The 144,179-nt window shown below is 46.6% G+C and overlaps 1 protein-coding gene across 1 annotated transcript; it reads right to left on the bottom strand.

Moving 5' to 3' along the window:
- Nucleotides 1-2,751: 2,751 nt before the first annotated feature.
- On the bottom strand, nucleotides 2,752-95,024 carry TRIT1 (tRNA isopentenyltransferase 1). Its single transcript, XM_029619383.1, has 11 exons — nucleotides 94,774-95,024; nucleotides 83,959-84,099; nucleotides 78,953-79,051; nucleotides 72,904-73,055; nucleotides 49,345-49,487; nucleotides 47,552-47,663; nucleotides 47,210-47,322; nucleotides 43,319-43,396; nucleotides 26,590-26,699; nucleotides 7,053-7,170; nucleotides 2,752-6,109 (listed from the first exon to the last, which is right to left on the bottom strand). The coding sequence occupies exons 1-11, from the start codon at nucleotides 94,966-94,968 to the stop codon at nucleotides 5,910-5,912; spliced, it is 1,461 nt and encodes a 486-aa protein (XP_029475243.1). The 5' UTR covers nucleotides 94,969-95,024; the 3' UTR covers nucleotides 2,752-5,909.
- Between the last annotated feature and the right edge of the window lie 49,155 nt (nucleotides 95,025-144,179).

A 144,179-nucleotide genomic window follows, 5' to 3' on the forward strand; every position in this document is an offset into this window, starting at 1 on the left:
GTCCCCAAGCATCCTTCCCATACACCCCCCCAGCACGTGCTGAGACCAGAGCTCTTCAGTGGAAAAGGTACGTCACACGCTTCACCCCAGTGCAGCTTTCCATCTTATTCCCAGAAACATGTGAGCAGCTGCCATCATGGCTTGAACAGAGCTCGATTGCAAGCCCCCAATAATGCGAAAACTCAATTCCTTTCCCTCCCCTCTCACCTTCTTTTCTGTTCATTTGCTGTTGGGCTTTTCATCAATAACCACCATCTGGTTCATTTCAGTTGCTCTGTTTGGCCAGCTTTCAGCCTCCCCGAGGAGGACTCTGTTCCACAGATCATTTTCACAGGTAAACTCTCCACAGAATTGGACACAATAGACCAGGTGAGGCCTCGCCAACATTATAGCCTCCTGGTATTTCTCTGGTCACCACTGTCAGTTCATCAGACAGGGTCATTCCCAAGTTGCACCCTACCCTACCCCCAGTGCTTTCTTGCATTTCCACATCCTTACTCCACGATTCTGACAAATCTTGACCATGCCTCTCATTCTGTCTGCAGATCCTAGTGCAAGCTTTTCATTCTAACTTCTGCACAGCTCCAGGACAGATCCCCGGGACACTCCATTAATCACTCTTTTTTCTTCAGACTGAATTCCGTTTACCACAAACCTCTCTTGTCCATCACTCGACTGGTGGTCTAATCCAGTCAAGCACCTTGGGGCTCGTCTCAGACTTACTTAAGTCTATTTATGATACCGCATTCAGAATATGCCCTTGATCTAAGTCTCTAGTCATGCAAAGAAAATGATCTCCCATGATGTCCAGATTTTAGATTCTTCATACTCTTTCCTTTAGTATAGTCTCCATTAATTTTTCTACTGCTAACTGGCCTATAGTTTCCTACTTCCTCTTCATTACCACTTTTATGAAGAGGGACCACATCTGCCCTTCTCTAGTTCCACAGAACTATTCCAATCTCCAAAGAGATACTGAAAGGAAAATTGGTTCTTACCTGCTAATTTTTGTTCCTGAAGTACCACGGATCAGTCTAGACTCCTGGGTTTTACCTCCCTTCCAGCAGATGGAGACAGAGAAAGTTTTACTGACACTGCTACTTAACCACACGTGCTACCTGCAGTTCCTCATTATTAATCTATACCCAAACCAATGACAACAAATCTCAAAAACTTCCAAACTTTTCAAACCTACCAAATATGAAACATTCTCTGCTATAAAAACACAATGAGTGGGCAACTCTCTCCCTCAATAGAATGGGCGGGTTCTGGACAGATCTGTGGTACTACAGGAACGAAAATCAGCAGGTAAGAACCAATTTTCCTTTCCCTGTATGTACCCGGATCAGTCCAGTGTATATATTACCTGACTGTGTAAATGGCGCTTCTCTGCTACAGGACACACAAGGATATCACAAGGAATTTAGTAAAAGCAAAGATAAATTTATTATTGCATATCCTTGGGAGACACAGTCAGACCTTCAACAAAGGGGAAAGCACTTCAGCCTGTCTCTCACAGTATCTTGTAAAAGCTGTATTTTATAGGTTTAAACCATACACAGAGGATCACTTACGCAATATGACAGTAAAACTACTTTAACCTGAAAACACTCCCCCCCCTGAGGCCCCTTTGTTTCTGGCCTTGCTTTTGACAGACGTGTTCTGCTTAGCGTTCTGCTTCTTCTGAATTTCTTTTGTCCTCGATCATTTCATCTCCAGGGGGCAGGGAGAAACTTCTGATATCAGTTGAGCCTCTCAGTTGATTACAGATAATTCAAGAATGTAGTTTGGAATGTGGCCTGGCCATTTGCTATATGTAATCTCATGACCTTTGAGCATAGGCTTTGCAGAGCCTAACTGCATTCCAGATGTCTTTCCAAAGTCTTGAATCTGAGGTCAGTTAAAAGTTTTTCTCTATGACCAACATTGCAAGCAGCCCACATCCTGAAGGATTCTGGGAACTGAGTGAGCAATAGTCTTAGCATTAGGCTCCATATATCACCAGACTCCTGGGATGCACCAAAGCTCCCTACTCAGGGTGGGACTGCGAGAGTCCCACTCGCAGAACACTTTCACCAAAAGATGGGGAGCCCATACTCCCACATCCAGATGAAAGAATCTTGCAAAAGTATGTAGCGTCTTCCACGTCGCTGCTCTGCAAATCTCCTGTAGAGAAACAAGCTAAGCCTCCGTCCACAAGGCCGCCTGAGAACATGTAGAATGAGCATGCAATCCCTCCGGATCACAGCCGGAGACAGAAATGGCTGGAGGCAAACATGGAGGAGCATCACCCTCCCTCCCCCGGCAGCACGCGAACAGCCAACCGCAAATCCAAGATGGCCACCATTCCCACACTGATCGGGAAAGGTTCAGTACCCCGGTCAGCGCCCCGGAACGACGGTGGAAGGCAGCAGAGGTTTCGCACCCATCTGCCAGAGACAGAGAAATACTGAGGAACTGCAGGTAGCACGTGTGGTTAAGTGTCAGTAAAACTCTCTCCGTCTCCATCTGCTGGCAGGGAGGCAAAACCCAGGAGCCTGGACTGATCTGGGTATGTACAGGGAACAGATCCTTCAGCAGACCAGTCAAAACCTGTCCCGATATCCTAGGATGTATAGCATCCAGCCCCATAGCTTTGCCACTATAGCTACCCTTGCCAACAGCTGCCAGTCCTGTAAACATCACTGAATAAAAGTAATTGTTTAGCATTTTCATTTTTCCTGGTGATCCTCCACAGAGAGCCCCTTTCAATAAAAATACAAAAATAAAATACCTTTATTTACTTGAAATACAGGATACAAAGACTATGCAAGTGAAGACAGCAGTTCCAAAACATTGCTGGCTCAGCATTTTGTTTCTCAGGGCACCCAAAAAGCCAGAGTCATGGCTGAACAAGTAACTGGTTTCCCTCCCCAACTAGTTCCTTAACAAAGAGGAGTCCAAAACACTCAATCTCCAGATTACACAAGTTCCTTGTGCAGAACTGGTGCTGTGTTGATTTAAACAGAGAAAAATATTTTTCCTTCCAATGCTGAGCGATGAGGCACGTAGCATCAGTCACATCTGTCCTAAACAGATGATTTTAGAAAGCCTGGTATAGGGTATAGGGTAGAGGGCCATGGGTTTGATTCTTGGCTCAGGACTTCTGCAGTGCAGGCTACGGCAGTATTCATAGAGCTCCTGGTGGCCAGAAGTTCTAGGAGGAGATCTGTGTATGGGAATATGAAACAGGGGAAAACTCCTCAGGTAGTTGTGAATGAAAGCTCATGATTCTGACTGAGTGGAAGCCAAAACAAACAAGAAGAAACTGCCAAAACAAACGAGAGAAAACTTGGTCTATTAAACCCTGGAAGATTATGTGCTCACATGCCAAGTTTACAGCCTTAGTGTGAAGGAAAATATCTTCCTTCTGGATGACTGAGCCATTAATGCATTAAGGCCACCCAAAACTGTTAAAGCAGTAAGCACTGAGCAATGACATTGCATAGGATCTTCTCAGACCACCCATTCTATGGGCCATCTATCAAAGGCAGGACTATATAAATCCATGGTGCAACTGCTCCTTGAGTACTGTGTGTGGCTCTGGTCACTGTATCTCAAAAAATATAGACTGGAACTAGAAAAGGTGCAGAGAATGGCAACAAAAATAACAGGGCATGGAACAACTCTTTTATGAAGAAAAGCTAAACAGGTTAGGGTGCTTCAGCTTGGAGAAGAGACACAGAAGTTTATAAAATTGTATGTGGTGTGGAACAAGTTAAAGGGGAATGATTATTTTCTCTTTCAAATAGTACTAGGCCTAGGGGATGCTCCATGAAAGCGCAGTCATCTGGCTGCCTTTAGAGAAGGCGTCCCTCGGCCTGCCGGTGCCGAGGACGATGCTCTCCTGAAGTACAGCTGGGGTGCTGCATCTTACACAGTACAAGGGGAGCTGTAGCTAGAATGCAGAGAAGGCGTCCCTCGGCCTGCCGGTGCCGAGGACGATGCTCTCCTGAAGTACAGCCGGGGTGCTGCATCTTACACAGTACAAGGGGAGCTGTAGCTAAAATGCAGAGAAGGCGTCCCTCGGCCTGCCGGTGCCGAGGACGATGCTCTCCTGAAGTACAGCTGGGGTGCTGCATCTTACACAGTACAAGGGGAGCTGTAGCTAGAATGCAGAGAAGGCGTCCCTCGGCCTGCCGGTGCCGAGGACGATGCTCTCCTGAAGTACAGCTGGGGTGCTGCAACTTATACAGTACAAGGGGAGCTGTAGACAGAATGCAGTAACGAGGCTTTCCCTCCTCAGCTCACTTTCATCTTGTTACTGACTTAGTAAAATTCTCTGAGCTTGGGAGGGAGTATAGTTTTGAGATTGTTTTAAATGGAACAGACTGCAGGACAAGCTCTCTACAGAGAATGGGGGAAGAGTTAGGCTGTAGTAGGATTTTATATTACTGTTTCTGTATTTATTTTAGGAGAATGCTTGTTTATTATGTGTGGGTTTAGGGTGTGTGACTATGATATTATTGTTTTAGATTGTAACTCAGCCTGTTCCCTAGTGAGAGCGGGGGGGGGGAAAATATGTAGTAGGGTTTTATGTTACTGTTTCTGTATTTATTTTAGGAGAATGCTTGTTTATTATGTGTGGGTTTAGGGTGTGTGTGTGTGTGACTATGATATTATTGTTTTAGATTGTAACTCAGCCTGTTCCCTAGTGAGAGCAGGGGGGGGAATCTGTAGTAGGGTTTTATGTTACTGTTTCTGTATTTATTTTAGGAGTATGCTTTATTATGTGTGGGTTTAGGGGGTGTGTGTGTGTGACTGATATTATTGTTTTAGATTGTAATGCTGTCTGTTCTAGCTCCCTAGTGAGAATGGGGGGAGGTCTGTAGTAGGGTTTTATATTACTATTTCAGTATTTATTTTAGGAGTATGCTTTATTATGTGTGGGTTTAGGGGGTGTGTGTGTGTGACTGATATTATTGTTTTAGATTGTAACTCAGCCTGTTCACTAGTGAGAGCGGGGGGGGGGGGGGGAAATCTGTAGTAGGGTTTTATGTTACTGTTTCTGTATTTATTTTAGGAGTATGCTTTATTATGTGTGGGTTTAGGGGGTGTGTGTGTGTGACTGATATTATTGTTTTAGATTGTAACTCAGCCTGTTCACTAGTGAGAATGGGGGGGGGGGGAATCTGTAGTAGGGTTTTATGTTACTGTTTCTGTATTTATTTTAGGAGTATGCTTTATTATGTGTAGGTTTAGGGGGTGTGTGTGTGTGACTATGATATTATTGTTTTAGATTGTAATGCTGTCTGTTCTAGCTCCCTAGTGAGAATGGGGGGAGGTCTGTAGTAGGGTTTTATATTACTATTTCAGTATTTATTTTAGGGGGATGCTTGTTTATTATATGCAGGTTTGGGGGGGGGTGTGGTGTGACTGAGGATGCTTGTTTATTAGTTGTGGGTTTAGAGAGGAGTGTTAATTTGATATTTGCATGTTCCAGCTCCCTAGCTGTTGTAGGGATTTATATTGCCTATTCTGTATTTTTAACCAGATACTATATTTGATGATATATTGTTAAAATTAGGCCAATTGTAATATGTGCTGGGTATGGGCTTGTCCTGCAGAAAGGCAGGAGTAAATCAACATTACATTAACAATCAATTTAACAAATGTTTTTCAGTGAACTCAAAGTTAAGCTGCATAATTTGTTACCAGTGTATATAACCAAGGCTAGTAGTAGATGTGGATTTAAAACAAGGTTTGGGTAAGTTTCAGGAGGACAGGTCTATTAATTATTAATCAGGTAGATTTGGGAATCACCAACTCTTGCTTCTGGGAGAAGGCAAAAGGAAACAGATCCTCCCATTAGACTCTGCGGGTCCTGGCTCCAGAAGCCATTGCTCTAATCCACTGCACTCTTTATCTTATCATTCAGCTTTTCCAAGGCCTTCCTCTCCCTGAGTTTTTCGCAGAGTCTTTAAGTCGCTGGGCTTAGCCAAATCCTCCCTCTTCTCTTGTACAACTCTTGTGCTCTCAGCAGCTTGGATGGATTCTGTAAGTTCTCCTTCAGATTCAAGCTTCTTTTTCTTCCTCAAATAGTAAAGGTGGGACTTAGATTTTGTGTGCGCTTATGAGAGTGGAAAAGAAAAGAAGGGAACAGCTCATTAATAAGAAATAAGGATAACACTAAGACAGACACGCAGACGCACGTGTGCGCCGGCTCTGGCCAGAGACACATCCATTGCGCATGTTATAAAATATCCTGGACACGTGTACATGCGTGCAATTTTAAACGAACGCGCACATGTGCGCATAAATGCCACTTCTAGCGCGTAAGTGGGGGAATTCGCTATTTTCCCGGTTTGTTAATACTTAAGGAACAGGACTTCCAAAGTACCCCTAATTTAACAGCCCGACCCTTAAACCCCATCCATAGGGCAGGGGACGGTGACATGCGCAAGGATGTGCAAGTATTTACGCACACAATTCTTAGTCAGGCCCTTTTTAGAAACTTCTCACTTGTGCGCGCTATGGGAGATATGTGTGTCCACGCGTGGCTTATAAAATCCACTTGCTGCGCACCAGACCAACTTGTGCGGGTGTCTCCCAGTTTTGGCGCATACATGGCTTAAAATTCAACTTCAACGGCAGGGGAGAAGAAAAACAACCAATAAGGGCTGTAAAACATAGTCTGGGTAAAACAAATAAGCATGGGTGTAGCTTGCTTATCGCGGCGGTTACTACCCCTACTACCCCTAACTAATCAAGCTAGATATTTCAATGGTGGGGGTGGAAGGGAAATAGAACCAAGAGCTAAGAGAAACAGATAAGTATGAGAGAAAAAATGAGTGAAGCTTGCTGGGCAGACTGGATGGGCCGTTTGGTCTTCTTCTGCCGTCATTTCTATGTTTCTATGTTTCTATAACTTATAATTAATGGAATTCTTCATGAGAAAAAGCAGGAAAACCAATGAAACTCAATTCTCTCATGAACACAGCAACGGATTGAGTCTTCGATCCTCCCTGGCATCCATTCTCTACCTTCAGTGATGGCTCTGCTTAGAAATTTACCTGCCCACTCTCTGTCCCCAATGAGAATTTTATCACACAGTTCACATGTGTAACGATTCCATTTGTTCTCAGCGACACCACATGGCAACTTCAAAGGTTGTACAGCTGCTTTCTGTCCCTGGACAGGAAAGGAAAGGAAAAGCAAGATAAGTTATCAAAAACATTGCAAACAAAGATGGGAGAAATTACTTACCTGATAATTTCATTTTCCTTAGTATAGACAGATGGACTCAGGACCAATGGGTTATGTGCTCTCCTGCCAGCAGATGGAGATGGAGTCAGGTTTCAAAGCTGACATCACCCAAGATAAACCCCTGCAGTGACCTCAGCCATTCAGTATTCTCTTCAAAAGCCATCGTGGCCATACTATCGAAAAACCTTGATTACAACTAGATTAAAGGAAAATCGGTTCTTACCTGCTAATTTTCGTTCCTGTAGTACCACAGATCAGTCCAGACCATGGGTTGAGCCTCCTGACCAGCAGATGGAGACAGACCAAAACTGAAAGGGTATCCTATATCAGTACAGAGCCTAGCCTGCATCCCTTCAGTATAAAGTACTTTCAAAGCAAACACAACTCCCCAAAGATCAAACAAGTAACAAGAAAAAAAACTGATAAATGGAAAGAATTGAACCATAGAACAATCAAACAATTGGAACATTAAAAGAATTCTGTATGAACAAAGCTCTTGCTTAGAGATTTATTCTCATTATCTGTGAGATGCTTCCGGTGCCTTTAATAATAATAAAAGATATTCCAGGTATGCAGAAAACCTGTAAAGGAAGGAAAAATCTTCGAGCGGACGGAACAGATCTAGCACGGGAGGGTGACTGGACTGATCCGTGGTACTACAGGAACGAAAATTAGCAGGTAAGAACCAATTTCCCTGTATGTACCTGGATCAGTCCAGACCGTGGGATGTACCAAAGCTTCCCTAAACAGGGACCGAGACAGTCCCGCTCGAAGAAACCAAAATCTGGAGCCTGTACATCGAGGTGGTAATGATGAGCAAAGGAATGCAGAGATTTCGAAGTAGCTGCCCTGCATATTTCCTGCTGAGAGACCAACCTACTCTCCACCCAAGAAGGGGCCTGAGAACGCAAAGAATGGGCCTTTAAGCCCTCCAGAACTGATCAGCCCTTACAGATGTACGCTGACGCAATAGCTTCCTTTAGCCAATGTGCAATCGTGGCCTTAAAAGCCTTGTTACCCTTATTTGGACCATTACATAGGACAAATAGGTAATATGAGACCCGAAACTCATTCGTAACCTAAAGGTACCGGAGCAGAACCCGCTTAACATCCAGGCGACGTAGATCGCCCTCCGAAGTGCTTGCAATGTCTTTGGACGAAAAGGCCGGGAGTTCTACTGACTGATTGACGTAGAAAGAAGACACGATTTTTGGTACCGTCTTGAGAGAGACTCTGAATAAAAAAAAACATAGAAAAGGTTCCCTGTACGACAAAGCTTGGAGCTCAGACACTCTTCTGGCAGAACAAATGGAGACCAGGAAGACCGTTTTGAGAGTAGCCCTCCGCAACGGTTCGAAGGGAGCTTCGTAGAGAACCTGAAGGACTAAGTTAAAACTCCATGAAGGAGAAGTAGCCCGTACCGGCAACTTCAAATGTCTGGCCCCCTTGAGGAAGCGAACGACATCCGGATGAGCCGCTACGGAGTAACCATCAATGCTACCCAAGAGGGAGCTGAGAGCGGAGACCTGCACCTGCAAGGAAGTGAAAGACAAACCCTTGGAGAGACCATTCTGAAGGAATGAAAGGACCTGAGAAACCGGGGCCTTACGGGCCGAGACTCCCGCAGCGGCACACGCATTCTCAAAGACCTTCCATTCCCGGACATAAGCGAGAGAGGTAGCTGGATTTCGAGCTCTCAAAAGAGTGAACATAAGAACATAAGAAATTGCCATGCTAGGTCACACCAAGGGTCCATCAAGCCCAGCATCCTGTTTCCAACAGAGGCCAAACCAGGCCACAAGAACCTGCAATTACCCAAACACTAAGAAGATCCCATGCTACTGACGCAATTAATAGCAGTGGCTATTCCCTAAGTAAACTTGATTAATAGCCGTTAATGGACTTCTCCTCCAAGAACTTATCCAATCCTTTTTTGAACCCAGCTACACTAACTGCACTAACCACATCCTCTGCCAACAAATTCCAGAGCTTTATTGTGCATTGAGTGAAAAATAATTTTCTCTGATTAGTCTTAAATGTGCTACTTGCTAACTTCATGGAATGCCCCCTAGTCCTATTATTCGAAAGTGTAAATAACAGTCACATCTACTCGTTCAAGACTCTCATGATCTTAAAGACCTCTATCATATCCCCCCTCAGCCGTCTCTTCTCCAAGCTGAACAGTCCTAACCTCTTCAGCCTTTCCTAATAGGGGAGCTGTTCCATTCCCTTTATCATTTTGGTTGCCCTTCTCTGTACCTTCTCCATCGCAATTATATCTTTTTTGGGATGCGGCGACCAGAATTGTACACAGTATTCAAGGTGCGGTCTCACCATGGAGTGATATAGAGGCATTATGAAATTTTCCGTTTTATTAACCATTCCCTTCCTAATAATTCCTATCATTCTGTTTGCTTTTTTGACTGCTGCAGCACACTGATCCGGCAATTTTAAAGTATTATCCACTATGATGCCTAGATCTTTTTCCTGGGTGGTAGCTCCTAATATTTATTTATTTATTTTTAACTTTTCTATACAGACGTTCCTGTATAAAATACATATCGAAACCTAACATCATGTAACTACATCAAGGGTTATTTTTCCCTATATGCAACACCTTGCACTTGTCCACATTAAATTTCATCTGCCATTTGGATGCCCAATGTTCCAGTTTCACAAGGTCCTCCTGTAATGTATCACAGTCCGCTTGTGATTTAACTACTCTGAATCATTTTGTATCATCTGCAAATTTGATAACCTCACTTGTCGTATTCCTTTCCAGATCATTTATATATAAATTGAAAAGCACCGGTCCAAGTACAGATCCCTGAGGCACTCCACTGTTTACCCTTTTCCACTGAGAAAATTGACCATTTAATCCTACTCTCTGTTTCCTGTCTTTTAACCAGTTTGTAATCCATGAAAGGACATCGCCACCTATCCCATGACTTTTTACTTTTCCTAGAAGCCTCTCATGAGGGACTTTGTCAAACGCCTTCTGAAAATCCAAATACACTACATCTACCGGCTCACCTTTATCCACATGTTTATTAACCCCTTCAAAAAAATGAAGATTTGTTAGGCAAGACTTCCCTCGGGTAAATCCATGTTGACTGTGTCCCATTAAACCATGTCTTTCTATATGCTCTACGATTTTGATCTTGAGAATAGTTTCCACTATTTTTCCTGGTACTGAAGTCAGGCTCACTGGTCTATAGTTACCCGGATTGCCCCGGAGCCTTTTTTAAATATTGGGGTTACATTGGCTACCCTCCAGTCTTCAGATACAATGGATGACTTTAATGATAGGTTACAAATTTTAACTAATAGATCAGAAACTTCATTTTTTAGTTCCTTCAGTACCCTAGGATGCATACCATCCGGTCCAGGTGATTTGCTACTCTTTAGTTTGTCAATCTGGCCTACTACATCTTCCAGGTTCACAGTGATTTTGTGCAATTCGTCTGACTCATCACCCCTGAAAACCATCTCCGGAACTGGTATCTCCCCAACATCCTCATTAGTAAACACGGAAGCAAAGAATTCATTTAGTCTTTCTGCAATGGCCTTATCTTCCCTAAGAGTCCCTTTAACCCCTCGGTCATCTAATGGTCCAACCGATTCCCTCACAGGTTTCTTGCTTCGGATATATTTTAAAAAGTTTTTATTAGGAGTTTTTGCCTCTATGGCCAACTTCAATTCAAATTCTCTCTTCGCCTGTCTTATCAATGTTTTACACTTAACTTGACAATGCTTATGTTTTATCCTATTTTCTTCAGATGGATCCTTCTTCCAATTTTTGAAGGATATTTTTTTGGCTAAAATAGCCTCTTTCACCTCACCTTTTAACCATGACGGTAATCGTTTTGCCTTCTTTCCACCTTTGTTAATGTGTGGAATACATATGGACTGCGCCTCTAGGATTGTATTTTTAAACAATGTCCAAGCTTGTTGAACACTTAACCTTTGAAGCTGCACCTTTCAGTTTTTTTCTAACTATTTCCTGCTGTTACATTTACCCAGTTAATATTGGCGTAATTGAAATCTCCCATTATTATTGCATTGCCAAATTGGTTTGCTTCCCTGATTTCTCTAAGCATGTCATCATCTGTCTGACTATTTTGTCCCGGTGGACCGTAGTATACTCCTACCACTATACTCTTACCCAACACACATGGGATTTCTGTCCATATAGATTCTACTGAGCATTTAGTCTCTTGTATGATCTTTATCCTGTTGGACTCTATACCCTCCCGGACATAAAGTGCCACACCCCCACCAAGTTGATCCTCCCTATCATTGCGATATAATTTGTACCCTGTTATAGCACTGTCCCATTGGTTATCCTCCTTCCACCAAGTCTCTGTGATGCCAATTATGTCAATCTCATCATTTGCTGCTATACACTCTAACTCTTCCATCTTACTTCTTAGACTTCTGGCATTGGCATACAGACATTTAAAAGTGTGGGTTTGTTTGTTTGTTGTAACAATCTGCTTTTCAGTTGTTTGGGATAATGTTTGCTTTTAATGGAATCTCTCTGTTGGGATGCCCTAACTCTCCTGTTTCATTAGTATCCTTCAAGGATACATTTCTCCGAACCATGCACTGCTGAGTGATTGTCGACTTTCCCCCTTGTTCTAGTTTAAAAGCTGCTCTATCTCCTTTTTGAAAGTTAGTGCCAGCAGCTTGGTTCCACTCTGGTTAAGGTGGAGCCCATCCTTTCGGAAAAGTCTCCCCTTTCCCCAAAAGTTTCCCCAGTTCCTTACAAAGCTGAATCCCTCTTCCCTGCACCATCGTCTCATCCACACATCGAAACTCTGGAGCTTTGCCTGCCTCTGGGGACCTGCATGTGGAACAGGAAGCATTTCAGAGAATGCCACCCTGGAGGTTCTGGATTTCAGCTTCCTACCTAAAATCCTAAATTTGGCTTCCAGAACCTCTCTCCCACATTTTCCTATGTCGTTGGTGCCCACATGTATCACGACAGCAGGCTTCTCCCCAGCACTGTCTATAATCCTATCTAGGTGACACGTGAGGTCTGCCACCTTCGCACCAGGCAGGCAAGTTACCAGCCGGTCCTCACGTCCACCAGCCACCCTGCTATCTACATTTCTAATAATCGAATCACCAACTATGATGGCCGGCCTAACCCTTCCCTGCTGGGCAGTAGCCCTGGGAGACTTGTCCTCAGTGCGAGAGGACAATACATCACCTGGAGAGCAGGTCCTTGCTACAGGATCACTTCCTGCTACACCAGGGTGATGTTCTCCTACTGGGAGACCTTTCTGATCCTATGCAGCACTGGGGCTGCCAGACTGGATTTGGGACTTGGCTACTATGTCCCTGAAGGTCTCATCAATGTACCTCTCTGTCTCCCTCAGCTCCTCCAAGTTTGCTACTCTAGCCTCCAGAGATCGGACTTGTTCCCTGAGAGCCAGGAGCTCTTTGCACCGAGTGCACACATACAATCTCTCACCAGCGGGTAAAAAATCATACATGTCACACTCAATGCAAGAGACTGGAAAGCCACCCTCTTGCTGCTGGACTGCTGCCTTCATCTTAGTTTTATTGAGTTCCTAGTTAACTTTAGGATACTAAGGGAGTTGGAATGAGAGTACTTTAAATTTACAGGTGAATTTACTAATTAATCAGCTAGTGTCCTACAAGGGTATGATTAAACTTTCAATAAGGGCTGGTACAATAGTATGATTTAGATAAGACCCTGATTGATTTTTAATGAGAAAGTGCCTCGTGCCTAAAAATCAAGGGTTAAGTGGGTGGGAAAGACAGACACTAGAATTAACTATCTCTGGCTTGCTTATTATCCCAGACACACACAAACTCTAAAGAATATATCCCTTAATTTCACCTTTCACCAAACTTTTATAAGCCCAAAAATTTCTGAAAGCTATACTTACCAGTCCTCTTTAACCACCGTTAAATTAATCTTCACTCAGTTAATGGAAGGGTTTGAGATTCGCGCCCCATTAGGCACGCACTTCCGGTCCTCTTCTACTGCAAAGGGTGCGGGGCCTCTGGAAGCTGGGGCTATGGAAGTCAATCCCTGGATCGCTTGCAGTGACCTCTGGACTCCTCTCCCGGGGGATGCTGGGAGTAGTAAGCATATGAGCCTTCCGGTCCTCCCCTACTGCAAAGGGTGAGGGGCCTCTGTAAGTCAATCCCTGGATCGCTTGTGGTGACCTCTGGATTCCTCTCCCAGGGGATGCTGGGAGCAGTATGCAGATGAGCCTTCCAGTCCTCCTCTACTTATATCCTTATATCCCTTCTTTCTCAACCTCCGCCGTTCAAAAGCCAGGCCGCTAGACAAAAGCGATCCGCCTGATTGAAAAATACGGGACCCTGCCGAAGAAGATGCAGGAGATGACGGAGGCGGAGAGGGCCATCCGTTGCGAGGTTTACCAGATCCGCGAACCATGGTCTGCGAGGCCACTCTGGAGCCACTAGGATGACGGTACCCTGATGGAGCTCGATCCTTCTGAGCACTTTGCCCACCAGTGGCCAAGGAGGGAACATGTACAGGAGAACGTCTTGAGGCCAGGGAAGTACCAGCGCATCCACTCCTTCTATGCAATGTTCCCTTCTGCGGCTGAAGAATCGGGATGCTTTCGCATTGTTCAGTGTTGCCATCAGATCCAGGTGTGGGGAACCCCACCTGCGGACAATCAGATCCATCGCCTTGTCTGACAATTCCCACTCACCGGCAACTGAGGAAATCTGCTTGAACATTCTCTTTCCCCGCAATGTGGGACGCTGCCAGGCGCTCTAGATGACGTTCTGCCCAATCGAAGAGCTTGCTGGCTTCCAGAGCCATCAGGCGACTCCTTGTGCCTCCCTGTCGATTGATATAGGCCACCGTGATGGAGTCTGAGAGAACCCGCACCTCCTTGCCATGGAGTAAGGGAAGGAAGAACTTGAGAGCCAGGCATATTGCTCAAGCCTCCAATCGATTGATGTGCCAGCGAGATTGAACTGGGGACCAGTAGCCCTGAGTAGACTGGGACTGACATACCACTCCCCAGCCGGAGAGGCTGGCGTCCGTCGTGACAACGATCCACTGCAGCGTCTGGAGGGACACCCCCTTCAGGAGGTGGGCAGGCGAGAGCCACCATTGCAGCTTGGCGACAGTAGACTTGGACAGCGATAGAGGCGTCTGAAACTGCTCAGACACTGGTTTCCAGCGGGACAGTAAAGCTCTCTGTAATGGACGCATATGTGCAAAAGCCCAAGGGAGCACATCGATAGTGGAGGCCATGGACCCGAAAACCTGGAGATAGTCCCAGGCCGTGGGCAGAGCCAGAGAGAGAAAGGTGCGGACTTTCTATTACCTCTAGGACCCACTGATCTGTCGTTATCTTGGCCCATTCCTCTAGAAACAGGGACAGCCATCCACCTAAGTTTAGAGCAGAGGAATGGGCCGGCCGTATTTCATTGTGGGGAGGACTTTGTGGCAGAGTGTTGCTGACTACTATCTCGGAAGGGTCGACATCCTCAAAAGGAATGAGACCAGGAGTGTGATCTGGCGGCATTGCCTCTTGGGAAGGATCCCCGAGCTCTGGTGTTATATCTACCAAGCACACCACCTGGATGGTGGTGTGCTTGGTAACTGCCGAGACGGAGGAATCCACCTTAAGCATCTTAAGCATATTCAAGCAATCCTCAGGGAGGGGACAGAGCTTGTCCATAGCCCTACCCACTCGGAGTCCTGCTTCCAGGGACTCCCATTCTTGGAGCAGTATCAGCTTATGCATGGGATGGAACGGAAATGTACGCGGAGGAGTCCTAAGTCCTGCCAGGACTGGGTCCGCATTAGGAAGCATTGCGGCTGTGACAGAATCCTCAGGGGGCACCTCGATTTCCAGTTCCTGCAAAATGAAGGGAATGAGTGGTTCCAGCTCCTCCCTTTGAAATATGCGGAGCACTCGTGGATCAGCCCCCTCCGGGGGGGGGGGGGGGGGGGAGGGGAAGCAGAGGATCAGCATCCAGATCAGGGGCCACCCTAACTTTAATGGAACCCTGCCCCTCCGCCTCCTTAGGGGGCTGCTGAGGAGAAACACGCATGGCCTTAAGCGGAGGGGGCCCTAGGTAACATGGAATAGACTTAGTTTTTGGGTACTTGCCAGGTTCTTATGGCCTGGATTGGCCACTGTTGGAAACAGGATGCTGGGCTTGATGGACCCTTGGTCTGACCCAGTATGGCATGTTCTTATCCTCCTCCTCCTGCAGAGTAGCCAGATAACACTTGTGCATAAGGAGCACAAACTCTGTAGAAAAACAAGATTTTGGCTTCCTGGGGGAGGGGTCAGGCATCCCCTCCAGGGAATAAGGGGGGCTCAAATCTGGCGGAAAAATCAAAGAATCAGCCTCACCTTCTCCTTCTAGCCCCATTTCAGTGTCTGGTGCTGCTTCTAAAATGGCCGCTGTTCCTGCGATTTTTCGGGTCGGGAACGGCCTAGCCACGCGTCAGGCAGCTCATCCCCGGGTCGCAGTAGTCGGGGATGCTGAAGAGGGGCCCTCCCCACCCAAAAATACCCGGAGCACAGGCCTGCATGGGAGAGCCTCGTGGCAGGCTCTCCACAGGCACTGCAGACGCTGGGACGCGGCATTTGTGACTTAGAAAAAAGTGCTGTGCAGGAAAAAAAACAGCTGAGCTGAGAAGCTAAGCCAGCCGGTCAGCGGAGGCAGAGAGTGAACGCTGCACGCTGCTGCTGTCCATGATTCTGCGAAAGGGAAATAGGGCTTAAAATAAAAAGCTCTCTCGTTTTTTTGGGGTTTTTTTTAAACACAGCAGTACAGGGGAAGGTGTATCCCTCTCCGGCCCTATGTGGACAGCTAGCCAAGGGGGATTGACTGGACCACCAGTATCACCCCAGAAGAGGCCTAGGCTGAAGATTTCAAGGGGCAAAGCCCCCCCTAGGCTTCTAGCAGAGCAAGGAGACAGGACTGTCTCCCTGAAAAGAAACAGAGAATCTTTCAGAGTAAGTTTTTCGTTTGTTTTTTTTTTTTAATTTTAACAGGCACTAGATAATACTTGCTTGATTCAGTAAAAAACTGAATAAGATCCCCACAGGGACAAAGATAAGGAGATAATTTTATTTATTAACTTTTTTATACCGACATTCGTGAGAACATCACGTCGGTTTACAATATAACTGAGAAAGGTTGGAAAATACAATGAAACAGGGAAAAGGGGAGGTGGAGCAGACGAGAAAAGAGAAGATGTGGCAGCATGGAAATAAATCAGTAAGAAGTAGTCAAAAATAGGAACAGTACCGTGGAAAGGTACAGGCGGTGACTAACCTTATTATATAAACCATAAGACAAGATATATATAGATTATGTATGTACATTAATAACAATTTTCTATAAACTGTACACTCTGGGGAAAACTAAGGTATCGCAGGCCATGGGGGGGGAAATCGGAAGAGTATGGGGCAACAGGTTAAGTTTGGTCCGAGTCTGGATAAGCCATTTTGAAGAGCCAGGTCTTAATTCCTTTTTTGAATTTGCGTATACATGGTTCTAATCGGAGTTCAGTGGGTAGGGTGCTCCAGAGGGAGGGGCTGGCGATAGAAAAAGCTCTTTCTCTGGTGAAGGCATGGTGTGCGGTTTTGAGGGAGGGAGTAAGGAGAATACCTGCGAGGGAGGTTCTGGTGGGACGATTGGATGAGCGGAAGCGTGGCGCATTCTCGAGCCAGGAGTGATTGTGATTGTACAGGGAGTTGTGAAGGATGGTAATGGGAAAGAAATGGGTAACCAATGAAGGTCCTTTAAAATGGGGGTGATGTGGTCACGGTTTCCGAGTATTCGTTATAACCCTGGCCATGGTGTTCTGCAAGATTTGCAGGGTTTGATAGTGGAAGAGGGGAGGCCCAGAAGTAAGGAGTTGCAATAATCTAATTTTGATAGAATGGTCATCTGGAGTACTGTGTGGAAGTCTTGAGCATGGAGAAGGGGTTTGAGTTTTTTAAGGATATGGAGTTTGAAGAAACCCCCCTTTATTAAAGAGTTGATGTGGTGTTTGAAGTTAAGTTGTTGATCTAAGGAGACACCCAGATCCCCGACTGTGTGTATGAGGGAGTTTGCGAGGGGGGTGTTGTCAGATGCGGATTCAGGCGTATGGTCGGGTTGTTGAGAGATTATGAGGAGTTCTGTTTTGGAGGCATTTAAGGCAAGGTGGAAGTTGGAGAGTAGGATGTTGATGGATGCAAGGCAAGATTCCCAGAACTGGAGAGATTTAGTGAGTTATTCTTGAATGGGGATGAGGATTTGAACGTCATCTACATATAGGAAAAACTTTAGGCCAAGGTCGGAGAGCAGACGGCAAAGTGGCAATAGATAAATATTAAAGAGTGTGGAGGAGAGGGAAGATCCTTGAGGAACGCCTTGGATGAGGAGAATGTGAAAGGATTCGGAGTTAGCAATTTTTACAGTGTACTCTCTATTGTTGAGATAGGAGGAGAACCAGAGGAGGGCTGTGTCTGAGATACCTATCCCTGCTAGGCGAGTAAGGAGGATTTTATGGCTGACGGTGTCAAAGACTGCCGAAATGTCTAGAAGGGTGAGGATATATGATTGTCTGTGGTCCATGCCCTTGAGAATGGTGTCAGTGATTGAGGGTGGGAGACTTCTGGTATTACGAGATTTACGAAAGCCAAATTGGGCGGGGTGTAGGATATTATGGTCTTCCAAGAAATCAGAGAGCTGGGAGTTGACTACCTTTTCCATAATTTTAGCTATGAAAGGCAGGTTGGAAATGGGACGATAGTTAGCGGGGTTGATAGGATCGAGTGTAGGTTTTTTGAGGAGGGGTTTGACAACTGCGAGTTGGAGAGGATCTAGGACTTTTCCAAATGAAAGGGAGCAATTGATTATGTCAGCTAGTGGTTTAGCAATGGCTGAGGGGATGGTGAGGCGTGCTTTAGTGGGGATAGTGTCAGAAATGTGTGTGGCCGGTTTGATTTTTTTTTTAAATGGATTCAATTTCCTTGGCCGATGTTAGGTCGAGGGACTCAAGCTTGACGAGGTTGTCTTTAGGTAGCGGAACGACAGGAGAGGGGTTTGTGGGGAAGTGTTGGAGTATATCTGCAATTTTATTTTTGAAGAACATAGTGAGTTCTTCGCATTTGCTGCTGGCATTTTCATCAATGGAGGGGGGAGGGGGGGAATTTGTTAGCTCTGCCACGTACGAGAACAGGACATTCGCATTGAAACATAGAAATGAAATGACGGCAGAAGACGACCAAATGGCCCATCCAGTCTGCCCAGCAAGCTACGCACTTTTTTTTTTTCTTCCTTTTTCTCTCTCACACCTGTTACTCTTGGCTTCCAGTACCCTCCAGCCCTATTTCCCCTCCACCCCACCACCAATGTAGAGAGCATCGCCGGATATGCATCCAAGTGAAACCAATATGGTTTTCGCAAAGCTGCAAGCACCGAAACGCTACTTCTCTCCCTCATGGACTTCCTACTCTCCGGCATCGATAAAGGTCAAGCGTTCCTATTAATTCTCCTTGACCTTTCGGCTGCCTTCGATACAGTCAACCACTACCTCCTGCTAAAACAGCTGGCTAACATAGGAGTGACAGGCTCAGCACTGAATTGGTTTAAAACCTTCCTTGAGAACAGAGAATACAAGGTAAAAATTCATAACAAAGAATCCCACTACTTTCCATCCTCCCTAGGTGTTCCGCAGGGTTCCTCTCTATCACCCACGCTTTTTAATGTCTACCTGCTCACACTCTGCCAACTGCTCACTAAACTAAACCTGAAACACTTCCTCTTTGCAGACGATGTTCAGATCGTGATCCCTGTAAAAGAATCTATTACGAAAACATTAGAATACTGGGACAGCTGCTTAATAGAAATCAAACACCTCCTCACCAGCCTAAACTTAATACTCAATGCCTCAAAAACAGAATACCTGCTTATATCCCCAGAAAACTACAATACATCTTCAAAGCCACCACCTTTCCTCCAAACCTCACATGTAAGAGACCTAGGAGCCATCTTAGACAACCGTCTCAACCTTAAATCTTTCATCAACCAAACAACCAAAGATTGCTTTCATAAATTACATATACTTAAAAGAATAAAGTCGCTCTTCCACACCCAGGACTTCAGAACAATTCTGCAAGCAATAATCTTCTCCAAGTTAGATTATTGTAACTCACTACCACTGGGCCTCCCAGCTTCGCATACCAAACCCCTACAAATGGTGCAGAACACAGCAGCCAGAATCCTTACAAACTCCACGAGAATCGACCACATCTACCAATCCTCAAAGACCTTCACTGGCTACCGATTCACTACAGAATCATGTACAAATCCATCACCACCATCTACAAGGTCATACATCAACATACACAGCTCAACTTACTAATACCCTTCAAAAAACACACGTCTGCCAGACCCATCAGGGAATCTTACAAAGAATCGCTTCAGGTACCCCACGCCAAAACTTACCAACACAAATCTCTCAGTGCCAGAGCGTTCAACAGCAGGCCCACCTTTATGGAACTCTATTCCAGCTGAACTGAGACAGGAACCCTGCCTAGTAACGTTCAGGAAAAGGCTAAAAACTTGGCTTTTTAAAAAAGCCTTCCCAAGCCTCGATTGAGAACCTTACCCAATTTCATAAACACTATATCATAAATGGATTTAATAAGAAACCACTAACATCCCCATCTTTTCAATTACCGTGTTATTAATGTCATTTGTTATATAATTTCACTCTATTGGAATCAATCTTGCTACCCTGTAAATTTTATATCGAAATAGATATTGCTACTCTGTAAATATTTTGCTGTTCAATTATCTCCCCCTTTCTTTTCCAAATCCTAGTTTTACTACCCTGTTTTATTGTAACTGTTGCACTCTCCTAACCTTGTTCTTGTTACTGTGGATTGAGTTCTCTCTACTTTACACTAATTGTTAAATGTAAACCGGTTTGATGTGATTCCTGTCATGAAAGCCGGTATAGCAAAATAATAAATAAATAAATAAATAAATAAATAAAATAAAGTGAACATCCAGCTCAATTTGGGGTAGCAACCTCTGCAACAAGCAGGCCACACCCCTGCCCAGCCAGACTATACGATTCAGACCCCGTTGGTTGCCGTCCACACCCAGATCCTCCCTTCCACACTCCCCCTGCCGCTGAAGCAGAGAGCCATGTGTTGAAAGAGAAGTATCAGACTCTCTCCCTCGCCGAAGCAGAGAGCTACACTGGACATGCATTGAAAGTAAGTATCGGCCCAGCTACACCTCGCTTCCCTGTGAATACAAATTTTTTTTTTTTAAATTTTTCTTCCACATTACCTCTTGCCGTTGAAGCCCAGAGCCATGATGGAGTCTCATCAACCCTGTGCATGTACACTGAACAAGGGCATTATCTCCAGGTAGTAGCCCCATTTCCGCGAGAGCCACATTAACTATCAACAAATATTGAACAAGCCTAATAACTGGCAATACCTATAGCCTATGACCTCACCGTTAATTTTACATACTCTTACCCACCCCTGGTTTTTTTTTTTGGAGATGGCAGCCCTCCATCCTTCCGCTCTGTGAAGGTGGAACACCAACCACTGGCATCCTGCTCCGTGAATGCCTCTGTGGCTACTGCCGCTCCGTGCGGTGTTTGAATGCCTCTGTGGCTACTGCCGCTCCGTGCAGTGTTTGAATGCCTCTGTGGCTACTGCTGCTCTGTGCAGTGTTTTGCTGCCTCCTCTTTATACACGTCCTTTAGACTTGATGGATTCACAGTGTTTATCCCACGCCCCTTTGAAATCCTTCACAGTTTTTGACTTCACCACTTCCTCCGGAAGGGCATTCCAGGCATCCACCACTCTCTCTGTGAAGAAATACTTCCTGACATTGGTTCTTAGTCTTCCTCCCTGGAGCCTCAACTCGTGACCTCTGGTTCTGCTGATTTTTTTCTGGCGGAAAAGGTTTGTCGTTGTCTTTGGATCATTAAAGTTTTTCAAGTATCTGAAAGTCTGAATCATATCACCCCTGCTCCTCCTTTCCTCCAGGGAGTACATATTTAGATTCTTCAATCTCTCCTCGTATGACATCTGATGAAGACCCTCCACCTTTCTGGTCGCCCTCCTCTGTACCGCTTCAATCTTGTCTCTGTCTCTTTGTAGATAAGGTCTCCAGAACTGAACACAGTACTCCAGGTGAGGCTTCACCAAGGACCTGTACAAGGGGATAATCACTTCCCTTTTCTTACTCGATATTCCTCTCTCTATGCAGCCCAGCATTCTTCTGGCTTTTGCTATCGCCTTATCGCATTGTTTCGCAGACTTCATATCATTAGACACTATAACCCCAAGGTCTCTCTCCTGCTCCGTGCACATCAGCCTTCCCCCCCTCCCATCGAATACAGTTCATTCGGATTTCCACTCCCCATATGCATGACTTTGCACTTCTTGGCATTGAATCTCAGCTGCCATATCTTCGACCACTCTTCCAGTTTCCTTAAATCCAGTCTCATTCTCTCCACTCCTTCCGGCGTGTCCACTCTGTTGCAGATCTTAGTGTCGTCTGCAAAAAGACAAATCTTACCTTCTATCCTGTCCGCAATGTTGCTCACAAAGATGTTGAACAGGACCGGTCCCAACACCGATCCTTGCGGTATACCACTTAAAACCGCTCTCTCTTCAGAGAAAGTTCCATTTACCGTCACACATTGTCTTCTGTCCGTCAACCAGTTTGCAATCCAGGTCACCAACTCGGCACTCACTCCTAAGCTTCTCGTTTTATTCACCAGTCTCCTGTGCGGAACCGTATCAAAAGCTTTGCTGAAATCTAAGTAGATGACATTGAGCGCTCTTCCTTGATCCAATTCCTTGGTTACCCAATCAAAGAAGTCAATCAGATTTGTCTGACAGGATCTTCCCCTGGTGAATCCATGCTGCCTCTGGTCCAGTAATTCTCCGGACTGTAGATAGTTCACTATTCTCACTTTCAACAGTGACTCCATTACTTTTCCCACCACCGAAGTGAGGCTAACCGGTCTGTAGTTACCAGCCTCCTCTCTGTTCCCACTCTTGTGAAGCGGGACCACCACCGCTCTTCTCCAATTACTCGGCACCACTCCCATTTCTAGGGATCTATTGAACAGGTCACACAGCGGACCCGCCAGCACATCTCTGAGCTCCCTCAGTATCCTTGGATGAATCCCATCAGGTCCCATGGCTTTGTCCACTTTCAGATTCTTTAGCTCTTCCCATACATTTTCTACTGTAAAAGGATTTACATCTATTCCACTTCCCTCCAGTTTCTTGTTGAATTGATAGTCGTGGATTTTTGAGGAGTAGTAATCACATTTAGCTTGGAGGGTGGATTGTCTGTAAGCATGCAGTGTGGATTTGTAGGTGGCTATATGTTTAGGAGATGGGTGTTTGCACCAGGTATGTTCTTTGAGTCTAAGGTCCATTTTTAACTCAGAGGTGTACCAGGATGAGTGTGAGATATTTCTTTGTGTACAATGGGGCAGGTTTCATTGGCTATTATGGAGGTAAGATTGTTCCAGGATAGTAGTGCAGAGTCTGGGTTGGTCAGGTCGAGGGTATTAGCTATTTTGTCAAAAGCTGAAATGAGGTCTTCTGAGGAGCAGGGTTTGCGAAAAGAGATAGTCTTGCTATGGGTGGAGGAGGCAGATGTGGGTATATTTATAGAGAGGAGTACGTTGATGAGGGAGTGGTCGGACCATGGAACTGGGATAGTAATGGGTGTGTTGGGAGATTGTATGCTGGTGTTAACGAAGATGAGCTCAAGGGTATAGCCTGCCTTATGTGTTGGTGTGGTGATAATTTGTCTGAAACCCTGGTCCAGGAGGGTGTTGAGTAGAATCTCGCAAGAGGAGGTAGAGGGGAGGACGTCAACATGGAGGTTGAAGTCTCCTAGCTTTACTGCTGGGGTGTCTGACTTGATATTGTCGGATATGTATTCGTTAGGTGGGGGGGCATAGACGAGGCAGACCTGTAGCTGAATTTGCCCTCCCAGCCGAGGAGGGACCTTCCCCACATGGCAGGCAGGCAGGGCAAAGACCCTGCTGTGAAAAACAGGAGTAAAAAAGCCCACAGGCAAGGCAAACTGCCTGCTGAGGCATGGCCCAGCATGGCCCAAGCTGTGCTGAGGAAAAAAAAGAAGTTGAAAAAAATAGTAAAAAGTCTTAAAGTGACAGCCTCAGCACCAAGGAGAGAGAAGGGAGACCCTGCTGACTCCTGCCTGTCTGACTGCCGGATTAAAGCCTGAGGACCAGAAAAGGGCCAAAAAAGATAAAGTAAGAAAATTTCTGGTCAACTGCTGCAGAAGTCAGAGGTATTTGAATACCTGCGACTTCAGAACTTTGGTACCTTTTAAACTGATTTTTAAACTGAATTTTTTAAATCAGTAGTGAGTGAGCGCAAGCAGCGGGTCTGAAACCCTCTCGGCAGCCAGAAAAAGGGAGCGAGTCCCCGAGGGAGACGGTCCCACACCGGAAGGTAACCCGGACTCAGACTATGCAGCGCAAAAGGGGCAAATAGCCCCGTGAGTCCGGCAAGAGCGAGGAGACGAAGTCATCTCCCAAAGAAAAAGAAAAAAATACTAGGGACCAAAAAACCCCAGAAATAGAGAATAGAAACAGAAATATAAATTTTCTGAAGTACTTGCTTGAACCTAAGAAGAAATGGAAAAGGCTGACAAGCCAGAGACAGAGAGCGGAAGGAGAGCTGTTGCACCTGCTGGAGACAGACGAATACTGAAGGGGTTAGTGTACAGGTTCTCACCTTAAAGGGACATCCTCACAATTTTGGTCTGCCTCCATCTGCTGGACAGGGGACATAACCCACTGTCTGGACTGATCCTGGTACGTACAGGGAACTAAATGTTAGATGAATGGAGGCAGCAGGGGATACAGGAAGATCAAAGGCTAGAGGCATGGAAGCAGCATGGGATAGAGGAAGATCTAAGGTTAGAGGGATGGAGGCAGCATGGGATAGAGGAGGATCTAAGGTTAGAGGGATGGAGGCAGCATGGGATAGAGGAGGATCTAAGGTTAGAGGCATGGAAGCAGCCTGGGATAGAGGAGGATCTAAGATTAGAGGGATGGAAGCAGCCTGGGATAGAGGAAGATCTAAGGTTAGAGGGATGGAAGCAGCCTGGGATAGAGGAGGATCTAAGGTTAGAGGTATCGAGGCAGCATGGGATAGAGGAGGATCTAAGGTTAGAGGCATGGAAGCAGCATGGGATAGAGGAGGATCAAAGGCTAGAGGCATGGAAGCAGCATGGGATAGAGGAAGATCTAAGGTTAGAGGGATGGAGGCAGCATGGGATAGAGGAGGATCTAAGGTTAGAGGCATGGAAGCAGCATGGGATAGAGGAGGATCTAAGGTTAGAGGCATGGAGGCAGCATGGGATAGAGGAGGATCTAAGGTTAGAGGGATGGAGGCAGCATGGGATAGAGGAGGATCTAAGGTTAGAGGGATGGAGGCAGCATGGGATAGAGGAGGGATCTAAGTGTTAGAGGGATGGAAGCAGCATGGGATAGAGGAGGATCTAAGTGTTAGAGGCATGGAAGCAGCATGGGATAGAGGAGATCTAAGGTTAGAGGCATGGAAGCAAGCATGGGATAGGAGGATGGATCTAAGGTTAGAGGCATGGAAGCAGCATGGGATAGAGGAGGATCTAAGGTTAGAGGCATGGAGGCAGCATGGGATAGAGGAGGATCTAAGGTTAGAGGGATGGAGGCAGCATGGGATAGAGGAGGATCTAAGGTTAGAGGGATGGAAGCAGCATGGGATAGAGGAGGATCTAAGGTTAGAGGGATGGAAGCAGCATGGGATAGAGGCGGATCTAAGGTTAGAGGCATGGAGGCAGCATGGGATAGAGGAGGATCTAAGGTTAGAGGCATGGAAGCTGCATGGGATAGAGGAGGATCTAAGGTTAGAGGCATGGACGCTGCATGGGATAGAGGAGGATCTAAGGTTAGAGGCATGGAAGCAGCATGGGATAGAGGAGGATCTAAGGTTAGAGGCATGGAAGCAGCATGGGATAGAGGAGGATCTAAGGTTAGAGGCATGGAAGCAGCATGGGATAGAGGAGGATGTAAGGTTAGAGGGATGGAAGCAGCATGGGATAGAGGAGGATCTAAGGTTAGAGGCATGGAAGCAGCATGGGATAGAGGAGGATCTAAGGTTAGAGGGATGGAGGGCAGCATGGGATAGAGGCGGATCTAAGGTTAGAGGCATGGAAGCAGCATGGGATAGAGGAGGATCTAAGGTTAGAGGGATGGAAGCAGCATGGGATAGAGGCGGATCTAAGGTTAGAGGCATGGAAGCAGCATGGGATAGAGGAGCATCTAAGGTTAGAGGCATGGAAGCAGCATGGGATAGAGGAGCATCTAAGGTTAGAGGCATGGAAGCAGCATGGGATAGAGGAGGATCTAAGGTTAGAGGCATGGAAGCAGCATGGGATAGAGGAGGATCTAAGGTTAGAGGGATGGAAGCAGCATGGGATAAAGGCGGATCTAAGGTTAGAGGCATGGAAGCAGCATGGGAGAGAGGAGCATCTAAGGTTAGAGGGATGGAGAAAGTCCCTTCCCAGTGTGGGAGAAAGGAGGATCTAGGATATTAAAGAAATGAATGCAGCTCCTTCCCATATGGGAAAGAGGAGGATCTAAGGCTGAGAGGAATGGGTGTTAAAAATGTTTTTTAAAAAAAGGATCTAAGCTTTAGAAAGTGAGGCAGCCCTTCCCTATGTGGGTCAGGGGGAGTTCTAGACAATCCTCCTCTGTAGTACAGAAGGGAGGGAATTGTAGGGGTTAGAGGCTGATGGGAAGTTGTGTGCGGAAGAAGACAATCTAGGAATGAAAAGGATAGAAAGATTCTTGATCTGTTCATGACTATATGTTATGTCTACATTAGGACAATATCTGTGAGTACTGCTTACCCACAGACTTTGCCCAATTTTCAAAACAAAAATACACACATTAAAAATTGCACTTGCTTCTTATGCAAAACCTTTTGCATGAAGAACATAAAAATGCAAGCTACATGCATTATTTCCTCCCCCTACCAAACACCTCCTCTTAATATGGCACAAAATATAGGGGTTGTGGAATACCATGCACAATTTTAGTAACACTGAGGATGTGATATTTTCAGATGGCAATTTATGTGGCTAAAAATGCTTCATACCCATGAAAATGGCTTTTAAAATCGTCCTGGAATGCGTATGATGAATGTAATGTATGTGATGGCCAAGCATGCATGAAGACTAAGCTATCACATGCAACCTTTCCATAAAGGGATGCATCATTTGTTTCTCACATACTTGCAGGAAGCTGTTTACAAGCTGAAGAGCAGGTTTCAGGACATATTCCTCCCAACTTGAAAGATCTGTAACATCCAAACCATATACAGGAGGCACATTGGACCCAGGGCCTAAAACACAGACACATACTTAACCATAAACATTCAGCAGCAATATGCAGAACATAGCTCATGGGAGAAGCAGGGCAGATGTCAGTATTTATTTTATTATTGTAGGTGTTTCCCTGATTTAAGTGGGTTTTTTACTAAAGGATTTCTCCCATTTAGTGCTTAGTACCTTAGACAATGGAGGGTGAAGTAACTTGCCTAGGATAGCTTGCAGCATCACCATGATGTGAACCCTGGTTCCAAGTCTATCCATCAGGCTTCTCCTTCACTGCGATAAAATGCACATAGGGCTCCAAGTGCCTGATGAGTCACTGTATTGGTTCGCCTTAAGCCCATGGAAAGGCAGTCAATAAGTTTAATAAACTGAATTGAATGCAAGGAGCAGTTTCCTTTTCCCACCATCCAAAGCTTTTGCTTACATGTATCTGACTTGGGAAATATTATGTTCCATGTTACCCTGAGCAGATTTGATATGATTTATCAGCAAATCAAAGACCAACTGCAAACCTGGAGATTACAATTCACTGTCAATGGAAGGTCTAGCATCAGTAGTCACATGGTACATTAACATCCACAGAACGCACTGGAATTAAAAGATTCATTCTGGCAACCTTCGTTTCCCATCTTTCCACCAGTTTTTTTTTTTTTTTTTTACAGGAAAGGATTTTTCCTCTGATCGCATGACAACTTTGGTTCATTAAATGAAAACTGAAGTATATTACACCACCTGGATCCCTCTTATCCCTGCTTACTGACACCCTCCAAGAGTTCCAACAGATCAGAGAGACAGGACGTCCCTTTACAGAAACCGGGCTGTCCTTCCCCTACATGACTAACAATGATTGCAATCTACCAGTCTGCCCAGAGCAGAAGTCAAACTTACTGGTCTGAAATTCCCTGATCACCTCTCCAGCCCTTTTTAAAGATGGGTGTTGAATTGGCAACCCTCAAGCTTGGCTGCTTTTTTGTTTTATTTATTTATTTAACGAGTTTTATATACCGTCATTCAGAAACGTCAAAATAACGCCATCATAACGGTTTACAAAATAAGGTTATAGGGATAAAGGGGTTGACAAGGGGTGTTTTATAACTCTTTATATACTTTTTGTGGCATAAAAATGTATCATGACAGAAGTGTTACATCACTAGTCATCCGTTATAATGGTGCTATCAACATACAACCGGCATAGAGGAACATTTCAAATAGCAGAAAAATGAGGTAGTATTACCACTGAGGTATAACAGTTGCAAGAACATTATGTCTCTTGTTTATGGAGTGTGGATCAATTTGAGTTTTGTTGATTTTATAAGAAAATGATTCCTTACCTGCTAATTTTCATTCCTGTAGTACCATGGATCAGTCCAGACGGTGGGTTATCTCCCCCGTCCAGCAGATGGAGACAGACAAAGCTTCGGAGGGTGCTGCCTTATAAACCAGTGCACCCTCTGACACTCTTCAGTATAGAGAATATCAGAGCAGTAGACACAGAAGAGGATGGATCAAGAAAACCAAACACGTATAACTACAAAAAATAGTGCATATGTAACAAAAACACCAACTGGTGCCAAATAGCAAACTTGCAAAAAGAACTATTGAAACAGCCCCATATCAGAGAGGCTACCACAGGAGTAGGTGAAAACAGAGGAGCGAAGTCGAAGGAAAGTCGAGCAGTAGACCCCCAAAAATCCCCAGAATCCTTAGGGAAGGCGTCTGGACTGATCCATGGTACTACAGGAACAAAAATTAGCAGGCAAGGAATAATTTTCTTTTCCCTGTACGTACCAGGATCAGTCCAGATGGTGGGATGTACCCAAGCTTCCCTACGTAGGTTGGGCCCTTGATAGCCCTGCTCGAATGACTCTGTCACCAAAGGAACCAAAAGACAACTACTGGAGATGCAAACGGTAGTGCCTGGCAAAGGTATGCAACAATTTCCAGTTCGCCGCTCGACAGATCTCCTGAGATGAGACGGTCTGGTTCTCCGCCCAGGATGCAGCCTGAGACTGAAGAGAATGCGCCCTGATGCCCAAGGGGGGCCCCTATATACGCTGTCACAATAGCCTCTTTGCGCCAGCGAGCGATCATGTCTTCGTAGCCTTGGATCCTTTCTTTGGGACTCAGGACCAAAGGACAAACGAATGGTCCGACAGACGAAAATCATTAGTGACCTCCAGGTAACGAATCAGGATGCGCTTGACATCAAGTTTACGGAGATCTCGTGGATCGAAGAAAGATGGGAGTTCCACAGTCTGATTCAAATGAAATGCAGAAACCACCTTGGGCAGGAACGAGGGCACCGTGCGCAAGGAGACACCAGAGTCCGTGAAACAGAGGTAAGGTTCTCTGCAGGACAGTGCCTGGAGTTCGGAAACCCGGCGGGCAGAACAAATGGCCACGAGGAAAACAAACAGTCTTTAGGGTGAGGTCCTTGAGGGTAGCGGCGCGCATAGGCTCGAAGGGAAGGCCGCCCAAAATCCGGAGGACTAAGTTGAGCTTCCAAGAAGGACAAGGAGCCTGAACCGGGGGCCTCAGGTGTTTCACTCCCTTGAGGAACCGGACGATATCCGGGTGAGAGGAAAGCGGGAGTCCCTCCTGGAGATGGACCAGGGATCCAAGGGCGGAAACCTGGACCTTCAAAGAGTTGTAAGCAAGGCCCTTTTTTCCAGACCTGCCTGGAGGAACGCAAGGATCTGAGGCACTGAAGCCGTCCGCGGTCGTGCTGCCTGGGAAGTGCACCAGGATTCGAAGACCTTCCATCATGGCTTTACCCAGGGCAAGTCTTGCCTCACAAATCTGCTTCACTTCTTTGAAGGAGTTAATAAACATGTGGATAAAGGTGAACCGGTAGATATAGTATACTTGGATTTTCAGAAGGCGTTTGACAAAGTCCCTCATGAGAGGCTTCTAGGAAAAGTAAAAAGTCATGGGATAGGTGGCGATGTCCTTTCATGGATTACAAACTGGCTAAAAGACAGGAAACAGAGAGTAGGATTAAATGGTCAGTTTTCACAGTGGAAGGGAGTGGACAGTGGAGTGCCTCAGGGATCTGTATTGGGACCCTTACTTTTCAATATATTTATAAATGATCTGGAAAGAAATACGACGAGTGAGGTAATCAGATTTGCAGATGATACAAAATTGTTCAGAGTAGTTAAATCACAAGCAGATTGTGATAAATTGCAGGAAGACCTTGTGAGACTGGAAAATTGGGCATCTAAATGGCAGATTAAATTTAATGTGGATAAGTGCAAGGTGATGCATATAGGGAAAAATAACCCATGCTATAATTACACAATGTTGGGTTACATAAGAACATAAGAAAATGCCATACTGGGTCAGACCAAGGGTCCATCAAGCCCAGCATCCTGTTTCCAACAGTGGCCAATCCAGGCCACAAGAACCTGGCAAGTACCCAAAAACTAAGTCTATTCCATGTTACCCTTGCTAATGGCAGTGGCTATTCTCTAAGTGAACTTAATAGCAGGTAATGGACTTCTCCTCCAAGAACTTATCCAATCTTTTTTTAAACACAGCTATACTAACTGCACTAACCACATCCTCTGGCAACAAATTCCAGAGTTTAATTGTGCGTTGAGTAAAAAAGAACTTTCTCCGATTAGTTTTAAATGTGCCCCATGCTAACTTCATGGAGTGCCCCCTAGTCTTTCTACTCTCCGAAAGAGTAAATAACCGATTCACATCTACCCGTTCTAGACCTTTCATAATTTTAAACATCTCTATCATATCCCCCCTCAGTCGTCTCTTCTCCAAGCTGAAAAGTCCTAACCTCTTTAGTCTTTCCTCATAGGGGAGCTGTTCCATTCCCCTTATCATTTTGGTAGCCCTTCTCTGTACCTTCTCCATCACAATTACCGTATTTTTCGCTCCATAAGACGCACTTTTTTCCCCCCAAAAATGGGGAGAAAATGTGGGTGCGTCTTATGGAGCGAATGTAGCAGCTCTCCCTCTCGCGCGCCGTCCCCCGCCTCCTCCCAACTCCGCTCAATCAGCATGGTGGTGTAGGCGTGTGTATTCTGCCGGCGGAACTTGAGCTCCCTGCCGGTCTGCTGTTCCCGCGGTGCAGCTTGCTGCGAGGGTCGCCGCGGCGCAGGTCAGACATCACCTGTTTGACCTGCATGGGCTACGGAGGCCCTTCCAGTTCAGACGGCTGGCATTTGACCTGCGCCGCGGCGACCCTCGCAGCAAGCTGCACCGCGGGAACAGCAGACCGGCAGGGATCTGTTTGAACTGGAGGGGCCTCCGTAGCCCACGCGGTTCAAACAGGTGATGACTGACCTGCGCCGCGGCGACCCTCGCAGCAAGCTGCACCGCGGGAACAGCAGACCGGCAGGGATCTGTTTGAATTGGAGGGGCCTCCGTAGCCCACGCGGTTCAAACAGGTGATGACTGACCTGCGCCACGCCGATCTTGCAGTGAGATGCACCCGGAACCGGCAGGGAGCTCGGGCTCTGCCGTCGGAGGCTCTCACTTGCAGTCCAAAGTAAGAACTTCACTCGTTGTGGTTTGGATGTATTGGAGGGTCATGGGGGTGGTATACTGCCTAGGATGGAGGACACATGACACAGACCAGCAAATAGAATTACTGCCTGTGCTGATTAAGTGACTACCTGTTGAAATATTAGGAGCAATTGCTCTCCTAATCAATGTAATATAGCCCTGACTATTTATTATTGAACTCTGGAGCAGTCATGAAAGTTTAAAATAACTGGTGTGAGAGAGATGTGTATGAGGGAGAGTCTGAGTGTGTGATTGTCTGTGGGTATGTGTATAAGTGAAGAGAGCTAGTGAATGTGAAAGAGCCTATGTATGTATGTGAGGGACAGAAAACCAGTGAGTGTGAGTACCTGTGTGGATGTTCTCTGCCTTACTATAAAAAAACAAAACAAAAAAAAAATCCCACGGACGGCCACCAGGGGGGAGCTCCGTACAGAGCCCATCATGGGGACAGAATTTTTTTTTTCTTAATTTCCTCCTCTAAATCCTAGGTGCGTCCTATGGTCAGGTGCGTCTTATAGTGCGAAAAATACGGTATATCTTTTTTGAGATGCGGCAACCAGAATTGTACACAGTATTCAAGGTGTGGTCTCACCATGGAGCGATACAGAGGCATTATGACATTTTCCGTTTTATTCACCATTCCCTTTCTAATAATTCCCAACATTCTGTTTGCTTTTTTGACTGCCGCAGCACACTGAACTGACGATTTCAATGTGTTATCCACTATGACGCCTAGATCTCTTTCTTGGGTTGTAGCACCTAATATGGAGCCCAACATTGTATAATTATAGCATGGGTTATTTTTCCCTATATGCATCCATATTAGGTCCAAAATTGGGCAGCAGGATCCCTCCTTTTGGGGACCACAAAGTAGACCGAATAATGGCCTGAGCCCACTTCCATGGGCGGTACTGGAAGGATTGCTCCGAGAGCTAGAAGTCTGTCGAGAGTCTGTCGTACAATGAGCTGCTTCTGGGGTGGTCCACAGGGAGAGAAATCTGTCTCTTGGGGTTTGAGCAAAATCCAATGCGTAGCCGTGCCTTAGAATGTCTAGGACCCACTGATCCGATATGATCCCAACCCACTCCTCGTAGAAAAGAGAAATCCGTCCCCCGATCCTGGGGGTCAGAGAGTGGGTCAGTCTGGCATCATTGCGAGGACTTGGAGGGAGCCCTTTGGGCCACCTCGACCCTTGCCGGTCTGCGGCCTCGAAAGGAACAGGACCAAGACTGAGAATGGGAAGAGGGCATCCGAGGCATCGTCTGTCTAGTGGTGCGGAAAAGGCATTGACCGCGGAACTGGCTTCTGGAGGCATTGAACGATCTCTAGGCTCACGGCCGATCTTCTGGAAGTCGATGTACCGTATTCTCTCAGAGGGATTTGATAATCTGGTCCAAATCATCCCCAAAAAGGAATTTCCCTTTAAATGGAAGAGATCCCAACTGCATCTTGGATGAGGAATCTGCCGACCAGTTGCGGAGCCAGAGGAGACAGCCGAGATCATTGATCTGGCTAGAACTCTGAGGAGGTCATACAGGGCATCTGCTCCATAGGCTAAGACGGCCTCCAGATGGTCTGCCTGTCTTGCTTCCTCCAGCGGTAGCTCCTATGAGGTAAGGAGCTGCTGTACCCAGCGAAGTCCCGCTCTTTGCGCAAGCGAGCCACAGATGGTCGCCTGGACTCCCAGCGCGGAACCTCAAACACCCTTTGAATTAGATCCTTCTAGGCTTCCTGTCCTGCCAGATCTCGCAGCGCCGTGCCTCCCATCACCGGAATGGTCATTACACTTCGTGACAGCCGAAACTGCGGAGTCGACCTTTAGTACCTTAAGTAGTCTATGAAGTCCTCCAGGGAGAGGGTTTAGTTTGTCCATTGCCCTGCCTGACCTTCAGGCGAATCCCATTTTCCTAGCCAACAATTGAAGAGGTAGAGGTAGGATGGGTAGGAAAGGCCCTGGGGGAGGGCGGAGACCCGCCGCACTGGGTCTCCCTTCTTTCCCGAGGTAGTGAGGCCAGGCGGATCCTTAGGGGCCTCAATGTCCAGTTCTTGTAGTATATGTGGGATAAGGGTGTACAACTTGTGTCTCTGAAAATTCCGAAGCACCCTAGGGTCGTCCCCTTTCATCTGGGCCGCAAACAGGGGATCATCCAGGTCAAGCAGGGGATCATCCAATGCAGGGTCTGGCGCCAAGTCTACCCCTCCTTTAGGGGGGAGAGCCAGACGCACCCGGGAGGACCCATGAGGGGACTCTGGTGCCCCCCCAACTGGGACCTCTACTCCCTGGGGGATTCCCACGGGAGGAGGATCAGCTGCCCTGAGTACTTTGGGAGGCGGAGGCCCTGTCGCAGAATCCGGGGGCTGGGACACTCTGACCAGATATGCATTGTGCATGAGGAGGACAAAGTCTGTGGAAAATGGAGACGGGCCGGGGGGGGGGGGGACGGGGGACGGGACGGGACACAAAGCAGGGGGATCCTCAGGAGGTAAAAAGGTCCCCAGAGGCGGAACCGATGTTAAAACCAGAGGTAAAAGTGCAGAAACATCAACATCTTCCGAATCCTCTCCTGAGAGCAGCGGTGCAGCTGGCTCTGAATCCAAAATGGCCGCCGTTCCCACGCTAAGTGGAATCGGAGCCGGCCTCTGCCTGTGCAGGTGCGCTTGGACGTGCGAAAGAGGATGCCCTGTCGGCTGCAAGGTGCCCTCCCCACCAGGTAAGCACCTCGTGCAAATCCCCTCGTGGGAGAGCCGTGATCCCGACTCCCCACACACTGCACATCTGAAAGCCCTTGGCATGGAAGGAGAGAGGGTGAGGAGAGCCGCGAGGAAAAACAGGCAGTGCCAGGGTGGCGGGAAAATGCCTCCACTTACAAACTCACCAACCCGTGAAATGCACTAGCGCCAGCAGAGGAATATTACCTCTCTGCGGTCAGCAGCCCCAAGGAATGCGCTTCTCGGGGCTGCGGGTCGGGATGTGAGGGGGGGGGGGGGGGGGGGTGAAACCTCCAATGTGCACCCCCAGAAGAGCTGCGTTAGGGAAAAAGAAGCAATAATCACACAAAAACTTACCCCATACAGCCAATGAGGGAAAGTAAAAGACAGACAGTGAGAAGGAACAGATCTGTCTGTAAGTTAAAGCAGTATAACCTTTTTCTTTTTAAATAACTGGATCCATCGAACAGAGCTTAAGAGAAGAAAGGAAAGAAACAAGTACTCTATCCAAGTACTGGGGAAACAGAGGTTCCCCTGCTCCTATCTGCTGGAGACAGGAAGATACTGAAGAGTGTCAGAGGGTGCACTGGTTTATAAGGCAGCACCCTCCGAAGCTTTGTCTGACTCCATCTGATGGACGGGGGACATAACCCACCGTCTGGACTGATCCTGGTACGTACAGGGAAAGTATATATCGTCTAGTATGTAGCGTCTATTATGTTTTATATATTTTAACTATGTTTTATTTTGATTTTATTAATTGTGGATATTTTCACTGTAAACCATCTAGAAATATTAGTAAGCAGTATATAAATTTTAAATAAATATGTTATGAATGTAACGGATACAGTACAGGTATAACCATAAGGGCACAGTAATTGCATAATACTGATGGCAGATCTCCCAAACCGCCTTATATTTAAACTGTCCGTTCTTTAATGCATATTGGACCCGCTCGACGAAGGCCAGCCGCCAGACCGCAGAGACTGCAGCCGCCTCGAGGCCCGTCCCGAAGCCCGCCTCCCGCGACGACGTCACCATCAGCGCCAGGCAGGGACTTTTAAATCCCTACCCTGACCTCCGGTTCTGTGCACCGGGCGTCGCGCGACCAAGGGGCCTGCCCCTTAGCGCATCCCCCTCAGCGATCCATTATCCAACCCCCTCCCCTCCTCCTCCAACTCTCTCCCCCCCCTCCGAAAAAAGAAAACCCACCACCCATCTTCTCAACTCAGCACTGCATTACACACCCCACCCCTCTGACTTCTCTTCCTCTACCCCAGCCCCCCTCAAACCCCACCTCCCTCATTCTTTCATTTGCATGTTGCAGGCGCTATTAGTTTCGGGGGGGGGGGGGGTGGGGGGGGTGGGGGGGGGGTTGGACATGCGTTTTCGACACGCTATTACCCCTTACTGTATAAGGGGTAAAGCTAGCTGGTCGAAAACGCGTGTCCAAACCCGGAGCGCACTGTACTGTATCGGCCCGAATGTTGGCTATTCCCTTAACTTGGGCACGCCAAATGCGCCACACATGGATTACGTTTCCAGAATGTGGCAATAGTTAGATGTCCCACTAGTAATAATTGACCCACTAATTGTCTATGTTTCTGAGGCACAAGGGATCTCACCCATCTGCCCAAGAGTCCCATTAAACCCAAAATATCTGCAATCTCCTGAGTGACTAAAGGAAATTTGGTTCTTACCTGCTAATTTTCATTCCTGTAGTACCACAGATCAGTCCAGACTCCTGGGTTTTGTACCCCTGCCAGCAGATGGAGACAGAGAAAGTTTTATTGAAACTGCTAAACAGAGAATGCCACCTGCAGTCCCTCAGTATGGAACTGTATCCAAGCCAAGATGCGGCGACCAACGCGATCAGAGGACGCCCGAGCAGAGGCAGAAGCAGGAGCTGGGAGAAGGGGCCGCGCAGTCGGCGCTTGAGCCCGTCGGGGTAAGGCCCACTTTTTTCTCGCTCTTACCTCCGAGGGCCCCTGCGCCGACCACGGGCCATCTGGCAGCTCATCTGCCCGCCATCCTTAAACCGACGAAGCCCTCAAAGAACGCCGATCGCCTTACACAGGCGCCCCTCCTCCACTGGACGCACACGTGACGTCATCACCCCTCGATCTAGGGGGATTTAAACTTCAGAGCCGCTCCCAGGCGCCGCGCGCCGGGCGTCGCGCACCGAAGGAGCGCAACAAAGGGGCCTGCCCCTTTGTGCGCCCCTTCGTGCGGACCCTGAGAGCGGAGCAGAACCACACAGAGGCAACCAAACACACAGCACAGCCTTACCAAACAAACAGTCATCATCCAGACTACCAGTCTTCCAAACAAGCCCCTCTACAATACAGACAACCCAATGAGACGCCGCCAGTCTGCACTAACGACACAGCTGAAACAATAAGTCTTCACTGCTCAGACAACTAGAATCCACAGTTGCAGACAAACAGACAGCCCTGACTGATAATCAGACTACACAGACATCACAAATAACGAAACTAACTAAACTACCAGACGCCATCACCAGACAACTCAACCACCACCCAGACAACCAGACGCCATCTCCAGACAACCCAACCACCACCCAGACAACCAGACGCCATCTCCAGATAAACTCAACCACTACCCAGACAACCAGACGCCATCTCCAGACAACTCAACCACCACCCAGACAACCAGACGCCATCTCCAGACAATTCAACCACCACCCAGACAACCAGACGCCATCTCCAGACAACTCAACCACTACCCAGACAACCAGACGCCATCACCAGACAACTCAACTAATACCAAGACAACTAAACGTCATCAATTAAACAACTCAGCTACTGATCTGACATCCAGTCGATTCATCGCTGACAACTCAGCTAGCTCCTAACAATGCAAAAAATGTGCCACGGTCTCCCAATACCGATTCTCCATCATCGAACGCTACTCACAGGAAAACCAAACATACTCTACAATCAACGCACCTACAAATCCCTTATCCCTATCATGATTACTCCAATCACACAACTTCTAGGATTCACTCTTTTTTCACTGATATTATTTTAATGCTCAATCACTATCCAAGAAATCTCTGATTTTAAATGACCTTCTCCTAGATGCAACCCAGACCTCTGTGCTATAACAGAAACGTGGTTTAAATCTACAGATATAGCTTTAATTAATCAACTACCAACTCAGACCTACGACTTTTTCTCGATTCCCACGACAGAAAAAAAGGTGGTGGGGGCATTCTCCTAGCAGCAAAGAAAGAACTCAGATTCTCTCATCACCCAATCAAATCTGACTCTAAATTGGAAACAGGTCTTTTCAAATCAGACTCTCTACAAATCCTTCTAGTATATGCCCCCCCAGGACTTCTAGAAGCGGATCCATCACCCTTCCTAGAAATCTTAGCATCTTATCTAAAACCAGACTCCCCAACGATAATCCTAGGAGATTTCAACTTGCACGTTGATAACACCACACTCTCTACCAGCTGCGAAACCCATTCTTACAGCCATGTCTGCAATGGGATTCAAACAAATAATCAATGAACCTACCCACAAGGCAGGTCACATACTGGACCTTATCTTTGTGAACTCAGGTATAACACATTCAGTACAACCCACTTGCAAAAAAGTTCCCTGGTCAGACCACTCTTTAATCTCCACCACCTTCTCAATGACCCAAACGAGCAATAAACCCTCTCCTCAACACTCATTTCTCTACAGAAAAGTATGCGCCTCAGATGAACTCAGCAATCATCTAATCACGGAACTCTCACACATAGACGTCACATCACCTAATGCAGCCATAAATTCCTGGTCTACTATAACAGAAACTGTGGCAAACAAACTTTGTCCGTGGACAACAAAAAAAGTCAAACAAGGCGAGTCAAAAGACAGCCATGGTTTACTAACGAACTTAAAAACCCTCAAACTTAACCTGCGTCAAAAGAAAGTAAATGGCGTAAAGCCCCTTCCCCCTTTACACTTTCTACATACAAACTCGCCCTCCAATCATACAAGAGCTCCACTTTAAAAACAAAAAGGGACTTCTACGCACATAAGATTCATGACATCATATTCGACTCCAAAGCGCTATTCACATTTGTCTCCAATCTAACTCAGGCCAACCTTCCTGACATACCACCTAACCAAGCTCAAACAAAAGCTGATGAGCTGGCATTCTTCTTCAGTAAGAAAATCACAAACCTGCTAACACAATTAAAGCCTAATACAGGCACACCAGCCAGCAATTATGCACTCCATAATAAAGACATCTCCCTCCAGTCTCTTGAACTCACCACTTCCTCAGAGATCCAAACACTTCTTAAGAAATGAAACCCTCATCTCATCCACTAGACCAGATCCCATCTAAACTACTACTGCTAATCCGGACACCATAACCAAAACCCTAGCGGACATCATAAACTGCTCATTCACCCAGGGTTTCTATCCAGACGACCCTCAAACTAGCATCCATTAAACCGCTCCTCAAGAAGCCTAACTTGGACCCCAAAGATCCTAACAACTTCCGTCCAATCTCCAATCTGCCTTTCATTGCCAAGGTGATGGAGAAACTAGTTAACTCACAACTATCTGAATACATAGAAGAACACAAAATTCTATTCCCTACTCAATTCGGTTTCAGAAAAGCTTCAAGCACAGAATCCCTTCTAATCTCACTGACTGACTACATTATACTGGGCCTCGACAAAGGACAGGCCTTCCTACTGATTTTATTGGATCTATCGGCAGCTTTCGATACTGTTAACCACGCCATATTACTAAAGCAACTGGCGAACATCGGTATTGCAGGATCAGCACTAACATGGTTCAAGACATTCTTAGAAAACAGAGGTTTCAAAGTTAAAATCCACAACAAAGAATCCCCCAGATACCCATCTTCACAAGGAGTTCCTCAGGGTTCCTCTCTCTCACCAACACTTTTCAACTTATACCTTCTCCCGCTTTGCCAACTGCTAAACAAATTGAACCTAAAACACTTCATATTCGCCGACGATGTCCAGATTGTGATCCCCATCAAAGAATCCATCACTAAAGCTCTAGAACTTTGGGAAAACTGTTTTCAAGAAATTAACGATCTCTTATCCAGCTTAAATCTTATTCTAACCAATCAAAAAGCGAATTCATGCTAATCTCTCCAGATAATTGCAAAATCACTACAAACCCGCCAGCCAACTTGCAAATCTCAAAGTAAGAGATTTAGGAGTTTCTATAGACAACCGGCTAAATTTAAATCGTTTATCAACCAAACAACCAAGACTGCTTCCACAAACTGCACATATTAAAAGAATAAAACCCCTATTTCATTTCCATGATTATAGAACAGTGCTCCAAGCAATAATATTTGCGAAAATTGATTACTGCAACTCTATCCTTCTAGGCCTCCCATCATCCCACACTAAACCTCTCCAAATGATACAGAACACGGCAGCAAGAATTCTAACAAACAAAAGGAGAAGAGATCACATCACACCAGTCCTCAAAGACCTTCACTGGTTACCAATCCACTACAGAATAATTCATAAGTCCCTCACCACAATCTACAAAATATCCATGGACTGGCTCCACTCCCATCTACAAATAGCTCTCAAAAAACATTCCTCCAACAGACCCATCAGAGAAGCATATAGAGAATATCTACAAGTACCTCACAACAATACCACCCAACATATAACATTGAGAGATCGGGCCTTCTCCACAGCAGGTCCCCCACTATGGAACTCAATCCCCTTAGAATTACGACAGGAACCATGTCTTCCAACCTTCAGGAAGAGACTTAAAACATGGCTGTTCATGAAAGCATTTCCGGACCTTAATGATTCACTTCCATCAATGCAGCAACACTGAGCATCTTCTATTAAACTGAAACAGACAATACCAACCAATCACTACAATGTTTTACTTCTGTTAAACTTTTTATCTCTCATCTAACTCTAATCCCAGTTAGAATAACCCCTGTTTTATTGTAACTTTTCTTCTACGCATTTGTTATACTTTTGTAATGTATACTCTTACGTTTTAGCTATGTACGTTATAATGTATTGCTCACCCCTTGTTTTATGTAAACCGACATGATACGAACTGCCGTGAATGCCGGTATAGAAAAACACAAATAAATAAATAAAAAAAATAAAATCAAACAACTAACTCTAACAGCCCATCCAAATACCCACGAACAGGAGAGTGACGATGCTTTAACATGCAACAAAAGAAACTCAGTAAAATGAACACAGCATAGTGACCTAACGACTCTGCAATAACTCTGACATAAGCAGACGACTCTCCCCCTCATACTACAGGAACAAAAATTAGCAGGTAAGAACCAATTTTCCTTTCCCTGTACCTACCCGATCAGTCCAGACTCCTGGATGTACCTAAGCCCATTAAACTGGGTGGGACCTGGAGAGTCCTGCTAAAGAACACTCACCAAAACTGGCCACAGTTCAGAGCCCCGATATCCAAACAATAGGGTCTGGCCAAAAGTGTGCAGGGACTTCCAAGTCGCTGCCCTGCAGATCCTCTGCGGGCCAACACCTGCTCAGCCTGAGAACACATCGAACGAACCCTCAAACCTTCAGGCACCAACCAACTCCTAGAAATATACGCCGAACCGATCGCCTGCTTGAGTCAACGCGCAATCATAGCTTTGGAAGCTTGATGCCTCCTCCTTGGGCCATCCAGAGAAAGAAACGGTGATCCGATATGCGAAATTCATTAGTGACCTTCAGATATCGTAAAAAAGCCTGGTGGATGTCCAAAGCCACAGTTCCCCTTGCATGAGGGGCTGAGGAATCCAGATGCGGAAAGGTCGGTAGTTCCTCAGTCTGATTAACAGGAAGACGGCAGAAGAAGGAGAGAGAGACTCCTGCCTGTGAAATCCCGACAGCTCTGAAATCCTTCTCACTGAACAAATGGCCACCAGAAAAACCACCTTAAGTGTCAAGTCCTTCAAACTCGCTCTCCTCAGCGGTTCAAACAGAGCCGCACAAAATTCAGATTGCAAGATGGACACTGCTTCCTCACCAACGGCCGCAGGTTCATGCCTCATTGCCCTGTCCAGGGAATAACCTTGTACTTTACCAAGGAGCTGAGGGCCGCTACCTGCACCCTCAGAGAATTAAAAGCCAAACCTTTTTCCAAACCCTCCTTGCAGGATGGCCAATCCTTGCACATCTCAACCCATTCAGCAGGACTCAAAGACCTTCCGGTCCTGCACATAAGAGAGACATGGAAATCTGCCTGGCCTGCAGCAAGGAAGTAATAACTGGCTGGGTATAACCCTGCCATCTTAGTCGCCTCCTCGCTGCCTGTTCCAAAAATATGGGGCCCTGATGGAGAAGATTCTCTAGAGCAGTGGTTCTCAACCTTTTTCCCATCGTGACACACTGCTCGTTACAATTCACGGCGGAAATAAAAAATAAAGGTCCATTATTATTTTTATTGTTTAAAATGACACAAGGGAAGGACAAGTACTCTGTCTGAACAGAAACTGCATAAATAGTAAACATCCCACACCAAAACAGCACCAATTTCCAGCACTTAAACAGTAACTACCTTACCTAAGAAAAGGCAACACTGAAAATATCACACCAGGCCTTAAGACACCAATACACCTCCTATTAGGAAAACGGACCAAGCCCGACACAGTAACTACACGCCAGCAGAAAACCTCACCTGAATCCCATATGCTGACCCTCACCTAACAAAGAATTAGAAGCGTATCCTCTGACAGTGCCACCACATATGAATGTAGCTGTCCACTTCTCCACACCCTCGCCAACACACAGTGTCAAAATTAGGGGAGAATCTGGAATAAAACACTGGTGTGTGATACGCTCTGTGTAGCTGTCAGACCATTAAAATCCAACCCGTCAAATGCAAAGTGAACCGCGACGGGCAGCCAAGCAAATTCCTTTCCAAGCTCCAATATCTAAGTTCGTGCCCAAATCCTCCATTTACCTATCTGTACAGTTTCAGTTCCAAATTTACTGATTTTTATCCCCCAATGTATGGCAGCAATACCCTTAGCAGAGGCCTCATGATTGCCCATTTAACAATCAGAGAGGGAGTGTAAGATCTACAATATTACCCAAGGAACGATCATGTGTATGAGCTGGGAGAGCAAACCCTAGGCTGAGTGACTCAAAGGTTTGGAAAAGCCCATTCTCCCAAAAAGCCTGAGCAAAAAAGTGTGGCCCGATTATACTTGCATTTCTGTAAACAGGAGCCAAAGGGGGAAAATAATCTCCCTCTATCCCGCCTGCACATTTTGCGCACAGGTGCCAGGATGGGCGCATCTCTAATTGCACGGCGCTGCAGAGGAGATGTTGGGGAAAGAAATGGCAGCGTAGTTAGGTTGACCTCGCCAGCCTGTAGGCATTCTTTTTTTTTTTTTTTTTCAAAATATATTTATTGGGTGAAGAACACACTGTACAAACAACAGATCAGTAATACAACTTTTCATAGTCACCCATATAAAATTTTTCTAATGTTCCACCCTACCCCCAACTCCCTCCCAGCCCCCCTCCCCCCCACCTCCTTCCCCTAGAGATTCTCTGGACGTTATGAGGACCAGATAGCGACCAACACATAATCTAGCATGTGCCCCATGGAAGGCTAGCCGGGTTAGAAGTATCCTGGCTCTAGGAGCTCCCTAAGGGCGCCAATTGCCTTACTTGAGGAGATAAGGATCTATAGTAGCGTCCCCAAATCTCCTCGAACACTCGTTTCTTCCGGGGGGAGAAACGCCTGTACAACGACCCATATTCCATTTGGTACATTTCCCTCATCAAAGATGACCACATCTCGAGGGTCGGGGGCTCCTTGGCAAGCCATTTTACCAACACACATTTTTTAGCCATAAGACATGCCTTGGCAATCAAACCAACATTATCCACATTAAGACTCTGGTCTCCCACATCATTGTTAAGAATACAAAAAGAACAGGACCACGCAATATCTGTTGCAAACAGCTGGGACAAAAACTGTCGGATGGAAGTCCAAAAGGTCCGAATAGGAGGGCAGTCCCATAAGCAGTGAATAAGAGAGGCCGAAGGTTGGGAACACTTAAGACAAGCTGCAGAATCCACAATGCCCATACAAACTGCTCTCGCTGGAGAGTATACAACTGTAGGCATTCTTAATGCGCCCATAACTCATATTGGTGACTGGTGACACGGGCGAGCCGTGGAATAATAAATCCGTAAATTGGGAAGCTTTTTAGGGAGCCAGAGCTGACCGAGTTTAGTTTGCACCTGCGTATGATGCCATATAAAATGTAGATACTGCGCTGGGCAGGGCAGTGAAGACTTGATTATGTAGTAATGGCAGGTTACACAATATTGTTAACAGCTCTTTATCAACAAGAAGAAAAAACTCACGCTTCAGGAATCTGTTCTTGACCCATTTATTCTGTTTTCGGGCATATCGCTGTGTCACTTGCTTCAAGGTCTGTATAGCTTTTAAAAGAAAAGAGGGAAACATTAATGGGACATCTACAGCTTTTCCCCTTCTGTTACTATAACAGCCTGATCGCAAAAGCTGAGGGCAGACGTCAAACACTCCCAGTCCAGGCTGCACATAAACCCCTCTAATTTGGGGGAGAAGAAAATAAAACTGCTCCTTTTCACCTACTTGTTTGCATGCATGGACGTTCCCTTTGAAAATTGCCAAGGGAAAACATCCTGTGGATAATTTTTCCATCAAAAACAGCATAGATTTGAAAACACAAAACTACATGCATTGTTGCCTCCCCTGACAGAACTCCACCTCCAATAACAACTACTTTTCAAACGTGAACATACGAGAGCGGCCGACGTGCCACGGGTTTATGCGGTCCGAGAGCTGCCGACGTGCCACGGGTTTATACGGTCCGAGAGCTGCCAACGTGCCACGGGTTTATGCGGTCCGAGAGCTGCCAACGTGCCACGGGTTTATACGGTACGAGAGCTGCCAACGTGCCACGGGTTTATGCAGTCCGAGAGCTGCCGACGTGCCACGGGTTTATACAGTCCGAGAGCTGCCGACATGCCACGGCTTTATACGGTCCGAGAGCTGCCGACGTGCCACGGGTTTATACGGTCCGAGAGCTGCCAACGTGCCACGGGTTTACACGGTACAGGAGCTGCCGACGTGCCACGGGTTTACGTGGCCCGAGAGCTGCCGACGTGCCACGGGTTTACGCGGTCCGAGAGCTGCCGATGTGCCACGGGTTTACGCGGTCCGAGAGCTGCCGACGTGCCACGGGTTTATACGGTCCGAGAGCTGCCGACGTGCCACGGGTTTATACGGTACATGTGCCACTGACATCCCATGGGCATTTCTACCCATATATATTGTAGACAATCTTCAGAAAGCCTTTTCATCTGAGTAAATAGCCTTTTAATTTAATGTATTAATTGCTTATGTGATGGCTCTAAGCGATATACAAGAAAGAACATACATAATTATTCCTAGGTTTCCCTTTGAACCTATTTTTGTGCAATTTTTTCAACAGAAAGTTAATCTGCCATTAACAAATGAGAGACAGATTGATCCATCTCGCTCATTATGGACAAAATCTGATGTGGTTTGTAAGTCCAAAATAAGTGAAAGTGTAAAGAGGATGAATTGAAGACTTGTTCACTTTATCCTTGAGGGTGTCACGGATGAAATTTCATCTCCTCTTGCCTCCCTTGAAGTTGGCGAACTACCCCTTCAACTTAAACAAGCCCCTATTCCTCCCGTATTAAAGAATCCACAGACTGACGCAAAGGATTTGTTAAACCTATGGACCCATAGCCTTTCTAGCATTTCCATCTAAACTACAATTTCAATATTAGATAACTACAAATTTGGTTTTTCTAAGAAGTATAGTACTGAACTTTTGTCGAGAGTGGTTCTTTAAGATTTATCCGCAGCATTGACAGTTGATCATACCATTTTTCTTGGTCATCTATTGAATATTTGGATTGGTGGTGTTCTCTGCAATTGATTTTCTTCTTGTTGACTGGCAAAACACAGCAGGTGAAATGTGGTAAACAAGAGAAGCTCCGCAGGGCTATATCTGCAATGTTATTTAATATTTATCTTCAACCTCTGGGCAAGTTACTAGCTGGACTGGGCCTACATTATTCTATTCATACAGATGAGGTCCAATTGTGTTTTCCCCTTGTTCTTCTGATGAAAAAGCTGCCATGGGGTCGCTAGATATATATATTGGTATCTGGTGACTAACAAAACTAAAGTGACTTGCAAACAAAACATCGGTTTTCATATATAAACAAAACTAAAGTGACTTGCGTATATGAAACCGATGTTTTGTTTGCGATAGTACACAACTTAGCGACGGTATAGAAAAGTTTTTAAATAAATAAATAAAAATAAATTTAGTTTTGTTAGTCACCAGATACCAATTGCACGGCAAGCCAAGAATTTAGGGATCATCCTTGAATCATAATTAAGGCTCATGTGAAGTCTTTGGGCCAGAAATCATACTAGAAACTGCCTATGCTCAGAAGGGTAAAACCATATTTGAATCCATTAGATTTTACAAGACTCTGATACTCCTGCTCTTCAAATGCTACAGAATTCAGCTGCAAGGATTTTTACCAGTACATCCCGATTTGAACACAATACCCCTGTTTTAAATGCATTGCATTGCTTACCTGTCACTTTTCGAATACAATAAGGTGCTTGTTACGAGCATTAGGCTTTGAGCAAAGATTTTCCTCTATGCTTTAATTCACTTTTATCCAGCAGCCTGTGAGGAACGTAACATCAGAAGGCCAGGCATTTAGCAGACTGGAGAGAGAAGCTTCTCTCTGTTGCAATCATGCAACTTCAGGCATTTGATTAATTTACCTGTTAATGTCATCTATATACTAGGAACAGGAAATCAGCAAAGTCAGTTAAGAGACAATGTTCAAAGGTCATTTATGTTAATGAAGGAATATTTGAGATGTATTAGCTATGCACATACCTTGGCCATTCAGGATGTACTCATTTTGGGGGTAATTTTCAAAAGGTTTTATACAAGTAAAGTGCACTTTCAAGGGTAAATTGTATGGACAATTCAATGGCGTATATTGTAGCAATTTTCAAAAGCCCACGTACATGGATAAAGTCATTTTTTACATGTAAAAAACTAAATATTAAGCCTGTAAATGCTTTTTATTAATTAATATAGTTTTACAGTTATTTCTGTGTGGGGCTCTATAGCAGCTTGGCTTGCTGTTTTCCTAATAGGAGGTGTATTAGTGTTTAGGGCCTGGTTAAATATTTTGTAGTGGTAAATTATTGTCTTTTCATAAGGAGGGATATTGTGCCTGCCAGTAAAGAGAGTTTGTTTTGCTTTTATTGAGATGTCATCAGATCCAGAATATCTTTTTTGTATGGTGAGCTGTACGGGTAATGCCCTAGATCTGCTCTGCACCCATTTTTGGGGGTCGAGGGGTTCCTGAGGATGCAGAGTGCATATTTACATTTTGCCCCGTGACTGTCACATGTTCAGTGTGTCACGCATGTGAGAACCATCTGTCAGGGTGTCCCGGCCAAAAAAAGGTTGAGAACCACTGGTCTAGATGGACCTTGCAGCCTTTTCTGCCATCATATTCTGTGTTTCAATAATTCCTTCTGCCAGACCTTTGTACACCTACATCAGCTGCCACTTCACCTCCCCAATACACAGACCCTCACCCCTCTGGTCATCACCTTTTAGATACCTTATTTATTTATAACATTTTATGCGCCGACATTCATAGGGAAACATCACGCCGGTTTACAATTAACTATAAAAGATGGAAAATTACAATGAACAGGGTGGGGGAAGGAGGAGAAGGTGGAAGAGGCAGAGAGAGAATAAAGAGCTAGCAAAGGAAATTTAAATATGATATGGAGAGAGACGGAGCGTAACCTTAATTATGTGACTACAATAAACATCACAGGATATGTACATAAAACACACAGGTCATCATGTACAATCTTACACAGTAACAGGGAAGGGGGGCAGGGGGAACTGAAGGCAATCTTGGATATATGGCTAGGCCTGCTTGAAGAGCCATGTCTTGATTCCTTTTCTGAAGTTACGTAGGGAAGGCTCTAGACAGAGACTGGAAGGTAGGGAATTCCAGAGGGATGGGCCAGCGATGGAGAAGGCTCTTTGTCTGGTAAGGGCATGGTGAGCAGTTTTGAGGGATGGGGTATGGAGGGTACCTGCTGCACCTCCCCAAACTGCCACTGTCTACCTGGGCATGACTCTTCCCTAGCTCTCCTTCAATTAAAGGCATTCACACCTTTCTGAAGCAGAATGTCACTGGTCTCTTCTGGACATACCCCCTCCGTGGCCAGGTATTCGTGGAACTCCTTAAAGCCAATAGTCTGAAATATGCCGTGCTGATAATCCTGACTGAAAAGAACAGAGAACATGGAGTCAACTCTCTCTTCTACCATGAACAACCTAACAGCAGTCTTCTCAGGTCAAGGAAAGCCCATGTCTTCAGCTGGGAGAGCTTCCTCACAGCACTGCCCTTTCAACGTGTTAACACTGCTGTGAAAAGGAAGGATATCACAGCTCTTGAATCATTGAGAATATTCGCCTCTTTCTGAAAGACATGAACAAGCTGCAGACTGCTCACCAATTTTCAGTTATTTTCCACTGGTTGTAACGTTGGTGAAAATCTCGCAGCTCATGAAGCAACCCAGCAGACATCATCGCATCCACTCTGCTGCTCAACCGCTTGTCCAAAACTGTCAGAGACCAAATGAGAACATAGACAGGAGTGTCACAGACTGACAGAAGAATTAAGTCCTGTCACTTCAACATATCATCCAAACCCTTTTGAATAAAACAATGTCATAATGCTCTGTATTGCTCCAAGGTGAGGCCCACCTGGAGTACTGTCTGCAGGTCAAAAAACTGAGAAAGGTGATCAAAATGATAAAGGGGATGGAACAGCTATCCCTATGAGGAAAGGCTAAAGAATATAGGGCTGTTCAGCTTGGACAGAAGATATGATAGAGTTCTATAAAATCAAAGTGGAATAGAACAAGTAAATGTAAATCAGTTATTTACTCTTTCAAAAAAGAAAATACAGAACACTAGGGGACACTCCATTAAGTTAGAAAGTGGCACATTCAAAACAAATCAAAGAAAATTATTTTTCACTTAACACAATTAAGCTCTGGAATTCATTGCCAGAGGATGTGGTTAAGGCAGTTAGTATAACTGGGTTTAAAAAAAGGTACAGACAAGTTCCTGACAGAGAAGACCATAAACTGTTACTAACCACTCAGACTTAGGGAATGGCCACTACTTATCACTACGAGATAGCAGCAAGGGATTTATTTACTGTTGGGGATCTTGCCAGGTACTTGTGACCTGGATTGACCACTACTGAAAACAGGATAATGTGCTTGATCGACCCTCAGTCTGACCCAGTATGGCAATTCCAATGTTTTATGTTCTTTCATGATATCCTCCTTAAGAACACAAGAAATGCCTTACTGGGTCAGTTCAAAGGTCCATAAAGCTCAGTGTCTTGTCTTCAACACTAAGAAGTACTCAGCAGATTCTAAAGAGTGCTCATTCCCGGGATAAGCAATGGCTTTCCCGAGACTACCTAGTTAATAACGTGTCAGACTTTTCTCCTTAGACAACAGATTCCACAGCTTGATTTTACTTTAAATCTTCTGATTGTTAGTTTCATAAAGTACCCCCTTATTTTAGTATTTGAAAGTGTAAATTACCATCCCACTCATGATTTTATAAACTTCTATTAAGTCCCGTCTCAGTCGCCTCTTCTCCAGGCTGAAGCACCCTAACCTGTTTAGCCTTTTTCATAAGGGAGCTATTGCAACCCCTTTATCATTTTTGTTGCCCTTCTCTGTACCTTATCTAGTTCTGCTAAGTTGTTTTTTTTTAAGATGGGCAACCAGAACTGCACTTGCACTTTGGATCAATACAGAGCCATTATGATATTCTCTCTTCCTTTCTGAATAATTCTTAACATTATAGTTCCTTTTTTGCAGCCACATCTTCCTAACTGGAACTAATGAACCACTGTTTAGACTATTCAAAATTCATTTCTTGGATTATTTTAAATTTATATATGCTCCATAGTGTAAGCAACACAAACACGGAAGGATAGTTCATATATACTTCAAAAATCATTTACTAAAAATATGTCTCTCAAAAGCATCCATTAAAAGGAGATATTAGAATCACCAGCAAGTAGCACACAGGGCAAAAGAATCTCCAACAGCATTTCCTACGCTTTTCCAGCAGCTACTGCCTTCCAAGTACTAAGCAGGGACAACTATCTGATACTCCTATTACCCCCTTCTGCAAGCATCTCCCTCCCCAATACATTACTAGGGGATTCACACACCGACCACACTTTAACATCAATGCTATAAAGAACACGCTCACCTTCCTGGTCTGCATAAAGCCACAAAATACAGGGGTTTGGGTATCTGAGAGGTCCACCAAGAGGCCCTGCCCCTTCCTCTGCATGCTGACGAAGAAGAAACTCACTATGAGAGACTCCAGTTTCCTCAAAAATTTGCAGGCTCCTGTGTCAAAGAAAGGAACTTATAACATCTCAATCTGCTGCAGTTTACATACTAAAATTCAGGCGGAACAGCTCCTGCAGTCTCAGCCTCTCCGAGCAAGAGAAGCAGTGGAGATCTTAATTAAAATTATACCATTTTATAATAAGTACAGGAAAAGCAAGTTTGCTTACCGTAAACTGTGTTTTCCATGAATAGCAGGGTGAATTAGCCATGATATCTGAGGAACATCCTCCAGTCCTCTAGGTGGCGGAGCTTCTCAAAGCACACAAAGCTCTGCTCTGAGTGCCTACCTCTGTATATCACCACATGGCTCCCAGTCTGCCTCAGTCTGATATCCAAACTTGTGGTTGCACATTTAGGAGGCTGTCTGGGGAAGCGGGCAGGTTAGGATGGCTAATTCATCCTGCTATCCACGGAAAACATTGTTTATAGTAAGCAAACTTGTTTTTTTTCTGTAGATAAGCAGGTTGAAATAACCATGATGTCTGGGGAGTCCCCAGCTGGAAGGTTGAGCGCCCTCTAGTCTCCGGACATGATGCATTGACCAGTCTGGTTCCCGGGAAGGTGTACTCAACCTGGCATGTCATTGCGGACAGTCTCTTTAGATATTCCTGCCAAGAGGATGGCTTGGCCCACCGCTGCATCTGCAGCCGCCTGCTGACTGAGGCAGTAGTGTGAGGTGAAAGTATGCAAATGTTGACACATGGCAGCTTTGCATGTGTCCTGTATGGGCACTTTGCATAGGTGGGCAATAGAGACCGCCACTGCTCTGACTTGGTTAGCTCTTGGCGAAGTAGTTAAATTCTTCGGTCTTCTGCTGTAGCAGAACAGAATACATTGAGAGATCCAAGACGATATAGTCCTCTTGGAGACAGGTAGCCCAGGAGCATTCAGGTTAAAGGAGACAAAGAGTTGCGAGGCCCTGGATTCTGAATGTGTACGTCGGTTGAAATACGCTAAGGCACGTTTACAGTTCAAGGTGTGAAGTCGTCTTTCCATCTCTGAGTTATGCGGTTTCGGGAAGACGGTTGGTAAGGTGATCATCTGGTTAAGGTGGAATGCTGACACCACTTTGGGGAGGAAGGAAGGGTGAGTTTTTAAATATCACCTTATCATGGTGGAACTTCAAGTATGGTGAGTAGTGGACCAACGCCTGCAGTTCGCTCACCCTCCTTGCTGAGGTCAGGGCGACCAAGAAGCAGACTTTCCAGGAGAGATATCTCATATGGCTACTATCCATCAGTTCAAAGGGTGGGAGCATCAACTGTTCTAAGACTAAGTTGAGATCCCATTGCACTGGCAGCTTCTGAAATGGCGGGTGCAAATGTAGAATGCCTTTCATAAATCTTGACACGAGTGGTTGGCATGATACCGGTGAGCCCTTATGGGAAGGTGATAAGCTGCAATGGCACTGATGTGTACTCTGACAGAAGCCATTGCCAATCCCATCTGAACAGTGCATGAAGGTACTCCAACAGATGCTCTAGCGGGCAGGAGAAAAAGGATCTGTTCCGTGCTCGTTACACCACTTTGAATATCTGGCCCACTTACTTGATAATTTTTCTTAGTGGAGTACTTCCTAGATGATACCAATACATCTTGGATTGATGGAGGTAAATTTAAGTATGTCAGTACTGTTCCTTTCGACCTCCACATTGTGAGGCGGAGGAACCAGTGCATATGGTGAAGAAGGAACCTTCCGTCCTGTGCTAGCAGGTTCCCGATTGGTAGGCATACTTGATGGGCATGCATCGAGTGCTGGGCTCGCCCTGGAATTGTAAGAGCGAGACTGAGGTACTGTGAGCCTCTTCTTCACCTTTTTCAAAGTACGCCCAGTCTCTCGGCAGATCCTCCATGAACCAGACTCTTTTCCTCCGATTATGTAAAGCATGATCCGTCCGCTGTCCCAGTCTTCGTTCAAGACATTCTTGCTTAAGCCGATCTAAGAAGCCGGCTGCTGACAGCCCCCTTGATGTTGGAGGATACTGCCGGTGTCGGAGGTCTTTCTTTACTATTAGATCTTATTGTAACTGGGCCTATGGAGACGCATATATGACTTCGCAGGGGCTAAGGCCATTATCTGGCTCGTGACATATGTGTTGCGCCACCAAGAGTGTGGATTCTAGGCAACTGGCAGTCATTTGTCGGGGTAGAGGTGCCTCTTTATTCTCTGTCCTCTGAGCTAGGTTACTATCCTTGCTGGATGTTTGGCAGGGACACTTGAGGATGATGAGTTCCCAGAAAGGCATAGTGTGTACTGGGAATGATGTTCATTGATCTGACTGCAATGGTATTATCTGCAGGTGTGGTGACTGAAAGTTTAAAATTGTGCCTTCATTGGTGGGCATGGTTTGGATGCTTTTAGAATTCCTGCTGGATCTTGGATTTGCATCCCTTCGTGTTTGGTGTGGATTGTGTTGTCTGCCCTGACTTGGGTTTGCTGCATCTGCGGTCCTCTGGATGACTAGTATAACTGCGGGTGAAAGGGAAAGTAGGCCCTCTCTGTGCATGGTTGAGGGTATCCTCTGTGAAAAGCTGAGTAGCTCCTTCTACCTGCTGGTTGTTCTCTCTGGAGGGTGAGGGACTGCACCGCAATGTTTTGTTCTTTCAGCTGAGCAACTGTTTCCCTCAACTTCTCCCCAAAGAGATTGTCTGGAAAACAGGGAAAGTCGGCAAGCTTCTTGGGGATATCCTCCCTAATTGCGCTCACCCGCAGCCACGCCAAGCGTCTGGCTGCAATAGCCCCCGCTGAGGTTCTGGCTGATATATCAAATGCTTCACAATGCATGCAACTGTAATGGTAGAGTATCATAAGAACATAAGAAATTGGCATACTGGGTCAAACCAAGGGTCCATCAAGCCCAGCATCCTGTTTCCAACAGAGGCCAAACCAGGCCACAAAAACCTGGCAATTACCAAACACTAAGAAGACCCCATGCTACTGATGCAATTAATAGCAGTGGCTATTCCCTAGGTAAACTTGATTAAGAGCCGTTAGTGGACTTCTTCTCCAAGAACTTATCCAAACCTTTTTTGAACCCAGCTACACTAACTGCACTAACCACATCCTCTGGCAACAAATTCCAGAGCTTTATTGTGCATTGAGAGAAAAATAATTTTCTCCGATTAGTTTTAAATGTGCTACTTGCTAACTTCATCGAATGCCCCCTAGTCCTTCTATTATTTGAAAGTATAAATAACCGATTCACATCTACTCTTTCAAGACCTCTCATGATCTTAAAGACCTCTATCATATCCCCCCTTAGCCGTCTCTTCTCCAAGCTGAACAGTCCTAACCTCTTCAGCCTTTCCTCATAGGGGAGCTGTTCCATCCCCTTTATCAATTTGGTTGCCCTTTTCTGTACCTTCGCCATCACAACTATATCTTTTTTGAGATGCAGCGACCAGAATTGTACACAGAATTCAAGGTGCGGCCTCACCATGGAACGATATAGAGGCATTATGACATTTTCAGTTTTATTAACCATTCCCTTCCTAATAATTCCTAACATTGCTTGCTTTTCTGACTGCTACACACACTGAGCCAACGATTTTAAAGTATTATCCACTATGATGCCTAGATCTTTTCCCTGGGTGGTAGCTCCTAATATGGAACCTAACGTTGTGTAACTACCGCAAGGGTTATTTTTCCCTATATGCAACACCTTGCACTTGTCCACATTAAATTTCATCTGCCATTTGGATGCCCAATCTTCCAGTCTTGCAAGGTCCTCCTGTAATATATCACAATCAGCTTGTGATTTAACTACTCTGAATAATTTTGTATTGTCCGCAAATTTGATAACCTCACTCATCGTATTCCTGTTCAGATCATACACACAAACACACACACACACACACATATATATATATATTGAAAAGCACCGGTCCAAGTACAGATCCCTGAGGCACTCCACTGTTTAACCTTTTCCACTGAGAAAACTGACCATTTAATCCTACTCTCTGTTTCCTGTTTTTTAACCAGTTTGTAATCCACGAAAGGACATCGCCTCCTATCCCATGACTTTTTAGTTTTCCTAGAAGCCTCTCATGAGGAACTTTGTCAAATGCTTTCTGAAAATCCAAATACACTACATCTACCGGTTCACCTTTATCCACATGTTTATCAGTCGGGTCAGCGCTCTTCACTACAGGTTTCACAGATTGGAGACATTCATATAAGTACTGAGTGATATAAAACTGATGTGCTATATCTTTGGGTTCAGCATCGCCACCTGGAAAATGCGTTTTCCAAAGCTGTCTAGAATTATATTATCCTTCCCTGGAGGGGTACTGGAATGTAGCCACGATTTCTTCGCTCTCTTCATAGCTGATTCCACTACTATAGACACATGGGACAGCTGAACCATGTTACAGAAGGGCGATTCGCACATCCGAACTTAATTTATTTATTTATTTAAAGTTTTTCTAGACCGACATTTGTTGTGGACATCATATCTATTTACAGATAACCATAACGATAGCAAGAAGCTTTACAGTGTAAGAGGATTGTTAACAGAAACTAGCAGCAGGGGGAAGATTACATATTGGAGGAATTGGGTTAATCATTTTAAAATAGAGTAACAACAAGTATACTATGTATAAGATCCTAAACATATTTATATATTAAGCGAGTTAGAGGGAGTATAGTCGAAAACATATTTATAATTAGGCAAAGTTCTTAGGTATATAGTCAAGAACATATTTATAATTATGCAGAGTTCTTAGGTATATAGTAAAAAAAATATTTTATAGGTTAAACAAGGTTAACAGGGCAGGGAAATTACTGAGAGATATGCGGAGTTAGGGAAATATTGCAGGGGGGGGTCTTCCGGGGAGGGGGGCGATCAAGTGGATAATGAATATGCTTGTGTGAAAAGTCAAGTTTTTAGTTTTTGTTTGAATTAATGCAGGCATTGTTCTTGGTGTAAGTCAGTGGGCATAGTGTTCCATAGTGTGGGGCCTGCAATGGATAGTACGCGCTCTTTAGTGGAGTTGTGGTGGGTAAGTTTAGGTGAGGGAGTGTGTAATGTTGCTACGTAGCGTGCTCGGGTGGGTCTGTTGGTGCTGCGGAAAGTGAGAGTTGTTGAGCCAGTGCATATCTGGGTTGTGCAAGGTTTTGTGTATGGTGGTGAGGGTTTTGTAATGAATACGATGTTGGATTGGGAGCCAGTGTAGCTCTTTGAGGATGGGGGTGATGTGTTCATTCCTGCAAGTGTTGGTGAAGATGTGTGCAACTGCAATCCGGAGCATTTTGAGATATGTGTGCCTGAAGTCTGAAATCAACAGAGATTTCAGCTTGGCCTAAGCCAAGAGGATTCTGGGAAACAGACTCTGGTTATGAAGAACTCAGACTGACCCGAGCTTGAATAGGTATCTGGAATTAATTTGAAGCTGTGCAAATATGATGGAGAGTCATGGGGTCACAAAGAGCACATGGACGAGGCCATGGTCTCACAGAATACTGTCTCAACTGAGGGGCTCAGTGTAATTGGAGATCTCCAGAGATTAAGAGTCTGATCAAGAGACTGAAAGATTGACAGAACAAAGAACTAATAGAAGATTGACAGTACTCAGCAGACATGTGGGTCTCATATATGTTTTAACTGGATCTTAAGGTAGGAGGGGGGAACAGGGCAACTCAGATTTAGCCCGTCTTATTGGGACACAAGACACGTGGTATGTGATCCTCCCATAGAATCAAGCACTTCGGAGATGAAGACTTACCTATAAGAGAGAGAAATGTACTAATGCACGGGGAGATAATCAGGAGCAGTTTAATAAAGATGGAACTGCTACTCTATTATCTCCCAGAGGTCTCATATGATTGACTTTTAATATTAAATAATAAACTTAAATTTGTTCCTACTAAATGGACCTCTATGTTCTTGGAGCAGCACCCTGAAGCTGATTTTAAAGTCTCAACAATTTGGAGGGGGGAAATGGTGATTTTGGGTAGGCTGAGAAGGAGAGTATTGCAGTAATCAATCTTAGAGAAAATGGTTGATTGGAGTACTGTTCGGAAGTCGTTGAAATGTAAGACAGGTTTTCATTTTTTTAGGGTTTGTAGCTTGAAATAACATTCCTTCAAGGTGGTCTTGATGAATCTTTTGAGGATGAGTTGGTCATTAATAATGACGCCTAGATTTCTTACGTGTTGTGTGGTTGTAGTTGAGGATGGGATGGGGTTGTGTTTATTGGGGTGGAGGGAATGTGTTGCGGTGTAATTATCATGATATCTGTTTTTGCAGGGTTGAGTGCGAGGTTGAGGCTGGTGAGGAGGTTGTTGATGGTGGAGAGGGAGGTTTCCCAGGTTTTGATGAAATTGGGTAGGGAATCAGTGATGGGGATGACGATTTGTACATCATCCGCATATATGAAGTGCGTTAAACCGAGTTCAGAGAGGAGGTGGCAGAGGAGCAGGAGGTAAATGTTGAATAGGAAGGATGATGATGAGCCTTGGGGAACTCCTTGTAGAAGGTTAATTGTTTTGGAGTCATGGTTACCTATTCTAACTTTATATTGTCTGTATTTTAGGTATGATGTGAACCAGAGTAGAGGTGTTCCTGAAATGCCAATTTCAGATAATCGATCCAGAAGTATATTATGGCTTATGGTGTCAAATGCCAAGGAGATGTCTAGAATTGCGAGAAGGAATGAGTGGCCTTTGTCTAATCCTATAAGTAGGTGTCTGTTTTACGTAACGTGATCGGTCCCAAGAAGTGAGATTGTCATGCTCTGATCATTACTTCATCCAACACTGTATGCGAAGGCAACGCAGTTGGCTTTGCCGGCACCTCCAGTATCTTAAGTATGTCCAGGGCTTCTGCTCAGGGGTCTGGCACCTTCTCGATTTCCAAATTAAGCAGATTCCCCACCATCTCCACAAACCTGGAGTAGGATAGATCTTCTGCGGGGAGATGGGCTGAGGTTGTTCCTCTGTTGGGTCGAAGGGATAGCCCGTTGAAGAGCCCGGCAATGTGTAGGGTGACTCACTCCCCGAAACATCATTGGGGGCTTAGTTCTGGCTGGTCTGCCTCCTCACCCAGTGAGGGTGGGCTCTTGTATCAAGGGCGTTTTCCCGCATTTCGTCGTGGCCTTGCTCCACGAAAGGAGCTGCATCAGCAACTGTGAAATTTGTGCCACCACCTGTGAGGCCAGGGTTCCTTGTGGTCGGCCTCTGAGGGGTAATGTTGCTAGCAGAATATCTGAATCAGGGCCTGCGGGTCATGTGGGCACCTGAATTATACAGGACCCCTTCGCATGTCTCTCTCATAAGGGTTCCTGGAGGCATGACCCCTTTTGCCTGCATCTCTAAGTAGAGGACAAATTGAGCAGGCCCTGGACGAATGAGATGAGCCCACTGACTCATGAACTGATGTCTGCTCTACATCTGAGAGCACGAGCTCCAAATCCGGGATGGAAGCTGCAACTCTGGTTGGCCCCTGGGTCGCGAGCGACAGGCCCTTATCCATTGGTGAAGTACGCGGACCTGATGATTCGCATGTCCCTTTTGTTTCCATGCACCTCTGCCAACATCTGATGCTTCGTCGATTCTTCATCGATGCATCTGTTGACACTCTTCGATCCCGCACCTTGTCTCTTTGCCTCGACACATGTATATAGACGTAGCAGAGGCCATGGCCATCTGTAGCCGACATCACCTTTACACATGGACAGAACTTAAATCCGGGCGCTCTCGGCATCCTTCTGCTGTTGCTTTCCAGCAAACAGTCACAAAGAAAAAGGTAAGTCAAGGAGCTCCAATGCAGCCTGCAATGCAGAAGAACAAGACTGAGGCAGGCTGGGAGCCATGTGGTGATACACAGAGGCAGGCACACAGAGCAGATCTCTGTGTGCTTTGAGGAGCTCTGCCACCTAGCAGACCAGAGGACGTTCACCAGATATCATGGCTAATTCAGCCTGCTTATCTGTGGGAAAAAATTGGTTCTTACCTGCTAATTTTTATTCCTGTAGTACCCAGATCAGTCCATATTCATGGGTTTTGCATCTCTGCCAGCAGATGGAGACAGAGAAAGTTTCACTGATACGACCTGTACCCAAACCAAGATGACAGCACAACCATAAATTTCTAAGCAAACTCCCTCCCCGCCAACGAGCCAGAAGAAGGTGAAGTTGCCCAAAAAGTCAACGGGAAATTCATTTTCCAAATTTAACATAAGTGATTAACATTGAAAACCTTCAACAACAGCGCACTATATACAAAGCAACAGTAGAAGCGGTGGACCCCCCCCACCCCGCCCACCAAGTAAATGGGCGGATCTCTGGACTGACCTGTGGTACTACAGGAATGAAAATTAGCAGTTAAGAACCAATTTTCCTTTCCCTGTACGTACCCGGATCAGCCCAGTCTCCTGGGATGTACCTAAGCTCCCTTTAACTTGGGTGGAAACTGGAGAATTCTGCTCGTAGAATTCTCTCACCAAAGCACATGGAAGCCGGTCCCCTGACATCCAAGCAGTAATGCCTAGGATAAATGTGCAACAATTTCCCAGTAACCACCCAGCAAATTTCATGTGGAGACACCTGTTATGACTCAGCCCAGGAAGTTGCCTGAGAACGCATCGAGTGGGCACCTTAAAAAAAAAAACAAAACCCAGCAGCACGCACCAATTAGAAATGTAAGTCAACTCAATCGCTTCCTTCAGCCACTGCATAATTGTAGCCTTGGATGCCTTACTTCCCTTCTTTGGACCACTCCACAGTACAAGGAAGTGACCTTTAGATACCACCATAATGCAAGCCTCCCATCTAAGAGTCTAAACTCCCCTGCATGAGGCATAGAGGAATACAAATCCGGAAAAGCTGGATGCTCCACTGTCTAGGATGGAAAGCAGAGACTACCTCAGGTAGAAAAGAAGGCACCTTGCATAAAGATACCCCTGAATCCAACATTTGTAGGAAAGGATCTCGATACAACTGGAGCTCTGAAATTCTCCTAGTTGAACCAACAGCCACCAAGAAAATCATTTAAGAGTCCAGTGCTTAACCATAGCTCTCTTTAGTGGTTCAAACAGAGCCTCACACAATCCTCTATGGTCTAAATTCAGATTTCAAGACAGACAAATGTTCCACACCTGAGGACGCAAGTTCTTATCTTCCTGAAGGAACCGAATAACATCCTGATGTAAGGACAGAGGATGCCCTTGCACCTTACTCCGGGGACAACCCAATGTCACTACCTGGACTCTCAGAGTTAAAGGCCAGTCTCTTGACCAGAACCTCTCTATAGAAAAAAGCCAAAAGATGCAACACCATAGCCTGAACAGGCTGAGGCTGCACTCCATCAACAGCAGACCAGGACTCAAAAATCCTCCAAACTCACACATATGTCAAGGATGTAGAAGGTCGCTTAGCCTGCAATAAGGTGGAAATAACTGCTTTGGAATATCCCCTCCTCTCAGATGCAAAGCCACGAGACAAAAATATTGAGCCTGGGTAGAAAAAAAAAGAGAGTCGACTGATGTCCGAACTTCAGGGGCCCGTCTATGGCCATGTTGATCAGATCTGGGAAGCATGGTTGATGTGTCCACTCTGGAGCTACCAGGATCATGTTGCCCAGATGTTTCTCTATCCACCATAATCCCTTGTCCAAAGGCCAAGGAGGGAAGACAAAGAAGAATCCCTTAAGTCCACGGGCAGCACCAGAGCTCTGATTCCTTCCGTACCGTGTTCTGTTCAGCGACCGTAAAACTGCAATGCCTTGGTATTCTCTTTGGTCAGGATATCCCCATCTTCCGTGAATGAGACATCTCTGCCTCAAACAGTTCCCATTTCCGGGTCTAACTTTCTCTGACTGAGAAAATCTGCCTGAACGTTGTTCACTCTGGTGATGTGAAACACTGCCAGCTGCTCTGCCCAGAGAATCAACTCCCGAGCATCTCAAGCCACTGTCTGATTCTTGGTTCCTCCTTGACAGTTGCTGTAGGCCACCATCGTCGCATTGTCCGCTAGGATCCAACTGGATGGTCGCGTAACCTTGGCAGACAGGCAAGCAACGCGAAATGCACTGTTCTCATCTCTAACCGACCGATAGCCATGAGTCCTCCTGTTTCGACCACTGGCCCTGCACCGAATGATCTTGCTACACCCCCCTCCATCCACAGAGGCTTGCATCAGTAGTGACTATTACCCAATTTAGAACCTCCAATTCTGCACCATGCTCGAGACTGGCGCGAGTAAGCCACTACGAAAGACTGTCCCTGGCTTCCCCTCTAATGGAAGAGGAAGATGAAACTCTTCCACTAATGGATTCCAGCGGGAGAAGAGCCCCCTGCAGAGGTCACCTATGCGCAAACACCCAATGCATTAATCCCAATGTGTACATGCACAGGGTTGATGAGACTCCATCATGGCTCTGGGCTTCAACGGCAAGAGGTAATGTGGAAGAAAAATTAAATTAAAAAAAAAATTTGTATTCACAGGGAAGCGAGGTGTAGCTGGGCCGATACTTTACTTTCAATGCATGTCCAGTGTAGCTCTCTGCTTCGGCGAGGGAGAGAGTCTGATACTTCTCTTTCAACGCATGGCTCTCTGCTTCAGCGACAGGGAGAGTGTGGAAGGGAGGATCTGGGGGTGGACGGCAACCAACGGGGTCTGGATCATATAATCTGGGTGGACAGGGGCAGGGGTGTGGCCTGCTTGTTGCAGAGGTTGCTACCCCTAATTGAGATGGATGTTCATTTGGATGCAGATCCAGTGATGCTCTCTACATTGGTGGTGGGGTGGAGGGGAAATAGGGCTGGAGGGTACTGGAAGCCAAGAGTAACAGGTGTGAGAGAGAAAAAGGAAGAAAAAAAAAAAAGGATAAAGTGCGTAGCTTGCTGGGCAGACTGGATGGGCCATTTGGTCGTCTTCTGCCATCATTTCTATGTTTCTATAATGTCGATGCCATAGAACTCAGGACCTATAAATAGTCCTAGACCCTGGGCACTGAAAGCTCTACAGAAGCCTAATCTGACACTGTAATTTCATCACTCTCTCTCTGTGAGAAACACTCTCTCCACCAACATTTCGAACTAGGCTCCCAGATACTCCAGAGTTTGAAAGAGGACTAAATGGCTTGTTGCTAGGTTCTCTGTTGAATACATTGTATCAAGACAATCAGTATGATTACATTTCACAATTGGACACTTATGGATAACTGCATAGTTTTGTTTTTATTGTATTAGTATATGTAGGTATGAAAGATATATATGTGCAATTTATGATATGTATTGGTGTGTAGTGTACACCATGTGTGAGCGGGATAATCTTTAATATGTACTATATTTAAGTTTAATATTTTTAAGCACATTGTACTCAAAATATTTTTCATAGTATTAATGATTCCCTTGTACTTTTTGTTTTACTTGATGTTGTTGGGAATTGGTTGATTCCTTCATTTGTCTTGTTACCTTTGTTGTTGCTAGGTTCACCACCCATCCTAGAGACTTCAAATACTCTCCACCTCTCAATTCGGCTTCCGTAGACACTTTAGTACTGAAACCCTCTTCCTCTCGCTTACTGACTCCCTCCTCACAGGGCTGGACAAAGGTCACTGCTACATACTTGCCATGCTAGATATTTCCGCTGCCTTCGATGCCATAAACCACAACACCCTACTCCATCGCCTTAAGGAAATAGGCATTACTGATACCCCACTCCGTTGGTTTGAATCTTACCTCAAAAACAGGCAATACAAAGTTAATATTGGCAATAAGCTATCCAGAGCCCACAACCTACACCATGGTGTCCCATAAGGCTCTGCTCTCTCCTCTACACTCTTCAACATATATATCCTACCCCTCCGTCATCTCCTCACCGAATTAGGTCTTACATACTTTATCTACGCGGATGATGTTCAGATCATCAACCCTATCACCAAATCAATACATAACGCCCTTAAAACTTGGGAAGCTGCCCTCATAGCCATCAGCACACTTCTCACCAGCATCAATCTGGCCTTCAAAGCTGAAAAAACTGAAATTATGATTATAACTCCCCCGCGTAATAACCACTCCACCCCACTACCCTCCACCCTCCCACCCACAATATCCCCAGCACAAGAGGTGAGAAACCTAGGAGTTACCATCGACAGTCAACTTAACCTAAAAAAATTCATAAACAATATGATAAAAAGATTGCTATTTCAAATTGCATACTCTCAAAAAACTAAAACCCCTCCTCCACCGTGGCGACTTCCGTACTGTGCTGCAAGCCATTATCCTAACAAAAATTGACTACTGCAACTCCCTCTTCCTCCCCAAAACTACTTTCCTCCCCCTCCAATTGCTCCAAAACGCTCTGCCTGTATCCTCACTAACACAAGAAGAACCGAACACATCACCCCTGTACTCAAAGAGCTATATTGGATACCCATTTCTGCACAGATACGATACAAAACACTCTCTCATACACAAAACCTTACACAGCCCCAACATGTATTGGTCCAATGGGTCCCTACTCTTCCACAAATCCAACAGACCTACAAGATCCCAACACGCAGCCACCCTACACATACCTTCCCATAAATCTACCCTCCTCAATACCATTAAAGAACGCACCCTATCCATAGCAGGTCCCTCTGCTTGGAACGCTATGCTAGCTGACATTCGGCAGGAACCATGCCCGAAAAAAATTTAAACAAAAACTTAAAACATGGTTATTCAGACAAGTTTTCACTTGATCCTTCCCCTCCCTTCACCACTCTGCCTTCCCCTCGCACCCTTTTGCCTTGTACATCTACTTTTCAGCTCATTATTTTATTTATTTAACATTTTTTATATACCGACAGCCGTTTGCACATCGTATCGGTGTACATTTAACTCAGAACTAATAGGCGATGCCTTTACATGGAACCTGTGCTATGCCTATTTTACCAAATTAATGTAAATATGTACAAATTTCATATTCCCCCCCCATTCCCCTCCTCCGTTTTTGTTTTATATCTAAAATATTGTTAGCCTCTGTTTACAATGTACTCGTCTTCCCAGTTTCCTTTGTTCCATGTTTATTGTAAAGCACTGTTGCTACATTCGATGTTACCTGGAAACCGATATGATGTTGTCCTACGAATGTCGGTATACAAAACCCACAAATAAATAAATAAATACATTGGTATCTTTTGTACTGATTGTCTACAGAGGTCCTCTGATTTTGCATGAATGAGCCAGTCATCCAGAAACGGATGTACAAACACTCTCCTTCTGCAATGCAGCCGCCCTCACCACCATCACCTTGATGAAGGTGCATAGAGCCATCGCCAGCCGAAGGGAAGGGCTCGAAATCAAAAATGTTCCCTTAGGACCATGAAGCTCAGGAATCTCTGGTGCTCCGGCCCGATGGCTATGTGCAGATACGTCTCTATCAGGGCGAGAAATGCCAAGAAGTCTCCCTTGCGTACTGCCGCTATGAAGGACCTCAGTTTCCATGCAGAAACGGGAACCTTGAGAGCCGCATTTACCTTCTTTAAATCCAATATTTCTTGAATTGGATACAGGGGGGAAAGAAACACAATGCTTAAAACTGACCTCCAGCCACACTAAGTGTGTTCAGGGTCTGAACAAAAAAATCTGGAGTCCGAAGCGGCTGTCAATCATATGTAATTTCTCCTCCAATGTCTCATGATCCACATCCCTTGAACATTACCAGGAACAGCCTCCCTAAGGCATTTGCCCACAGTTACTGAAAAATGGGAGCCCAAGCATGCAATCGCTACCTAGTCTGTTGCTTCGCCCAGGCTGGACACCCCTGCAGAAAGGTCTGCAGGCCCTGGAAAAACATTCCACCAGAAGGAAGATGGACCTATATCAGAGCCCACAGGCCAAGCCTTGCCGTCTCCAACCTCTCCCTCTCGGGGAAGTTTCTGCCCTTGGGAACAAGGGAGGAAAAATGACCGTTGCCTCACCTCACCTCGCCTCGCACTCCACTCCCCTCCAGAGACACCATAGGCCGAGTGGATGTCCCAATATGGGCCAAAGCTTAGTAGAAAATCGCTTTGATCATCTAAATAGTGCTGACACAGAATGAGAGCGAGGACTAAACTGCTATCAGACAGCAAGCCTTACAGATAGTAAGGCACTTGGACTTGTTCGTCCCCGGTGCCTAGCTCTCCTGAACTTCTGCTCTAGGTGGAGGTGCACACCCCTCCAGTACACGCATTAAAGACTAGGTCATAGTCTTACACGCACAAGTATATGTGCAAATATGCGCTCATATAGGCTGTGGTTGTATGCAAACAAGTACATGTGCAAATATGCGCTCAAGTTTAGGTCGCAGTCTGATGCGCACAAGTACCTGCGTAAATGTGCTTAAGTCTAGGTTGCAGACGTATGCGCTCAAATCTAGGCCATGGCCTTAGGCGCACAGGTCCCTGTATATGCAACCACCATGCAGCGAGAATGCGCGCACATGCCTAAGCACACAGGAAAAAAACAACCCCCACTGTCGCAGCCTATCATACAGTTAAGCAAAGCCTGCCTGCTCCTTCAGCATGTTTAGGTCCAGATCCATTCAACATTCGACACCGAAAATCATTGAAGGCCTGAAGAGCTTCAACAGTTCAGGCCTCTTGACTGGTCGATAATCCATGAAGACTGGGGCCGAGAGCCAGCATCCCCCACTGTTTGTTCCGCTAAACAAGCTTTGCACATAAGCAAATTAAAACTGACAGAAGACCACTATCAGAACCAGAGACTCCTCCCTCAATGTCTCTCTGCACCTCCACAGGACAGGGAACCGCCGGTGATAGTTGAGGAAGGGATTCCCCTGCCTCTTCTGCTGACCCTGCTAGGGAATCTAAAATGACTGCCGTTTCCGTACCGTCAGGGAAACCTCAGTGCTAGACGACATCACCTGCAAGGCTCGTTCTACCGGTGCGGCCATGCTCGATGCAGACCCCCCAAACGCAATACAGCTTTTGCTGCACATGCACACTGTTCCTCCCCACATCCGCTGCACCACCAGCACCTCAATATCAAGCAGGTGTTAGTTCCTCAACGCCACGGAGCCAACACCCAGTCTCCTCCGAAGGCAGAGAAGGTGCTGAAAGACCCCATCGCTGAGCTCCCTTTAATTTCTAAGGTAGCTCCCCCACTGGTACCCTGATGATGCACAGATTCCTCTAACTAGTTCCTTTTTTTTTTACTCTCTGAGAACAAATAAAGACACATAGAAACCAATATTTTCCTTTGGTGCAGAGGTTCCAGTTCCAGGAGCGCAGGCCGCATGGCAGATCAGAAAAGAGCCAGAATACTGGATATATCAGTCTCCTTTCGCCAAACTTTAACAACCCAGACCAGGACAAACCATATAAAAGGGTCACCCCTGCTCCACTGGGCTTGCAGTGCAGAACTGCCAGCAGGATCCATCGCTGTCTCATGGGGGTTGAGGGATCTGGATCACCAGATGTCCACCGCACAGACCTCCGGAACAAGCTTTCAGAAGGGTCACCAACTCCCTGCTCATCCGCCTCAAACGAGGGGGGATGGCCTCACCAGGATCTCCCAACACCCTGGGAGGATAAAGACAACGTCTTCCGTAATTTTTTTTTTTTATTTTGTCTCTCAAACTGCAGGTTTTGCACTATCTACCATCTGCTGGAGACCGAGAAATACTGAGGGAGTGCAGGTGGCACACTGGGATATGTAGTGTCAGTGACACTTTCTGTCTCCATCTGCTGGCAGGGTTGCAAAACCCAGGAGTCTGGACTGATCTAGGTATGTACAGGAAACAATGGCTTTCGAATGGTGTTCCTGAAATGAAAATTTGAATCCTGTATTGTGCAACATCTCAAACACATCCAGCATCAGTTCAGCCTGTTGCTGTTACCTCAGGAATTTTCAATATGCGTAAGCAGCTTCCACAAGAGCAGTCGTATTTACATATCACCTAATATGGAATAGAATCTGAAGAATTTAAGCACTGTTTGTGAAATTTGCTCTGAGAAAACTTCTCATTGTTTAAAAATTAGAGCATAACTTTTATAATGCATTACAAAATATAAACATTACACTACAGTACAAAATATTTGTCTGATATTATGACATAAGCAATATGGAGCAAGTGCCAGGTAGTAACGATATGAGATCCTCTCACTTTCACAGCTGCTTAAAGAAGTTCTGAATCATTACTTCTTTCTAAAATGCACACAGCAAACAGTCAGTGGTGGCTTTTATAGTTCAGTCTTTCCCAGCTCATGGGAAAGGGGCGAAGGCAGATGATAGAAGCTTTATTTTCCAAGACTGGTTGCACCTTGCTCAGACATTACTCCCAGCAGGGAAGAGAAATGTGCTCCAGCCTGCTTTTTCACGCTCCTTTCCTGAAACATCAGAAAGCTTGTTTCATAGGCCAGCCTCTGGCTCAGTAGCCATGTAGAGAGCTAGGTTTGATTCCTCAGGCCGGCTGGCAATGTTCACAGCCTCCAGGCGAGAGAGAGGGAATCCCAGGATAAGCATGTACTGGGATACCTTCTTTCAATGGCTAAGCAAGAGAGTTACATCTCTTGCTGGTTATGGTACAGCCCCATGGCACTATAGCCCCAGCAGAGATGGCAGAAATTGCAAATCCTCTTTTTACTGCCCATCTCTTCCTGTTTCAGATTTTCATAGGTACTGCAGGACTTCCCAATTCCGTCAGACACCACTGTAACTTCGCACTATGCTCTGAAAAGCTAGGGGCCCTCAAACAATGGCTTGGATATAAATGTGGACCCAGGAGCCTAAACTTAATCTGAACTATTTCTCTAAGTCCTGGAGTCTGAGATGTATGTACTTCAGTTTCAGCAGGAGCACTGCCATGTGGAGAGGGGCAGCTTTGGATGAATAAGTAACCAGCTTAAGATGCAGCCTTGGTTTCCTGCAGCAGCTCAGCTCAGGGATGGAGTCTGTAGCCGGAGTTAGACAATTCCGCTGAACAGTTTTCTCTCTTTTTGTATTGATTCTGCAGCAAAATTCCATGAATTAGCATAAGAAATGCCTCTCCCAGACTCTTCTCTTGCCTTCACTTGCTCCTGCCAGACTCAGGCGTTCTGTTTCCAACTCCACCTCAAAGCTATCTCAATCCTACAGCTGATCACAACCACTGGAAGCCCTTTCCTAACTCAGAGCCATATGGCCCAGTGGTACTTCCTCCTGGAAGGACATTCTGTGCAATATGACTCTGTGAGAGGATAGGGCAAGACAAGAGAGGCCAAGGAAAAAGTAAAAAAGACAAAGAAAAGAAATGAAAGGAAAATTGGTTCTTACCTGCAATACCACAGATCAGTCCAGACAAGTGGGTTTTGCATCCCTACCAGCAGATGGAGACAGAGAACAAAACTTTGAGGCACTGCTACATAACTGAGAGAGCCACCTGCAGTCCCTCAGTAATGACCTGTACTCAAGCCAAGACGTAACCCCAAAACCCCTTTTTCGGGCTAACAGGGAAAACTATAGGGTTGGAAACCCCCTAAAACTGGAGCTCAAAACACTCCCAAAAACTAAATCTGAAAAACCCAAACCATGATCAACAACTGCCCAAATACCCTTAAAGGCAAACCAACTTGAACCACCAGTTGGCAAAAATACATAGTCTTTCGGCAGTGACGGGATGGGTCTCTGGACTGATCTGTGGTATTACAGGAACGAAAATTAGTAGGTAAGAACCAAATTTTCCTTTCCTGAACATACCCAGATCAGTCCAGGTAAGTGGGATGTACCAAAGCACCCCTAGACTGGGAGAGAACCCAAAAAACCCACATGCAGAATACTCTCAAAGAACGCATCTTCCTGCACCCTCACATCCATGTGGTAATGTCTGGTAAAATTATGCAACGAGGCCCACACTGCAGCCCTACAAATCTCCTGAGGCGACAGCAACTGACATTCTGCCCAGGAAGTAGCTAGCGATCTTGTGGAGTGCGCCTTCAGCCCCACTGGAACTTGACAGCCCTTACAAATATAAGCCATGCAAAATAGCCACTTTCAACCAACAGGAAATGGTAGCCTTAGAGGCCTTCTCTCTCTTCTGCCTGTCCCCATACACGACAAAAAGGTGATCAGAGCGCCAGAACTATTTGACAGCTCCAGATAACGCAACAGAGTTCTCCTCACATCCAAAAGATGCAGATCCCTGCCCCTAGGGGAATCCTTAGACCACTCTGGAAAAGCCAGAAGGTCTACCAATTGATTAACATGAAAGGAGGACACCACCTCAGACCAAAAAGAGGTGACCATCCACAAGGAAACCCCATCACTGGAAATCCACAGAAAGGGATTCTTGCAAGACAGAGCTTTAACTCCCAAACCTTTCTGGCCGAACAGAAGGCCATCAGGAACACTGCCTTCAGAGTCAAAGCCTTCAGCGTTGCTCTCCTCAAAGGCTCAAATGGAGCCCCACACAAAACTTGCAAGATCAAATTAAGGCTCCAAACTTGGCATAACATCTGTAAGTCCAAAATGCTTAATCTGTTTTAAGAAACGAACCACATCTGGACATGAGGCCAAGAACCTGCCTCACCATTGCCCCTAAGAGAGCCCAAAGCTGACACCTGAACGCAAATAGTACCTCAGACGAGACTCTTAGACAAGCCCTGTTGCACAAATTCCAAGATGAGAGGAACCTCCAATGACAGGGGATTCACTTGTCTCTGAAGTCACCAAGATTCAAACGCCCTCCAGACCTGAATATATGCCAAAGTGGCAGGTCAACAACCCTGGAGAAATGTGGAGATAACCTGCTCCGAATAACCTTCCGGGCGTAGCCGCCTCCTCTCAAAAGCCAAACCGCGAGACAAAAGTGATCATCTCGATCCGAAAATATGGGCCCCTGACGCAGCAACTTTGGTAGATGAGCCAGCTGAAGGGATCAGACCACTGCCAGATGCACCAGATCTACAAACCATGGACACCGTGGCCACTCGGGGACTACCAACACCACGGAACTGGGATGCGCCTCTATACGCCTCAGAATTCAACCAACCAGAGGCCAAGGAGGAAACACATACAGCAGGATCCCTGATGGCCAAGGGCACACTAGAGCATCCAGGCCCACCAAACCGACCTCTCTTATGTGGCTGAGAAACCTCTCTGTCTTTGTGTTAAAAGTGACGCCATGAGGCCCAGCTGGGGAACACCCAACCAGGCACAAATGCAATTCCAAGCCTCCTGGGACAACTACCATTCCCCCGAGTCCAGTTTCTGCCTGCTGAGGAAGTCTGCCTATATGTTTTCTGCCCCTGCAACATGTGAGCCGCTATGCCCTCAAGATGGCACTCTAACCACCCAAACATCGCCATACCTCCAGAGCTACCGCCCAAATATTCGTCCTGCTTGGACAGTTGATGTATGCCACCGCTGTCGCATTGTCCGACAACCTGCAAACCTGTGTTCGTGGTGCCCACCACCCATCCGGGAGTTTCAGGTCCATTCCTTTCATCAGATTGTGCTGAGACAGTCACCAGAGACTAGACCGGGATTCTCACAGCAGGGGTGAAAGCAGATGATATTGACCAGACAACAGGTCCCACCTGGATGACAGAGCACACTGCAGAGGTCTCATGTGCGCAAACGCCCATGGAATCAAATCTAACGTGGATGCCATGGAACTGAGCACTTAAAAGTAATCCCAAGCCATTGGCAATGTAAGACAAAGCAGGAGGGTCACCTGTGCCTGCAACCTCCTCAGTCTTCCAACAAGAACACCCTGCCCTTCCTAATATCGAATAGAGCCCCCAGATACTCCAAGGATTGGGTCGGAACCAGATGGCTGTTTGACATATTTATGACCCAACCTAGTGATTGCAAGGTGCTCATCACCTGCTGAAGCTACCTCACACTCCTCCTCCAACTTTGCTTGAATGAGCCAATTGTCCAGGTATGGATGAATCAGAACTCCTTTGTGTAGGGCCGCAGCCACCACCACCATCTGTCGCCAGTGCGAAAGGAAGGGCCAGAAACTGAAAAAGATGATCCAGCACTATGAAACAAAGAAACTTCTGATGGTCCATCCGAATCGGAATATGAGGATACGCATCCCTCAAGCCCAAGGACGCCAGAAACTCTCCTTTGCGGACTGCCGCTACAACCGTGTGCAGTGCCCCCATTCAAAAATGCGGCACCCAAAGGGCCCTGTACACTTTCTGCAGGTTGAAAATGGGACTGAAGGTACCCTTCTTCTTGGGAACCATGAAGTAAATGGAGTACCTGCCCTGCCCTTGTATCTCCCACGGCATGGGCACTATAGCACATAGATCCAGTAACCTTTGCAGCATCCACCATACAGCCTTCCGCTTGCTGCGAGAGATCATGTGAACTCGAGAAAGGCCTCCCTAACAAGGAACAAAAATTTGAGAGTGTAACCGTCGCTTATGACCTCTAGCACCCAATGGTCTAAGGTAATCCTGGTCCACGCCATGTAAAAGTTGGACAAGTTGCCTCCTACGGGTTTCTATGCAGGAGGAGGACACCCCGGCTTCCTTGTGTTGACTTTCCACCATCGGCCCCTTGACCGGAACCATCCCTGGAGTCTCTAGGACCTCCACAAAAGGACTGCTGGTGGTTGCCCATTAGCTTCGCAGATGCGTTGGAGGTGGTCCTACCAGTCCAAAATCTCCTCAAATCCCTGAACAGGGTTCGAGGCAGGAACACCTTCTTACTAGTGCACTTATCCTCAGGCAGCCTGTTCCCCTTAGATTCCCCCAACGTCTTCATCAGCTGATTCAAATCCTGCTCAAAGAGAAGCTTCCCTATGAAAGGGAGATTACACAGCTGAGCCTTCGACCACATATCCGCAAACCAATTGCTCAGTCACAAAAGCCTGCGGGCCGCCAACACCGAGGCAATATTCCTGGCTGATGTGCGAACCAAATCATAGAACGCATCGGCTACATAAGTCACCCCAGCCTCTAAACAAGCTGACTGCAGGGCACCATCTCCTGTCGAAGCTGGATCCTGTGCTTTCTGCACCCCACAAATACAGGTCCTCTGCATCGAACTGGCACAAACGGCGGCTCAAAGACTCAGAGCAGGGACCTCAAACATCCACTTTAGGTGAATCTCCAACTTGCGGTCCTGCACATCCTTCAAAACGGCAGCTTTTGCCACCGGGATGGTCACCTTTTAAGTGACCGCCGACAACGCAGCATCCACCATCGATACCCACAGTATCTCCAAAGTCTCCTTCATCAGGAAATATAGCTTCCTGCTCTTCTTAAGAAAGGAAAAGGCACTCGGGGAGGGGGGGGCCCTCAGGCCATCCAGGAACAGACTCACCCCCTCACTAACAGACACCTCATGAGTCACTTTAACCCCCAATTCCTCCAAGATCTAGGGAATAAGAGGGCATAGTTCCACCTTCTTAAATAAACGGACAACCGAGGATCATCCCCCTCCAATCTTTCATCCGGATCGTCCTTAGCTACATCCGGTCCACACCCGGTGCCACATTTACATCAGTGTCTGGAACCACCCCCTGGTGGTCCAAAGGGACATCCTGCAGATCATCCTGGGGGTCCACCTCCGACTCCACTCAACGCAGTCCCAGATGATGCAGTAGGTACCTGGACACACCTGCGGCCCTCTTAGGCTTCTTCGCCATGGATAGGGGAGTCCCGACTCTTGCCCACATCCTCTTTTCCCCCTTCTTTGCCAGGAAGGCTTTATGCATCAAGAGGATAAATTTCAGCAAAAATCCCTCAGGGCCATCCATCCCCTGCTCCAGGTTGTCAGCAGAGTCCCCCCCCCCCCCCCCCCCCTCATCAGAGTCCCCCTGAACCAACAGGAAAATATGGGGGAAGGGAATCTCTGGGTTCCCTAAAAAAGGACTCCTGCCCATGGCCCTCCGCGGACCCGGACCCCTTGGCCACAGACACCAATATCCCCCCTGAAGGGTGGGAAATCCACTTCTCCAGGTGCATCCCCTGCTGAGGAAGCCTCCTCTCCCGAAGCGCAACCAGGTCAGAGGGAGCAAGAATTCAAGCGTGTAGACTCCACCCCACTCGCGCAACACACTTCTCTGCTCAGGTGGCCTGCGAACACAGCCAACCTCAGTCTACACTCTAGCACATGCCTTTTTTTTTTTTTTTAAACCACGCTGCGCCATTTCCCATGGCGTGGAAAAATCAGCCGGGCCCTGCCACAGAAAAAAACGCTGCTCTCTGGACTCCGCACGGTCCAGGGATACATAGGGAAACAAACACAGCTGCACCAACCGCTGCTGCGCCTCCTTCACTACAGGAGTGGCCGCTAATGCCGCTCCTCCTGGGGCCCCTGGGATACATGCAGACCGGTGCAGTACTTACCTTCTGTCTGCCTCATGGCTGTACCTTCCATCCCAAGCAACCAGCTGTTTGCCTTTCTGCTCCTTTCTTTGTCATTTTTTTTTTTTTTTTAATCAGATACAAAGGCAAAAAACACACACGGGGTACTTCCCTGATTCCAGGGCCTTGCAGACAAAGTCCGCTGAGGCCCTGAGGGAACCAGTCCCCTGGCTTTCAGAGCCCCCAGCACGATGCGGGCGAACACAAGGCAGGGGTTCCCAACCCCCCTTTCGCCCGGCTCAACCTGAGGAACGGTCCACCAAGGAGCCTAACACCTCAGGGAACTTCCTCCAAAATTCTCCTACTTCAATTTCTCTCTATCTCAGACTGCAGGTTTGCACCTCTACCATCTGCTGGAGTCAGAGAAATACTGGAGAGACTGAACGTGGCACTCTCGGTTATGTAGCAGGGCCGCAAAGTTTTGTTTCTCTGACTCTGCCTGCTGCTAGGGAGGCAAAACCCACTTGTCTGGATTGACCTGGGAATGTTCAGGAAATTAAGAAAATAAAAGAATAATGATATCTAGAAACACAGCAGAAAGCTTATTTTAAATAAAACTTATTAAAACATGGACAATTTTAAAGAAAAGAATTGGGGAACATTATAAAGTGTTTTTTATGGAATGTGCTGCCAATTTCTTTATTTGATTTCTATTCCGCCTTTGTGACACTTCAAAGCGGATTACATTAGTTGCTGTAGATATTTCACTATCCCCAGAAGGCTCACAATCCAAGGGGCCAATTTACTAAGGATTTTCTCCCATTCTGTGCCTAAGGGAAAAATGCTTAGTAAGCAGGGGCTGAAGTTTGTAGCTGAGGCAATGGAAGGTAAAGTGACTTGTCCAAGGTCACAAGGAGCAGCAGTGGGATTTGAACCCTGCTTCCCTGGTTTGCAGCCTCTGCTCTAAATACTAGGCTACTCCTCCATTCCTATTAGGGGGGTGAAGGGAAAGAGAGGAAGGGTGGAAGAGATTTTGGAGAGAGCAGAGGAAGGTTGATTGGCCACAGTCTGATACAGTGTTACTATACAAATGATCCAGTTATTCTTTATAAAAAAGCATAGCTCTGTAACACTTTGCCATACAGATATCCCAGCTGACGTTCCCCTTCACGGTCATACCTTGCCAGCTTGCGTTTGTCATGGGGATGAAGCCTGGATGCCCTCTGAGGGTCCACCTCACTGAGGCGTCTGTGGAGCTCCTTACTGTCCAAGTGCTCTAGTTCTACCTTCCTATCAGCGGCTGGTTTGGACTTATCTGCATTAGAAATCTCCTGCATTTCAGAAATCAAAATTTAATAACCAAAACTTCCAGACAAAAATAGTCCAAAAGCACTACAGGAAGTCTTCCTGCCTGCCCAGCATTCCCAGTCCCTTCTCTGAGGACTGGTCATGCTGCACGCTACATAGTTCAGGTAAAAATAACCACAATATTTTGCATGGAGTTACTGTCATAAATGAGTCCCACATGCTCCTAACTAATAATGAAAGCTCTGTCCGCAGATAGACGAGCAGCACAGCTACTTGTATCTACCTATCTTTGGAGGTGTTCCCAGAGAGGGATTGCCCTTCCCCACCCACCCCCACACACCTTCCCTAGCATTTCTGCCTGACTCTCCTGCCCCCCCCCCTTTCCCCAACATCTGTCCCTCTTCCCTCCACCCTCTTAGCATACAGGCAAAAGGTTCTGAGATCAAGCTCAAGCTGCTCCACTACAGCTCCCACTCCACCCTTAACATAATGAAGCTAGCCATAGGCTCAGCTGACTGGCTGCAGAGAAACTCTCCTGCTCGCAGCTTCTGTAACACCGTGCACAGCTTTTGCTAGTCCTGGGGGAATTCTATGCTACTACGGAGCGCAGAATTTATGCAGAAATCTCCCCTGCGCAGAATTTCCAAATTCTGCGCAGAAAATGGCACAGAAGACCCCGGCATGCCACAAATGGAGCACGCAAGATGAAGGCCCCCGCGTGCCATTCGCGGCAAAGATGAAGGCCTATGTGTGCCACTGGACACTCTCTGCTCATGGCGACGATGAAGGCCACCATGACAGAGTGTGTGTGTGAGAAAGAGGAGAGGGGGGTGTGAGAGCATGGGAGGTGAGAGCGCGGGAGGGGGGATGCTTGAACCTGGGTATCAGAGAGAGAAGAAAATTGGTTCTTATCTGCTAATTTTCGTTCCTGTAGTACCAAGGATCAGTCCAGAGAAGTGGGTTGAGTATCCCTACCAGCAGACGGAGTCAGAGAACCAAAACTTTGGGCACTGCCATATATACTAGAGTGCCACCTGCAGTCCCTCAGTATTGTCCTGTACCCAAGCCCAAGATAACAGAACCAAAGAGCGAGAGGTAGCTAACAAAAAACCCAGACTACTCCTGCGCTTGATACAAAAAAACTAACCGAAACCAACTGCGAATAACTGCTCCAACAACCTCTCTGCCAAAAGGAGCTTCAGGAAAAACAAAAATAGATAGGCCAACGCTAGCCAACACAGTCTTTCGGAATCTGAAGTAAGGAGTGGGCCTCTGGACTGATCCTTGTTACTACAGGAACGAAAATTAGCAGGTAAGAACCAATTTTCTTTTCCCTGTACATACCAGGATCAGTCCAGAGAAGTGGGATGTACCCAAGCCACCCTAAACTGGGCAGGAACCCGAAAGACCCGCACGCAGAACGCTCTCACCGAAGGATGAGTCATCAGAGGCTCAAATGTCCAATCGGTAATGCTTCGTAAAAGTATGAAGAGAGGACCACACTGCCGCCCTACAGATCTCTTGAGGTGACAGAAGTTGACACTCTGCCTAGGAAGTAGCCTGTGCCCTATTGGAGTGGGCTTGAAAACCCTCAGGAACTTGACGGCCACGGGCAACATAAGCCAAGCACACGGCTTCTTTAATCCAGCGAGATATGATCGCCTTAGACGCTTTATCTCCTTTCTTGGAGCCCCCAAATAGGATGAATAGATGATCAGAGCAACGGAAGTCATTGGTAACCTCCAGATAACGCAACAGAGTGTGTCGCACATCCAAAAGATGCAGGTCTCTGTCCTGAGACGAATCCCTAGACCAATGCGGAAACCCTGGAAGTTCCACCATCTGATTCACATGAAAGGCTAAAACCACCTTAGGCACGAAAGACGGAACCGTGTGCAAAGACACCTGATCGTCGTGAATCCTTAGAAAAGGATCCCGACACGACAAGGCCTGTAGTTCTGAAATCCGACGAGCCGAGCAAACAGCCACCAAGAACACAGTCTTCAACGTCAAATCCTTTAAAGAAGACAGGCGGATAGGCTCGAACAGAGCGCCACATAAAACTCGCAGGACCAAATTCAAGCTCCACGCTGGGCACACCGATCGAACGGGCAGACGTAGATGCTTGACCCCTTTTAGAAAACGGGCAATATCGGGGTGCACTGCAAGCGAAAAACCGTCCAATCTTCCCCGCAATGCGCCCATAGCCACAACCTGAACCCCTTGGTGAGACCCTGTTGCAGGAAGTCCAGGATCCGAGGGACATCAGCCGTCAAGGGATCGCAATCCCGCTGACCACACCATGACTCAAAAAGCTTCCAGACCCTCACATAGGCCATGGAAGTGGCCGGACGACGTGCCTGTAGTAGGGTGGAAATGACCGGCTCGGAGAATCCCTTCAATCGTAAACGTCACCGCTCAAAAGCCAAGCCGTGAGAGAGAAGTGATCCTCCCGATCCGAAAATATGGGGCCCTGACAGAGTAGACACGGTAGATGGGCCAACTGTAGCGGTCCCTCGAGAGCCAGATGCACGAGATCCACGAACCATGGACAAAGCAGCCATTCTGGAGCCACGAGGACCACTCACCCTCGAAGTTCTATGCGACAAAGAAGCCAACCTATGAGAGGCCATGGCGGAAAGGTATACAGGAGAATTCCCATGGGCCAGGGACACACGAGAGCGTCGATTCCCACCGAACCCTACTCTCATTGGCAGCTGAAGAAACGTTCCGTTTTTGTGTTCGCCCGTGTTGCCATCAGATCCAATTGAGGAACCCCCCCATCTGGTGCAGATGTGGTTCCACGCCTTGGCCGATAACTTCCACTCGCCTGGATCGAGTTGCTGTCTGCTGAGAAAATCCGCCTGCACGTTCTCCACCCCGGCGACGTGAGAGGTGGCAATGCCCCCAAGGTGATGTTCTGCCCAGGCGAACAGAAGTCATGCTTCCAGCTCTATTGCAGGGCTGCGCATCCCGCTTTGTTGGTTGATGTAAGCCACCATCGTTGCATTGTCTGAGAACACTCGTACCATTCTGCCCTGAATCCAGGGTAAGAAGGCTTGTAGGGCCAGACGCACCGCCCTGGTCTCGAGACGATTGATGGACCATGATCCTTCCATCGCCCTCCACTGTCCTCGTGCGGACCGCTCTGCACACCCCGCACCCCAACCCAACAGGCTGGCATTGGTGGAAATTATCACCCAATTCGGCGTGTCCAAGGCAACTCCTCGTTCTAGATTGGCTCAAGACATCCACCACGACAGACTGGCTCTGGATTCTTGAAGTAATGGCATGGGGCAGGTGGAATTGTTCAGATACCGGACTCCAACGCGACAACAGTGCACTTTGTAACGGACGTAAGTCAGCGAACGCCCAGGGTACCAAATCCAAGGTGGACGCCATGAACCCCAGAACCTGAAGATGATGCCACACCGTGGGCTTGTCCCTCCGAAGCAGGGACCGAACCTGATTTTGTAACCTCGTTATCCGGTCTGGTGCTAGAAACACTCATCCCTGCCGGGTATCGAACCGTGCTCCCAGGTAAATCAGCTCTTGGGTGGGTTCCAAGTGGCTCTTCTGCACATTGATTACCCACCCCAGTAACTGTTATGTGCACCTCACCAAGTGAACCGACCTCTCGCAGTCTTCCCGAGACTTTGCGCGAATCAACCAGTCAACTGGTACGGGTGGACCAGGATACCTTCCTTCCGTAGAAAGGCCGCTACTACCACCACCATGACCTTAGTGAACGTTCGAGGAGCTGTTGCTAACCCCAAACGGGAGAGCATGAAACTGAAAATGTTGCCCTAGGATCTTGAAACGCAGAAACCTCTGGTGACTCAACCGGATAGGAATGTGTAGATACGCCTCCGGGAGATCTAGAGACGCGAGAAATACCCCGGTTCAAACCGTTGCCATCACCATTCTCAGCGTTTCCATCTGAAAACGAGGAACTCGAAGACAACGGTTGACCTTCTGGAGATCGAGGATGGGTCGAAACTTACCCTCCTTCTTTGGGGCCACGAAGTAAATCGAGTACCGTCCCCAGCCTTGCTGAGTTTCCGGCACTGAACAATCGCTCTGAGGTTGAGAAGCCATTGTAGAATTACCCGGACTGCTTCGCCCTGCAGAGTACCCCGGAGCCCCAGGAACTGAGGGATCCAAGCTGGCAGGCTCCCCCCACGGCCCAGTGGGTCCAGCCCCTCGCACCAACTCCTTACCTAGACCCTGAAGCAGTCGGCAGACGCACAGCTCCACAGCTGACTTTTTTTTTTTTTTTAACTTTACTGAAGAAATCAAAGATCAAGAAAGGCTCTTGCAGAGGTGGTGGAGCAGCTGCAGCTATCTTGGCCGTCACCCCCCAAGTCGTGGCGGACGAGACACTGCCAGGGATATCTAAGCCTCCGGACATCCGGCTTCCACTGAGGGATGGCCCACGAAGGTGCCTAACACCTCAGGAAGCAACAACGACGAAAAGAAAAAAAATTCTATCCACCTAGCTGAAAAAAATTGACTAAAGACTGCAGGAGTGTATCTCTATCATCTGCTGGAGTCAGAGAAATACTGAGGGACTGCAGGTGGCACTATAGTATATATGGCAGTGCCCAAAGTTTTGGTTCTCTGACTCCATCTGCTGGTAGGGATACACAACCCACTTCTCTGAACTGATCCTGGTACGTACAGAGAAGGAGCCTGTATGAGAAGATCGTGAAGGAGTGTGTGTGTGAGAGATTGGGAGCTCGTGTGTATGTGAGGCTGCTAGCCTATGTGAAGGGATTGTGTATGTGAGAGACAGAGCCTGTGTGAAGGGGTGCATGAGAGAGAGACATAGTTAGCCTGTGTGAGGATGTATGTGTGAGAAAGGGAGCTTGTGTGAGTGTGTATGCAAAAGAGAGGGACCTGTATGAGGGGATGTGTGTGTGAGAGAGAGAGTGAGGGAGCCTGTACAAGTGTGTGTGTATGTGTATTAGAGAGAGGGAGCACATGTGTGAGAGGGAGGGGCAGAGGGAGCCTGTGTGAGGGGCAGTACTGAGAACAGGTCTGGGACTGGCAATAGAGTGGAAGGGATTGAGCCTAGAAGTGGAGAGAGAGATACTGGCAGGTGGAGGAGTTGGGGCCTGAGAGGGCAAAGTGGCCAGGGGAGTAGGGAGAGCGAGTGGAAGGGACACTCTTACAGTGAATTTCTAGGCAAATTCTGCTCAAAATATTTATAATTCTGCATCTCTAAGTAATAACTTTTTTGTATTAATTTAAAATGTAATTACTTAAAGAGGTCATGTAAATTGTGTTATTTTGACCAATATAAAAGTTTGCAGAATTTTATGTTTTTTTGCACAGAATTCCCCCAGGAGTACATTGCATCCATGCAATTTACAGGGAACATTTTTCTTGGATAACTGATTAGTCTGAGAACTGCCTTCCCTATTAGCAGGGTGCAGTTAGTAAGCATCCTGTGCACAGCTAGGAATCCAGTGTATGAAAGCAAGAATGTTCGAGTGGAAAGGAGGTTCCAGAACAAACATCATTATAAGAGGATAAAATGGGGTAAACTCAGGAGTAATACAAGGAAATTATTTTTCAGAGCGAAGGTGATGGATACATGGAGCAGCCTCTCACTTAAATAGGACTGAATTCAAGAAAACTCGGGAGAAGCAGAGGATCCCTAATGATGATAAAGTGATAAAAGATAAGGATAATGGACGGACAAGATACCCATTAGTCTTTCCCTGCTTGCATAGTCTGTGTATCTGTGTTTCTCTAGCATCCCCTCTCAGCCCCAATCCTTAGTGCACCTCATCTTCCCCAGCTCCCTCCTCAGCCCTCCTTTGAATCACAAAAGTTTTTTTTCTGTTACTGGTTCACAAATGCAAGTTTCTGAGCTGCAGCTCCACAATCTACAATGAAGAATGGAATAACATACCTTAGCATCAACCAACACGTTCCACAGAAGAGACTCGATATAATAGTTGGTCCCTCCTACAACAATTGGGATCTTCTTGCGTGCAAATATATCATCAATGTTAAAAATTAAGGCTGTAACAAGAACTAGCAAGGGCAGTCACAATCTCTGCTCTGGTTATATTTTTAAATTAGTTTCCTCACTAACTTTAGAGTTTGGGAATTGTTATGCACTGACCCACCGGATGCCAAAGTCCTTCATTAACCCATGGACAGTGATAATCTAAGCCTGCAGATCATTTCTGTGCAATTGTTCACCCCTCAGACTGTCATCAAGTGCCAATTACAGCAAACTATTGTGGTGGGTTTGAGTGCATTCTGGATGGAGACCATTTGATAGAGGTCATCAGATGCCAGAAACGAAAGGCTCTGCAAATTTGTGCTCATGAAGCTCTTCAACCCTCCATAGTCTGCCCTGTGCAATTTATGTTTCTCAAAAACAGGAGCCCAACTACTCAAATGCAAGTAATCCATGCAACATTTTCATGACTGGACTCTTCAACGATATTCTAAACACCTTTATCATCCGCTCGCTTCTGTGTTTCATACTATAAATATTCCTAGCTCTGACAAAGAACGCTTAATTTGTGGGGAATAGGGGGGAGCACAGAGGCAGAGCAGCTTAAGAACATAAAGTGCCGTACCCAGTTAGAGGGCCCTTCAAGCCCAGAAGCCAACAGTGGCAAAATACTGTCAAGGGAGTTCAGTCCATGCTCCATGTTTAGTACAGAAAAAGGAGGAGTGCAGAAAATTCCAGTCCTTCAATTTTCTAAAAGTTGTATTTATTTTTATTGTTCAGAAAATGCAGATTTTTATTTCAAAAGACTCCTGAGGTTCAAGAAAAATCTAAAACAGCAACTCAACATGTCCCCTGACATGGACACACCGTGTTTCACCAAGGAAGGCTGCGTCGGGGACCGGGGGACAGAAAGACAATTGCTCATGCGCTGTAAAATAAACGCAATTTCAGGATCAAGAAGGACAAAACAAAACAGAAAAAACCGGGAGAACTGCTTGGCAGGGTGCAGAAGTGGATTTCACCTTCCGTACAATGTCCCCAGATACTGAATGGATATATTTCATGTAGATGTTCTTTTTCTATTATTGAAAAAGCCTTTCCTTTCTCCTGTGATCACGATGGGTCTAACTGTTTTGATTTCTTCTGTCCACGTCCCATCCCCCCGGTCTATTCTTGCCTGTACTGATATTCTTAACATTCCTTTTGGAAACCGAAGTGATGTGCCTATAACTATACTTCTAAGGGTTGGTTTTACATCATGTGACTGCTCACGGCGGATAACGTTTTTTGGCGCCCTTATCGGTATTTATACATTCTTCTGTTAAGGGTTTGCTCTGGGTACGGACTCCTGACCGGCACTGAGAAATGCATAAAAGGTATGCAGTTACGCGCTTTGTTGCTCTGTCTACGATATCACTATCTTCGGCTATTTTAAATCTATATAGAGGTCTCTCTGTATTTCTATCTTTTTTTCAACTTTTCCCTTAAGCTGGTTGACAATTCAAAGTTTTCTATCCCTAAGCTCTTTAGGATAATCTATGCACGATTATAACAATTTTACAATTTGCATCCTGATTTGTTGGTGTTTTATATTTTGTGACTGCTTATGCTGGACGTAGAATTTGAGCAACCTTGTCTGTGGTTTTTTTTGGAATTAACATTTCATTGGAAAACACAAGCACATATAACTGCAAGCAAAACTGTACATAAATCAACTCCATGAAAGTCACACGCGCCCCCCCTATCGTTACATATCGCCTTCTCAAAGATACCAGTCACAACTTGTCGGCGGTTTTACAAATTTTACTGGAAGGAGCTGTACTTTGCACGAACTTCCGACATTATCAGAATGATTATGACGGGCATGCTTGTGTGTTTTGTGCTGCACATTCTCCAGGAGACAGAGTAAGACTGAGGGGCTGTGACTGGCACAGGGTCATATATGACTGAGTCCGACAGGTCTTGCTCTGTCTCCATCTACTGGTGCAGAGTCACAACCCAGGTGTCCTGGACTGATCCTGGTACGTACAGGGAATGATTATGACGGGCATGCTTGTGTGTTTTGTGCTGCACATTCTCCCGTTTTTGTTTTGTCCTGCTTGATAAGAAAATTGCATTTTACAGCACATGAACAATTGTCTTTCTGTCCCTCCCGATGCAGCCTTCCTCGGCGAAACACGGTATGTCCATGTCAGGGGACATTTTGGGGTAGATTTTCAAAGGGGTACGCGCGTAAGATATGCACGTACACCCCCCCTGCGCGCGCCGAGCCTATTTTGCATAGGCTCAGCGGCGCGCACAAGCCCCGGGACGCGAGTAAGTCCCGGGGCTTCCATGGAGGGGTGTTTCGGGGGGGCGTGCCGGGAGTGACACAGCGTTTCGGGAGCGTGGTTCCAGCCCAGGGGCTTGACAACGGCCCCTGGACCAGCCCCCGGACCGGAACAAGGAGCACGGCAGCCGGCCCGGCGCACACAAAGTTACGCCTGCTCAAAGCAGGCGTAACTTTCGTGATAGAGGTGGGGGAGGGCAAAGGAAAGTTCCCTCCCTAGGCCGCTCCGATTTCAGAGTGGCCTCGGAGGGAATGGAGGCAGGCTGCACAGCTCGGCGCGCGCAGGCTGTCGATTTTGGGCAGCCTTGCGCGCGCCGACCCTGGATTTTAATGGCTACACGCGCATCTATTGAAATCCCGCATACTCTTGTTCGCGCCTGGTGTGCGAACAAAAGTACACGTGTGCGCAGATTTATAAAATCTGCCCCTTTGAGTTGCTGTTTTAGACTTTTCTTGAACTTCAGGAGTCTTTGAAATAAAAGTTTGTGCATTTTCTTTAATATTTTATTTTTATTGAATTTAGCATAATTACAAAGCATATTATCTTTGCACAGAAACAGAAAATAAAGATAGAATATTTAAAGAAAACCAAATGCTTACAATTAGACCACAAATCCTTGAGATGGGGGTGGATCCATAAGAGGAGCACATCATAGGAAACAATATGAGGAGTAGCCTTGACATGCATACACTACCCTATAAATTACAGGACTCTCATTAGGGGAAGAGGATGGAAACAACATTTTACGGGACTCAAGAAATGTTTTGAGTTGTTTAGGAACAAAAAATATATAGCACTCATATTTTACTATACATTTACATGGATACCTTAAATTGAAAGGTTGCTCCAAGAGATTGGGTCTCCTGACAAAGTCAGGAAACCTTTTCTCCTCTCGTGTGGCTTTAGCCAGCTCGGGAAAAATTTGAACTGACCCATGAATTTTATCCCCATATACTGAAAATACATTACGCATGACCAATCCAAGATGTGTTTCATAAATTAAAGAAACTAGCAGTGTTACTCTTTAAATAATCTCTGTAGTAAATACATCCCATACTTCTAAGGCCAGTATTAGCAGTGGCCATTCCCTAAGTCAACTTGATTAAAAGTAGTTTATGGACTTCTCCTCCAGGAACTTATCCAAACCTTTTTTAAACCCAACGGCACTGACTGCCTTAACCACATCCCCTCGCAATGAATTCCAGAGCTTAATTGTGTGAAAAAGAATTCTCTTTGATTTGTTTTAAATGAGCTACTTGCTAACTTCATGGACTCCCCCCCTCCCAACCCCCCCAAAACCTTTTAAAGTTACCTGGTGGTCCAGGGGGGCCTCGGGGAGAGGAGAGATCCAGGGGGGCCTCGGGGAAAGATTTCCCGTTCCCAGGCATCAGCTGTTCTTAAAAAAAAAAAAAAAAGGCACCGATGCCCCTTTGCCCTTACCATGTGACAGGGTATCCGTGCCATTGGCCGGCCCCTGTCACATGGTAGGAGCACTGGATGGCCGGCGCCATCTTTACTCATCAGCTATGTGACAGGGGCCGGCCAATGGCACGGATACCCTGTCACATGGTAAAGGCAAAGGGGCATCGGCGCCATTTTTTTTTTTTTTTTAGAACAGCTGATGCCTGGGAACGGGAAATCTTTCCCCGAGGCCCCCCTGGATCTCTCCTCTCCGAGGCTCCCCTGGACCACCAGGTAACTTTAAAAGGTTTTGGGGGGGTCGATTTAAAGGGTCGGGTGGGTTTTTGGTTTTTTTTTTTAATCGGGCCATCGGCGCCTTTTTAATTAGTGGCAGCCAAAATGGCACAGATGGCCCGAGAGCGGGAGATCGCGCCGGGACCCCCCCCCCCCCCCCCACTGGACCACCAGGTAACTTAACATTTTGGGGGGGTTCGGGAGGGTAAGGAATTGGTTTTAAAGGGTCGGTGTGGGTTTAGGGGTTGTTTTGGTGTGCCGGTTTTCCCGCCCTCCCCCAAATAATTCCCGTGCCCTATTTAACGATACAATACAAATGCCCCTGACGATAAATCGGGGGCATTTGTATTGTATCGTGCACTCTTAACGATTTAGGACGATAATTTTAATCGTTCAAAAACGATTCACATCCCTAATGAAGAGTGTATGTGTATACCTAGCTCACCTTCCTTGGTTATACTTTCAGAATCACTTAGGCCGTGGTGTGGGACTGGGGATTACTTTGATAAAACCTGTTAGCATTATTGCATCTATTCTGTGTTTGATGTATTCTAAAGCACATATGGTCTATTTCTGGTGATACTGTGTTTGAAGCGTGTTTTATGCTGTTGCTCTTGCTAACATTAAACAAACACTAAATATAAAAAAAAAAAGAAAAAATTGTGAGAAGCGTGCATTTAGGTGTGTGAGTGTGTGTGTGAGATATTACACATGTATTTTAGAGACAGCTTTCACACATCCAGTCCTGGCCCTGCTCCTTTGCATCATCAAACCTGGCTCCACCATATCTCCCCCTCCACAGGTCCACTTCCTTTTTGTCTACAAATTAAGCCCTGCCCTCCAATTAACACCTATAACTTCACTCGAAAAAAAGTTGCCTTAAACATATCCTGCACTTAATCGGTAAGAAAAAATAAAGGATATGAGGGCTGTTGCCTTATTCCTAAATTCCACAATAGTGTAATTAGTAACCAGAGGATCCACAAAACTGATCATATGATGTCTGCACAGGCTCTGCTCCTCAGGGCTGACCTTGTTGGTGATGATATCCAAGCCTTTGTAAACCTGAGGAAAAAAAAGAAGAGAATAAAAACTACAAGAAGATAGATATGCCATGCTGAGGCAGACGAAAGGTCAATCGAGCTCAGCATCAGGTCTTCAAATGACCAACCTGGGTCACAAGAACCCTGCAGATCCCAAATACACAAATCCAATTCATTATTGTTTATTCCCAGGGATAAGTGTTGGGTTTCCCCAAGTCTACCCCGTTAATAATGGTTTATGGACTTTTCTTCCAGGAACTTGTCCAAATTCCGTTATGCTAGATGTTCTGACCATGTCAACCATCAACAGATTCCACAGCTTGATGGTGCATGAAGTGAAAAAATACTTTAAATCTGCTATCTTTTACTTTCATGGAGTGTCCCTCTAGTCTTAGAACTATTTGAAAAGGTAAATAACCGTACCGTATTTATTATGATTTCATAAACCTCTATCAAATTCCCTCTCATCAACTCTTCTCCAACCTTTCTTCATAATGAAGCCATTCCATGCCCTTTAGCATTTGTGTTCCCTTCTCTGAAACATTTTTAGGTCATGAGATGGGGCAACCAGAACTGCATCCAATACTCAAGATGAACTTGCCCCATGGATTGATGATATTTTCTCTTTTATTCTCCATTCCTTACATTCTAATTTTTTGACTTCTGCTGCACATTGAGCATTTCAATATATTGTTTATAAGGACTCCAAGATTTGCTAACGTTCCTTCACATAATTTATAAGCACAAATAAGAAAAATTAGAGGGTTAAAGTTATTTTATGAAGTGTAGAAAGAAAATTAGAGGGTCCAAGTTTACACACTTTATAGATTCTCCCCCAGACATGAGAAAACTAACCTTTTTCTTCTCTACAATATTTCTAGTCCTCCCGCCCAATATATGAGATTAACTTTTAAAAAATGCTGTACAAAATACTGCAAAGTTATGTAAAATGAAACAAGCAAGTTTGCTTACCGTAAACGGTGTTTCCGTAGATAGCAGGATGAAGTAGCCAAGCTGTCATGGGATCTGTCAATCAGGTCCGGGAGGCGGAGCTTGTTAAGCAGAGTTTAGTTTTTTGTCTCTGCGGCTGCGTGTGTTCCCGCGCAGGAAAGTAACAGATTCTCCTCAGTCTGTGATTAAGCTGTAATTGATCCGAAGAAGCGGTGACTGCCAGGGAGGAGGGGGTGTCAGCATGCCTAAGTCATCCTATCTACGGAAACACCGTTTATGGTAAGCAAACTTGCTTTTTCCCGTTGACAGCAGGACTGAATTAGTCATGCTGTCATGGGAGTCCCAAGCTCCCGTTCACCTTAGTTGGATACTGTTAGGTGGACATGATCTGAAGAAGTGTGGTAGTCACCGTGGACAGGAGGATAGGGATTGCAGGAATGCTTGCCCTATCTTCGCATCCGTGGTTGCTTGCTGATCAAGGCAGTAGTGCGATGTGAAGGTATGGGAGTGATGACCATGTAGCTGTCTTACAAATGTCTATGGGTTGCACGTTTCGAAGCTGTGCCCATGAAGTTGCTAGGGCTCTCACTTGGTGAGCTTTGGGTATAGAAGACAGATTTAACTTCTGCTTGTCATAGCAAAATTGAATGCATTGTACTATCCAGCTAGAGATGGTACGTTTTGATACTGGTAGGCCCGGTGCTTTTGGATCAAATGATACAAAGAGTTGTGAAGCTCGGGATTCCCAGTTTGTTCTTTCTTTCTTTGTAGTAAGCTAATGCTCTTTTACAATCTAGCGTATGAAGTAACTTTTCCCTCTCATTGGCATGTGGTTTAGGGAAAAAGATTGGTAATTCTATGCTTTGGTTGAGATGGAACTGCGAAACTACCTTCAGTAAGAAGGATGGGTGAGTTCTGAGAACCACTTTTTGGTGAAAAAACTGCAAGTATGGCGAATAATGGACTAGTGCTTGTAACTCACTGACTCGTTGTGCCAAAGTTACTGCTATTAGAAACACTACCTTCCAAGTAAGGTACTTTATATGTGCTGATTCCATAGGTTCAAAGGGGGAAAGCATGAGTTGTTCCAGGACTGTGTTGATATTCCATGGAACAGGAGGTTTTGCAACTGGAGGACGAAGATGAGATAGTCCTCTAATGAAATTTATTTATTTATTTTTTGGTTTTTATATACCGGAAGTTCCTGTATCAATGAGATAGTAATGGATGATTGGATATCGGTGTATCGTTTAATGATCTATGGTATGCACCTATGGCACTGAGATGAACTCTAATGGAAGATGTGGCTAGCCCAGTGTCGTACAGTGTATGAAGGTAATTCATGAGTTGTTCTAGTGGACAGTCTATTGGTGATAAGTTATTGGATATGCACCAATTAGAGTGACGTTTCCATTTGTAACTGTAGTTCTTCCTTGATTCTACTAAAATGAATTGTGTAGACTGAGAGACTCCCTGTTCTGTTAATAGGAGCCATTCAACCTCCACGCTGTCAAGTGGAGGGATGCGTGTAATGGGTGTAGAAGAGTCCCGTGATCCTGAAGTAGGAGATCTGGACGATTTGGTAGACGTATTGGTTCTTCCAGAGATAGTCGGAGAAGGAAAGCGTACCATGGTTGTCTCGGCCAGGCTGGGGCAATGAGAATAAGTTGAGCTCTGTCCACTATGCATTTTTGAATCGTTCTTGTTATCAGAGGTATGGGAGGAAAGGCATATAGGAGGCCTGTCTACCAAGGAATGAGGAAAGCATCCTGAGCTATCCGGAGGTTGCTGGGTCTTATGGAGCAGAATTTGGGGACTTGCGCATTGATTTCCGTTGCGAAGAGATCTATCGACAGGATTCCCCATCTCGTGAATACGCTTTGAGCTATGTCTGAATTGAGTGTCCATTCGTGAGGATGAAAGATTCGACTTAACCTGTCTGCTCGTGTGTTGGCCACTCCCGGAAGGTAAGTCGCTTGCAGATGAATGCAATGTTGATGAGCATGTTGGTAGATAATCAATGTCTCTTTGCAGAGGGACCAAGAACCGGACCCTCCTTGTTTGTTGATGTAAAACATTGCTACTTGATTGTCCGTGTAGATCATGACTCTGCGGCCCTTTAGGTAATCTTGAAAAACTTGTAGAGCCTTTTGGATCGTTCTGAGTTCCAACAAATTTATTTGCAAGCTTTGTTCTGATAGTGACCATACCCCTTGCATTTCATAAATTTCGAGATGCGCTCCCCAACCCTTCTGTGATGCGTCCGTGGCTAGGACTGCGTCGTAAGTGGGGGGACGGAATAGTGCTCCCTTGTAGAGGGTGGATCGGAAAAGCCACCATGCTATGTCCTTCTACATCTCGGATGTTAGTATTATTTCTTGTGTTAACTGTTGTGTGTGTTTCCACTGACGTTTCAGTCCCCACTGTAGACATCTTATATGTAGCCTGGTGTTGGGAACTGTGAAATTGGCTGCCGCCATGTGACCCAATACTACTAACACTTGCCTCGCTGATGGGGTTTGAGTGTTGTGCAGTTGATGCAGAAGTCGACTGTAGTTGCAACCTTCTGTCTGATGGGAGGTATGCTCTGCTCCGCGTGGTGTCCAGATATGCTCCTATAAACTGCAGTTGCTGTGATTTTTGAAAATTGATCACTAGGCCCAATGTTTGTAATCATTGTATGACTGTGGAGATGATCAATCAGTATCTCCCGAGTCGCGGCTATTATGAGCTAGTCGTCCAGGTATGGAAAGATTGTTATACCCTGCTGTCTGAGATGAGCCACCACCACTACCATGCATTTGGTGAATACTCTGGGTGCAGCTGATAATCCAAAGGGGAGTACCTTGTACTGGTAGTGTTGATGTTTGTACCGAAAACATAGGTAACGCCAAGAGGATGGATGGATTGGAATGTGAGTGTATGCATCCTTCAGGTCGATGGAACACATCCATTGGGTTCTGGTAGAGGAAGAATTGACTTCAAGGATACCATTTTGAATTTCTCTTTGGTCAGGAATTTGTTGAGTTCCCGAAGGTCCAAGATGGGGCATCAGGAAGTATGGGGAGTAAAATCCCATGTTCTGCTGTTTCCGGGATAGAAGTGTGATGGCCTGCTGATTATGCAGGCTTGTAATCTCGTGTGAGTTGTAACAGAGATCTCTGAATCTTTATTGTGGGAAGGTAGGGTAATGGTGGTCGTGTTATAAATTGAAGTTGATAACCCTGACGTATTATTTCTAGTACCCATTGGTCGGAAGTAATCTGTTCCCACACTAGTAGACATAACTGGATTCTTCCTGGTGGCGTTAAGGTTTGTGGTGGCTGTAAATCTAAAAAGACTGTGCTGGTTTAATCGCAGGTGTTGACTGTTGTCTCTGACTACGGGGTTTACTCCTACGAGAAAGCTGGGTTTTTTGCTGCTGTTGTTGTGGTCTTTGATACGATGGGTATGGTTGAGGACGGAAAACCTGGTAAGACCTATAAGGTCTGTGACCATAAGAAGACAGATTGTAAGGGTAGTACCTTCGGGAGGCCGCATAAGCCGGCTGTGTTTGTAAAGATTGCACGGCTATCGCGTCTTCCTTTTGTTTACCCACCATCTCTTGAAATTTGGTACCAAAAAGTTTATCCCTTGTACACTGTAGATTTGCAAGTTTCTCGTGCAAATCCTCCCTTATGGAACTTGAACGTAGCCACGCCATTCGACGGGCCACTATGGCTGTTGTGGATGCTCTGGATGATGTTTCTAGGACTTCATACACTGACCCAAGGAGGTGTCTGGAGCACTCTTCCATATCATGGAGTGTCTGAGGTGACTGATCCGCCACAGAGGAGAGCATACCTTTAGTCGCCTGAATACATTCATAAAGATATTGCACCATGTAAAACTGATGATGCATAATTCTGGCTGTGAGCATCGCATTCTGGTACACCTTCCGTCCAGATTCATCCAAATACTTTGTCGTCTTTGGTTGGTGGGTACGTCGAGTGAGTTTTTGATTTTTTAAAAACGTTGCATCGCCGATTCCACTACTATGGACTTGTGGGATAGCTGTGGAAGCACATATGGTGGATTTTTTTTCAATCCAAAAATTGATGTCGGATTTCCTTGAGATCGCCAACAAAGATTGAGGTGCTTCCCAAGATTTTAGGAGAACACTGTGAAGCAGTTCTTGCGGTGGGAGTGAAGTGGGCTCTCCCAGGATATCAAAATTTTTCAGAAGACCCAGAGTTTCTCCAAAAATCTAGGATACAAGAGGTCTTCAGGCGGAGAGTATGGTTCCTGCGGATCGGACGGGAACCCTGTCGATGAGGATGGAGATCGAGAAGGGGACGGAGAATCTCCTGGAATCTCTTGTTTTGCAAGTGAGGATGGAGACCGACCTGAAATTGGTGATCCGGGGGGTTCTGCCGATAGCTCCCGTGAAGGTTGAGTATTGGGGTCGCTAGTGGGTGTCTGTGGTTGGTTGATCATTGTGAAAGAAGATTCTAGAGTTTCGTAGAATCCTGCTAGCGACTGTGATAATTGCCAGAAAGCTTCCTTTGTCTTAGGAGGCATGACTGGTTTACCAGTACTCTGAGGCAATGGTGCTGCCGGTGGTGGAGATGTATCCTCTAGTCCCCTAGAAGAACTCCGTGGTGACATGGACGCCTGAGAAGAAGTGAGGCATATGGGCGACTGATGTGAACGTGCCCTATGGCATTGAGTTTCAGGATCTGGAGGTGAAAGGACTGACTTCCCTGTCCAAGGCCTTTTTTGGCACTGTGTCACGACTGGAATGGTGTCTGTGCCTATGTGTGTGTCCTGGTCTCCTGTGAGTTGTTCGCTTGTGCATAGATCGAGACCTTTTAGAAGATGTCTCCGATGTTAGTTGTATAGAATCACTAGAGGTAGATCGTGATAACTGTGGGGATTGGTGTCTTCGCTTTCGATGACTCCTATGTTCTTTCGTTGTCTTTTGGCCATGTACAGGGTGAGATGGCATGGGGGTCCCATGAAAGGCTGATTAGGTCACGTCGGCATCCCAACTGCACTGTAATGAGTGTTTTCAGGCCTGTAGTCTGTGCTGTTTTCGGCACCGATGGTTCTGGCGCCGTAGCCTGCACCGGTGGTTTCGGCACGCCCACTCCGACGCTGTCGGGGCCCTGGTATGCGCCGACTTTCCTGGCACCGATGATATCTTCGGCGCTGCCGGCACCGCGCCGTGCCTCAACTTTTTGGGCGCCCTCAAACTTGGTTCCTCGGAACCATCCCGTGACGGCAAACGGGAGTGCAATGCCGGTCTTTTCGAGGCCGATCGATCCCGATCGAGGGAATCAGAGCCGTGATCCCCTGGTACTTGCCTCATGACCTCTTTTCCTCTCAGCCTAGAAGGGTGATCCCATGAAGCTGCTCTCTTGTGAGAATGAGCGGGTGTCTTCACCGGGTCCGGTGAAGAGTGAGCCTCCGACGGGTCCGAGAGGCTGAGGAGTTCCTTGAGGCGATAGGCCTGTTGTTTCTGGGCCCTAGGGGACATACGAGCACAAAACTCGCAGTCTCCTACATCATGATTGGCGCCTAGGCAACGATAACATCAGTCATGGCCATCCATGACCGACATTACCTTGCCACAGCGACTTTGTTTGAAGCCCGATTTGGACATCCTGAGGAGAAAAATGGCTCCGCGCGCGGAAAGAAGAGACAGAGGAGAATCTGTTACTTTCCTGCACGGGAACACACGCACAGCCGCAGAGACAAAAAACTAAACGCTGCTTAACAAGTCCTGCCTCCCAGACCTGATTGGATGGAATAAATGATAGCTTTATGGAGCAACTGGTTCAGGAACCGGACGAGAGAGGGAGCAATTTTAGATCTAATTCTCAGTGGAGCACAGGATTTGGTGAGAGAGGTAACAGGGGTGGGGCCGCTTGGCAATAGTGATCATAATATGATCAAATTTGATTTAATGACTGGAAGAGGAACAGTGTGCAAATCCAAGGCTCTCGTGCTAAACTTTCAAAAGGGAAACTTTGATAAAATGAGAAAAATTGTTAGAAAAAAACTGAAAGGAGCAGCTACAAAAGTAAAAAATGTCCAAGAGGCGTGGTCATTGTTAAAAAATACCATTCTAGAAGCACAGACCAGATGTATTCCACACATTAAGAAAGATGGAAAGAAGGCAAAACGATTACTGGCATGGTTAAAAGGGGAGGTGAAAGAAGCTATTTTAGCCAAAAGATCTTCATTCAAAAATTGGAAGAAGGATCTAACAGAAGAAAATAGGATAATGCATAAGCGTTGGCAAGTTAAATGTAAGACATAGATAAGACAGGCTAAGAGAGAATTTGAAAAGAAGTTGGCCGTAGAGGCAAAAACTCACAGTAAAAACTTTTTAAAATATATCCAAAGCAGAAAACCTGTGAGGGAGTCAGATGGACCGTTAGATGATCAAGGAGTTAAAGGGGCACTTACAGAAGATAAGACCATCGCAGAAAGATTAAATTTCTTTGCTTTGGTGTTTACTGAAGAGGATGTTGGGGAGGTACCCGTACTGGAGAAGAAGGTTTTCATAATGATTCAGATGGACTGAACCAAATCACGGTGAACCTAGAAGATGTGGTAGACCTGACTGACAAACTGAAGAGTAGTAAATCACCTGGACCGGATGGTATACACCCCAGAGTTCTGAAGGAACTAAAAAATGAAATTTCAGACCTATTAGTAAAAATTTGTAACCTATCATTAAAATCATCCATTGTACCTGAAGACTGGAGGATAGCTATGTAACCCCAATATTTAAAAAGGGCTCCAGGGGCGATCCAGGAAACTACAGACCGGTTAGCCTGACTTCAGTGCCAGGAAATATAGTGGAAAGTGTTCAAAACATCAAAATCACAGAGCATATAGAAAGACATGGTTTAATGGAACAAAGTCAGCATGGCTTCACCCAAGGCAAGTCTTGCCTCACAAATCTGCTTCATTTTTTTTTAAGGAGTTAATAAACATGTGGATAAAGGTGAACTGGTAGATGTAGTGTACTTGGATTTTCAGAAGGCATTTGACAAAGTTCCTCATGAGAGGCTTCTAGGAAAAATAAAAAAAGTCATGGGATAGGTGGCAATGTCCTTTCGTGGATTGCAAACTGGCTAAAAGACAGGAAACAGAGTAGGATTAAATGGACAATTTTCTCAGTGGAAGGGAGTGGACAGTGGAGTGCCTCAGGGATCTGTATTGGGACCCTTACTTTTCAATATATTTATAAATGATCTGGAAAGAAATACGACGAGTGAGGTAATCAAATTTGCAGATGATACAAAACTGTTCAGAGTAGTTAAATCACAAGCAGATTGTGAGAAATTGCAGGAAGACCTTGTGAGACTGGAAAATTGGGCATCCAAATGGCAGATGAAATTTAATGTGGATAAGTGCAAGGTGATGCATATAGGGAAAAATAACCCATGCTATAGTTACACAATGTTAGGTTCCATATTAGGTGCTACTAACCAAGGAAGATCTAGGCGTCATAGTGGATAACACATTGAAATCAACGGTTCAGTGTGCTGCTCAGTCAAAAAAAGCAAACAAACAATGTTGGGAATTATTAGGAAGGGAATGGTTAATAGAACGGAAAATGTCATAATGCCTCTGTATCGCTCCATGGTGAGACCGCACCTTGAATACTGTGTACAATTCTGGTCGCCGCATCTCAAAAAAGATATAGTTGCGATGGAGAAGGTACAGAGAAAGGCGACCAAAATGATAAGGGGAATGGAACAGCTCCCCTATGAGGAAAGACTAAAGAGGTTAGGACTTTTCAGCTTTGAGAAGAGACGGCTGAGGGGGGATATGATAGAGGTGTTTAAAATCATGAGAGGTCTAGAAACGCAGGTGTTCTTTGGCCGCTGGGTCCAGAGGGTACAAGGCCTCAAAGGCCAGACCTCCTTTAAAACTGGCTTCCTGGGCGTTCTACTCCAGGTCAACTCCTGGATGGCTTCCAGCATCGGGAAATAGCAAGAGGCTTTCCGTAGAGAGACCACGATGGGATTCCTCTTTGGTTCTGACATAGGGTCCCATGCCAGGAACTCCCAGAGTCTTCAGGGTCTGGGAAACTAGGGCTGGCAAATCATCTCTGTGGAAAAACCGTAGCATGATCCAGGCCTGGAGGGATTTCCTAGTCCTCCAATGAGTCTGCATCCCCATCATTGTCCATGGTGTCTGGGTCCTTGTCAGGGATACCCTTGGTGAGACGAGGCACGTCCCGAGGCATGCTGATAGGACTGGGAGGACGAGGCCTTGACAGCTGGAGCTCAGACAGGGCAGGGGCAGCAGCTGACTGCGCCTGAACAAAGGCTTGAAGGCCCTGAAAGAATTCCACACAAGAAAAGGTCGTTGGAACCATACCTAGCCCAGGAGAAAGTGGGGTAGGGGCCGCTGAACTGCCCTCTCCCGAGAAGGATGCCGCACCAGGATTGCTCAGATCCCGGGTGCTACCAGATAAGCTTGTGGCTGACCCGTCCTCTGACTGGGACGGGCTGGGCTTGGAGAAGTTCTGAGAGACCAGCCCTCTCTGGGCTTCTTCACAGTGCTGACACAGGAAGGATTCTAAGTCAAACTGTGCAGCCCTAATATGGCAGGCAGCACAAAGGGAGCATTGCTTGTGCTTCTTTGTTGCTGGAGCCATAGTTAACTGTAGCTTGTGCGTGGAGCCGGTTAGCACCTGAGTTTGAGTGCACATAAATTCTCCCTGATTTGTGTAAGTATAAGCATCTTGTTGTGCACAAATATGTGTGTGTACTTATGTGCCCAACAGGGTCAGCTCGCACCATGCATACCGATGGACAATGGGGGGAAAAGAGTGCTACACCAAACCACGCGCAGGATGGCGCCATCGCAGCCTGCTACACGGAGTGCCCACCGAGTCTGAAGCGGGGCCTAGATCATCGGGGAGCCACTCAACCTGCTCAGAAACCCCCTTCCCCTACCCTAACGGGATCAGGAACGTTGTCGTTATGGCACATTGAACAAGGAGACCAGAGGCCCTTCCACGTCTCTGAATTGGAGTTCTTCTTTACTTACCTGGGCTCAGTGCTTACCAGCTGAGTACACAGACTATCTCTGGCTGGGGGGGAGAGGGCTTTGGCTGTCACCGCCGTGCTTGGCTTCCTGCACCCGCTGCATCTCAGCTGCTTCAGCAGCAAAATCCAGGCCAGGAAACGTGGCAGGCCTCTGAGGGATCTCAGAAATCGTCTCAGGAATGCTCAACTGGGAGAGCAGGAGAGCGGGGCTCCATCTCTCTCCAATTTAAAGGTAAAATTTCCTCTTCTAACGAGTACTGTGTTCCTGATAGGGAAGGCACAATCCACATCTGCTAGGTGACGGAGAGATACTGAATAGCTGGCATTGGAACTATTCATTTGTGCCTTCGGGAGCTTTTAAAATGTACTCGGTGTGCCCCGGCCTGCTCTGTGCACGCACCGGACTTTAACCTCAAGACTGAAGAAAGAGATCGCTTGATCCAGTCACCAGCCTGAAAAGGGGACGGATGAACTCCTGTCTGTGCACAAACATTTGTATCGGTGAAGGAAACATCTCACCGCCTCGGAAGTGTTCTCGATGTTAGGGGATGATCCGCCGCCGAGAAGGCGACGTCCCCGGCTCTGAGCCGCGGAAGGTGGAGGACGAGGACCCATACTTGCCCTTCACTTTGCACAGAGCAGCGGAAAACTACAAAGAAACAAATTCACAGAGCTGCCAGCAACTCTACCTGCATGGAGTCGGCACTGACGATCTCGCCGCCCAGCCTCCGCCCCAGCTCCACCGCCAGCTGAGATTTACCGGTCCCGGTGGCGCCGAGAATGACAACAAGAGGGAGCGAGCGGCGGAGTCCGCCCGACACAAACTGCACGGCAGCCATTATGCTCCCCTCGAGCTCACCGAAAGCGGAAACGGCTGCTGCCATGGCAACCGCACCGGAAGAGGCTGCCTCCTGCTACCACCCAGGAAAGGGCTGCTGCCATGGCAACCGCACCGGAAGAGGCTGCCTCCTGCTACCACCCAGGAAAGGGCTGCTGCCATGGCAACCAAGCTCCCGCGGGGGCGAGGCCAATGCAATTACGTGGTAATAAAATACCTGCATTCAAATTTAGTGCTGCTACGGATGCAATAGGCTAATTATATGCAAATGTATCTGTAGAAAAAAATGCGCTAAACAAAAAAAGTGCCTCTAAACCGGTAATAAAGTTAAAAAGTGCCCTAACATTTGTACCGTTTTATCTTCAGTGCTTGAAATTCTTATTCAGCCCCCCCTCATTTAATTGGAGATTAAATCCCTTGTTGCTAGGGCAGCAGAGTTTTCTTGGTTTGGTGCCAGTTGATCTTGGAGTTTAATGTCCTTAATCCTGAGGTGCACTGCTTTCTGACACTGGGGGGAGACTTTCGGGGTAAGAGCAGCAGCTCTGTAGGAAAAAGACCGAAGTCCTGACCTGCGCTGGAGATTTAGCACAAGAAAGATTGTTCCATCAAAAATCAAAACATATAAACAGCTGGAGGTTTGCCACAGGGACGATAACTTGACAAATCCCTCAGCTGTGTCTGTATGAACACAGGGACAAACCTGGGGCATTAATGGCTTGAGAGTAAAAAACAAGGCCAAGCAGGGTTGCTGAAGGGTGAGGTATCCCCGTCTAATGATGGAAGATTATTCAATAGAGCACACATGGCTAAACAGACCAGACTTATGGGACTGCTTATCTCTTTGGATGTGGAAAAAGCTTTTGACTGAATATCGTGGCCTTTCCTATTTGCAGTGATTAAAAATGCTGCTTCCTCGAATGGGTACAAGCTCAGGTACAAGCTTGTACCTGAACTTGTACCCATTCGAGGGTACAAGCTCAGGTACAAGCTTGTACCTGAACTTGTACCCATTCGAGGGTACAAGCTCAGGGATCTGAGAGCCGGACTGGTTGCACTGCAGGTTATTACATCAACATGCAAAACATCTGCACTACCCCATCTTTTACTTAGCCCAATAACAGCATTAAACATGCACTCAGCGCTACCTCCCTCCCCCGCCTCTGTTACTGGGCCTTTCCACCCCTAACCTAGTCCTTTTATTCCCCTTCTCCCCCCCAGCCCAGACAGTCCCCCTGCTCTGGTCCCACCAGAGGAAAGATTGGAGGAGGGGCAGGGCGACCTCCTATGGACGGCCCTGGTGACTATTTAGGAGCACTGAGCAGGCAAACATTTGAATTACTCTTTTTCAGCTCTGTCCCAGGACGATTTACATTTTCTGGTTTGTATTAGGACAGCTGAGCCTCTGCTTCACTTGAGCTGTTGCTTCTCTCTCAGGATTCAGGTCTATTTTATTTAAAGACAATTCACTTCCAGTGGAAACATCCAGTGAATATGTTTAAATAAACCTAGATGGTTTTGCAGCTGTTGGGCTGTCTTATGTATTTGTATTTATGGTGATTGAATTATATGTTTCTCTAATTGCACGCATGGTTTTCTACATTGCATTGCTTTGGGTGATTTTTTAAATTTATACTTTATTAATTTTTCAAAGTATAACACAGCATCCACTTTGAAACAGAAAATTGATGCAAAATAGGAAAATAAAGAAAGGAAAAAAAAGATCTCAACCCTTTAAGACAAATATCGTTGCAATCATTAAGCCTCAAATTTTGGGAAGGGGGTGGAAGTGGGGGGGAATCCAGAAAAAGGAATTGACATAGCTTAACTTGCTATGTTGCCACTTATTATACTGCTGAGGTTTAGACGCTCTCATAGAGGCGGAATCAGCTGCTCTGGTGAAAACCAAAACAAAACTGTCCTTATTATGTTAAATTATGCACTTGCATGGGTGTCAGGCCCGAGCATCCTGGCATAATGCTAGGAAATCCTTCCTTCTTTTTTGGGTGGATTTCGCCAAATCTGGAAATATCCTCACATTTTGACCCATAAACAAGGCAGTAGATTTTTTAAAATAGCCTAAATTGTGTTCTGAAAAGAAAGATGCCAATAATGTAACCCTTTCTGAAATTTCATAACTAGAAGATTCCAGAAAGTCAGTCAAATCAGCCAAATCTACAGCAGAAGGTGGGTATTGAATGGCAAAAAATAAACTTTATCAAGGGAGGGGACAGAATCCAAAGAAAACGACAAGACTTCAAGGCACAAGGAATTTCCCCTTTCTACCCCTGAAAAGTTCCAAAAACGTAAATTTAAATGTCTCAGTCTATTCTCTATATGTTCAGCAAGCCACGGTCCCGAATAATGGAGGCTTGCACACCTTTTATACTGTGAATTTCTTCTTCCATCTCCTTAAACTTCCCCAAATTTCCTGTATAGCTTGTTGAGATCCAGTGTTTACCTTTGCAGTGCAGCCTGAGAAAGCTGCAGCCTCTCCAACCAACGAAAGGGGAGCCTCCCCCATGCTCCACCAGATCGGGACACGGCGCACCGAGGATCGTCAAAGGCCCAAAAGTGGTCGTCAGCCAAAGGGCCGGGCTTAGCTCTCCTCCACTCCCCGCGCTGCAACACCAAACACTGGGAGATGCTCAATTGCCCAGGGGAAGCTAAGGGCTCCGAGGGATAAAGCCTCACCTTACCCTTCCTTTTTCATGGCATAGGAACAAAGTTCAAGGAAGCCACCATCTTGGCGCCTTCCCCTGTACTTTGGGGAAATTTAATCTGGAAAGCGATTTATGAATGCTGTTAAGTAAATAAATACAATGAACTGAGAGGGGAGATTCGGGGGCGTTTCAAGATGGCGATTTAGACGGACGTATGTGCTTCTGCTCCGAAAACGCTTTACCTAAAAAATTTAATCCGACTGGATCTTGGCTATCTATTCGGGAGATTTCTTCAAGAATGCCTCACAAGCGTAAAGCCAAAATCAGGGTATTCCCGGCAGACCCAGAATTTGCTACGGAGCAGCGTTTAATCACTCACTACACCGCCCCTGCACAGATTCAGCAGGCTTTAAGCCCCATTGGCGTTTCTGGAGGAGAAGGCCAGATATCACCCGGGGAAGTTACTCTAAGCCCGCCAGACCTCAGACAACGTGTGATTTCTTCCTCACCGAGTGTCTCCGTTCCTGCAGCGGTGGGGGATGAGGACTCCGCCCGACGACCCCTGCTTGCCGGGAGTAGCGGTGATGACCCGGAAGAGTTTCATTTTGCTGCTCTGTCGAGAGCCCCGACCCCCATGGGGGGAGAAGCGGTTGGAGGAGTGGCTGTCTCCGAGGGAGAGAGGAGAGCTCCGACAAGAGAAAGCGATTTAAACATCTTTGAAACCGAGGATTTAAACAAACCTGCAGTTGTCTCGATGGATTCCCTATGGGGAATGATGGCAGGTATGTCCAAGCTAATTAAGGAGCAAACGCTTCAAATTGTGGAATTGGGGAAGAAAATAGACTCTGTGTCTAAGGATAATCTCCTTGCACAGCAAGAGCAGGTGCAGGTCACAGAGTCTCTAAAATGTGATATGAAAAAATTGCAAGATACCTCAGCAGGTCTGGTCCGGGATACTCAAATTACTTCTAGGAGGCTTGAAGCGGTCGAAAATTATCTTAGACATTTGAACATTAGACTCTTAAATTTCCCAAGGATCATGGGTGAAATACCTATCATAACCTTTAAAAGATACCTTCAAGAGGTCTTAAAGTTCCCAGCAGATGAAATACCTGCGGTAAAAAAAATCAGTTTTTTGGTGCAAAGAACTGGAAATATACCTGCAACTGAAGGGAACAGGCCTGATTTCCTGAATTTAACCCAATACCTTGAAAATTCTGAGTTGGAAGTAATTGAGAGAGCGGTGTTATTTGTAACTTTATATTCGGAACAGGACTTTAGTTTAATTATGAAAGCGTACTTTAAAAATATTAATGTGTTATATCAAGGTCAAAGTGTCCGAATGTACCCTGATTTATCTAGACCGACTCAACAACGTCGTAAAATGTTTCTTTCTATGAGAACTGAGGCCCAGGCCTTGGGAGCAAATTTCCAACTTCGCTACCCATGCAGATGTGTCTTGAAATTTTCAAATAATACTTATATATTTTTCAACCCCGAGCATTTGAGGGAGTTCCTACTTAGCAAAAGACAACCTCCCACAAATGAAGGTCTATTGTAAAATGTAGTGCAGTGTATCGTCAAGTTACGTATTTCTTAGTTGGCTTAAGTATCCTTCTTCTTAATGTTTAAGTAAATACGCCCCCCCCCCCCTCTCCCATATATTTCCGTTGTAAATTTCTGAGATATGATATGGATCCAGGACTATGTTAAGTGAATTCTGGAATTATGTAAAAATGTTTGTGATGTTGCCTGAGAATTCTTTTTTTCTTACTAATATCTCATGGAATGTATTTCATACAAAGTGTATTCTTTGTTAAATTTCAGTAAACTGATAAATAAAAAAAAAAAAATACAATGAACTGAAAATCAGTGTTGCTTTTCGTAATGTCATACTGGCCAATGTGACGTCGGCACACGAAAAACGGGTCTCACAATTGAGCACTTGCTTTCCTAACACTCGGGTGACCAAGTGCCCGGCTTTCGACCGGAGAACCCGGTTTTGTAGTGTCCCATTAGGCAAGGCCAGGGGCCAATCACCTGCCTGTTTTCGGGGCTTGGTTGACTCTCCTCCTCCTCTGCCTCTCCCACAGCTGTGCCGCACTTGTTGCAACCTCCTGCAGAGGAAGAGGAGAGTCAAACCGAGCCCCAAAACCAGGCAGCTAGAATCGGCCTAGGAAAAACTCAATGCTCGATTTGAAAGGGAAAAAAAGGGGAGGGGGATCAGCTGTGGCCGAGCAGCCCCCACCTCCCCAAGTGTCTGGTCCCGCTCCATGGAAAAGTCTGGCAACCTTGCCTAACGCTCGCCCACCCACCTCTCCTGAGCTGCCACATGAAAAAGGAGGCGCTGAGGGAAATCGTGCATCCTCAGCAGACGTGGCTGTCAGGGTGGCTTAGGAAAATGGACACTCGATACAAGCGTCCATTTCCTCCCGCTGCCGGCACAATATACGCGCCTGGTCTGTGCATCTATATTCGGTGTCCAGAAATTCTTTTTTCAAGACTTTATTTTTTGCACGATGCTTCTTTCCCACTTTGTATCACGACAATACTAATAGGAGGAATCACAGCAAGCAGGATTTGTATTTGCTTGCTTGAGCTCTTGACTGCGGCATGCCTTCACACCAGCTCCCAGGCTGCCATTAAATTTGCTGCATTACAATGGGCACATTGGCCATGCGGGAATTTTTTGAATCACGGGGTAATAGCTAATAGCCTCATCTACATGGGATTTACATGTGATGAGTGCTATTGGCTACGCACTGGTTTGGATGCGCTGATCCCGGTATTGCATCGGATATAAATCTAGCGCATCCAACCACGCGTTTAGCGGCATGCTGACCTGGGTGCCCGATATTGCATTGGGCTTAAAGACGCAGACAGAAATGAATGAAACAGTCCAGGATGGGGAAGGTAGTTTCCTACTATCCCCATGAGAACTCCCTTTCTGCCATTTTTGTGTCCAAAATACTATGAATTTCTCATTCTTTAAAGATTATTATCAGTAATAGAAGGTCTTGTTCCAAGATCCCTTTTTTTGGGCCTTTTTTAATGAGGTCTACATGTTTTATTATAGGCACAATATTTGAAGCAAACTCTCCTTTCCAGAATCCATGTAATACTTAGTCCTACATGCATGCATCAGCATGGTCTGAGGTCTGGCAGCTAAGATTTAATGCTAAAAAATGCAGTGTAATGCATTTAGGATGCAAAAACCCAAGAGAAAGGTACAGTATTGGAGGTGAAATTCTTCTAGACACAAAGGAAGACCAGGATCTGGGAGTGATTGTATCTGATGATCTCAAGGTGGCCAAACAGGTGGTAAAAGCCAGAAAGGTGCTTGGCTGCACAGAGAGAGGACTGGTCAGCAGAAAAAGGGAGGTGATATTGTCCTGTATAAGTCCCTGGTGAGACCTCACTTGGAATACTGTGCACAATTCAAAAGGATATAAACAGGATGGAGTCGCATATGAGGATAGACTTAAAATCTGAACATGTACACCCTCGAGGAAAGGTGGGATATAATAAAGATATTTACTTTTTTCATAAGTATAAATGCACAGGAGGTGGGATGAGGGTGAGTGTTGTGATACCACTCGCAGGAGGGCCCCACAAGTGGCCTCACTAACCCGAGACTGCCTCTGCTTCTGGTGTGACTCCCGATGCTAGTGACAACGCCTGACCACTCCTGCCACCTGTGAGCCTTGTGGTGAGAGATGCTGCTGCTCTCCTTGGAGTGTTGCCGACTCTGCTCTCGCCGCTGATGCCGCTGACTCCTGGGCATGCGCGCTCCACTTCCAGATTTAACGGGCTCGTGGCAGGAAAAGCCCCCACCGCCCTCAGATGATGTCCTTCCTGCCAGCCCAATTAAAAGGCTCCTCAGTCTGTTCCTCATTGCCTTTGTAAGGTCCTTCAAGGTCTCTTGTTTCTCATGGTCTTCCGTGTTCCTGGTCTCCTGGTTCCTGTTTCTTGATTCTTGTCTCCAGAGACCTGTCCAAGTTTTCGCCACTGGTTCAAGTCTTTGGAGGCTCTTCTTTCGTTTTAGAGTCTGAGTTCCGAGTTCCTGAGTCCTGTCCTTAGTCTCCAGAGTTCTTGTTCCAAACCTGAGCCTTCGTCATGTTCCAAGTCTTCAGAGTCTCCGTTTTGTCATGAATCTTCAGCCTTCATCTGTCCTACTCTCAAGCTGTTCCTAAAGAGTAGTCTGAAAGGGATTTCGGAATGGCTGGAGGCTACCCCAGAGACCAACTTGGATTACTGGTTCTCATCAGAGGTTTCCAGTTCCTGGTTCATCTGTTGCCTGTCCCAGGTCTCCAGTCTTCAGCTTCAGCATAGCCCATGCCTGGACATGCTCACCTTCCAGTGGCATGAACTATGGCCAGCCCCAGGGTTGTGTCGATTGCGTCGCACCACAGGGCCTCACACTCATGTCCATTTCACAACAGAAATGGTAAACTGAGGACTAATATAAGGAAATAATTCTTTATAGACAGAGCAGTGGGTGCATGGAAAAGCCTCTCTGTAGAGGTGGTGGAGATTAGAAAGGATGGGACAAGCACAGGGGATGTCTGAGGGAATGAGAAGGTTTGTAGTGGACGAGCAGACGAGATGGACTCTATGGTCTTTTTCTGCTGTCATGTTTCTGTGTAGATAGAGCTTACAATCTAAGGGTATCTGAGGCAATCCGAATAGCAGTACACAGAAATAAAGATAAATAAGTAAAAACAAAAAAAATAATATAACACGACCACACCTTGAATTCTGTGTACAATTCTGGTCGCTGCATCTCAAAAAAGATATAATTGCGATGGAGAAGGTACAGAGAAGGGCGACCAAAATAAGGGGAATGGAACAACTCCCCTATGAGGAAAGACTAAAGAGGTTAGGACTTTTCAGCTTGGAGAAGAGACGACTGAGGGGGGATATGATAGAGGTGTTTAAAATCATGAGAGGTCTAGAACGGGTAGATGTGAATCGGTTATTTACTCTTTCGGATAGTAGAAAGACTAGGGGGCACTCCATGAAGTTAGCATGGGGCACATTTAAAACTAATCGGAGAAAGTTTTTTATTTACTCAATGCACAATTAAACTCTGGAATTTGTTGCCAGAGGATGTGGTTAGTGCAGTTAGTATAGCTGTGTTTAAAAAAGGATTGGATAAGTTCTTGGAGGAGAAGTCCATTACCTGCTATTAAGTTCACTTAGAGAATAGCCACTGCCATTAGCAATGGTAACATGGAATAGACTTAGTTTTTGGGTACTTGCCAGGTTCTTGTGGCCTGGATTGGCCACTGTTGGAAACAGGATGCTGGGCTTGATGGACCCTTGGTCTGACCCAGTATGGCATTTTCTTATGTTCTTATGTTCTTACGATACCTTTTATATAGAACTAATTAAATACATATCTTGACAAGCCTGCGAGAGCTGATACGACTTTCTTCAGGTAAGAATTCAAATGAGCAAAAGATGACATTTAAGCATAAATGCAATGCCGAGCGCTCAGGCTAGCGCACTGGTTAACCTGAGGTCCAAAATACGCATCCAAACCAGCGCATAGCAAATAGCACTCATCACATGAAAAAGCCATGTTGATGAGGTTATTAGCTATTACCCACTTATGTAAAAAATAAATGTGTGCTTGATGAGTACATTTTTACTCTACAAAATTAATGCCTGACCCAGAGCAGGCAATAAGTCTTGAGGAGCCCCTAAAGTTAACAGAAAAGCAGAAAATATTGCTTTTCTCTAGTTCCTCCGACTTAATATCATGGCAATATTAAGCCAGAGAAAACGAAAAAAGGAGTTAGGTAAAAAAAAAAATGTCTTGCTGGTGGTCAGCTTAGGAAAATGGACGCTCAATTAACAAGCACCCATTATCCTAACTCATAGCCGTGCACGGGTTAGGAAGACAGAAGCACAATTAACAAGCACCCATTATCCTAACTCATAGCCGTGCACGGGTTAGGAAGACAGAAGCACAATTAACAAGCACCCATTATCCTAACTCATAGCCGTGCACGGGTTAGGAAGACAGAAGCACAATTCACAAGCACCCATTATCCTAACTCATAGCCGTGCACGGGTTAGGAAGACAGAAGCACAATTCACAAGCACCCATTATCCTAACTCATAGCCGTGCACGGGTTAGGAAGACAGAAGCACAATTCACAAGCACCCATTATCCTAACTCATAGCCGTGCACGGGTTAGGAAGACAGAAGCACAATTCACAAGCACCCATTATCCTAACTCATAGCCGTGCACGGGTTAGGAAGACAGAAGCACAATTCACAAGCACCCATTATCCTAACTCATAGCCGTGCACGGGTTAGGAAGACAGAAGCACAATTAACAAGCACCCATTATCCTAACTCATAGCCGTGCACGGGTTAGGAAGACAGAAGCACAATTCACAAGCACCCATTATCCTAACTCATAGCCGTGCACGGGTTAGGAAGACAGAAGCACAATTCACAAGCACCCATTATCCTAACTCATAGCCGTGCACGGGTTAGGAAGACAGAAGCACAATTCACAAGCACCCATTATCCTAACTCATAGCCGTGCACGGGTTAGGAAGACAAGCACAATTAACAAGCATCCATTATCCTAACTCATAGCTGTGCACAAGGTACGAAGACACAGACTGTGTAAGAGCAGCACCTGGTGGAGAAAGGCAGAACTGCATCCAGTTTCTTCCATACTTACGGGTCAATACAGTAAAAGTCACGGGAGAGCCGGCGAGCTCCCGCTGTCCCAACGCGTGCACAGGTCAGTGTCCTGGGTGCGTGATTCAGTATCGGCCCGTATGCAAATGAGGGCCCGTGGTAAAAGGAGGCGCTAGGGACACTAGCGGCTGTCAGCGGGTTTGACAGCAGACGCTCAATTTTGCCGGCGTTGGTTCTTGAGCCCGCAGACAGTCACGGGTTTGGAAAATGAACGCCGGCTAAATTGAGTGTCCGTCTTCCAACCTGCGGTCCGTGGGCAGATTTTTTATTTTTTTTATATTTGGGGCCTCTGACTTAATATCGCTATGATATTAAGTCGGAGGGTGCACAGAAAAGCAGTTTTTTCTGCTTTTCTGTGCACTTTCCCGGTGCAGAGAGAAATTAGCGCCGACCTTTGGGTGGGCGCTAATTTCTGAAAGTAAAATGTGCGGCTTGGCTGCACATTTTACTTACTGAATCGCATGGGAATAACTAATAGGCCCATTGATATACATTTGCATGTTGCGGGCACTATTAGTTTCGGGGGGTTGGCTGCATGTTTTCCACGTGCTATTACCCTTACTGTATAAGGGGTAAAAATAGCGTGAGGAAAACGCGCAGCCAAATGGGGGCTAACAGTGCGCTCAGCCTGAGCGCACTTTACTGCATCGGCCCGTTAGTTATAACTATATCTCTATCAGGACGATGCAGTAAAGTGCGCGGGAGAGCGGGCGCTCCGAGGCGAGCGCCCGCTCTCCCAACGCGCATCCAGGCACCTCTCCTGGGCGCGCGATTTATATTCAAATGAGGGCCCATCCCTAGCGCCTCCTTATTGGCAGAAGCGGCGTCTGTCAGTGGGTTTGGCAGCCGACGCCTAATTTTACCGGCATCAGTTGTTGAACCCGCTGACAGCCACGGGTTCGGAAACCGGATGCCGGCAAAATTGAGCGTCCGTTTTCCAACCTGTGGGCTGCAGGCAGATTTTTTTTTTTTTAATTTTTGGGGCTTCCAACATAATATCGCTACGATATTAAGTCGGATGTTGTACAGAAACTTGCCCGGTGCCTTTGGCAGGCGTTAATTTCTGTATTGCGGGTGACTAACTAACAGGCTCATCAAAATGCATTTGCATGTGATGAGCGCTATTAGTTTCGGGAGGGTTGGCTGCGCTTTTTCCACGCGCTATCATTACCCCTTACTGTATAAGGGGTAATAATAGCGCGTCAAAAACGCGCGTCTGAACGGGGGCTAAGGGTGCACTCGGCCTGAGCGCACCGCTGTGAATCGGCCTGAATATTATAAAAATATGAGGGGCTCCAGATAATCTGTTTCACATCTGCACATGTAATGACATCACCCAGAGCTGGGGGGGCCATAAAGGCAGCGAGGGAGAAGCGCTGACATCTGCACTGTGGGGCCAGAGACTGCCGCAGCGGTGCCAGCACCGGAAAGCTGGAGGCGTTTCCTGGACCCCAGCCGTGCAACAGAGGATGAGGAGCAGCAAATCATACATCAGAAAGGACTAGGAAACCCCCACCAGCCCTCTGATGTAGGAATTTACATTTATATTTACATTGGTGTATTTGGATTTTCGGAGGGCATATGGCAGAGACCCACATGCGAGGCATCTGGGAAAACTAGGGGTCGTGGGATGGAGGGTGATGTCCTTTTGTGGCTTGCAGGTGTTATAATTAGTGAGGTTTGGGTGGACCCTTGGACACTGTGGCATCTGACCACACCCACGGGGGGAAGTCCCGTGAGGGGCCACAGGTCAGGCTCAGCTGCGGACACACAAACACAGATTATATCTTTTATTAGACAGTTTATGAAGCCACCAGCGGTGGCGGTAGTGAGTAGAAGATGGAGCCCGGCTGGGCTAGTATTCCCCAGGGCGCTGGAACAGCGGCTTCTCCGGTAGCAGTGCTGTAGGAAGAAGAACTGAGAAAATGAGTACCCTGAGATCTTCACAGAGTCCCCAGTATGGAGAAGCCCCGAGATAGGGAGAGCTGGCCCTCGAGGAGCGAGTACCAGATCCCTGGGAGCAGAGACTCTTTGGCAAATACTCACACAGCAGTTCTCCATGGAAGATGGCACTGGCGCTCGAACAGAGGCAGGCCCTCGAGGAGCGAGTACCTGGTTCCAGGGAAACAGCTCTGAGGAGTAGATGGTAGTAGAACTCACAGATGGTGTCTGTAGTGAATTCTTCCAAGTAGAAGAGGAAATGGATACAGGCAGCGAGTCAGGGAACATGGGCCCTCGAGGAGCGAGTACCGGTTCCTGATAGCGACCTGAAAGAAGCAGAGAGGCCCCCGAGGAGCGGGTATCTCGTTAACAGCAAGGAGTCCAAATAGAAGTTGGAGGCAGAGTAGCTGGGTATGGAGAGCGAATCCCATCTGTTGGACTTACCCTTGCTAACTCAAAGGTTAGCAATAAACAACAGGCTTAAATATTCGGGCAGCGTGATGTCATCACAGGGGGACACCCCTGAGGTTCGCGCCATAGAGGAAATAAGAATGAGGGTTGCGCGCGCCCTAAGGTACCTGAGGAGCATGGCGGGAGGCAGCACCCAAGCCGGTCCGGGGATGCCGGAGAGGATGGCGGGCAGACGCCGCGGCAGCCAAACGTCCACAGGGAGCAGGAGGAGTTGCAGAAAAAGAAAGGTAGGCGGAGTGAAGCCGTCGGGCCGCGACAGTTGCACAGTACCTCCCTTCAAAGGGCGGTCTCCTCTGCGGGTACCAGGTTTTGGTTTCCAAGGATACGAGAGATGGAACTGATGGAGCATCTCTTTTTCAAAGATATTTGCCAGAGGCTCCCAAGAAATTTCTTTGGGGCCGAAACCTTCCCATGAAAGAAGGTATTCCCAAGTCTTGCCTTGTCTTCGGGCATCAAGAATGGCTTCGACCTCGTATTCTAGGTCTTCTTCTGCATTGATGGGAGATGGTTCCTGAGACTTGGAAGAGAACTCACTGAGAATGAGTGGTTTCAGAAATGAAACATGAAATGCGTTGTGGATGTTTAATCCAGGTGGTGGCTTCAGACTGTAAGTGATGTTGCCAAGACGTCGGAGGATTGGAAATGGTCCAATGTAGCGAGGAGCAAATCAAGTGGAGAGTAACTTCAGTCTAAGGTGCTTAGTGGAAAGCCAGACTTTGTCTCCAGGTTCAAAGACAGGCACTTTGGAATGGTGAGCGTTGTAACATCTTTTAGCTTGATCACTCGCTTTGAGTAGCATTTCTTTCGTCTGAGTCCATAATTGATGGATATCATCAGCAGTGGATTGAGCTGCTGGGGATGTCACTGAGAGCTTCAGTGGAAGTGGCGCTGGTGGTAAACGTCTATATACCACTTCAAAAGGTGTTGATCCAGTAGATGTTGCTGGATGAGAATTAATGGCGAATTCAGCCCATGGTAACAGTTCAGCCCAGTTATTCTGACGGCAACTTACATAGGCCCGAATGAACTGTTTCAGGGTCCTATTCATCCGTTCTGTTTGGCCATTTGATTGAGGATGATTGGCTGATGTATAGTCTAGAGAGATGTCAAAGAGTTTGCACAAGGCCTTCCAGAATTTTGCCGTGAATTGTGATCCTCGGTCCGATACTATGTGGTTCGGTAGGCCGTGAAGGCAAAAAATGTGGGTTATGAAGAGCTTCGCAAGCTCCAAGGCTGAAGGTAAGCCAGGCAGCACCACAAAGTGGGCCTTCTTGCTGAATCGGTCGACAGTGACCCAGATGGTATTCATACCTCCAGAGGGGGGAAGATCAACTACAAAGTCAGTAGCGATATGCATCCAGGGCTGCTCCGAGCAATCCCCACGGTTGGCCAGAAGTAGGTTTGTGCTTGGCACAGTTGGCACAAGATGCTACATAGGAGAATGTATCTTCCTTGATAGTTGGCCACCAATAATACTTCTGGAGCTTCAGCAGGGTACGGCGTTGACCAGGATGGCCAGCCAGCTTGGAATCGTGAGCCCAATAGAGCACTTTCTTCCTGAGATGTTTAGGCACGATGGTTTTACCAGCGGGTACAGAATGGGTAGCACCCAAGATGACTTTCTTCGGGTCGATTATGTGCTGAGGTTCTTCGGGAACATCCTCCGAGAGAAAGGAGTGTGACAGGGCATCAGCTCTGGTATTCTTGTCTCCGGGGCAATATTTGAGCACAAAGTCAAAACGGTTAAAAAATAAGGACCATCTAGCTTGTTTATGGTTAAGACGTTGCGCATGGCGGAGATACTCTAGATTCTTATTTGATTGTAATCATAAACTTACCTCCCTCCCACTCTCAATTTTGAATTTTATTAAATATTTATTTTTTTATTAATTTGGTATTTTATTAATAAATTTGTTATAAAATTCATTATGCATTTAACATATTGACATAAAATTAGCTTAGCGCTCAGTACTGATATAACTTTCTATGTGTTATTCATAATATCTCTGTTTGTATGCACCAACTTCAATTGGCTAAAACTGTTGTGGCTCTTTACATACTATTCATGTCGGCTATTCCCGCCGCTCACTATCAAAGTGTCTCTGTCTTTATACACCAACTCCAATCAATTTTACGTTAGACACTGCTTTTAACTATTCAGTATTTGAGTCTCATTCAAATCAACTGAGCGCACCAAAAGTATGTTTAACTTTTTCACAAACAAACTGAAAATCTCTTAAACCACTTTGAGTGTCCCGAAACCACTTATCTGTCAGGTTCTCCCACTAGGCACTGCTGTGAATTATTCACTCCGTTTTGTATGCACCAACTTCAATTGGCTGATGCGCTCAAAACTGTTGTGGCTCTTTACATACTGTTCACGCTGCTCACTGTGAAAGTGTCTCTGTCTTTATACACCAACTCCAATCGATTTTACGTTAGACACTGCTATTAACTATTCAGTATTTGAGTCTCATTCAAATCAGCTGAGCGCACCAAAAGAATGTTTAACTTCTTCGAGTGTCCCGTAACCACTCGTCTGTCAAGTTCTCCCACTGGCACTGCTGTGAATTATTCAATACTTGAGTCACTTAAATTAGCTGAGTGCGCTGTTTAAACTTTTTCAAATGCCAAAAGGATTTTTAACTTTTATTCACAATCTACTTAAGTCACTTAAATCAGTTGAGCTCGCTGTTTAAACTTTTTCAAACGCCGAAAGAATTTTTAACTTTTATTCGCAATCAAACTGAAAGTCTCTTAAACTACTTCAAATATCCCGCAACCACTTATCTGTCAGGTTCTCCCAACATGGCCATGTTTTGAAAAGAAAACTTTTCTCAATCAGGGGAGTCCACGTTGTATCTTTTCTCCTCACTGTCGGGTATCTTCTCTCAGAATGAATGGCGTTTTCTAAAGTAAGTTTATGATTACAATCAAATAAATACTGTAGCAAGGCCTTGGAGGCATGCAACAGCAAAAGTATGAAACTTACCTCATCCCACGTTAAAAATGTATTATTTAAAAAAAAAAAAAATTATTGTATTATTAGAGGGTGGAGTATTTTTTGGGGTTATTCATTGGATTTTGATCTCACCTTAAGCGGAGATTTTTTTTGTCAGATTATTGGTGGATCTCCCCGGCATCGGGGAACGCGAAGGTGAGTGCGGCAGCTTGCAGGAGACCACGAGCCGCTAAGTGCAACAATGAAGCAGTGGAGAATCCGAATGACATGACCAGACATGACCAGATATTTAAAATGCCCATTCTAATAATAAGTGTGGTTTTCCATTCGTCACATTCTCTAATTCTTATCAGATTATAAGATCCACAGAGGTCCAGCCTGGTAAAGACCTTGGCCCTTGTAATTGATCGAATAGCTCCGAGATGAGTGGCAATGGGTATTTATTCTTAATTGTGATGACATTCAGTTTGCTATAATCAATACAGGGTCTAAGAGACCAAGAACCTGCTGCTGCCAGTGATGAGGAGGGGCGGATGAAATCACGTTCCAGGTTTTCCTTGATGTATTCGACATTGCTTGGGTCTCTGGGACCGACAGTGGGTACGCTCTTCCACAAAGCAGTATTTTCACAGGCAGGAGATCAATAGCACAATCATGTAACTGGTGAGGAGGGACAGTTTCTGAATGTTTTTTGCTAAACACATTCACAATGGCTGCATAGGCGCAAGGGAGACTGGGAGGAACTGCAAGGTCTGACAATGCTAAGAAAATGTTATTGTTTGTAAGGTTTTGGGTGGACCCTTGGACACTGTGACAGCTGACCACGCCCACGGGGGAAGTCCCGTGAGGGGCCACAGGTCAGGCTCAGCTTTGGGACACACAACACAGAATTATATCTTTTATTAGACAGAGGTGAGAAGCCACCAGAGGGGGCAGTAGTGAGTAAAGATGAAGCCCGGCTGGGCTTAGGGTTCCTCAGGATACTGGAACAGCGATTCCCTCTATGGCTGTGCTGTAGTGGAGAAAACTGAGATAGTGAGTACAGTGGAGCATACACAGAGTTCTGGTTCGGAGCCTCATTGGTAAAGTTACTCACACAGCGGTTTCTCCCGGAAGGTAACACAGAAGCTGGAATAGAGGCAGGCCCTCGAGGAGCGAGTCCGGCTGGACTTGTAGTCCCTCAGGACACTGGAACAGTGATTCCCTCTATGGCTGTGCTGTAGTGGAGAAAACTGAGATAGTGAGTACAGTGGAGCATACACAGAGTTCTGGTATTGAGCCTCATTGGTAAAGTTACTCACACAGCGGTTTCTCCCGGAAGGTAACACAGAAGCTGGAATAGAGGCAGGCCCTCGAGGAACGAGTACCTGGTTCCAGGAACAGCTCTGAGGAAATAAAGTTGGTAACTCACTGATGATGTAGGCAGCGTTTTTTTCCAAACAGAAGAGATAAGTTCAGGCAGCGAGTCAGGGAACATGGGCCCTCGAGGAGCGAGTACCGGTTCCTGATAACGACCTGAAAGAAATGAGAGAGGCCCCCGAGGAGCGGGTCCCTTGTTAGGATAAAGTCCAAAAGTTGGAGAGGCAAAGTAGCTAGGTACGGAGAGCGAATCCCATCCGTAAGGATTCCCACCTTGCTAACTCGATTAGCTAGCAAAAAGTGAAGGCTTTTGTATCTGGGATGCGTGACGTCATCACAGGGAGACGCCCCTGAGGTTCGCGCCAAAGAGAGAATAAGAAGCAGGGCCACGTGGCGCACATGCCCTATGGTACCTGACAACATGGCGGGATGCAGCATCCCTGGTCCAGCTTGGGCCGGACCGGGGACGCCGGAGAGGATGGCTTGCAGACGCCGCGGCAGCCAGACGTCCATCAACCGTGGGAGGAGTCGCAAAAAAGGTAAGGCGGGCAGAGTGGAGACGTCGGGCAGCGACAGTCATAACAGAAAATAGGCAGGACAACAGAGTGAAGGCAATGCTGAAAGCAATAGGGACTCCAAAACTGGATGACTCCTGTGCGCCAGTCTGAGGTTGGGCCATATTGTCGAAGCCATGGGCTATCAGATCTCCAAAGAACATAGAATGTAATTTCTTCATGGTTAAGGAGGCTCACCCTGATGGTGATAGATCAAGTAATAGCCATGATGTTCCCAGGGAGGGGTTCCCTGCACACTCGGCAGCAGATCCACAGGAATGGCGTGGCGCCATCCCATGCTTTCTTCAATGAAATTCCCCACTGCACCAAGTCAAGGAAAGCCTCAGTGAAAATAACTTTGATGTCAGTTTGAAGGTAGACAGCAGCACAATCTGAGAAAAGAAAGTGATTCTAGAGGGATCTAGGGTTGCCTCCCCAGCCAGTCTTAGGCTTGGTTTTGCCAGGCAGGGCCAGCACAATAAAGACACAGATTCCAGGACTGGCATCAGTGTCTCTCCTCTTCCATCAAATGAGAATGGCTCAATTGCATAGGTTCCTCCTGTGTGGACGTGGGAGTCTGATCTTTTGCTTGAACCAATAGGGGGCATTGAAACCTGGAAGCCAGATGAGGTACCCCCTCGAGAATAATCACGCTCCCGAGTCTTCTCCTGGTAACGAAATTCAATTTAGGTATAGAGGGAGATTAGTGTATTGAGGGAAGTGGGAATCTCCAGTCCAGTGAATTCGTCCTTGAGCTGGGAGTCCAGGCCCTGCCAGAATATGGCAGTTAGGCTCTCCTCAAGTCACTGTAGCTCAGTGGCCAGAAACCGTGTAACGCCCCACCATCTGATAGCCTTGGTGAAGGAGCAAGATGTAGGCCATGGCAGAAGAGGATCTGCCCAGTTCCTCAAGGACCCTCCAGAAGTGTTTCAAGAATTCAGTTAGGTCAGTTAGGTCATGCAACATTATGTTGTTTCTCTCCCAGGATGCCCAGGCCAGCACCTGACCGGTGAGGAGGGACATGATATAGACTACTTTAGCCCGACTGGACAAGAAGCTCCCAGATTGAAGTTAAAAAATGATTTGGTACTGATTCAGGAACCCTCTGCAAGTCTTGGGGTTTCCACTGAAGTGTGGTGGTGAAGAGAGGCATATGCCTGATGTCATGGTCACCGGTTGTTGTGCTGGGGAAACCTATGCTATGGATGGTAGGCAGGATGAAGCATCCACACCCTGTACGGAGTTCAGGTGGCTAACCTAGAGTTTACATGGACCCTGTCAGCTGCTGAACTTGCAAAGCCAGACTTGCAAGAGCTGGAGCTCAACTCAACGGTGCTCATGGCCTTTGCAATCTGTTGTGAGGCAAGGATAGTGAGTCCTTCGGCCTGCGAGCACAAGATAGGCCTTAACAGATGGCAGTTGATACCCACAAGAGTAAGTCTTCTGCCTGAGCAGCCACCTCCCCCTTGGCGGCCGGCAGGACTTTCTGGGCTGGGTACAAGGAAGGAAGAAGTAAGCAAAGTCGGTGACTGGGCTGAGGTCGAGGCAAGCAGAGAGCAAGTGAAGTCAAGGTCCAGGCTAGGTCAAGGTAACAAAAGAACAGGCCAGGGGGAGAAACACAACAAGACAGACAAGAGAGGACAAGGCTGGAACAAAGCAGGAACACACAGGATCAAAACTAAGAACAAGGCAGGAACATGCTGTAGCAACTGGCACTGTAGAATGAGGAGACCTCTTGCAGTAGTGCTGAGCTTCCTTTATTCTAGGCAGGATGTCATGTCATCATGGCGTGTTACAAAAAGTCCAAGCAGCAGAACCTGTGAAAAGGGCTGAGGGATGTCAGGAAGCTCAGCTGGAGGTACTTCAGACAAGAAGTGAGGGGTGTTACACCACCCCTGAGGAAATGCCTGCACTCAAGTGCTTTTTCATTACTTTTAAATCTAAGAATCCCAAAAATTAGAATATTAGAATATAGCATGATGCTCCCGCTTTCTGCGCATTTTAATTGCATTGGCCCCACAGTCTCACCCCATCACAGCAGGATCAGGTGACACAGCCAGGAATGTTGTTTGTGTCTTAACCGGCAGACGACCGCGGACAGCCGGCCTCTCCCAGGTGCACACTGTCAAGGAGGTGCTCGGGGTGCACAATTGACCCTAGTGCCTCCTTGACAGCACAACCCCTAATTAGAATATAGCATGATGCTCCCGCTTTCTGCGCATTTTAATTGCATTGGCCCCACAGTCTCACCCCATCACAGCAGGATCAGGTGACACAGCCAGGAATGTTGTTTGTCTGGAGGATGAATTATGTTATCCATCCATCAACATTTTTTAGATGCCAGTAGGAGGTTCATCATGTCGCTGGTGTTTATACCTTCCCATGGCCACCAGAAGGGACATGAAAAATGAGAGTCTGCCAAGGGTGCCAGGCTGGAGGGGTCACCACGTCAACCCTGCTGTTGTAGAGGTAATGAAAGTAATCTCCTTGCAGTCATGTCATTGGAAAAGGACTGGCCTGCAGATAGCATAATCAGCTAAAGGCATGACCCCCAACGCCAAAAGCAGATGCTTAACAGACAGGGCAAGGCTGGTGGGTTCTAACGAGAGCAGAGATAGGCATCTTCTGTCTGGTTCAGCCACCTTGCCCTTGGGTTGAGTCCTCAGGTGCTGGTGCCTGGCAGGACTTGGACAGGAAAGCAGAAAACACAAGACACAGGCTAAGGCAATGTGCAACCCAAACCTGGAGCTATGAAAGTGCCCAGAGAAGCAGGGGAGGACCACTGCAGAAAAACCTGGTGACAAAAATGCGCCCACGGGAGGACTGGACACACAAAGCAAAGTAGGACCAAACAGGAACACTGGATACACAAAGCAGTCTAGGAGTAAACAGAAACATGAAATGTAGGACCACTGAGGCGCCCGCTGATGACATCACAGGCTCTCCACTATTTAAGGCCTGCTCAGACCAGCCTCAGACACCTCGGCAATAAGTTGAACTCTTCTGAGTAGCTGATTGCCTCATTGTTCCTGGTTCCTGATCATGCTTCTGTTCCAGTGCCTTGTCTTTGTGCTCCTGGTCCCTTCCTGTATCTTTGGAGTTCCTGCAGACCTGTCTTGTGGTTCCTCGTCCTTCCTCAGTGTGTTCCTGCTGTTCCACCTTGCCTCCTTCCCTTGGATTGACTTCTCGGCTTGACCTCGGACTGCTTCTTGACCATGGAGCCTTCTGCCTGCCTTGTGACCTCTGCTTGCTCCTCATCTTGCCATACTCTGAATGCCCTTGACCTTTGCCCACTCTCGTCTCTGCTGTCTGCTGCCTGCCCCGAGCTTTGCTTTCTGCCTGCTAGTCACCATCCCTTCTGTGATGGATGCTTCTCTCTCTACAGAGGCCCATGCCTAAGTCCAGTTGGCCCCGGCATCCGAGGTTTAACCTAAGGGGAACAAGGCCTGGTATTGGTGAAGTTACTGTTGGGCCTCTGCTTCTGCCAGCTCTGTCTGCCGACGGTGAGGACCTGCAGGACTCCTCCCTCACCTCGGTCCAAGGGTCTACTTCCGCAGCACATAGGGTCTAGTTAATGTTTGGGTACTTACCAAGTACTTGTGACTTGGATTGGCCACTGTTGGAAACAGGATACTGGGCTGGATGGACCCTTAGTCTGACCCAGTATGGCATTTCTTATGTTCTTATGTCTCCCTATATAGTACATACAGTATCTACATGTATGTGTGTAATTTGTATACAGTTTGTGTCTCTATATAGTTCATACTGTATGCACATGTATGTACATAATATTTATACAGCGTCTCTATATAGTGTATACTGTGCATCCCCATGCGTGCGCATGTTATAAAATGGGGCGTACATGTACGCGCGTAATGGGGTGCACAGTTATGCACCTTGCACACGCCGAGCCGCGCTGCCTTCCCCCGTTCCCCCTAACCTGACCTTCCCATCCCTTCCCCTAACCTTTCCTCCCCCTAACCCTACTCTAACCCCCCCCAAAATGTCTAATTTACCTTATGCGCCTGCCGGCCAACTGCCGGCACACAATCCCAAGCACAGCGGCAAATGGCTGCTGTGCCTAAAGCTTCTGACCCCACCCACGCCCTGCCCCCGGACAGCCCCAGCCATGCCCCGCCCCCTTTCTGCCCTTTCAGTAAAGCCCCGGGACTTACATGCGTCCTGGGGCTTTACGTGCGTCGCCAGCCTTTTCAAAATAGACCCCGTGCGCGTAACCTTTTTAAAATCCGGCCCTTAGATTATATACTATAAATATATATATATATATATATACTATACTATAAATATATATATATATATACACTATGGGCCAGATTTTCGAATCTACGCGCAACCCAGTGCACACAAATCTACGCCCAATTTAATAACATGCGCGCGCAGCCACAGGAACGTTATAAAATCCGGGGACGGCGCTCGCGAGGGGGTGCACACTTGTGCACCTTGCGCACGCTGAGCCCTAGGGGAGCCCCGATGGCTTTCCCCGTTCCCTCCAAGGCTGCTCTGAAATCGGAGCGGCCTCGGAGGGAACTTTCCTTTCGCTCCCCCCACCTTCCCCCACCTTCCCCTCCCTTCCCCAACTAACCCACCCCCCAGCCCTACCTAAATCCCCCCTACCAACTTACCTTCAAACCATTTATCAAATCCATCCTTAGCAGCTGCTACTTTAAATTACAAACCCTCAAAAAACTCAAACCCCTCCTCTACTTCTCGGACTTTCGTACAGTACTCCAATCTATAATCTTCTCAAAAATTGATTACTGTAACGCACTCCTACTGGGACTCCCTGCGACCTACATCAAACCTCTACAACTCCTTCAAAACGCTACCGCACACATCCTCACCAATGCCAAAAAGAAAGACCATATCACTCCCACCCTCTGTAACCTCCACTGGCTTCCTATCCACTCACGAATTCTATACAAAACCCTCACCCTCATCCACAAAAGTATAATTAATGAACACTACAACTGGCTAAACCCACCCTTCACCCTTCGTACCTCCACAAGACCCACCCGCTCCTCCCTCCGTGGAACCCTTATCCCTCCCTCCACAAAATCCTCCAGACTCATCTCCACCACGAACAGAGCCCTCTCCCTCGCAGGCCCTCCCCTCTGGAACTCTATGCCTCTTGACCTACGCATTGAAACCTCCACACCCACCTTCAAAAAGAAACTCAAAACCTGGCTCTTCCTCCAAACTTACCCCCAATCGTCTTCTTTACCTACTAACACCTTAACTTTACCTACTAACACCTTAACCCTACCACCTCCCCGTACTAACACCCCCTCCTCTGGACCTACCCCCACACCCTCTAATGACTTACAAACCCCACTCCTAACTTCTAGCACATAATATATGACACATAGCTCTACCGTTCCCATTTTCTCACCTGAATCTCTTATTTTCTACATGCCTATACAGTTTTGTATATAACCTATGTATATTTCAAGAATATAACCTATGTCAATTTGCCAATGTATATAGATGTCAATAATATAACCTATGTATACGTCAATAATCTCTCGACCCCTGTACATATTACTCCTTTTGTACCTGTACATATTACTCCTTTTTGTACCTGTTTTTCACCCACCCACCCTCCCCCCCCGCCCCCTTCCCTGTCTCGACCACCCCTACCCCTCTTTCCACAAGTTTGCTAGTTTTGCTCTGTTTCTGAGCTATGTTTTAAACACTGTTCCTTGTAAAGGCTCTGCCTACATATCTTTGTTTGTAAGTTATCTGTAAACCGGCACGATGTGCAAACGGTTGCCGGTATATAAAATTAAATAAATAAATAAATAAATACCTTTATTATTTAAGTTGCGCCTGCCTCTGGCCCCGCCCCCGCCCCAGACTGCCCATGCCCCACCCCTTTTTTGGAGCCCCGGGACGCGTCTCGGGGCTTTGCGCGTCGCTGAGTCTATGCAAAATAGGCTCGGCGCACGCAGGAGGGGTTTAAAAGGGTTACGTGCATGTATTGGGCACCTAACACTTTTAAAATCCGCCCCTATGTATATGTATGGATGTAATCTGTATACAGTGTGTCTGCAGGTGAAAGTGTGTGTGCATTGTTGGCATAAAGATATATTTTTATCAGCAGGGAGTGAGGGTAGTAATCAAACAGTCCATGTCTGCAGATAAATGTTTGTGCATTGTGGACATACATAGGATGGGAAATAATCACACAGTCCATGTCTGCAGATAAATGTTTGTGCATGGTGGTCATACATAGGATGGGAAATAATCAAACAGTCCATGTCTGCAGATAAATGTTTGTGCATTGTGGTTATACATAGGATGGGAAATAATCAAACAGTCCATGTCTGCAGATAAATGTTTGTGCATGGTGGTCATACATAGGATGGGAAATAATCAAACAGTCCATGTCTGCAGATAAATGTTTGTGCATGGTGGTCATACATAGGATGGGAAATAATCAAACAGTCCATGTCTGCAGATAAATGTTTGTGCATGGTGGTCATACATAGGATGGGAAATAGATAAATGTTTGTGCATTGTGGCCATACATAGGATGGGAAATAATCACACAGTCCATGTCTGCAGATAAATGTTTGTGCATTGTGGCCATACATAGGATGGGAAATAATCAAACAGTCCATGTCTGCAGATAAATGTTTGTGCATTGTGGTCATACATAGGATGGGAAATAATCAAACAGTCCATGTCTGCAGATAAATGTTTGTGTATTGTGCTCATACATAGGATGGGAAATAATCAAACAGTCCATGTCTGCAGATAAATGTTTGTGCATTGTGGTCATACATAGGATGGGAAATAATCAAACAGTCCAGGTCTGCAGATAAATGTTTGTGCATTGTGGTCATACATAGGATGGGAAATAATCAAACAGTCCATGTCTGCAGATAAATGTTTGTGCATTGCAGACATACATAGGATGGGAAATAATCAAACAGTCCATGTCTGCAGATAAATGTTTGTGCATTGTGGTCATACATAGGATGGGAAATAATCAAACAGTCCATGTCTGCAGATACATTTTTGTGCATTGTGGACATACATAGGATGGGAAATAATCAAACAGTCCATGTCTGCAGATAAATGTTTGTGCATTGTGGCCATACATAGGATGGGAAATAATCAAACAGTCCATGTCTGCAGATAAATGTTTGTGCATTGTGGTCATACATAGGATGGGAAATAATCAAACAGTCCATGTCTGCAGATAAATGTTTGTGCATTGTGGTCATACATAGGATGGGAAATAATCAAACAGTCCATGTCTGCAGATAAATGTTTGTGCATTGCAGACATACATAGGATGGGAAATAATCAAATACCTCATCTTTGCAAGTAAAACTGTGTTTTCCCACAGAAATTCCTTTGATTATTGGCCTCCACAAGCACAATTTTCAAAGGGATCTTGTGTCTAACCACAATGATAGATTCCTAGGTCCCTGGATTTGAAATTTTCCCCATACAGGGCAGCTACATGGGGCATGGAACTGCTCCCCTATGAGGAAAGTTTAAAGAAGTTACGGCTGTTCAGTTTGGAGAAGAGACGACTGAGGGGGGGGAGGGGGGCGATATGATAGAAGATTACAAAATCATGAAAGGACTTTAAGTTAATGTAACTCAGTTATTTACTCTCTCAGATAATAGAAGGACCAGGGGGCACTCCATGAAGTTAGCAAGTAGCACATTTAAGACTAATCGGAGAAAATTCTTTTTCACTCAGCGCATAGTTAAGCTCTGGAATTCATTGCCAGGTGATGTGGTTAGTGCAGTTAGTGTAACTGGGTTTAAAAAAGGTTTGGATAAGTTCCTAGAGGTTAAATCCATAAACTATTACAGTAATTAATAAGCAATAGTATCTTGTGATTTATCTAATGTTGGGGTAATTGCCAGTAACTTGTGACTTGGATTGGCCTCTGTTGGAAACAGGATTCTGGGCTTGATGGACCCTTGGTCTGACCCAGTGTGGCATTTCTTATGTTCTTATATCCACTATTAAAGCAAGCATTCCCAGTGTTGTGTTTGAAAAGGGAGAACAGTGCATGTGTCCCACTGCATCTTCAGTTTCCCCCAGAAGCCCAGTTGCAGAGACAGCAGTGGTAGAGAGCCTGGGTAAGGTATAGGTTCATGTCCTTCTCCACTGTGCAGCTTATTGCAATTTGCTCCCCTCACATACAGTCTGTGCTAGTATAACAGCAAATACACTTTTAGGTCATATTTATACATAATCTAATTCATCTCAACAGCAAATGCGAATTCTGAGTTGATACATCAGCATGAAGTAGAAGGTAATTAGGGTGCTTTGATGTAGAATTATAACCTATGAGTGCCATTCCATGCTTAGGTATGCAGTGTATATGTATATGGCTCTGCATGTATGTGTATGTGTATTAATCTGTGCACACAGCACACATGCAGGAAGCACCAAGTCCCTTTACTCTGAAACACATCATCACAACAATTCAAAGGTTATGTTTGCAGACTTATCAGGACACTTATTTTTAACTGCACTGTTGGAGCAGGATTTCTCAGCTATGATTGATTTGCCAATTATTTATTTTAGATTCCTGTGTGGAGAGAGTTGGACATTACACTGTCAATGTGTGTGTTGGGCATAATAAGAATGATAGCTGTTATATGTCATGCTCACATAAATGAAAACTGTGCCAGTTTATTATTGTAAAATCAAACCTAGTGATTTGAGATTCTGTATCTGCATCTATCTCATCACGCCATTCTTGAAACATTTGACAACATTAAATAAGCCTACTTTCACCTTCACCCCCATCCGCATCATCTTGCCCCAGATACAGGTCTGAGGTATTGAAATTCACAATTGACAGATTCTGAGGGCTCCCAGCCGCAACCAGTGAGAAGGCAGGAATTCAACATTCAGCCAGCCTGACCCATGCAGGATTCTCACAGTCTTGGCCATTTTCATTAGATAAAGAGTCAGAATGTCAGTCTTGGTCAGATGTCAAGTGTCATTTACAGGTTTTTGTTGAAATGAGGAAGGACCTTGAGCAACCATAAAGAGCAGAATAACCGCCCTCTTCTGACAGGGTCAAACTTCATCCACAAGTCCTGTTCTTATCAGGAGAGAAATAAACCTGTAACATTCTGTTTATTTGAAATCTAGCTGATATGGCCTGACCTGACCAGATAGAAAGGGACTGTTCAGGCCATCAGCATGGACCCTGGCCAAGAAAGGCTGACTGACAACATCACCACTTAACTTTAGAACCTCAGGTGATTTGTAGACGTCGGGACCGGAAGAAGAGACGCGAGGCCGTGGTGACCAGTGGGGAAGGAAGCAGAGGTGGGGAAAGCAAATGTTTATTCCCGCTTCTAAAATGGCATCTACAAGACTATGGAAAGGAGCTTTGAAATGTTCTTATGGACAGAGTGACCAAATAGCTCCATTTCCAGGGGAACACTCTGATCCAGTCTTACTTTTATCCTTTGCATGCAAGGAGATGCCATTTCCTAATGTATATATATATATAATAAATAAATGAACATATAATATCTGTACTAGAAAGTTGGCAAAAGATGTGGATACCCAGTGAAACAGAAGTAACAAATGCACGTTTCTAAAAAAGATTGTTTTTAAGGTACATTAGAAATTTACAAAAATAAATGTATAACGATTTTCTAATACTGAAGATGTCATATATTTATTTGATTTATTTATTTAAAAGATTTTATATACCGCCGTTCGTAATTACATCACAACGGTTTTCAAAAGCATAAAACAAATTCAACCAAATACATTGCGATAACAAAGTCAAGGAGACTTTAAGAATACATACAAAAAACAAATATTAAAGGAGATTTTAAAAAAGGTCCATAAAAAAGTCAGAAATATAGAGGGATTAAGAAGTTAGTGACCTGTTTGGAGGTTATCTGAATAGGCTTGCTCGAAGAGCCAGGTCTTTAAGCCTTTCTTAAATTTTTTAGACTCTGTTTCCAATCTTAGAAGTGCCGGCATGCTGTTCCACAGACTTGGGCCTGCGACTGAAATAACTCTGTCTCTAACTAAGGCTAAGTGAGCTGTGCTTATTGGAGGAACATGAAGAAGTCCTTTCAGGCCAATACAGTACAATGCGCTCCGGTGGAGCGCACTGTTAGCCCAGCTTTGGCCGTGCGTTTTCAACGCGCTATTTTTACCCCTTATACAGTAAGGGGTAATAGCGCATCGAAAACGCACGACCAACCCCCCCAAAACTAATAGCGCCCGCAACATGCAAATGCATGTTGATGGCCCTATTAGTTATTCCCGCGCAATACAGAAAGTAAAATGTGCAGCCAAAGCGCACATTGTACTTTCAGAAATTAACGCCTGCCCAAAGGCTGGCGTTAATTTCTGCCAGCACCGGGAAAGTGCACAGAAAAGCAGAAAAAACTGCTTTTCTGTACACCCTCCGACTTAATATCAGAGCGATATTAAGTCGGAGGCCCCAAAATTTAAAAAAAATCATAAATTTAAAAAAAAAAATGTTTTAATTGGCCAGTGGCCCGCGGGTCGGAAGACGGATGCTCAATTATGCCGGTGTCCATTTTCTGAACCCGTGGCTGTCAGCAGGTTTGAGAACCAACACCGGTAAAATTGAGCGTCGGCTATCAAATCTGCTGACAGCCGCCGCTCCTGTCAAAAAGGAGGTGCTAGGGACGCGCTGGTGTCCCTAGTGCCTCCTTTTACCATGGGCCCTCATTTGCATACTTGATCACGTGCCCAGGAGAGTGGCCTGGGTGTGCGTTGGGAGAGCCGGCCCTCACCTTGGAGGGCCGGCTCTCCTGCTAATTATACTGTATCGGCCCGTTTGTTAGCTGATCTCAAAGATCGGTGAGGAGTGTGCAGGTGAATTGAAAAATTTAACCAATCAGTTTTTTGTCCATAAATGGCTTTATGCAGAATACAGCATATTTTATATGCTATTCTCTGGGTTATTGGGAGCCAATGAAGATTTATCAGGATTGGGGTAATGTGTTCACGTTTATTGCAATTGGTTAAGACTCTCACCGCGGAGTTCTGCAGTACTTGGAGAGGACGTAATGATGATTGGGGCAGGCCTAATAATAAAGAATTACAATAGTCAAGTGAAGAAAATATGAGCGCTTGTAACACTGAATGGAAATTGTTGAAATCTAAAAGAGGTTTCAGCCATCTGAGGACTAACAATTTGTAGTATCCTCGTAATTTTATGGAAATATGTTTCTTAAAGTTTAATTTGCAATCAATGATTATTCCTAAGTCTTTCACTGAATCGGCCAGATCTATCTTAACATTGTTGGACAGTGATATTGTATTTTGACTATTGGTTTTTTGTTTCCTGTCTAGAAGTATAAACTTGTTTTTTTTCCATGTTAATGGCTAATTTCATATGGCAAAGGAGTTGTTTTATTGCAGCCAGGTAAATGTTGATTAATTTCAAAGTCTGTTCAAGAGTATCAGTAATAGGGATGAGTATCTGTATGTCATCAGCATAAATGTAGAAGTTCAAACTAAGGCCGGCCAAGAGATGGCACACTGGTAATAAGTAGATGTTAAACAGAGTGGCCGACAATGCGGAGCCTTGTGGAACGCCGGTGTTAAGTTCGAGCTTATCTGAAATTGTGTCACCTATCTTGACCTGAAATGATCTCTGGTGAAGGAAAGATGTCAACCATTTAATTGTGATGTTTGTTAATCCAATTTCTTTTAATCTCATTATTAAGATGTCATGGTTCACCGTGTCAAAGGCGGCGGACAAATCAAGCAACATTAGTTTGTATTGTTGGCCAGTATCAAAACCTTTCAGAATGGTATCTGTAAGTGAAATGAGTAGTGTTTCAGTGTTCATGTTGTATGAAACCAAATTGGTTTGGATAAAGAATATTATTTCGTTCCAAATGTTCAACCAGTTGTCTATGGACAACTTTTTCCGTTATTTTAGTCAAGAATGGAAGATTGGCTATTGGCCTATAATTGGATAGAGAATCAGGGTTTAAGTTGGGTTTCTTGAGGATTGCTTTGATTATGGCAGTTTTTTATCTTTTTTGAATATCACCTTCGAGTAGTGACAAGTTAATGATCTTAGCTACAGTGGGAGTAATTACATGTGCTGTCATTTTTAGTGCTGAGCTCGTAATCAGATCTAAAGGGTGACTGGTAAGGTTTAACTTTCTATTTCAAGAGAGGAAACCTCTTCAAAACTAGGCCATTCAGGAATGTCTTTTTTTATCATTTGAATTTCTTGAGTTTGAGAGTTGGGTATCGAATTAATGATGGTCTCAACCTTGTTTTTGAAAAAGAGAGTTACCTCATTACATTTTGATTCATTCAGGGAGTTTGTATCTGAATTGGGGTTTTTTGTTAGGTTCTTTACTACCGTAAATAAGGTTCGAGGGTTATGATTAACGCTCTTGATTTTTTGCTTGAAATACTCCTTTTTGTTTCATTAATCAAGTTTTTGTATTTGTTTAACTGAGATCTATATGACCCTAGTGTTTGACTATTCTTATTTTTTCTCCAGTTTTTTTCAAATTTTCTTAGTAGAGTTTTTGCTTTTTTAATTGTACTATTGAACCAAGGCTGGGATTTTTTATAGGTTTTTAAGATTTTTGTTTTGAGAGGATGAATCTGATCAGCTATTAATTCTGTCATATTAAGCCAGGAAGAAGTGGCTTTTTGACAGTCAGATAAATCTAAATTTGGTAAATTTATTTCAAGTTCTGGGATTAGCATGTCTATCAGATATTTGGGATGATAGGTGATATATTGTGGCGGTTGGTTCGTCATGTTGCTAGTTTGTTTGGCTTGCAGCTTACAGTTAATCAAATAGTGATCCGACCAGGGAACTGGTAATTGTGAGGCTTCGTGGATATCAAATTTGTTAATATTTGTAAGGACTAGATCGAGCGTGTGTCCTGCTCTATGCGTGGGCCCTTCGATAAGTTGACTATATCCTAGACTAGCTAAGGACTCCATGAAAGTGAAACAGGTGGCATCAAATGGCTTTTCATCAATATAAATATTAAAGTCACCTAAAATAATGGAGAGCTTTTCTGGCTTTAATGCAATAGTAAAGAATTCTATTAAAATGTAAATTCCATGTAAACCAGCAAGATATGTGCTCATGATTGCCGGTATATAAAAACCTTAAATAAATAAATAAAATAAATATTAAGGGGGAGATGTTATGATTCAGTAGACCGGGAGGGCAGTAAATTAAACAAATTTGCAGCGTTAAGGATTCAAAAAGGACAATTTCATATGGTTCATCAACATTAGTGGAGATCAATTTTAAATTCAACTCGTTCTTAGCAATTAACACGAGACAACCTCATTTGCGTCTCATTCTTGGGGACAAGAAGACTGTATACATATAGTTTGAGATCAAATTCGTCATAACAGAATCATGGGGTTTAAGCCAAGTCTCAGTTATTGCGAGGAAATCTGGCTTGTAATCAAACAAAAGGTCATTGATAATGGTGGTTTTCTTCGATAGTGCTTGGATGTTGATCAAGAAAAAAGTTAGCAGAAATAAGTTATTGCATTTTTGCTTATCCATGATAGTTATGGGGATAAGTGACCGCTCGTTTCTTGCTCTGTAATTAGTGTGACTTAATGTATTTCCAGTCTTATGGTTTGGTGTAAATCTTGTTTTGTAGATTCCCTTATAGATACAGGTGGAAATCCGTTGTCCAGTCAACGCTATGATTATTGATAGTGCGTGCAAGTCAAGTAAGAGTTCAGGGAGAGTAGCTCGTGGAAGGGCACTTGTAGGAATTTATCGTTCCTCATCTGCTACCTAACCTCTGTTCCTGGCATAGCACTGACCTCTCTTCACTTTTCAGGATGAACTGGCTCCTTAAATACCTCCCCTTGATACTTGCAGGAAATTGGCCTTTGCCTCATCAGCCACGTTCTGGGATGATGACGAGACAGTGAGGGGGTGGGATCTTCCTGTCCTCTGCTGGTGCTGGAGAAGACAGATGCCTCTGCTCATCCTGCTGTTACTGCATTTGTTTCTGCAACACTAGGAGCAGCACATGAAAGTCCCTGGTGGTCCAGCAGGGTCCCGGGAGCAATCTCCCCCTCTCGGGCCGTTGGCTGCCACTAATCTCTTAGAAAAATTAATTTGTCACAAACATAAGAACATAAGAAAATGCCACACTGGGTCAGACCAAGGGTCCATCAAGCCCAGCATCTTGTTTCCAACAGTGGCCAATCCAGGCCATAAGAACTTGGCAAATACCCAAAAACTATGCAAAGACATCAAGGAGAATCAGGAAACGTATGGCCTTACTAGTTCCCAATTCGTAAATCCAAGCCCCTGATGTGTTCAGAACTCTTTAGCAGCATTTAAACTTCTTTACCACTTAAGACTTTATTGGGGATCCAAATCCTTCCAGGCCACACTGGTTTCTTTTCATCATAGTCTTACAGATCCTACTTATTCTTCCTTTACATTTAAATACCTTAAACATTGAAGCTTCTATTCCTGAAATGGAGTGGGTTACCTCCTTAATATCCAGAGCTTTGGCAATCCCTCACAATTGAAAGAAGGCAAACAGAGGGAAATTTGGTTGTCCATTGCTCCTTGAAATCTTGCCAGCAACAGAAACTCTCTTCTACAAAAAGTTGAGGAAATATCCTAATTGGGGAATCCCTCACCATCTTACAGGTCTTCAGTAACTCAGGGAATGTTAATATGGGTGGTGCTAGAGAGATTCTCCTTCTCACCCCCTCCCCCTGCCGGTTGGTTCTTCCACATTAAGCCATGTCTAAACATAAGGTCAGTAAATTTGTTTTTTAAGAATAGCTTCTACCATCAAGCTCCCCAGTCTATAGTTTTCCAGATCACCCCTGAAGCCCCTCTGGTCACCCTCCGGCTTCAGGTACTGTGGCTTTTTTAATGCTAGGTTAGAGATTACTAGTGATAGACCTGCAATTTAATATTTCAGCTCTTTCAGAATTCTGAGGTGAATCTTGGTGATTTGTTACTCTTTAGTTTGTAAATTTGCTCTATTCCATCTTCTATGTTCACAGAGATTTGCTTCAGTTCCTTTGAATCATCGCCATCAACAGTGTGGACATCTCCCCAACAGCCTCCTCAGTAAAGACTGAAGCAAAAAATCCATTTCATTTTTCTTCTAATGCTTGTCCTTCCTGAGTGCCCCTTTTACCTCTTGGTCATCCAGTCAGGGCTGGTGCAAGCATATTTGGTGCCCTAGGTGAACCTTTGGTCATTCATTCCCCATTCCCCAACTTAACTTCTGGTGGCAGTGGCTCCAGCACAAGCTCTGCTACAGCACCAGCAGGATACTGTGCGATGGATCGTTCCTTCTTTGTCTTCTCGACATATGACACAGTCAATCACTCCATCTTACTCTCAAGAGTTCGCTCCTTTGGTATAACCGGCTCTGTGCTGGTCTGATTTCCTTCAGGACCCAAAAAGTCCAAATTGATTTTTACCTTCTCCATGATGCCTCTGCCCTATCTGCTGCACTATTTAACCTCTACCTAACTCCTTTATGCCACACCCTTAATGACCTTGGAGTGTACTATAAAATTTATGCTGATGACATTCAATTCTTCTATCCTCTCAAGAAAACATGGGTCCTTACAGAATCTTTCCTCACTCACTGTCTTACTAACATCCAAAATTGGCTTCACATCAACAAATTAGCTCGCAACATGTCTAAAACGGAAATCATTATTCTATCTCGCCATCCTGTTGCTGACACTCCCAACCATTTGTCCTTTAAGTCCCATTCCATCTCCATCTCCCAAAGTGTACGAAATCTGGGAATCACAACTGATCCCTCTCTCTCCATGTGCAACCATATAAGAACTGTTACCAACTCCTCCTCCTACAAACTACGCCTGCTCCATTACCTTAAGCCCCTTCTTGAACACTCTGACTTCAGGCCAGTCCTTCAATCTCTACTTTTCTCTGGGATAGACTACTGTAACTCCCTCCTGACAGGCCTATCTTCCTACGCAACCCGCCCACTACAGATAATACAAAACTCAGCAGCAAGACTCCTATGCGCGATCACCTCTCTCCTGTACTCAAACCTCTACACTGGCTCCCTATCTCCTACTGAGTACAATACGAGCTTGCCATGATCCTGCTCTCCTCAATTCACAATCTACACTCCCCATGGTTCTCCTCAACAATAAAAATCCACTCCCCCTCCCATCCACTCAGATGGTCTAACTTAATGCTACTAGATACTCCTCCACCAAAGCTCACCCACCTTAAGGAAACCAGAGAACGAGCATTTTTCTCCGCAGGACAACTAAGGAACAGCCTACCTAAGGATGTGAGATATCTCCAAGAAAGAACCTTCTCTAAAAAAGCCCTGGAAACTTTCCTATTCAAGAAAGCATTCCCAAACTGAAATGATAATGGAATATCCACAACATATCCCTCCTCGGAGACCACGGCCCCACGTCTGGCGCTGCCTCAGAAATGAACTCTCTTGGTGCACACTTATGTTTTCCCCCTTCCTGATGAATTATGTTCCTCTCTTTTAGTAAGAATGATGCATTGCTCTCTCCTTGTTTATATTCTACCCCGCTCTGAGCGTAGGAAGGGCCGGTAATAAATTACATTTACAGTGTTTACATTTATTAGATTTGTGAATCACCTAACCCAAAAAAGGTCTAGGCGATGAACATATTAAAGCATACATAAGCTTTAAAACAGCTTGACAGAAACTGAAAAAACACCCCATAATAAACTAAAATATAATACAGTCATAAAAGCAAAGTTTAAAAGGTAGAGAGCCTTCTTTGGTAGTATTAGGGTTAGGATTAGGGTTAGGGTTATGAGCCTTCTCTGGTAGTGTTAGGGTTAGGGTTAGGAGCCTTCTCTGGTAGTATTAGGGTTAGGGTAAGGGTTAGGAGCCTTCTCTGGTAGTATTAGGGTTAGGGTTAGAGTTAGGAGCCTTCTCTGGTAGTATTAGGGTTAGGGTTAGGAGCCTTCTCTGGTAGTATTAGGGTTAGGGTAAGGGTTAGGAGCCTTCTCTGGTAGTATTAGGGTTAGGGTTAGGGTTAGGAGCCTTCTCTGGTAGTGTTAGGGTAAGGGTTAGGGTTAGGAGCCTTCTCTGGTAGTATTAGGGTTAGGGTTAGGGTTAGGAGCCTTCTCTGGTAGTATTAGGGTTAGAGTTAGGAGCCTTCTCTGGTAGTGTTAGGGTTAGGGTTAGGAGCCTTCTCTGGTAGTGTTAGGGTTAGGGTTAGGAACCTTCTCTGGTAGTGTTAGGGTTAGGGTTAGGAGCCTTCTCTGGTAGTGTTAGGGTTAGGCTTAGGGTAAGGGTTAGGAGCCTTCTCTGGTAGTATTAGGGTTAGAGTTAGGAGCCTTCTCTGGTAGTGTTAGGGTTAGGGTTAGGAGCCTTCTCTGGTAGTGTTAGGGTTAGGGTTAGGAGCCTTCTCTGGTAGTGTTAGGGTTAGGGCAAGGGTTAGGAGCCTTCTCTGGTAGTGTTAGGGTTAGGCTTAGGGTAAGGGTTAGGAGCCTTCTCTGGTAGTATTAGGGTTAGGGTTAGGAGCCTTCTCTGGTAGTATTAGGGTTAGGGTAAGGGTTAGGAGCCTTCTCTGGTAGTATTAGGGTTAGGGTTAGGGTTAGGAGCCTTCTCTGGTAGTGTTAGGGTAAGGGTTAGGGTTAGGAGCCTTCTCTGGTAGTATTAGGGTTAGGGTTAGGGTTAGGAGCCTTCTCTAGTAGGGTTAGGGTTAGGAGCCTTCTCTGGTAGGGTTAGGGTTAGGGTAAGGGTTAGGGTTAGGAGCCTTCTCTGGTAGTATTAGGGTTAGGTTTAGGGTTAGGAGCCTTTTCTGCTAGTATTAGGGTTAGGGTTAGGAGCCTTCTCTGGTAGTATTAGGGTTAGGGTTAGGAGCATTCTCTGGTAGGGTTAGGGTTAGGGTTAGGGTTAGAAGCCTTCTCTGGTAGTATTAGGGTTAGGGTTAGGGTTAGGAGCCTTCTCTGGTAGTGTAAGGGTTAGGGTTAGGAGCCTTCTCTGGTAGTGTTAGGGTTAGGAGCCTTCTCTGTTATTATTAGGGTTAGGATTAGGGTTAGGTTTAGGTTTTGGAGCCTTCTCTGGTAGTATTAGGGTTAGTGTTAGGAGCCTTCTCTGGTAGTGTTAGGGTTAGGGTTAGGAGCCTTCTCTAGTATTATTAGGGTTAGGGTAAGGGTTAGGAGCCTTCTCTGGTAGTGTTAGAGTAAGGGTTAGGAGCCTTATCTGGTAGTGTTAGGGTTAGGGTTAGGGTAAGGGTTAGGAGCCTTCTCTGGTAGTGTTAGGGTTAGGGTTAGGGTAAGGGTTAGGAGCCTTCTCTGGTAGTATTAGGGTTAGGGTTAGAGTTAGGAGCCTTCTCTGGTAGTGTTAGGGTTAAGGTTAGGAGCCTTTTCTGGTAGTGTTAGGGTTATGGTTAGGAGCCTTCTCTGGTCGTGTTAGGGTTAGGAGCCTTTTCTGGTAGTGTTAGAGTAAGGGTTAGGAGCCTTCTCTGGTAGTGTTAGGGTTAGGGTTAGGAGCATTCTCTGATCGTGTTAGGGTTAGGGTTAGGAGCCTTCTCTGGTAGTGTTAGGGTTAGGGTTAGAGTTAGGAGCCTTCTCTGGTAGTGTTAGGGTTAGGGTTAGGAGCCTTCTCTGGTAGTGTTAGGGTTAGGTTTAGGAGCCTTCTCTGGTAGTGTTAGGGTTAGGTTTCGGAGCCTTCTCTGGTAGGGTTAGGGTTAGGGTTAGGAGCCTTCTCTGGCTGTGTTAGGGTTAGGGTTAGGAGCCTTCTCTGGTAGTGTTAGGGTTAGGGTTAGGGTAAGGGTTAGGAGCCTTCTCTGGTAGTATTAGGGTTAGAGTTAGGAGCCTTCTCTGGTAGTGTTAGGGTTAGGGTTAGGAGCCTTCTCTGGTAGTGTAGGGTTAGGGTTAGGAACCTTCTCTGGTAGTGTTAGGGTTAGGGTTAGGAGCCTTCTCTGGTAGTGTTAGGGTTAGGGTAAGGGTTAGGAGCCTTCTCTGGTAGTGTTAGGGTTAGGCTTAGGGTAAGGGTTAGGAGCCTTCTCTGGTAGTATTAGGGTTAGGGTTAGAGTTAGGAGCCTTCTCTGGTAGTGTTAGGGTTAGGGTTAGGAGCCTTCTCTGGTAGTGTTAGGGTTAGGGTTAGTGTTAGGAACCTTCTCTGGTAGTATTAGGGTTAGGGTTAGAGTTAGAAGCCTTCTCTGGTAGTGTTAGGGTTAGGGTTAGGAGCCTTCTCTGGTAGTGTTAGGGTTAGGGTTAGTGTTAGGAACCTTCTCTGGTAGGGTTAGGGTTAGAGTTAGAAGCCTTCTCTGGTAGTGTTAGGGTTAGGGTTAGGAGCCTTCTCTGGTAGTGTTAGGGTTAGGGTTAGTGTTAGGAACCTTCTCTGGTAGGGTTAGGGTTAGGAGCCTTCTCTGGTAGTATTAGGGTTAGGGTTAGAGTTAGGAGCCTTCTCTGGTAGTGTTAGGGTTAGGGTTAGGAGCCTTCTCTGGTAGTGTTAGGGTTAGGGTTAGGGTTAGGAATCTTCTCTGGTAGGGTTAGGGTTAGGAGCCTTCTCTGGTAGTGTTAGGGTTAGTGTAAGGTTTAGGAGCCTTCTCTGGTAGTATTAGGGTTAGGGTTAGAGTTAGGAGTCTTCTCTGGTAGTGTTAGGGTTAGGGTTAGGAGCCTTCTCTGGTAGTGTTAGGGTTAGGGTTAGGAACCTTCTCTAGTAGTGTTAGGGTTAGGAGCCTTCTCTGGTAGTGTTAGGGTTAGGGTAAGGGTTAGGAGCCTTCTCTGGTAGTATTAGGGTTAGGGTTAGGAGCCTTCTCTGGTAGTGTTAGGGTTAGGGTTAGGGTTAGGAGCCTTCTCTGGTAGTGTTAGGGTTAGGGTTAGGAGCCTTCTCTGGTAGTGTTAGGGTTAGGGTTAGGAGCCTTCTCTGGTAGTGTTAGGGTTAGTGTAAGGTTTAGGAGCCTTCTCTGGTAGTATTAGGGTTAGGGTTAGAGTTAGGAGCCTTCTCTGGTAGTGTTAGGGTTAGGGTTAGGAGCCTTCTCTGGTAGTGTTAGGGTTAGGGTTAGGAGCCTTCTCTGGTAGTGTTAGGGTTAGGGTTAGGGTAAGGGTTAGGAGCCTTCTCTGGTAGTATTAGGGTTAGGGTTAGAGTTAGGAGCCTTCTCTGATAGTGTTAGTGTTAGTGTTAGGAACCTTCTCTGGTAGGGTTAGGGTTAGGGTTAGGAGCCTTCTCTGGTAGTGTTAGGGTTAGTGTTAGGGTAAGGGTTAGAGTTAGGAGCCTTCTCTGGTAGTGTTCAGGTTAGGGTTAGGAGCCTTCTTTGGTAGGGTTAGGGTTAGGAGCCTTCTCTGGTAGTGTGCAGGCGTGCAGCATGGGGAAATAGAACGCAAGCTTCTTGCAGGTTGCTAGAATTTTAAGATTGCATTCACCCATGGGCAGGATTGATTGTTAATTAATTTAAATATGATCATCCCCAATTTAAATGTAATTCTTTCTTGAAGAGATAGCCAGTGTAGCTCAATCAGGGCTGGGGTTATATGCTCAAAGCGTTTCAGACCAGTGATAAGGTGAGCAGCTGAGTTCACTAATACTGTAAAGGACGTAATGTTGAAACAGGAAGACCAGTATAGAAACTACTGCAATACTCAAGAATAGGAAAAATATGTATTTATTTATTTAACAGTTTTATATACCGCAGTTCAGGTAACAATGTTACTAATCACTTCGGTTCACATTTCAACAATTACAATGACAATATAAAGAATAATTTATAATGTCTTACATAGAACAGGGAGAGTGAAACTTGGATAATAACTTACAATGAACAGGGAGAATACAATTTATATACAAATAGCTTAGTGGAACAGAATGTGAAGTCACTGGAGCTGTCTTGGAGAGACCTAGAGCCATTGTCATGACCTAGAGCCACTGTCATGACATTCGTTCGGAGAAGAAAGTGCACATGGGAGATTAGTGTTGAAAGGAAGTTGTGAAAGTGTCAAGGGGAGGAATTCTTCCGTAGTGATCTGTGAGAGGATAAATGAGTTATGAAAATGCTTGGTTGAACAACCAGGTCTTAAGTCTTTTTTTGAAGGTGGGTGTCGATTGTTCGAGCCTGAGGTCTGGAGGGAGTGATGCCTGCAATAAGGTGCGAAACTTTGGAGAATGTGGAAGGTTTTTAGGCCAACAAGAGCATGCAATCTGAGAAAAACTCTGTTTAATGATTTCATTAACCTGAGGTTTGAAAGAAAGTGTTATCTAGAATGACACCAAGAGTTTTCACCTGCTTTTTGATTTGAAGACTTGAGCTATCAAGAGATATGGCGGTTTGGTTCAGAGGAGAATATGGACTGAACAAAGCTAAAAATTCCATTTTAGACATATTTAGCATGAGTTTATTTTGTTTAAGCCAAGAATTAACAGTAGAAAAACGATGTTGTTCCAAGTGGGACAAACTTGAATGACAAATTGGTTGTCATCACTCATCAGCATATATTTATTTATTTATTTGTTTGTTTATTTAAAGGCTTTTCTTTGCCGACATTCGTAAGGCACATCATGCCGGCTTACATTGAACTGAAAAGGAGGAAAATACAAAGAACAGAATAACCTATCATAGTTAAAGCAAATGGTGTAAAATATGTGCATGGTGAAGCATTATATCAGATATATGAGAGCATAAAACAAACTGAGAGGAAGGGAAGAAAGTAGAGAGAACATAACTTTGTACAATCTATACAACTTTATCTTTATCATTGTGTACGTATGCCAGGGGGAAAGGGTATGGGGGCACTGGTGGAAGGGGAGGGAGGGGCGGGCAGTGGAAAGTCATAGGAAAGGTCCATTTAGGGGAGGTCTACGTAATATTCGTGTCAGGGTAGGCCCTGCTTAAAGAGCCATGTTTTGACTCCTTTTTGGAATTTGGTGAGAGACGGCTCTATACGGAGGGAGGGGCAGGGAGGGAGTTCCAGAGGTAGGTGCCAGCTATGGAGAATTCTGTCAGGAGCTGGATAAATATTAAAGAGCACCTAAGAGAGAGAAGAGCCTTGTGGGGCACCAGTCTGAAGGGAAGAACGTGAGGAAATCCTTGACTTGTTGTGATCGATGAGACCTTTCCTGAAAGACCACATTCTTGAAGGTGGAAAATAAGAATATTCTTGTCAATGATGTCAATTTATTTAAATGCCTTTAAATAAATAAGTAAATACCTTCTAAAACCTTGGCAACTGTCAAGTTTGCCTAAGGAAGCACTGGCCCTGTGCCCAGATGACTCCCTCACAGACTTTTTGTTTTGAATGTTATTATTAGAGGTTTTGCCTCTAAGGCAGCCATCAAACCAAATTCTCTCATGGCCTGCCTCACTTCTATTTGACTTCTAACTTGCCAGGGCTTATGCTCTTTCCTCTGTTCCTCATTTGGATCTGCTTTCCATTTTCTGAAAGATGTTCTTTTGAATTTAATTGTCACTTTCACCTCACTATTTAACCTTGCTGGCAGTGGTTTGGTTTTATTTTGATCATTTTTAATGCTCAGAATATACTTTGGGGTACATTTTCAAAGGGTTACGAGCGTAGGTTACGCGCGTAACCCCCAAAAAAACTACCCCAAACCTCCCCTGCGCGCGCCGGCAGCCTATCTTGCATAGGCTGCCGGCGCGCGCAAAGCCCCGGGAAGCGCGTAAGTCCCGAGGCATTCCTGGGGGGGGAGCGTGTCGGGAGCGTGTTGCGGCCGGCGCGTCGTCGGGGGCATTCCGGGGGCTTGGCCGCGGCCTCCGGACTAGCCCCTGGACCAGACCATGGCGCGCCAGCGGCTGGCCCGGCGCGCGCAAGTTACGCCTGCCTCAGGCAGGCATAACTTGTGCAACAAAGGTAGGGGAGGTTTAGATAGGGCCGGGGGGGTGGGTTAGGTAGGGGAAGGGAGGGGAAGGTGCGGGGGGGTGGAAGGAAAGTTCCCTCCGAGGTTGCTCCGATTTTGGAGGGGCCTCGGAGGGAACGGAGGCAGGCTGCGCGGCTCGGCGCGCGCAGGCTGCCGATTTTGGGCAGCCTGCGCGCGCCGACCCTGGATTTTAACAGATATGCACGGCTACGCGCGTATCTATTGAAATCCGGTGTACTTTTGTTTGCGCCTGGTGCGCGAAGAAAAGTACGCGCGTGCGTAGTTTTATAAAATCTGCCCCTTTATGTGGGGCGGTTTGTCTAATAGATCAGATAATAAATACTAAAGTGACAATTTATTTTATTTATTTAGGTTTTTTCTATACCGGCATTCATGATACAATCACATCACGCTGGTTTACAGTATAACAGGGGTGCAAATAACTTCTAACTGTATCTAGGGTGCGGATAAAAGCAGTGACAAATAACAAGGGTGATTGAACTGGGCGAAGAGAGAAATAGCAGGAAAGGATAACGTCGGTAAGATAATTACAGATTTCAGCAACTAGACTGGCTGAGAGAACTATGTTGACTAAGTAAGGGGTTAATTACAAATTCCTGAAACTAGTATGATTGAGGGAAATATGAGGGCAATGACTCCAGATTTGTGCTTCTTGGGGCTGGGGGAAGATCAGCAATGAGTAAATATAAAAAACTTCTTACTCAACATCTTATCCATGCAGCCTCTTTTTCCATTGCAGCTGGCGTGCTCACGTTTATACCGTTGCTCTGGTGGTAAAGCTGACATATATGGCTTTTTACGATAAAGTATGGGAGAATTATGGGGAATTTTATTATTCTGCTTCTGTATAATTTCACGTTTTAACCCATGTGTGGCCCTTGTAGTCTTCCTTGATTTTCAGCTGTGAATTTGGTGTATGCTGTTTCTGAAGTGTTGTTTTGTCCTTGGATTTATTAATAAAAAGTAAAAAAAAAAAAAAAGAATATACTTTATCTGGGCTTCCAATAGGATATTTTTAAACATTATCCATGCCTCATGCAAACATTTAACTTTTAGTTAAACTGTAATATCCTCATTTTATCATCATCTCCCTTTTTAAAGTGAAATGCTTCTGCAATAGTTGTACTTAATGTCCTCCCTCCAATGGATATGTTTAAGCTCTTGAGGTCACAATGACTCCCTAAAAAACGTGTCCAAGAATTGGTGCATAATTTTGCTCACCTCTTTTTGGGGCTGATTGTGAAAATTTTGGAGATGGTTTATATACTAGTCTTTAGGTTCCAAGATGGGAGGACTGGGTTACAAATTGGATGAGTGACAGAAGACAAAGTGATAGTAAATGCAATTCACTCAGTGGAAAGAGAGTCCCTCAGAGATCAGTCCAAGGGCTGTTTCTCTTCCATTTCTTTCTAGGTGTTATTGAAGGAAACGTTTGTCTTTTTGCAGATGACATTCACATCTGCAACAGAGTAAACACACATGCAGGACTTAAAAAAGGTTGGGGGAGTGGTCAAAGGCTTGGCAGTTAAGATTCAATGCAAAAAACTGCAGTCATACATTTCAGTGCAGAAATCCAAAGGAGCTGTAGATTGCGGTGTGTAGGGACCCCAGGATGAGCTCAAGCTGGTGAAACAATGCAAGAAGGCAGTGACTAAGGCTAGAGGGATTATGGGCTCCATAGAGAGAAAAGGAGGTGATGCAGGTCCTTGAAGAGGCCTCAGTTAGAAGCCTGTGTTTAATCCGAGAGGTTGTATCTTCTAAAAGGCGGTCCAGAGAAAAGCAACCAAAATGGTGTGGAGTCTGCAGCAGAAAACACGTATGATGAAACTTCAGGACCTGAATATGTATTCCTTAGAGGAAAAGAGAGATAGCAGGTCAGGGGGAATGTGGCATGATATAAGATATTAACATTAAAATAAACCTTTCCCAATGGAAAAGGATCTGTAGAAGAAGGGGCTGCAGGTTGAAGTTAAAAGAAGGGAGACTCAGGAATGACATCAGAAAATATTTTTGCATGGAAGGATATTGGATGCATGGAGACAAAGAGAACGTTAGAAAGTGCGGGAGAAACACAAGAGGATGGAAATAAACACTGGGGTCATCTGCATGGAGCACATTGAAATGATTGTAGGGTGCTTTCAAGAAAGGCAGAGGGATAACTTGCATAGAGCAGAGAAGGCATGGGAGTAATTTGCACAGAAAGGCACTTACTTACCACCCTAAATAAAGGAAAGGGAGGGTAGGTAGCAGGGTAGATAACCCTTGTTAGTGTAGCTCTCGCTCTCTCTCACCTCCCTTTACCTCTTTGGCCGTCCTTTCTTCTGCTTGACCTTTTGCTTTCCTGATTTCTTTCTTCGTCTCCCTCAGTTTCACAGATATTCTTCCATGTGTTCCTCATTTTGGGATCCTTTATACTTCTTGAACGCTGTTCTTTTTGCCTTTATTTCTTTCAGACACTTCCTTTGAGAACCAGATCGGTTTCTTTTTCCTCTTACTCTTGTTTATTTTTCTAACACATAGATTTGTTGCCTTGGTAATTGCTCCTTTTAGTTTGTCCCACTGTTTCACCTCACCCACTTTCTCCCAGTCTTCCAGTTCTCCCTCCAGGTACTTCCCCATTTTGACAGAGTCAGAATTTGGAAATTCAAACCATGGGCAGACTGGACGGGTCATTTGCTCTTTGTCTGTTGTCATTCCTATGTTAATCCTGAAATAAAGTGCATGGAGCAGCAGGTATAAGCACTGTTCCCTGCAAGCTGTGTGCATGTGCATGGAGCAGCAGGTATAAGCACTGTTCCCTGCAAGCTGTGTGCATGTGCATGGAGCAGCAGGTATAAGCACTGTTCCCTGCAAGCTGTGTGCATGTGCATGGAGCAGCAGGTATAAGCACTGTTCCCTGCAAGCTGTGTGCATGTGCATGGAGCAGCAGGTATAAGCACTGTTCCCTGCAAGCTGTGTGCATGTGCATGGAGCAGCAGGTATAAGCACTGTTCCCTGCAAGCTGTGTGCATGTGCATGGAGCAGCAGGTATAAGCACTGTTCCCTGCAAGCTGTGTGCATGTGCATGGAGCAGCAGGTATAAGCACTGTTCCCTGCAAGCTGTGTGCATGTGCATGGAGCAGCAGGTATAAGCACTGTTCCCTGCAAGCTGTGTGCATGTGCATGGAGCAGCAGGTATAAGCACTGTTCCCTGCAAGCTGTGTGCATGTGCATGGAGCAGCAGGTATAAGCACTGTTCCCTGCAAGCTGTGTGCATGTGCATGGAGCAGCAGGTATAAGCACTGTTCCCTGCAAGCTGTGTGCATGTGCATGGAGCAGCAGGTATAAGCACTGTTCCCTGCAAGCTGTGTGCATGTGCATGGAGCAGCAGGTATAAGCACTGTTCCCTGCCGACAGAGGCTGTGAACCTTGGGCACACAGGAAATCCTGATATAATTTGCATTATACTGGCTTCACGGGCACAAATTTGAACTCCATTTATAAAAAGTTGCCTAAAAGAAATGTTTTGGGCATGTATCGTTCAAAAATTATAGGGAACATTGGTTGCGACCCTAAAGAGAAGGTGAGGGGGTAACCTGCATTAAGCAGAAGTTACAACCCTAAAATAAAAACCAGAGATATCCTGCACCTTGTTGGGCAGATTGGATGAGACATTTTGGTCATTTTCTGCCAGCACTTACTACGTTACAAGGTCAACAATCCCTCCAGAGATTACAATTAGGGGTCGATTTTAAGACCCGTGCGTGTGCATGTTATAAAACCTGATGTCCGTGTGCACACGCGTGATGGATTTTAACATCTGTGCATGCATGTGCGGACAGCCCGCTCCTCGCAAACACGGGGGGGAGGGGGGATTTTCACAGTACGCACGTTGACGCGATCGACCTTTTCCAGTTCCCTCCCAGGCCGCTCCAATAAAGGAGGAGACTGAGAGGGAACTTCCCTACCCCCCTACCTAGCCTTTCTCCCCTTCCCCTCTCCACCTCCACCCCTTCTCCTAACCCCTACCTAACTACCCCACATTCTTTTATTTCAATACTCACTGCTCCTCTGCAGCTGAAGTATCTTCTGCAGGACATCGTCTAATGACCCCTGCCCCCTCCCCGCCCAGACACTGCCCCTGCCCCTGCCCCCTCCCCGCCCAGACCCTGCCCCTGCCCCTCCCCGCCCACACCCTGCCCCTGCCTCTGCCCCTGCCCCTCCCCGCCCAGACACTGCCCCTCCCCGCCCAGACCCTGCCCCTGCCCCTCCCCACCCAGACCCTGCCTCTGCCCCTCCCCGCCCAGACCCTGCCCTGCCCCTGCCCCTCCCCACCCAGACCCTGACCCTGCCTCTGCCCCTCCCCACCCAGACCCTGCCCCTGCCTCTGCCCCTCCCCTCCCCGCCCAGACCCTGACCCTGCCCCTGCCCCTCCCCCACCCAGACCCTGCCCCTGCCTCTGCCCCTCCCCGCCCAGACCCTGCCCCTGCCCCTCCCCGCCCAGACCCTGCCCCTCCCCACCCAGACCCTGCCCCTCCCCGCCCAGACCCTGCCCCTGCCCCTCCCCACCCAGACCCTGACCCTGCCTCTGCCCCTCCCCACCCAGACCCTGCCCCTGCCTCTACCCCTCCCCGCCCAGACCCTGCCCCTGCCCCTCCCCACCCAGACCCTGCCCCTGCCTCTGCCCCTCCCCACCCAGACCCTGCCCCTGCCCCTCCCCACCCAGACCCTGACCCTGCCTCTGCCCCTCCCCGCCCAGACCCTGCCCCTGCCCCTCCCCACCCAGACCCTGCCCCTGCCTCTGCCCCTCCCCACCCAGACCCTGGCCCTGCCCCTCCCCACCCAGACCCTGACCCTACCCCTCCCCACCCAGACCCTGCCTCTGCCCCTCCCCGCCCAGACCCTGCCTCTGCCCCTCCCCTCCCCACCCAGACCCTGCCCCTGCCCCTCCCCGCCCAGACCCTGACCCTGCCCCTCCCCACCCAGACCCTGCCCCTGCCCCTCCCCGCCCCAGACCCTGCCTCTGCCCCTCCCCGCCCAGACCCTGACCCTGCCCCTGCCTCTGCCCCTCCCCACCCAGACCCTGCCCCTGCCCCTCCCCGCCCCAGACCCTGCCTCTGCCCCTCCCCGCCCAGACCCTGACCCTGCCCCTCCCCGCCCCAGACCCTGCCTCTGCCCCTCCCCACCCAGACCCTGCCTCTGCCCCTCCCCGCCCAGACCCTGCCCCTGCCCCTGCCCCTGCCCCTCCCCGCCCAGACCCTGCCCCTGCCCCTGCCCCTCCCCACCCAGACCCTGCCTCTGCCCCTCCCCGCCCAGACCCTGCCCCTGCCCCTCCCCGCCCAGACCCTGCCCCTGCCTCTGCCCCTCCCCGCCCAGACCCTGCCCCTGCCCCTCCCCGCCCAGACCCTGCCCCTGCCCCTCCCCACCCAGACCCTGCCCCTGCCTCTGCCCCTCCCCGCCCAGACCCTGCCCCTGCCCCTCCCCGCCCAGACCCTGCCTCTGCCCCTCCCCACCCAGACCCTGCCTCTGCCTCTGCCCCTCCCCGCCCAGACCCCTGCCTCTGCCTCTGCCCCTCCCCACCCAGACCCTGCCCCTGCCCCTCCCCGCCCAGACCCTGCCTCTGCCTCTGCCCCTCCCCGCCCAGACCCTGCCCCTGCCCCTGCCCCTCCCCACCCAGACCCTGCCTCTGCCCCTCCCCGCCCAGACCCTGCCCCTGCCCCTCCCCGCCCAGACCCTGCCTCTGCCCCTCCCCGCCCAGACCCTGCCCCTGCCCCTCCCCGCCCAGTCCCTGCCTCTGCCCCTCCCCGCCCAGACCCTGCCCCTGCCCCTCCCCACCCAGACCCTGCCCCTGCCTCTGCCCCTCCCCGCCCAGACCCTGCCTCTGCCCCTCCCCGCCCAGACCCTGCCCCTGCCCCTGCCCCTCCCCACCCAGACACTGCCCCTGCCCCTCCCCACCCAGACCCTGCCCCTGCCTCTGCCTCTGCCCCTCCCACCCAGACACTGCCCCTGCCCCTCCCCGCCCAGACCCTGCCCCTGCCCCTCCCCGCCCAGACCCTGCCCCTGCCTCTGCCCCTCCCCGCCCAGACCCTGCCCCTGCCCCTGCCTCTGCCTCTGCCCCTCCCCGCCCAGACCCTGCCCCTGCCCCTGCCTCTGCCCCCTCCCCGCCCAGACCCTGCCCCTGCCTCGCCCCTCCCCGCCCAGACCCTGCCCCTGCCCCTCCCCGCCCAGACCCTGCCCCTGCCCCTCCCCACCCAGACCCTGCCCCTGCCCCTCCCCACCCAGACCCTGCCCCTGCCTCTGCCCCTCCCCGCCCAGACCCTGCCTCTGCCCCTCCCCACACAGACCCTGCCCCTGCCCCTCCCCACCCAGACCCTGCCCCTGCCCCTCCCCGCCCAGACCCTGCCCCTGCCTCTGCCCCTCCCCACCCAGACCCTGCCCCTGCCTCTGCCCCTCCCCGCCCAGACCCTGCCTCTGCCCCTCCCCGCCCAGACCCTGCCCCTGCCTCTGCCTCTGCCCCTCCCCGCCCAGACCCTGCCTCTGCCCCTCCCCACCCAGACCCTGCCCCTGCCCCTGCCTCTGCCCCTCCCCGCTTAGACCCTGCCCCTGCCCCTCCCCGCCCAGACCCTGCCCCTGCCCCTCCCCACCCAGACCCTGCCCCTGCCCCTGCCCCTCCCCGCCCAGACCCTGCCCCTGCCCCTGCCTCGCCCCTCCCCTCCCCGCCCAGACCCTGCCTCTGCCCCTCCCCGCCCAGACCCTGCCCCTGCCCCTGCCTCTGCCCCTCCCCGCCCAGACCCTGCCTCTGCCCCTCCCCACCCAGACCCTGCCCCTGCCCCTGCCCCTGCCTCTGCCTCTGCCCCTCCCCGCCCAGACCCTGCCCCTGCCCCTCCCCACCCAGACCCTGCCCCTGCCTCTGCCCCTGCCCCTCCCGCCCAGACCCTGCCCCTGCCCCTGCCTCGCTCCCCGCCCAGACCCTGCCTCTGCCCCTCCCCGCCCAGACCCTGCCTCTGCCCCTCCCCGCCCAGACCCTGCCCCAGCCCACCCCTTTTGAGAGGCCGGCATGTAACGGGGGTTACGTGCGTGGCTGGACCCTTCTGAAAATGCGCGCAGTGCTCTCAAGGCCCGGCCACATGCGTAACCTCTGAATTTTGTGCTCGCAAGGCCCGGCCACGTGCGTAACCTCTGAATTTTGTCCTCACAAGGCCCGGCCACACGCGTAACCTCTGAATTTTGTGCTCGCAAGGCCCGGCCACACACGTAACCTCTGAATTTTGTGCTCTCAAGGCCCGGCCACACGCGTAACCTCTGAATTTTGTCCTCACAAGGCCCGGCCACACACGTAACCCCTGAATTTTGTGCTCTCAAGGCCCGGCCACACACGTAACCTCTGAATTTTGTGCTCTCAAGGCCCGGCCACGTGCGTAACCTCTGAATTTTGTCCTCACAAGGCCCGGCCACACGCGTAACCTCTGAATTTTGTGCTCTCAAGGCCCGGCCACACGCGTAACCTCTGAATTTTGTCCTCACAAGGCCCGGCCACACGCGTAACCTCTGAATTTTGTCCTCACAAGGCCTCGGCCACACGCGTAACCTCTGAATTTTGTCCTCACAAGGCCCGGCCACACGCGTAACCTCTGAATTTTGTCCTCACAAGGCCCGGCCACACGCGTAACCTCTGAATTTTGTCCTCACAAGGCCCGGCCACACGCGTAACCTCTGAATTTTGTGCCTCACAAGGCCCGGCCACACGCGTAACCTCTGAATTTTGTCCTCACAAGGCCCGGCCACACGCGTAACCTCTGAATTTTGTCCTCACAAGGCCCGGCCACACGCGTAACCTCTGAATTTTGTCCTCACAAGGCCCGGCCACACGCGTAACCTCTGAATTTTGTCCTCACAAGGCCCGGCCACACGCGTAACCTCTGAATTTTGTGCTCTCAAGGCCCGGCCACACGCGTAACCTCTGAATTTTGTCCTCACAAGGCCCGGCCACACGCGTAACCTCTGAATTTTGTCCTCACAAGGCCCGGCCACACGCGTAACCTCTGAATTTTGTGCTCTCAAGGCCCGGCCACACGCGTAACCTCTGAATTTTGTCCTCACAAGGCCCGGCCACACGCGTAACCTCTGAATTTTGTCCTCACAAGGCCCGGCCACACGCGTAACCTCTGAATTTTGTCCTCACAAGGCCCGGCCACACGCGTAACCTCTGAATTTTGTGCTCTCAAGGCCCGGCCACACAAGTAACCTCTGAATTTTGTGCTCACAAGGCCCGGCCACACGCGTAACCTTTGAATTTTGTGCTCTCAAGGCCCGGCCACACGCGTAACCTTTGAATTTTGTGCTCTCAAGGCCCGGCCACACGCGTAACCTCTGAATTTTGTGCTCTCAAGGCCCGGCCACACGCGTAACCTCTGAATTTTGTGCTCTCAAGGCCCGGCCACACGCGTAACCTCTGAATTTTGTCCTCACAAGGCCCGGCCACACGCGTAACCTCTGAATTTTGTGCACGCAAGGCCCGGCCACATGTGTAACCTCTGAATTTTGTGCTCGCAAGGCCCGGCCACATGTGTAACCTCCAAAATTTATGCTGTGAGCCCCAAAACCTGATTTTGAATTTGCCCAGCAACAGCAGACATGTTATCAAATTTAGACCCTAGCGATTGTTCTAAACCCTTAATAGCAGTCCAAAGTGTTTCCATAGTTACCTGTGCAGGTCTCCTAGGAAAATTGGCTAATGTCAAATCCCTGAAAAATCATAGGATGTCCCAAGTGATCCGTGAGAGTCCGGCAAAACAGGTTCTCCCAGCACAGGAGAAACTCCACCTTCGCCCCCAGCAACAAGTTCCGTACGTCTCTACAAGCTCCTGTCTCCGTGTTCCTGGGGCTATGCTATCGGACTCCTTGGACCTGGACTCTGTCTGGTACCCGCTACTTGGGGGCCAGTGTGCGCACTCTAGGGGGACTCGGCCTCCCCGCTCCTCGGGCTGGCCATGCACCTCTTGAAGTCCTACTCTGCAAGGCTCCTCGCTCCTCGGGGCTGCCCCCTGGAACACCTTTGCTACTCGGGAGTTCTACCTTAGTGCTTCCCGCTCCTCGGGGCTGTGCTTCCGTACCATACTATGCACCATACATAAATTAATACACAATGAAAATGCAGACTGGCTGAACACAGCCCTTCGTGTACACATCCCCAACAGAAATCTAAGATCAGCCAACAAGGCACTGCTAACTATTCCATCAGTCAAAACAGCACGACTAACCCAGGTAAGAGAAAGAGCTCTATCCTTGGCAGGACCTATACTTTGGAACTCCATGCCCACAGAGCTGAGACTACAAAGCAACAACAAAACCTTCAGAAAAAATCTAAAAACCTGGCTTTTTAAACTAGCTTACCAAAAAGAGAAAGGAGAATAGTACTCAAGGGAAAGCAGATACAAACACATAACCAAAATCAATGTGTGTGTAATTTTTAAGCAGATTAAGTTTCATTCTTTTAAAGCTCAGCAAAAGAGTAAAAGTACAGTGTTAAAGGTAATCTAGTAACCTAAACTGTTACAATGTGAATTGGAAATGAATCATTACAATTAACAATTAATATTATTCACAAACTATGTTACCGACCCTCAAATGGCACCTATGTAACTTAAGATACGTTAGCTTCTTTTTATGTGCCTTAATGTAAACCGTTGAGACTTGTGGGAGAGCTTTGACTGGGTTAAGTGGCAGGAATGTGGG

Source organism: Rhinatrema bivittatum, chromosome 11, assembly GCF_901001135.1.
Source record: "Rhinatrema bivittatum chromosome 11, aRhiBiv1.1, whole genome shotgun sequence".
Taxonomy (NCBI): Eukaryota; Metazoa; Chordata; class Amphibia; order Gymnophiona; family Rhinatrematidae; genus Rhinatrema; species Rhinatrema bivittatum.

Coding starts and splice junctions, on each gene's coding strand:
- TRIT1 (XM_029619383.1), bottom strand. CDS start 94,968: ATGGCAGCAGCCGTTTCCGCTTTCGGTGAGCTCGAGGGGAGCATAATG. Junction 84,100..94,773: donor TCAGTGCCGACTCCATGCAG/GTAGAGTTGCTG, acceptor TTTTTTCCTCAG/GTTTACAAAGGCTTGGATAT. Junction 79,052..83,958: donor GGAATAAGGCAACAGCCCTC/ATATCCTTTATT, acceptor TTAATTTTTAAC/ATTGATGATATATTTGCACG.